Source organism: Eleutherodactylus coqui, chromosome 3 (genome assembly GCF_035609145.1).
Source record: "Eleutherodactylus coqui strain aEleCoq1 chromosome 3, aEleCoq1.hap1, whole genome shotgun sequence".
Lineage (NCBI taxonomy): Eukaryota > Metazoa > Chordata > Amphibia > Anura > Eleutherodactylidae > Eleutherodactylus > Eleutherodactylus coqui.
In genome coordinates this window covers 22,495,655-22,639,833 of record NC_089839.1, presented here as the reverse complement: position 1 = coordinate 22,639,833, position 144,179 = coordinate 22,495,655, and the positions used below count along the sequence as shown (strand labels likewise).

The window sequence follows — 144,179 nt, the reverse complement described above, 5'->3', positions numbered from 1 at the left end:
TCAGGTGCTGTATTTTTGTGCTGAGCTTGGTTCTGGTGCTGCATCTATATGCTGAGTTTTGTCCTTGCGCTGAATTTATGTTATGATCTTGATTAAAGTGCTGTATGTATATATGGAGCTTTGTTCTGGTGCTGTAGTGATGTACTGGGCTTGATTCTAGAGCTCTATCTATGTACTGAGCTTAGTTCTGGAACTGTAGTTGATATTAGCTTGGTTTTGTTGCCGTATGTATATTATGAGCTTGGCTTTGGTACGCTATGTTGTGAGTTTGGTTCTGGGGCTGCATTTATGCTATGATCTGGGTTCAGGTTCTGTATTTATATATTGAGCGTCATTCTAGTGCTGTATTTATGTTATGAGCTTGGTTCTGGCACTGTATTTATGTTATGAGCTTGGTTCTGGCACTGTATTTATGTTATGAGCTTGGTTCTGGCACTGTATTTATGTTATGAGCTTGGTGCTGGTACTGTATTTATTCTATGAGTTTTGTTCTGGTACCGTATTCATTCCCTGGGCTATTCTGGTGTGGGTATGCTGCTATCTTCCTGCTTGTTGCACAAGGAGAATACCGGCAGACTTACTATAAGTACAAGCCATAGTTTTTTCTTATGATGAGAAGACATCTGCAGAGGATGTCATCTAACCTAAGGCCAGCGCTGCAGATGACCAGATGCCGGGGTAGAGAAAGAAGTTGAGGGACAGGATTAGTGCCGCCGGGCTGAAGAAGAGCTCCCTGGACTATACATCAGCCACTGAATGGAACAGCTGCAGAGAAATGTATGTGCCCCGGGCCGGTGAGAGACAGCTGCAGAAAACCTTAAGTTTAGGCACTTGAAGGCTAAGGAGGTCTGTGTGTACCAGGTCCCTCTCGGAAACGGACAGAAATTGGTGGGTAAGAGATTGCCATGTCCATGTATGTTCAGGCATTAGGCACTATGTTTGCAACATTTGAAGTAATGTTGGCAATAGTGCCAGCCAGAGGTGTAACATGAAGCTTCTGGGCCCCAATGCAAAATCTGCTACGGGGCCCCCAACTATAATGCTTTATTCATAGTGCTGGGGTCCCTGTATGGAGAAGAAAAGCTTTATGGGCCCCCTAAGGCTCGTGGGCCCGGGTGCAACTGCATCCCCTATAGTTACACACCTGGTGCCATCCTATGGAGCAGAAGCATGCATCATATCGTATGTACATTAAAGTTGTATTTTGTGCTGCATGAACTTGCCTTGTATCACGCCACCCCTGCATTATACCACCTTGGCCAGAAACAGAAAAGCCATAAAAAAGAGCAGCAAATACTAGACTGCAAAGGAAAATTTAGCAACCAGTGTCAGACAGCTGCTGGAAAAGCACAAACGAGGCATGAAATAGTGGTAAAGACAGGGGGAATTATCATAGAGGCAGTCCATGTGGCTACTATGAAGGTCATGGGGCTCACATTGTAGTTTGGTTTCATCCCTATTTCAATGGGGTTCATCTTATCCCCGTTTTTGCTTGTAGAACCAATCAGTCATAGATAGTGATAGAAGTAAGTTCTGGGTCCGATGTTCAGTTTAGAGTTTTTGTGGAAGCAGTAGGCATCAGAGCTAGCAATCAGAACCGCGGCGGGGAAGCCGACAGATAACAGCACTGGGCCCCAAAGCCGACAGATAACAGCACTGGGCCCACCTGACTTCATGTAGGTGGAAACAGGAGCGTCACGAATGAAGTCGTCCGGATCACGGCGTCAATATCCATCGTCTACAGATACTTTCTGGTGACACCGCTGGTTATAAAATGCCGTCATCAATAAATGACCCATAAAATAATGATGGTGGATACAAATACCACGCCGATTCTTCATCCCTATATCACATTCCTCAGGCCAACGCGTTTCTGAGGCTCCCGTTTACCAGTCCTATAAAGGTCACATAAAACACCACAAATTACACGGGAATCGCTGGAGCCGCTCTGTAATAAGAAAGGTTTATTTGCACTTTAATATACAGAGTCGAGAAATGCCAGGATGACGTGTTGGATAGCGCACATAATCGCAAGACCGCAGCCGTATTACCAAAGGTCAGCGCCATGTGCAGTTTACAACTGTGTTCTGTAATAAAGGTTCAAGGAGGAAGGAAAAGTCTTCAGCTACAAATAAGACACCTTCATCGTCTATAATATAGGGCTGCTGCTTGTCAATGAACTCTGTGCTGGAGCCCTGCGTCAACCTGTTATGTCTGTCAGAGGCTGACAAGTAATATCACCACTACTATACAACTCAGGAGATAGATATGAGATAGATAGATAGATAGATAGATAGATAGATAGATAGATAGATAGATAGATAGATAGATATGAGATAGATAGATAGATAGATAGATAGATAGGAGATAGATAGATATGAGATAGATAGATAGATAGATAGATAGATAGATAGATAGATAGATAGATAGATAGATATGAGATAGATAGATAGATATAAGATAGATAGATGGATAGATAGATATTAGATAGATAGATAGATAGATATGAGATAGATAGATAGATAGATAGATAGATAGATAGATAGATAGATAGATAGATAGATAGGAGATAGATAGATAGGAGATAGATAGATAGATAGATAGATATGAGGTAGATAGATATGAGATAGATAGATATGAGATAGATAGATATGAGGTAGATAGATATGAGATAGATAGATAGATAGATAGATAGATAGATATGAGGTAGATAGATATGAGATAGATAGATATGAGGTAGATAGATATGAGATAGATAGATAGATAGATAGATAGATAGATAGATAGATAGATATGAGATAGATATGAGATAGATAGATAGATAGACAGATATGAGATTGATAGATAGATAGATAGATAGATAGATACATAGATAGATAGGAGATAGATAGATAGATAGATAGATAGATAGATAGATAGATAGATAGGAGATAGATATGCGATAGATAGATAGATAGATAGATAAATAGATAGATAGATATGAGATAGATAGATAGGAGATAGATAGATATGAGATAGATAGATAGATAGATAGATAGATAGATAGATAGATAGATAGATAGATAGACAGATATGAGGTAGATAGATATGAGATAGATAGATAGATATGAGATAGATAGATATGAGATAGATAGATAGATATGAAATAGATAGATAGATAGATAGATAGATAGATAGATATAATATAGATAGATATGCGGTAGATAGATAGATATGAGATAGATAGATAGATAGATATGAGATAGATATGAAATAGATAGATAGATATGAAATAGATAGATAGATATGAGAAATAGATAGATAAATAGATAGATATGAGATAGATAGATAGATATGAGATAGATAGATAGATAGATATGAGATAGATAGATATATACCGTAGATAGATATGAGAGATAGATAGATAGATGGGAGATAGATATAGGACAGATAGATACATATGCGATAGATAGATATGATAGATAGATAGATAGATAGATCGATAGATATGAGATAGATAGATAGATAGATATGAGATAGATAGATAGATAGATAGATAGATAGATAGATAGATAGATAGATAGATACTAGAGATGAGCGAGCGTACTCGGATAAGCACTACTCGCTCGAGTAATTGGCTTTATCCGAGTATCGCTGTGCTCGGGGCTAAAGATTCGGGTGCCGGCACGGAGCGGGGAGCTGCAGGGGAGAGCGGGGAGGAACGGAGGTAAGGATAGATAGATAGATAGATATGATATTAGATAGATAGATAGATAGATAGATAGATAGATAGATAGATAGATAGATAGATAGATAGATAGATAGATATGGGAGAGATAGATTTTCTCCCTTTAGCCCAGATCTGTTATTACACCCAGTAAACTTCTATAATTGGCTTTACTTGCTTATTGATACCAGTGATATAAAATAACAGATGATGTAACGACGTTGAAGACTTTAAAACTGCATTATAAAAAGTAATTAAAAACCGATAACTTGGGAAACTTTATAAGCTGTTAATAAAGCCTGTGGCAGGTGGTCGGCTGTGAGATGGTAAAACATTATAGTTGCTCTAATTTTACTGTGGATTGATACATTTTCCCTGGCGCCGCACGGTAACGAGCGCACGGAGGCGACTCCCTCATTTGCATAATGTGATTTTTCTTTGCTGTAAAGTAACATAACTATTAATGGCTGACAACAGCTCCTGTTTAGGGGAACAGGTTTGAAGATTTTGGTCTTCCAGTTTGACGAGCAGATGTCTGGAGTAAAATACGAGCCGGAGACGTTTTATGGTCTCATAAGGAAATTATTGTCACAGGAAAATAAAACGTTATTCAAAACTAAATTAAAAAAGGAAGAAAATGACCAAATAAACAGTAATTACCTTCTAGTCAACTAGTGGAAGGACAGAAGAAGTGTTAAGGGCTATCAGACTCAAATAACAGAACTCAATAAAGATTAGCATTGCCAAAGCAAGTGAAGAATGGGGATTGTAGGATTGGGGTGAAGGATCGCTGAGGATTTGGGGGATACGGGCACTTCTGGGGTGGGGGGGTATAGACATCAATGGCATATTACGCTCCTTTCAGTCTATGGCAGGCACTGACATATTGTGCTGCTGCCACAACTATATCTTCCTCTTCTGGAGGAGTGGAGTTCAAAGAGTCTCCTGAAGTGAGCATCCCTCAACACAGAGGAAAGGAAGTTTCATCACCAACACAGAAAGGGGTTCTTTACTGTTAGAGCAGTTAGACTGTGGAACTCTCTGCCTGAGGAAGTGGTGATGGCAAAATCCATAGAGGAGTTTAAAAGTGGACTTGATGTCTTCCTGGGGCGGAAGGATATTATAGGTTATAAATCTTAGGTTAATTGTTTATCCAGGTATACAGGCAGGTAGGAACTATTAGGGGCTGATCCAGGGAACAGTCTGATTGCCATTAGGGAGTCGGGAAGGAATTTTTTCCCCAAACGGGCTAATTGGCTTCTGCTCTAAGGGTTTTTTTTTTGTCTTCCTCTGGATCAACAACACAGGAGGATAGACAGGCTGGACTAGATGGACATTGTCTTCATTCGGCCTTACGAACTATGTTACTATGTTACAGCGTATCTGGGTCAGTGCAACAGAAAGTGGCCTCATCCTCCATGGCCTCCTGGTGGCGCCGTTGATATAGTTTACCCTCCCTGGGCTTTTAGTTCTGCTTGTGCTGCCCAGATCAAGTGGCGAGGCTGTGGGTGCTCAGTCTGTAGCGTCTCAGTTTCTGGGATGTCCTTATGCTGTTCCTAAGCTTCTCTTGGAGCATTTTCTTGATTTCGGCTTTTTGAGGCTGTGATGCTTGCTGGGTTGGCCAGGCTGGGTTTGGGTGGATTGTTCCAGGGTGTCCGGTTTGTTTAGGGCCATTTGGTGTAGTAAGGCTTTGTGCTGGTAGGAGCTTGGGCTGCTACCTTGTAGATAGGCCTGGAATGATAACGCCTTCTTTTGAATTGTAAGGTATAGAGGAAATCTGCCCAACTCATCTCTCCAGGCGCTGTCCAATGGACTTGTCCAACAGAAACCATCTCAATGACCTCAACACCTTCCCTACAGCTATGGATCAAGTTTCTGATTATCCAAATCGCTGTGCCACAGAAGAAAAATTGCACAACCTATGACAAGGACGACACTCTGTCACCGAATATATGATGGAATTTCGTAGCTGGGCCACTGATACCACGTGGAACCTCGCTGCACAGCAGAGTTTGTTTCAACAAGGACTATTAGAATGTGTTAAGGATGAGGGTGCCCGAGTGGAGACCCCTGGTAATTTGGAAGACTTTATTCAGCTATGCATTTAAATTGACCAGAGGCTTACTGAGCGACAAAAGGAGAAGCTATGGGTTATTGGAAACAATTCTACCTATTTCTGTAGTCAACCAGCAATGAGCACCCAGTAAAGGGCGGAAACCCCATCTGAACCAATGCAGATCAATGCCATCTGCAAACCTCTCTCTACATGGCTGAGAAAGAGAGGCGCCATACTGGGAATTTATGCTTTTTTTGTGGGGCCTTGGGACATTACATTATTAACTGTCCTAAAAAATTCCTGGGGACTATCGCCATTGCCAATGTCAAGATCATAGCTAACCCTGCCATTTCTGAACATTCATGTAGGTTACTCCACCCGTAACTCAAGATGGCACTGAGATCCACACTTCATCCCTCCATTTTGTTATCCCCATTAAGGTCCTAATTGGGAACCATAAAATGATCTGCGATGGTAGATGCAGGAGCAGGAGGGAATTTTATGGACTTACAATACACTCTTGCTAATAACAGTGCAAGCAGAACTCAGCCTATTCCAATTGAGTTGGAAACTGTGGATGGATCACCTTTATCATCAGAACCGGTCACTTAGGTGACAATCGAACTACAAATCTACATCGAATGTAATCACCAAGAAATGATTAGTTTTCATCTCATCTCTTCTCTGAAATTTCCATTTATTCTCGGGATCTCTTGGTTTTCTATTCATAGTCCTTCATTCAACTGGGGTTCAAGGCCTATTATCTTCCCTTCAGAATACCGTATGCAAAATTGTCGGATGACGCCATCTGCCCCGAACATGTGCAAGACTCCAAGGATTGTCATCAGAATTGTAAAAAGTTGCCATCACAGTGCCAGCTATTCAGCGATGACTGCAACAAGATGAAAGCTGACCAACTATCACCCATTGGCCCTATGATTGTCTAGTAGAGATGCTCCCTGGAACAACTGAATTAAAAAATCTGTCTGGATGAAAACTTAAAGAAAGGTTCTATTCGACCTTCTTCCTCTCCAGCTGGGGCACACATATTCTTCATAGAGAAAAAAGACTCAACCCTGAGGCCATGTATTGACTATAGGGAACTAAATAAAATTCTGATTGAAAATCGCTACCCTCTCCCCTTAACTCCAGAATTGCTGGAGATACTCCGTTCTGCCAAAATCTTTACCAAACTAGATCTAAGAGGAGCTCACAATCTTATATTGATTCGTCTATGGGATGAGTGGAAGACTGCTTTTAGGACGAGATATGGACATTTTGAATACCTGATTATGCCTTTCAGCCTTTGCAATGCCCCTGCTATGTTTCAGCACCAGTAGTGGTCCACCCAAATCCTGAATTCCCTTTTGTTGTTGAGGTAGACGTCTCCGACTCTGCTGTAGGAGCCATCTTATCTCAACATGTGCGTTTTTGTCCTATACCTTATCACCTGCAGAAAGAAACTATGATTTTGGAAATAAGGAACTCTTGGCTATCAAAGTTGCTTTCTCCGAATGGAGACATCTCCTGGAAGGAACCTATTATCCGATAATAGTTCTTACGGAGCATAGGAATCTGGAATTTCTCCATACAGTGAAGAGACTATCGGCGAGACAAGCACGATGGGCCTTGTTCTGCTCCAGATTCAACTTTATCGTGTCCTACCGGCCCAGTTCCAGAAATGGCAAGGCTAACATCTTGTTCAGGATTCTTGTTGAACCTGGGGAAAGGCTTAACACAGACTAGTATTTTGTCCCCCAAAAATTTCCTGGGTATTCTTACTGTAAATCAAAAGAACTACTAACAAAGTTCAAAGAAAATGACCATTTTCCTCAATCACCCCTCTGAGAACATGGACCTCTCTTTCCGGAAAGGGGCTTTGGATGAAAGGAAGCCAACAGTATGTTCCGGATGCTGGTCAACTCGAAAACCCTTAGACTGGTCCATGATTCCAAAACTTTCTGGCCATCTAGGAATCATAAAAACCTTAAAACTCCTGCTTTATTTCTTCTGTTGGCCTAATTGCAAGAGAGATGTGAAAAAGTATGTTGCTTCTTGCAACACGGGTGCACAAAACAAGACACCACAAGCTCGTCCTTTGGGCCTACTGCAGCCACTTCCAGTCCCATCTAGGCTTTGAGGATCTATATCTATGGACTTTATTGTGGATCTTGCCCCTTCTAAAGAAATGACTGCCATCCTGGTTATAGTGGACCGACTGGCTCATTTTATCCCCATCAAAGGGATTCTCACAGCTGAACACACTGCAGTATTGGTGATCAGGGAAATATTTAGACGACATGGGATTCCTGATGACGCGGTCTCAGACAAGGGGGTTCAGTTCACATCAAGATTCTGGAAGAACTTCTGTACAGCCCTAGAGATCATTGTTAACCTCTCTTCCTCTTTTCATCCCTAGTCCAATGGTCAGACCTGGAGAATGAACCAGACTCTAGAGCAATATCTCCACTGCTTTATTTCCCACCTCCAGGATGATTGGGTGGATTATCTATCGACAGCAGAATTCACCTACAACAACACCAGACGCAGTTCCACCTCTCAGAGTCCGTTTCTTTTAAATTATGGTATACATCCAGTCTTTATTCCGGGCCTCCCTGTCAATACCCCTGTCCCAACTGTCCACAGACTGACGGCCTTACAAGAATCTCAGAAAAAGTTAAAGGAGGTACTATGAGAGCCCAGGAGAATTACAAATAAGCAGCGGATAGACACCACGAAGCCTCTCCTACTTGGAAGGTAGAGGATAAAGTATGGCTGTCGACCAGAAACATTAAGATCCATGTACCCTCTCACAACCTTGGGCAAATGTTTATTGGGCCATTTCCAATCACAGCGAAAAGAGGCCGGGTGGCGTTCCATCTGGATCTTTCTGATAGTCTGAGGACCCACCCAGTTTTCCACATCTCTCCTCAAGAAATTTAAAGAAAATCCTATTCTGGGAAGGACTCAGCCACCTTCTCCACTGGTGGATGTCAGAGGGGAGGAGGAGTATGAGGTGGAGAAGATTCTGGATTCGAGGAATTTAGGAAGAAAATTACAATATCTGGTACAGTGGAGGTGGTATGGTCTGGAGGAGAACTCATGGGAACTAGTCCACAATGTTCATGCCCCTAGACTCACAAGAACATTTCACAAGAGATATCCAGGGAATCCAGCCCCTGGGATGTTTGAAGGCAATCTTGGGGGGAGGGGACTACTGTTGGGACTCAAACCTAGGACATCCTGTGCTCCAGGCAATGGCTCTCCCCAGTGGACTATCAGTCCTCTGGATAGCTTCCATGCTAAACCTTGCTCATCATCCTTGCTCCTAGTTCCATGCTCCAGTGTTTCCCTGACTGGTTCCACCCTGTTTTCTCTAATTTAGTTCTCGTGTACCGACCACTGGCTTGTTCCCAACTATGTATGTGCTGAATCCTCTGTACTGCATCGCCCTCTCGATGTACCGACCCCCGACTTGTTCCCGACTACAGATCTGCTGAATCCTCTGTACTACAACGGCCTCTTTGTGTACCGACCCCGGGCTTGCCTGACCCACCCTCCTGGCTACCACTCAAGACTCCAATCCAGTGCCTGAACGTGACAGATAAGTTGTAGCCAGGAGAAGTTGTTATGGTGGTCTGAGCTAGATAGAAAAGTGAACGATTAAAGTCAGAGAGGATGTCACCTCTGTGATATAACCATTCTGTAATCATTTATACGGTCTGCAGAGACCATGTGTAGAGCTGGTATCTACTGTAAAGCTGGTATATAGTCAATGTTTATACTGGAAGGGGAAGCAAATTCAAAACTTTTCTATGGGGCCCAGTCTTTTCTAGTTACCCCCCTGGCTACAGTCATCTTCTAATGGCATAGAAGGTTTTGGAAGCCTTGTTTTTTTTACTTTTTTCCCTTAGTACTGAAAGAGTTTGTAATACATTTGCTTCCGCAGTCCAGCGGCTGCCCAGATATCCCCATCCTGACATTAATATACGAGCGACGAGGCGTGGAGACATCTCACCGCGCAGAAGGCTCATCATTAACTAATGTTTGCAGCAATAAAACAACAATGTGTGAATTAATGTTTGGAGGCGACAGTGATTATTGCTGCGGGAGAGTTTGTGTTCAGTGCGTTATGGTGAAGGAGACGGCACACTGAATGGCTGATAGCGGGTCTGGGGCGCGACACGACCATAAAACAGGAACTGGAGTAACCGCTGGCTGGTTTAATTGCCGACTGAGTGCGGACTCTCTTCCGCTCTACAAGTACAAACCCCGTGGATTGAAAAACCCCGTCATCCAGAAGACATTTAGTCTTCCCTCATAAAGCCAGGATTCGCACCGACTGTTCCTCTCAGGCAGATTAGTGGACCAGAATCCAAGGGTAGCAGAAGCCCACGACGCCTTCCTGCAGGCGCTGGGAATAGGATCGGCGTTTACGTTGTGTACGACATCTGCAAGTCTCCGGAGAAACAATAAGGAACGAGTCCAATTCTTTTATATTTCTGTCAAATGCTTCATAATGTTCAGTTACTCATTTATTAGAGGTTTTCGTTCCAGGGAAAGTTGGGTGACAACCAATGTGGCTGCTGTAGTTGCAATCAAAATGATCCCCCCCCCCCCCCCCTCTTTTGGCAAATTAGTCTTATTTTCCAAATTTACAAACTTTTAGCTGTTTGCAAAAAACAAACAAGAACAATATAAATAGCTGCTCACAAGTGATGTAAGGCCTCCACGGGCAGATCGGATTCTGCATGCGGGAACCTCATGCCCACAGCCGAGGGCACTGCTTACCTGGCCGGGTCTTCTGCGTGCCTGTCCGGGTCTTCTACTTTCTTCACTATGGATGTGTGCAGAAGCGCCGGCCAACACACATACACAGTGGAGGTTTTCTTTAAAAAAAAACAACTCCTGCTTTCCTGCGGAAGCCACGGCATTGACTTCAATGGAAGCCATCTGTCTGTGTGGGAACTACACTGAAATGGAGCACGCTGCGATTTGCTCTCCGGAACCAAAAGGTCCGCATTCATGTGTGGGCGCCCATGCTTCCCTATGGGCGGCTTGATTTGCAGACCTTCCGCACGGGTGCCGCATATCAGATCCATCCGTGTACATTGGGCCTAACAAGTGGTTTCTCCAAACTCACCAAAAAATGCAACTTTTAGGCTATGTTCACACTAGCATTTTTCGACTGATCCAGTTTTATTAAAAACGGAAATCAGAAAACAGAAGTGAAATTGAAAGCATCTGTAAGCTTTCTGCCTATAGCCATTATCAGCGTGGTGGGGGCACCTCTTCAAAGAATATGGCTCAATGGTTAGCACCGTCGCCTTGCAGTGCTGGGGTCTTAGGGTCAAATCTCGTGAAGGGCAACATCAGACATCACCTGTGGTCAGATTTTGACCTACCACTTCAACACTGTAAGGCAGCAGTGCTAACAGCTGAGCCACCACACTTGTTCTTTAATTGCCAAAGAAATAGAAAAGCAAGAAAATAAACACAAAGAGAACATAAAAAAGCCAATACAGCCAGCAGCCTTGGACAGATTTAAACCTACAACTCCATTGTTACAAGGCAGCAGTGCTAACAACTGAGCCTCCATGCTGGAGAAGCATGGATTTTCTTGGCTTTGTGTGCTGCAACCGTCTTCTTCACATCCCACCAAAGACTTTCTATGGAGTTCAAGCCAGGCGACTGTGAAGAACACTCCACAGTCTTCCAGGTCTTCTCCAGACACCGAGCCTTGGTGGACTTTGAGGTACACTTGTGATCCTTGTCCTGTTGGAAGGTCCAATGACGCTCAAGCTTCAGCTTCCTCACTGAAGACATGACGTTGTCTCCTAGGATTTCCTGATTGGATCCATCTTGCTCTCCACACGCTGCAGGTTTCCATCGCCAGGTGAGGCAGAGCCGCCCCAGAGCCTCACCGAGCCACCGCCATGCTTCACTGTAGGCAGGCGGTTCTTTCTAGTGCCTGCTTCATTGTTCCTCCTCCAGACACACCATTGATCCAGAGGACTGAAAAGCTCCAGTTTTGTTTTATCGCCCCACAGAACAGAATTCCTAAACCTCCGTAGCTCATTTATATATGACTCTGAGCATATTGAAGCAGCTTATCTTGTGCTTTTGGGTCAGCAAAGGTAAAAGTCCTGGATTTTGGGCATGAAGACCTTCAACATTTAGTATGTGTCATACTCTGCAAATGGAAACCTCAGTGCTGCTGCCACTAAATCCTGCTGCAGGTCTTTTGCAGTCACTGAGGGTTTCTGACCTCCTGCCTCCTCAGGAATCTGGTGGCAGACGGTGATTGCTTCCGCTTTCTCCCACGTTCAGGTAGTGTAACCAGTGTTCCGTGAACTTTAAAATTTTGAGCTGCTTCCAGCTGTATCTCTAGGAACATTCAGCACCGTTGTATCTTTTTGTATCTTTTGTGCTGTTTGTACAAGGCAGTGATCTTGTCTCCTAACTTTACCATATTTCTAACATCACAGTCAGCAGAGCGCTTGCAGTCCAGGTATTTGATGTATTTTATCTTAAGCACACCTGATGTAACTAATGAAGCTCTTGATTAGTTACCTCAGGTGTGCTTGAGACAACGCCTGATTTGTAAATGTATGCTATTATGAGGGAGTCTGTTGAGGGGATGAATAATCCTGAGACTGCAGTAGTCAGTGAAGGTGGCATTTTGTGGTGAGTTTGGAGAAACCGCTTGTTCTATTAGTTGTGTTGAGCCATTTAATTTGTTCTTACATGATTGCTTCTTTTGCAAACAGCTGAAAGTTTGCAAATACAGCTAATTTGCAATGGGGGTTGAATAATTTTGATTGCAACTGTAGGTATCTTAGGTGAAACATTTCTAGATGCTTTAGTCCTCCTGAATCAGGTTTCAGTGTCTGAACAAGAGCTCTTGTGACTTCACATAGAGAGGAGACCCCAGAGTTATATTTACTGCAGATTTTAATTCCATTGTAGGATTTTGTTGTTGCTCATTTGGGGACATGGCACAAGGACAAATGTAATTTCTGACACCACACTCCAGATGATTCTGCATGAAAGAAGCGCTCGCCATGACGCCGGCAATGTTGAACTCTATGGAATTTTCTAGCCAAGACGACCATATTTGCGACTTTCCTGCCAAAACAAAGCAATTTAAATAGTAAATAGAAGTTCACAAGTTTAATTCAACCCAAGAAAGAATCTGATTGAGATGATCACTAACATTAGACGCCCTCAGAGGTACGAGCCTATATAAACAGCAGCGTAACGTTATAACTGCTTGCAATGATTCTGAGCCATATGTCATTATCTTCTCCATTCACATACAGAATAAGGGTGGCGTTTAGAGATGAGCGAGCGTACTCGGAAAAGCACTACTCGCTCGAGTAATTTGCTTTATCCGAGTATCGCTGTGCTCAGGTCTGAAGATTCGGGTGCCGCTGCGGCTGACAGGTGAGTCGCAGCGGGGAGCAGGGGAGAGCGGGCGGGAGAGAGGGAGAGAAAGATCTTACCTCCGTTCCTCCCCGCTCTCCCCCGCAGCTCCCCGCTCCGTGCCGGCACCCGAATCTTCAGGGACGAGCACAGTGATACTAGGATAAAGCAAATTACTCGAGCGAGTAGTGCTTTTCCGAGTACGCTCGCTCATCTCTAGTGGCGTTACATGCAGCGTAAATGCAATGTTTGAGAAGCAGGTCCCAGCCTAGGAGGGTATTATTGTATCTTGATGCCACTAGGAATTCCTGGTGGAGACTAGATTGACAGGGAAGTGATGCCCCCTCAACGTGATTGGCAGCAGTGCTTCTTCGGCTTAAGGTCCTGCAAGCTGACTAAAGTTCTTTACACATGCCATAGAGCGGGTGCCACCACTGCATCCGCACAGCCCGAGGTGCAAGTGCATTCCCCGGTGGCGCCACAGAAGGGATACCAGTTTCCTTGTCACCTGTTAGCAGGGGAGCGGCCATCACTGACCACACAGGCGGCTGCCGTCAGGGAACACAGAGGCGGCCACCAGTGTGACGTAGCACAGAGGCCAGCGGTGGCACAGAGCACCAGGCGCAGGGCCCAAACGGAGGCGTGAGGCGCTGGCCAGGACGGAGTCGTGCGGTGGCGAACAGCACGAAGCCTGGAGGTGGCGGGTGGGTGGTAAGTATGCGTGAAATGCTGGGCCGGACGGAGTACAGATGCTGTAGCGGCTGCATTGATTTGTGCCTGCCCTGGAGGGTTAGGCAGAGGGTTCCTTCGCTTATTACCCTTACTTCATTACATGTAAATGCTGGCATGTTACAGCGGTACAATGGCAGCATTTACAGGTATTCATGTATGGCTAACAAACGAAGGAACCCTCAGCCTAAGCCTGCAGCGCTGGCTCTAATCCACAGTGTGCGGCTAGGACCTTCCATGCTTCACTCTATAGGGAGCTAGGGGTGTGAGAGGGACGTTCCTCCTGTCAAACCCCTAGCTTCCGGTGGCATCAAGATACAATAATACCGCCTAGGAGACAGCGGGGTAGAGTTTGGCCTTGTCACGGTGGCTCAACCTTCTCCCACCACAAGGGTAACAAGTGACACGTCCAAGGGCCGAGGACAGGTTAATAAACAGGAACCCACTTAGGGATTACCGGAGTCCTTTTAGTCACTCGTGACGCCACTGTTTCTTCTGCAGCGGGGAATGCCTAGATGGTGGAGTAAATCCACACACACACGGGCACGTTTTAAGATGCAACTTCCTGAAACGGATGGACAACCAGTCATTTTACTCAACTTTAGCAGCAAATTGAGTTCAGCAGTTTCCTAGACAGGAGGTGTGACAGGGAGAACTCATGGGACGTCAGGACAAACCACAGCCACAGTTATCTGTAGGTCCTGGCCCAGTACCAGTCTTTCTTCTCTCTCCTAATCTCTACCAGTCCACACTCACGGTCGGGTTCACGCTGCCAAACTCTTGGGGTAGTAGTAGTCCCCGACAGTCGTTAGGCTATTCTCTCAGCCTCCTCCATTCTAAACCACACAGGTTGAAGGTACCTGTGTGGAACTCCTGAAGACCTCTCTGCTGCAGGTCTACAACTCAGAACAGAAGCGAACTCTCTTGCACACGCCTTACAAGAACATATATCTCATAAGGTCACATGACAAACAAACAGATACATTTTCCAAACAGTCGGCTCACATACCAGGCATTTAACTCACTCAGTGCTGCAGCTATGCAATACACATCATTCTTGCACCATAGAAGAAACTGACAAGACAAATGCATGCATGCAGTTATGTAGGGGCCCAGTTATACTAGGCTACTACATAAAGATGCTGTTTTTTTTAAGTAAGATTTCTGCAAAGTAAATCTGCAGAATTTACACCAGGAGCGAAGTAGATGAGATGTAAGGAATCTAAACGGCTCAATGATGTGATACACAGAACACAAAGAAGAGGTACACAGATCATATATAGAGTAAAAAGACCTGAGAAGAGGCACACAGATCATACATAGAGTAAAAAGACATGAGAAGAGGCGCACAGATCATATATAGAGTAAAAAGACCTGAGAAGAGGTGCACAGATCATACATAGACTGTAGAGAGCTAAGAAGAGGCGCACAGATCATACATAGACTATTGAGAGCTAAGAAGAGGCGCACAGATCATACATAGACTATTGAGAGCTAAGAAGAGGCGCACAGATCATACATAGACTATTGAGAGCTAAGAAGAGGCGCACAGATCATACATAGACTACAGAGAGCTGAGAAGAGGCGCACAGATCATACATAGACTATAGAGAGCTAAGTGGAGGCGCACAGATCATACATAGACTATTGAGAGCTAAGAAGAGGCGCACAGATCATACATAGACTATTGAGAGCTAAGAAGAGGCGCACAGATCATACGTAGATTACAGAGAGCTGAGAAGAGGCGCACAGATCATACATAGACTATAGAGAGCTAAGAAGAGGCGCACAGATCATACATAGACTATAGAGAGCTAAGTGGAGGCGCACAAAACATACATAGACTATAGAGAGCTAAGAAGAGGCGCACAGATCATATATAGACTATAGAGAGCTAAGAAGAGGCGCACAGGTCATACATAGACTATAGAGAGCTAAAAAGAGCCGCACAGATCATACATAGACTATAGAGAGCTAAGAAGAGGCACACAGATCATACATAGACTACAGTGCCCTGAGAAGAAGCGCTCAGGCCATACATAGACTATAGAGACCTGAGAAGAGGCGCACAGGTCATACATAGACTGTAGAGCCCGGAGAAGAGGCACCCAGGACATACATAGACTGACAGCGATATCGCCGTGAGAAAAATCGCAGCAATATCGAATCGGTAGTCTGTGCAATAGCAAATTTGTAACGCTCTTTTTCTAGGATTTTTAGGGGGACAGGGGCTTGAAATATAAGTCCTACCCCAAACATAAGCCCTAGCTGCATAAAAAAAATTAAAAAAGAATACATCCCCTCTCAAGCTCTCCCAGCAATGGCTGTGATCGGTTCATCAAGCACTGGCTCTGATTGGCTGAGCCACGGTGTTCCAGAACCAATCACAGCCACCGCTTCCTGGAGGAGGGGAGTTTGAACCACCAATCCAGGAAGCGATGACAGAAGACTTCAAGCAAGTCTGCTGGAGCTTCAGGGGAGACGCGCTGGAGACTGATAACGCCAGAGGGCTGATGTATTCTTTTTTTTTCTATGTGGCTAGGGCTTATTTTAGGGCTTTTACAGAAGGATTTTCTACTGTAAAAGTTGCATCGCACTGCATGAAAACCATGTTCTTGTGCGATACGATGCAATGCATGGAAAGGCTCCATAGGGAAACATGGGCTACAAAAAAAATGTAAAAAATTTGCAAATCGTGGTAATATTTAGCAACATGCAATTATTTTTCCTTGCAATGTCGCAGCCTACAAAACATCGCTAATGTGATGGAACCCACAGGAAAGCCTGGGCTGCACATACATGCGATTTGTAGGGCTGTCACATAACGAGAAAATCATGCGATTTTGTCGCCCGTGTGAATGTGGCCTTATAGTAAAGTCTGTGAAAATACTTTAGGTTCTTTATAAAACACACGTCCGGTGGCATAATCTGCCGTTCCACTCTCACTGTATACAGGTCGGGGGGCCGGAGATTGCAGCATTGATGTCACCAATCAGCGCCAGCTATTATACATAGACGTTATGTCACTAATGACTAGAGATGAGCGAGTATTGCCTTAGCCGAGTATCTCCCCGCTCGTCTGTAAAGATTCGGGGGCCGGTGGGGAGCGGCGGGGGGGAGCGGGGAGGAATGGAGGGGAGATCTCTCTCTCCCTCTCTACCCCCCCCCCCCCCGCTCCCCGCCACCCGCGCTGGCCCCCAAATCTTTAGAGACGAGCGAGGAGATACTCGGCTAAGGCAATACTCGCTCATCTCTACTAATGACCCTTCTTGCTAATAGCATAAACACATTGTGGCTGCATTGACTGCCGTTAAGGTCACTTATAATGTAGGGATGCAAGCCGATTGATTTCAGTGGGGTCTTGCGGTGCGCAAATGTGCACAAGATAGATCATTTTGTGTATTTTTTCATGCGATCGCACATCATGTGAAAAAAAATACGCTCATGTGAAAGAACCCATTAAAATCAATGGGTGCATTTCACTCAATATTTCGCGCAAAATTTATGCACGCGTAGTACGCTGCCCAAATACGCTCCGGCGTACGAGCCCTTAATTATAGCATATTAAAGGCTGACAGACGAGCGGTTAATGCAATACGCAATTTTTTTTGCGCAGTGAATGAGTGTATTTTGCACTTGTGCCTGTGCAAATACTCAGCATATTGGCGCAAGCACTGCTCATTTACATGGACAGGGGAATCACCCCGCCCTGATTTAAAGGCCTAATTTGCATAACCAGGTGTTGTGATCACAGGTATGCGCACCTACAGTAGACCTCTTTAGTGTGTAAGCACGCACAGGATCGGAAGGTCCTATTTTTCGCGCCCACATAGAAAGTGAAAATGAGCCCATAGAAGTCAATGGGTTCTCTTCTCCGCGTTATGCGCACAGGAATTTCCCGCGTGCATGAACACGGCATATCTTGTTCGTCTATTTAAGCCCTAACTAAATAAATACTGGCGTTTCCGCTTGAATACCGGCCAGTCACTGGATTGGTGGCAAGCCTATCGGTGACCCCTGGAGAGTTGTCATTTGAATGCCACCAACCTTGAACTCGCCCTATAGTATTGTTGCAGCACTGAGCATTACATGGTGTAACGGATCGCAGGTAAGGCGCCTCGGAATGAGGAGACGTCGGAAGAAAACAAAGAACTTATACGCTCAAGGATAAGTAGTACGGAACAGTTCACACCAGCGAAGCAAGCAAATGGTCCGACAAATTATAACTGCCTACCTACTACAAACTACTGGTACTTCTGTAACCCTAAACTCAACAATATCGTCATGCTAACGTTGGGTATCGTATCAGCAAACAAACATCAAAAAGTTATCATTGAAGTTAAAGATATCAACATAATAACTAGTAAACCACCAAGGAAGTCCACATCTTAGTGGCCATGAGTGGCACAGTTCAAACAGTAGGCTAGCTACAGTACTGTGGAGAGGATACTCACCCAACTTGTCTCAATCCAGCGTAATCAGGGCCTTGTGAGCTATATATTCTGTAAAACAATTGTTCCCATTAGTGTGCATGCACTAGTTAGTCAGAGACCGGTCTCTTACATGTCTGGCAGCTGTGTCTTAATTGACACATAGCTCAAGCGTGTCTTCCTGTGCAGTGGTGGTCTTGACCTGGTTACTACCATACTGGATAATCACCAAGAAAACCCATCTGTGATGGGCAAGTGGCTCCTGAAGTTGGGCCATCTGGCAGCTTTAAGGGGTTTTATCATTAAAAAAAAAATTCTATACTCACCTATTCCATGTCAGTCTCCTTACCACATCTTCTCCTAGCTGTGCTTCTCCAGTTCCCCTGGGGTCAGCGCACTGCACGTTGGCTGGCTTGTTACAAAGCTGGCATTTCTCACTTTCCTTCCGGACAGATCAGTGAAGTTTACGTCCTTGTGCTGTAGCGTTCACTGCCTAGGAAGGAATGTTAATCTGTTTCAGAGACAGCTCGCATGAGCAATCAATGAAGTAGATCGTCACTCCCCATGCTGGCCTGTGAACTGTAACGTAATGTACATTGGCTGGCAGGAAGAAGACTGCCAGCCAATGTACGTAACCTCACAGGAGGGAGAGGAATCGGCCAGCTGGAGGTGAGGTGAGCCCCCCCACCCCCTGCTGACAGACTGTAGGAGACAGGAAAAGATCAGTGAAGTAAAGAGCTGGTAAGTAGACTGACAGGGGAGGAATAGGAAAGTATAGATTTTTTTTTTTTATGACAGAACCCCTTTAATGAACCAGGAGTTCTCAGCAGCAGCTCCTTCGTTTAGCCATCAGCATAGCAGAACTGTCTCCCCTAAACTCTCCATTGACATCAACTGTCATTGCTCTGCTCAGCCTCTGTTACATTTGTCCTGGACAGCCAACCTGAGGTTGCTTGGTACGAGGGCAGCCAGAACGGATGTGTAAGATTGCTATACTATTCGCTAGATGCAAAACAAACAGAAATGAGAGAAAATGAACAGAGTTGGTAATCTGAACCCCTCAGACTGAACCCACATCGCAGCGGAGCACCCGTCCTGAAAGGGACGACCCCACTTCTTCCACGAGGACAGGTCAGGGGTCCGAGGGGAACCAGAGTATTGGCAACCAAGGAACAAACAGAGACTGCCAATAACTAAAAGACAAGAACAACAGAATACAATACAAACAGAGAACAAACCCGAACACAGGAGCTGGACACATAAGAGCACTGAGCAGGCTGACTGCTCAGGGAACACTGAAAATCATCGGCAACTCCCAGCCAGGAAGAGCTGGATTATATAGGGAAGAGGGAGAAGCTGACTGGTTGACAGAACTGTCAATCACCAGCCACATCTCGCTAACAGCTACAGAACTAATTACCCTGAACTAGTAAGCACAGGAGATGTTAACCCTAATTAGTCAGGATAGAACCCACAAAACAAAGGTGTGCTGGAAAAACACTTGACCATGTGCTGGCTATAACGTGACAGTCTCCTTATATAGTTCCTCAGAGCCCCTTTTTAGAACTTCCTAGGTCCTTCCTATTGTACATGCTTGGTAAATCCATAGAATATAATGGCTCCATTCACTTCTATTGGCAATAGTCTCTGCCTGTACTGGAGCTCCCTCTAGTGTGAAAAAAGAAAGTACAGGGATTGCAGCTCACCTCTCAGAGTCCATAGCTTGGATCCAAAATCACATGTGTGGTGGTGCAAAGGAGAGATTGATTGTAGCAATCTGCCAGACTGATTGTAGCAATCTGTGTGAACCAAGTTTAAACAGAAATCCCAGCACTCATCTTCTTGAAAATACTGCAAAACATTAAAACATCAAGCGCACCCCATAAAGCTTACACATCCTAAAAAATGTCACTTCATCCCATCTCTAGTGGTCAACTTTAATATTACAGGCTGCATCACTGACTGTAATGGGACTGGCTTTATACTAATTGGAGCAGGAGCAGCCTGCCGCCCTTCTGCAAATGGCACCCACTAAAATGACCTGCAAAGTATCTCAGAATGAGAGGGTCTCATCTATACTTGTGGTCTGTTCCTTGCTTCATCATCGACTCCAGACTTGCCTCCCTCTCTATTACCTCCATAGGGAATTAAATTGTGCAATGAAGACACCCAAAATATTACATCAGATTCTGACCTTATATATATATATATATATATATATAAAATGTGAGGCGTATTGGTGATAACTCACTTCTTCAAAAATAGGTTCACGCGGAGCATCGCATGCCAATGATGTGGGAGGAGAACGATGGGTGCCAAGGTGCACGAGGGGCAAAGGATACTCTACTGTGGGGCAGCTCACCATGAAATTATACCAGACGTGTGTCTAAAACACATATCAGCAAATCTTTCTGCATACGGGGCCCAGAAGCAGACGGATGGTGACTGCACCTATACTAACAAAGATGCATCGGAAGAAAAGACTTCAATTTGCATGGCAGTATTTGAATTGGACCACCGCTAATTGGCAATGAGTTGCATTCTCCGATGAGTCATGTTTTCGGTTTAATCGAAGGGATGGACATTGGCATGTCAGGTGAGAAACATCGCAGAACAAACCCCGGCAACCATTGCTGGAAGAACACAAGCTATGGTCTGGGGAATGTTATCATGGCGTTCTCTGGCCGCTCATCCATGTGGAAGGCTCTATGAACCAATGTGGTTATGAATCCATCCTTGCAGATCTCGTCCCTCCATACATGCTGTCTGTCTTTCCAGGGCAGATGGGGTCTTCCAGCAAGACGATGCAACATGCCATATGGCTAGAAATGTCCACCAGTGGTTGAGAGAGCATGACCAAGACTTCCAAGTACTTCCCTGCCCCCTATTTCCCCAGACTAGAACCTAATTGAGCATCTTTGGCGCCACCTTGATCTTGGTGATCGCTCTATGGATCCTCCTGCATGCACCCTCCAGCAACTGTGGGATATATTCTGCAGCCAGCATGGCTCCAGATACCTGAGACCACCTACCAGCACCTTATTGAGTCCATGCGGCACACAGTGGTTAATCTGGATATTAGCTGGTGGTCATAATAATGTGACTTGAATCTGTACATTTGTTGGAATTATTTGGGTTCAAAGTTTACTTGGGCGGCACATGAATGCCAGTAAAGATGCCCGTTGTCTGCTGCATGTTCTACCCTACAACACAACAGCTCCCATTTAGTGAATCTTCATGGGGGCAGATACAGAGTATTTTACGCTGCAGATCTGTGTGCAGCCTATTACAGTACAGACCAGGCGGGTGACATTTCAGGTAATCTCACCTGCCGGCTGCGGCATAAATTGGCGTACGGTGCAGACTGGCGGCGGATCTTGTTCAGGAACTAAAAGGCTGCAACGAATTCAAATTTTAACCCACAAATTCGCAGCAAAAATCCACAAGTGCGGCCGACTGCGTGTGGAGATGGCGGTCCGCAGCGCCAGCATCTCATCCTTACACTGACAGAACTGAGCAACGTAGAAGCGAAGCCCGAAATGGCGCAGCACCCACGCAGCGCACAAGTATCATCTGCTGCGTGACATCCCATCATCTAGATATATACAATACGGGGAATGTGACGCTGGAGGCTTCGCCACAGCAAAACACGTATAACAGTGCCCTGCACAGAAGTCTGATGTCATACTGCCCCCTGCCTGCCATCTGTGGTATCCTCTAAGGAAAACTTAGTAGGAGGCTCCTGAATGTTTGATTGCAAAGTCCGTGGCAGGAGGGGGAAGCAATCATTAGGACGTCGCCAACGAGTCTACAAGCGTAATGCTGGGTCCACACGGGGCTGGTTGCAGTGGAATGTTGGCAGCGGGCATTCCGTTCCAGATCAGCAGTCCTCCTGGTCTCTGACAGGCGGGCAGCAGGTGATCACTGTAACAAATTAGTGACCTCAGCCATCAACAAGTCTGGGATCACCATGATGCCAGGAATATGGCCACTGAATCCACTGATTGGCCACAAGCTCAGACAGCCATTGCATGCCACTGGTAGGCAAGCAGTCTTCGCTGTGTGGGAACGTAGCTGCAGAGTTTTGCCTCCCTAATTTTCACATCTACACGGAGCGTCCGTGCGAGTTTTACACAAAGTCTTTGGAAATCCATCGTCAGAGTAAGTAGCGAATTGGACGTCCCGCCGCCGGCTGCGTGGAAGATTCTGCGCAAACATTTCTGATGTTATCCCTATGGATGGCAGTTGTCACCGACCCTGAAGCCGGACGACAAAGCGCAGTGACGTTCTTCCTGCGAGAGTATGCAGACTGTGGAACGCGATGGTTTCATGAAGACTTTAGTGTGTAGTAATGAAGCCGATTTCCAGCTTTCAAGTAACAAACATAATGTCAGAATCTGCGGGTGGGAACCTCCTGTGCTCCAGTCAGTAGCTCTCACCACTGAGCTATCCAGCCCTTGCATGACTCTCAGCTGCGTTTCCTGATCCCAGTTAGCTCGTACTTGCCTCCTGGTCCTGACCCCACCTCTGTCTTGATTGCACTCCCTATAAAAGCCTGGCCCTGCCACTACCTTAGTGCGTGATTATTCTGCTCCACAGCACTGTTTGATCAAACTCCACATGCCTGTTCCTCTGCCATTTCTGCAATACCTCCTGATACTGACTTCTGGCTTCCCTCCTGACTATGCTACCCACCTCCTCCATCTGTACTGCAAACTGAGACCTCCCTTTGCTGACTCCTGGCTCTTCCCTGATTACTCTCCAGACCTGTGGCTGCTACACCTGGAGCTCCACCTTCGTGCCTGAAACCACTAGAGCCCCATTTGGTATATCGGAGATATGACATCTGATACGTGTCTTTAAACTGTAAGTCATGCAGTCAATATACTAAAGTTGACATGAGGCACATGTAATCAGATACACAACATAAGGGGTATTACAATTAATATATTGTTTAAACCCTTAAAGACATGGCCTATTAGGGGCTTAAGGACGCATCAATTTTTGGTGGATTTTCATCTCCATTTTTCAAAAGCTGTAATGTGATCAGTAACCTGTGTGGTAGGCTTCCAGGGTCACATAACCAGGGGGTGATCAGTGTGCGCAGGACTCTGCTGTGCTAGTTGTGATCCCTGTTGTATGGGATGAAGAATGCATGTAGCAGAGCTATATGTATATGTAGCAGAGCTGTGTATGTGTGATGTGCATGTAGCAGAGCTATGTGTGTGTGACGTGCATGTACTAGAGCTGTGTGTGTGTGTGATGTACATGTAGCAGTGCTGTATGTGATGTACATGTAGCAGAGCTTTGTGTGTGTGACGTGCATGTAGCAGAGCTGTTTGGCACATTGCTCCACCAGAAACACTGGTACTATAATTTGCTAATAATTACTAGTAGCTTCTGAATCACCACTTTGTGTCAGTGTGATTTTCCTCCAGTGTACCTTGAAAGGATTGGGAATACCAGCTGATAAGTGACGATACCCATTGAGTATAACCTAAATTAGGCGATTATTCTAATACTAGACAGAAGAATAATGACAGAACTCCCTCTGTCAGCCTCAGGGATCACAATATCAAGGAGGGTCATGAATCTCTTTTGGGTTAAATTATTGCAAGAATGCCTGGAAAACATTTTAGAATGGTGATCATTCCAATCTGCGTTCAACTAACTCCTGAAACTGATCAAGGGAAGCCGAACACATTTGGATGGGGTAAAACGTTCTATTGGGAACACAAAATGCGTGAGGTTTGGAAGCCAATCCGGGCAAACTCTCCGACTGCAAGGGATGGAGATCTGATGATGTGGAGACATCCTGAGAAGAGACCATGGCCGGTCCGGCAGCCGCCTCCACAACTCCTAGACATCGCTAGTAGAGAAATGGGTTTGACTGTAAGATTCCTAGAAAAACTGTTAACATCAAGTAAAGTTTTACACGGGTCAAAGTGGCAAGTTGGCAGAAATGACGATCAGACAATAAGGAAATATGTCCAGAAGTCAAACTTTTGTCTGAAAAGTTAATAACCTGATTTATCTCTTGGTGCGTCTAGAATGTTGCCGATCCACGTCTGTGCTTCATCCACGCTCTGCGTTTTTAGGAAACTTGGGTCTAAGGCCACATTCATACAAGCGAGCGCAATATTGGGCTGAGAATAAAGAAGATGGAACAATACCTGTACCATCTCCCTTATTTGCATATTACCCAGAGGAGCATGAATGGCCTAATAAGTCTCCTCACTCGCCTTCTAGGTGCTCTCCCTAAGGAGAAAAGATAGCGATTGGGCTGAGAAACGCGGCCCGATATCCCGCTTGTGAACATGTGTTTACCGGTGGATATGAAGCGTTTTTTTCATGAAAAATGCCTCGCGCCACTTTTGTGAAATTGCAATCCTTCAGCACTTGTTTCACGCGTGTCAGAGGATCGGCATTGATTTAATGGGAAGCATCACATCGCACTCTCATGTACATCGCACAGCATGCAATATGTTTGACTGTCCCATTGAAAACAATGGGTGATGCATTCTGAGGGATGCAAACAAAATAGGACCTCGCAGCATCGCTCATGTGTGTGGCTCCTTTCGAAAGATATGGAGTTCATCTTCACGCTCATGGGAATGTATCCTAACAACCACAACATTATCAGCCTTGTAGGAACCTGAGACATCAGACACGCCCAAAGCAGATATCTCAGAGCAGGGTCAGAAGCATCCATGTCAGAGGCGCTTGACGTAACCTTAGATTACTTTTATTTTTTACCCTTCTGCGAGAAGTAAAAACATGGTGTATACGGTGTCCATACGATGTATACGGTGTCCATACGATAGTCTTGCAAGTCCTGAATACATTTTACCTGCTTCGTTTCAGAAATCTGAGTCTCTGCTTAGGGCTGGCTCACATAAGCATGTGGTAGAATCGCCATCTTCCTTCACAGGATGGTTGGAAACACCTTAACATCTTCACCTCAAATCTGTATCTTCAGGAAAATATCTGGATTCGCCAGCCTTTTATTTCCACCTCACAGCAAACAAACGTTCATTATCCGTACCTCACCAGAGTGGGAGTCTAGGATCATCCTCCATGTCAAACTCAAGGCCTCCACCGACCCCAGGCTTGCAGCCCTTTAAGCTCTGCTGAGCTGTCAACTTCCCCCTGAGTGTGGTAGGAACTCATACTTTTATCTTACTTCCTGTCACACCCACAGGTGTTCTTTCTCTCTTCTGCTACCAGAATGCCTGTCTATAGCCCTCTACAGGTCATTCTGTGAACTGCACTCCTACTGTATATACAGCATTTTGTACGCACTCCTAGAGAACAACATGCTGCGTTCCTTTTTACTTGCGTAATATGCGCAATGAAAAACATTTGTGTGAATGGGATAGAATGTATTTAAATTGCTATGATATACAGCGTATTATAAGCATATACATTGCGTGCGTAATATGCAATTCAGGTACATTCATGTGAGCCCAGCGTTAGTCACATGATTACTTTTTTGTTTGTTTATTGGTTGCATGTAAATCTGCAGCGCGTCAATTTACACTGCAGATTTTTTAACCCAGATTTCATACCTTCAAATTAGGGGTTGAAATTTGCAACATTTTTGCACCATACACCACTATCCTACCTAAAAGCTTTTGGACAGCCCTGTCGGTAGAATGGATTATGTCTTATTAGCGTATCACGTGTCATAAATCATGCTACATACGATGCCGACCCGTGGAGGTGTCAGCCATAGTTTGTGACAGGTACTGCACGCTATTGGATATACGGGTTATTCCGCTGCACACAAGCCGCCCATCATGAAGTGCAAAGCATCAACCAGTCTACAATGGGGCAAGGAGCGTCCTCATTGGATGGTTGTGCAATGGAAGAATGGTCTATGGAGTGATGGATCACACTACTCTAACTTCATATCAGATGAGGGTACCTGGGTGTGGAGGATGATGGGGTAAGTACGGCAGAGGTTCTGTTATGGTCTGGGGATATGTTACGTGGCATGGTCTCGGTCCGTTGGTTGTAGTGACAAGAAGCATGAACACGGAGATGTACCCTGACATTCTAGACAATAATGTGCTGCTGACAATGTGGTAATACCTTGGGAATGGTCGGCCATACTTCCAACAAGACGATGCAGCTTGTCACAAATGTAACACTGTTTTACATTGGTTTGAGGATGTAGATGTTCCATGATTGGATTGTCTACACAGAGTCCCAACCTGAACCCTAATGATCATCTCCGGGATGAACTGGAACATCAGGTCAGGAAATATGAACAGTGTCCACCTTCTCTGAGAGTACTCGTCAGACATTTGCAGGATGAATGGAGGGAAATACCAGTTGAAGTGTATCAGACGTTAGTAGAAAGTATCCACGGAGACTATCCAATGTCATTAGGGCCAAAGGAGCCGCACTTAGTATGAACAGATGGAAATACATACTACTGTATATTCTTGCTCAGGAGTCTGATTTGCTTGGTAGGACAGTGCATGTTGGAGTTAGGATTTAGCACTGCGCCCCCCCCCATGAACTTCAGTGAGAGTGCGAGGTCGCAGGGCTACACAGCAAGCTACATTGTGGCCAAAGTCGCCGTGTAGTCCTACCCTTAGCTGGATTCACACGGCCATATTGTGAATCTTAGGTGCAACTTGCATTGGATAGCGCACGGATGGTGCATGCTCAGCGCTACCTGCATGTCCTATTCTTGTCTGTGAAAACAAATGAGAATCGGAAGTGCAACGATTTTTTTTAACCCTTTCCAATCCACTGTCTGACGTCTAAAGACATTACGATTTAAGGCTGTACAGCTCTGATGTTGGAAGACGTCCGTCGGGGTTCTCTTACTGTACATTGCCAGCCTCTCTGCTGTCGGAGCCTATCCAACTTGTCACGTCATGCAGTACTGGCTTTAGCCAGCAGATAGCGCCGTTGTATAATGGCAGAAAAAGATTAAACCCCCTATGAAAACCAGGATGCAAATTGGATTGGAAAGGGTTAAAGTCCATGTGAAAAATCGCCCGTGTGTAGAACCTCGTAGGCGATGACGGTCCGTGTGCTGTTCATGCAATTATATGGGCAGCACACGGACCAAAATCAGGACAGGTGAAAAAGCCCCAAACTGTTCTCTCTGTCTATTAGTAATGAATCTGTAAAGGACTGACGGGACGGGTGAGTAATGGCGGGCGTGTCCAGAACTGCTGTGTGTAACTAGGATGGGCGTTCCCCGGGCGTCGGGCTGTCCGGCCACTTCCAGTGTCATCAGTGCCGGCAGTAAACATGGAGGAGACACCGGAGCTCAGTGAAGCAGACCCCGACACCCAGGTACATACATGACTACATGCTATTATATATGTGTACTGCTCACATGTAACCTGTGAAACTACAACTCTCAGCAGGGCATGCTGGGAGATGTAGTTCCACAACAGTTGGAGAGCCGCAGCTCCTATAGCACTGATTATGATGATGGTAATAATATACATCTGATGTTACTTTTTACATCTTCTATATAATCTATATCACACATCACATCATACATCACATCACACATCACACACAGTCATACATGTACCAGCAGGAGGACAGGAAATGTACAGAAATATCATTTCCTTCAGTGAAATTGTTGTATCTTTTACTGAACACCCTGGAGAAATTGGTGGAATTCGATGCAACATGTTAGATATGTAGAGAGTCACCCAGAATAAATGATGGCAAATTAGAATGAAACAGGTAGTTCATTCCTGTTGGGTACAGCTGTCAGTAAGAAGTGTGCCCACCATGAGCGCTAGTACAGGTGTCAGTAAGAAGTGTGCCCATTGTGAGCCCTAGTACAGGTGTCAGTAAGAAGTGTGCCCATTGTGAGCCCTTGTATAGGTGTCAGTAAGAAGTGTGCCCACCATGAGCCCTAGTACAGGTGTCAGTAAGAAGTGTGCCCATCATGAGCCCTAGTACAGGTGTCAGTAAGAAGTGTGCCCATCGTAAACCCTAGTACAGCTGTCAGTAAGAAGTGTGCCCACCATGAGCCCTAGTACAGCTGTCAGTAAGAAGTGTGCCCATTGTAAACCTAGTACAGGTGTCAGTAAGAAGTGTGCCCACCATGAGCCCCAGTACAGGTGTCAGTAAGACGTGTGCCCATCATGAACATGGTACAGGTGCCAGTAAGAAGAGTGCCTACAATGAGCCCCATTACAGGTGTCAGTAAAAAGTGTGCCCATCATGAGCCTGGTACAGGTGTCAGTAAGAAGTGTGCCCATCATGAGCACGGTATAGGTGTCAGTAAGAAGTGTGCCCACCATGAGCCCCAGTACAGGTGTCAGTAAGAAGTGTGCCCATCATGAACATGGTACAGGTGCCAGTAAGAAGAGGGCCTACAATGAGCCCCACTACAGGTGTCAGTAAAAAGTGTGCCCATCATGAGCCTGGTACAGGTGTAGCAAGTGTGTGCATCATGAGCTGGTAGAGGTGTCAGTAAGAAGTGTGCCCATCACTAGTACGGTACAGGTGCCAGGAAGAATTGTGCCCATCATGAACCCAGCACAAGAGTCAGTAAGAAGTGTGCCCATCACGGGCCTGGTACAGGTTTCAGTAGGAAGTGTGCCCACCATTAGCCTGGTACAAGTGTAAGATGTGTCCCCCATGAACCCTGGTACAGGTGTCAGTAAGAAGTGTGCCCACCATAAGCCCCTGCACATGTGTTAGTAAGACGTTTGCCCACCACTAGCTCCGGTACAGGTGTTAGTAAGAAGTGTGCCCACCATGAGCCCCTGTACAGGTGTCAGTAAGAAGTGTGCCCACCATAAGCCCCTGCACATGTGTTAGTAAGAAGTGTGCCCACCATGAGCCCCTGTACAGGTGTCAGTAAGAAGTGTGCCCACCATTAGCCTAGTACAGGTGTAAGAAGTATGTCCATCATGAATGAACCTGGTATAGGTGTCCGTAAGAAGTTTGCCCACCACAAGCCCTGCGTGGGCCAATCCATGGTCATGAGTCATGACGCCTTGCAAGGAGTGTCTTGTGATGGCTGCAGTATGTGGATGGGCATTATCCTGTTGGAAGATACCATTTTGGATGATGGCCATGAAGAGTATGATAAAAGGGTACCACTCTGGCCACTTACTGGAGGGCATTGTGCCTTCCACAACCACTAACCTAGTCCTGCCACCATAACTGATTTCCCCACCACCACCAAACCCTGACTCCAGGGGTCGGACCTGTGTGGCGCTCTGATCTCACAGCAGGGTGGGCCTTTTCTCCAAAACACAGATGGATACATTGACGATTATCACTTTGCCCCAGACAGAATTGGGACTCATCACTAAACACAACTGTCCTCCATTCATGTCTCCGGTTGCGTTTAGTGGTACACCAGGTTAGTCATTGCTGGCAGTGAAATCGGGTTAAGGGAACACACTGCATGGGGGTCCGAGAACGCAACCCGGCTTCAAGCAATGAGTTTACAATTGTTTGTGGGCTGACTGTGACCCCAACCATCGCTCGGATCTGTGCTGCAGCTACTGCCGTACGTACAATCTGGCGGACTTCACGTGGTGCTGTCCTTCTGCATGGCCCTATGCCGGGGAGTACCTTGCGAGTACTGGCGGCTTCCAATGTCCATTGCGTAACTGCTGACATTGCACTATGGCCAGTCCTCCCGGAGATTTCACAATATGATGCCCCCATTTCGATCATGCCAATTATCCAGCCTCCTTTAAAGTCAGACATTTGGGTGTACGGAAATCAATCTCTGCGGCGTGGCGTAGCGGGTCACCGGCAATCTAAGGACAAAAAAGGAGCTTCTTCCATAACCCACTTCACCACTTATGCACTAAAACAATAGAGCATTTTGCATAAAAAAATGCCCCCCTAATTTGCATACGAATACCCGGACTTCATCCAATGTTTAATTACTCATTATCTTCATAGGGAGACACTTTCATCCAAGCTTCATACTTTTTCTAATGCTTTCCGTTTGCACCCGTGTGTCTGTACATGCACCAGAGATGGGTTTCTGAGGCAGAGGGCGCCGCAGGGCATCCAGTAGTGGTAGTGTGTCCCGTTGGCACCTATCTGACCGGTACGCAGACTGCACTTTCCTACACAGAGGGTCACTGCAATAAGAAGTATGCAGTGTGGTATATGGTTTCTACAATGGACCCCTATGAGTGTCAAGGAATTGTCCTATTTTCAGCCTCCCTCACCCAGTCACTTTGTGAGATATATAGTATCGGACCTGAAGCCGTCCACCATCATGACCCAGAGTCAGGGGTGCAGCTAAAGGCTCATGGGCCCAGGTGCAAAAGTTTATCGTGGGCCCCCCAACTTTTCTTAACCCCTTAACAGTTAAGGGAAGTTGGGGGGCTCCACAATAAATTTACCCGGGGTCTGAATAAAGTTAGATGTCTGATTTAGGTTTGAAGTAAAAGGGGTATTCCCATCTTGGGTTTTCATCTGCTTTAGTTACTGGCCACCCGGCCAGGAACTACACGAACAGCCAGGCACTGCAATGCAGCATTGTTTGCGTAGCTATAGTGTAGCACAGCATGTAACTTGGGGAGTTACAGAAACAGTGTAGTGCGCTGTGCAACATTGTATCCGTAGCCCTCATTCACTTCAGCAAGGGCTGCGGAAACAGAGTTGTGGAAGCGCTCGGCTGTTTCCAACCGCTGCGGTCAAAAACAGAGGGCCGGGTGTTCCCATCTCGGACGTGAAAAGCAGAGATGGAAACCCCCCTTTAACGTAGAGGTCTGACAATATTTAGGGGGTCTGGTCTGCGTTCTGAATTAAGTGATGAGTCTGATATGAATATAGGGGGTCTGAAGATATTTAAGGGGTCTTATGATAGCACAGAGGGTCTGAATATATTTAGGGAGTTTGAATAAATCTCGGGGTTCTGGAGTTTAATATTGATTCTCGGCTCTGATCTGGGGTTTGATATTAATATAAGGAGTCTGAATATATTTAGCGCTGCCATTTTATATAAGCCACACCCCCTGGAAAGGCCACTCCCATTTTACCGTGATCCGCTGCTCAAGTATCACCCTGTACAAGTCTCTCTCAGGTTGGCATCTCTGTATGGCATCTGTCAGGCTGGTGTCACGCGGGCATAAGTGCAATTACATGCACATGCTCCCATTCACTGAAACAAGCTATTAAGTTAATTAGTTCACTATGTGCTATTTTCGTGCGCAAATGCACAGTAAAACTGAGCGTGCTGCGTATTTTTTAACGCAAACGAAGTGCGCATGCAAAACACGCCTATGTGAACAAACCCATTGAAATCAATTGGTTGCATGCACTGTGTATTGCGTGCGCGAATACCATTAGATGTACAATGTTCCTACACAGCAGGAAGTACATGATCTGACCAGGGTCAGTGACATGTCATGGAGCACACGCCCCGGGGTCAGTGACATGTGATGGAGCACACGCCCCAGGGTCAGTGACATGTCATGGAGCACACGCCTCAGTCATGTCGTCCCGCAGGTTTATTCTTGTGTCATCCAGTGTCTCAAGTTACAACCCAGAAAGACAACAATCTGGGAGGGAGAACTATGGAGCCTGTAGGCCTCAGGGTAGCGCTGAACCTAATTACAGGGAGGGTCCTATAATACAGAAGGTCTGATAATCTGGAACTTTTCAAAACAGTGTGAGGGGCTCTCCGTACCCTCCTTTACAACATAAGCGGCTCAGCCGCTCGGAGTCTGCGGCCGATGGACGTATGGTACAGGCACTGGACAGCGCCATCTTGTAGTAGCCTCCGAGAAGCTGTGGGTGGAGAAGGACTTTTGAGCACACACTCTCCATAGTGGATAATGCAGGCCGAGCCCACCACCCAGTGCCGGGTCCTACAAGGTCACTAGTGGGTCTGTGAGGAGGATATGAGGACATTAGAGCAGTGTGTGCTCCGCAGCATCTAGCAGAGGCCTCTCAGACATAAGAGAGCACATGAGAGCAGTGTGTGCTCCGCAGCTCCCAGCAGAGGCCTGGCAGACATAAGAGAGGACATGAGAGCAGTGTGTACTCCGCAGCACCCAGCAGTGGCCTAGCAGACATAAGAGAGGACATGAGAGCAGTGTGCTCCACAGCACCCAGCAGAGGCCTAGTAGACATAAGAGAGGACATAAGAGCAGTGTGTGCTCCACAGCACCCAACGGAGGCCTAGCAGAGCTAAGAGAGGACATGAGAGCAGTGTGTGCTCCGCAGCACCCAGTAGAGTCCCAGCAGACATAAGAGAGGACATGAAACTGGTGTGTGCTCCACAGCATCCAGCAGAGGCCTAGCAGACATAAGAAAGAACATAAGAGCAGCGTGTGCTCTCCAGCACCATAAAAGAGGACATGAGAGGAGTGTGTGCTCCACAGCACCCAGCAGAGGTCTAGAAGACATAAGAGTGGACATGAGAGCAGTGTGTGCTCCGCAGCATCTAGCAGAGGCCTCTCAGACATAAGAGAGGACATGAGAGCAGTGTGTGCTCTGCAGCATCTAGCAGAGGCCTCTCAGACATAAGAGAGGACATGAGAGCGGCGTGTGCCCCCCAGCACCCAGCAGAGGCCTAGCAGACATAAGAGAGAACGTGAGAGCGATGTGTGCTGTGCAGCACCCAGCAGAGGCCCAGCATACATAAGAAAGGACATGAGAGCGGCGTGTGCTCCGCAGCACCCAGCAGAGGCCTAGTAGACATAAGAGAGGACATGAGACCAGTGTGTGCTCCGCAGCACCCAGCAGAGGCCTAGTAGACATAAGAGAGGACATGAGAGCAGTGTGTGCTCCGCAGCTCCCAGCAGAGGCCTGGCAGACATAAGAGAGGACATGAGAGCAGTGTGTGCTCCGCAGCACCCAGCAGAGGCCCAGCAGACATAAGAAAGGACATGAGAGCAGTGTGTGCTCCGCAGCACCCAGCACAGGCCTAGTAGACATAAGAGAGGACATGAGAGCAGTGTGTGCTCTGTAGCAGCCAGCAGAGGCCTAGTAGACATAAGAGAGGACATGAGAGCAGTGTGTGCTCCGCAGCACCCAGCAGAGGCCTAGAAGACATAAGAGAGGACATGAGAGCAGTGTGTGCTCCGCAGCACCCACCAGAGGCCCAGCAGACATAAGAGAGGACATGAGAGCGGCGTGTGCTCCGCAGCACCCAACAGAGGCCTAGTAGACATAAGAGAGGACATGAGAGCAGTGTGTGCTCCGCAGCACCCAGCAGAGGCCTAGTAGACATAAGAGAGGACATGAGAGCAGTGTGTGCTCCGCAGCTCCCAGCAGAGGCCTGGCAGACATAAGAGAGGACATGAGAGCAGTGTGTGCTCCACAGCACCCAGCAGAGGCCCAGCAGACATAAGAAAGGACATGAGAGCAGTGTGTGCTCCGCAGCACCCAGCACAGGCCTAGTAGACATAAGAGAGGACATGAGAGCAGTGTGTGCTCTGTAGCAGCCAGCAGAGGCCTAGTAGACATAAGAGAGGACATGAGAGCAGTGTGTGCTCCGCAGCACCCAGCAGAGGCCTAGAAGACATAAGAGAGGACATGAGAGCAGTGTGTGCTCCGCAGCACCCACCAGAGGCCCAGCAGACATAAGAGAGAACATGAGAGCGGCGTGTGCTCCGCAGCACCCAACAGAGGCCTAGTAGACATAAGAGAGGACATGAGAGCAGTGTGTGCTCTGCAGGACCCAGCAGAGGCCTAGTAGACATAAGAGAGGACATGAGAGCAGTGGGTGCTCCGCAGCACCGAGCAGAGGCCTGGCAGACATAAGAGAGGACATGAGAGGAGTGTGCGCTCCGCAGCACCTAGCAGAGGCCTAGCAGACATAAAAGAGGACATGAGAGCAGCGCGTGCTCCCCAGCACCCAGCAATCTTAATCATGAAGCATATCCGCTGCGTACGATTACAACGATACCAAAGTATTCATTGGTACTATTTTGGCATTTATACAGCTTTTTTATCACTTTTATTGTGTTTTTTGGAGTTATCATTAATTACATCAAAAGGGTTGGCGATTATTCCGATTGCCAGATTGGAGTCAGGAAATAATTTTTTCTCCTAAATGGGAAAAATTGGCTTCTACATTACTGTGGGATGGAGCGGGCTCAACTTCTGATTCCGTGCCATCGACAGGACATAAGTTTACGCCCTGTTGCATTAAGTATCTCCCAGCCAGGACATAAACGTATGTCCTGTGGCGTTAATGGGTTAAGAAACACAAGACTTTTAATACATTTATTGTATCTTGGGCCACCCGTGTGCCTCTTCCTCCAGAAATCCGCTATATTGGACACCAGTTTCTGTTGTAAATTACAGTAAATTTGTAGGGCCATTGGCAAACTGTCACCTCCCATTAGGTGCTGCACAAATTTCATAGACATAGTGAGGGCAAAAGAAAAATGGCAAGAGGTTGCAAATATTTGCACAATTAGGATCTGTTTTTAATGCATAATTCTGGCATAACTGCTTTATGTATCATCACTCCTGCCACACAGCTCTGCTACATGCACGTCTCACACACACACACAGCTCTGCTACCTGCATGTCACACACAGCTCTGCTACATGCACGTCATACACACACAGCTCTGCTACATGCCCATTACACATACGCATAGCTCTGCTACATGCATGGCACACACACACACAGCTCTGCTACATGCACGTCACACACAGCTCTGCTACATGTACATCACATGTAGCTCTGCTACACACATTCTTTATCTCATACAACAGGAATCACAAGCAGCACAGCACTCGGGATAAAGGACCTGTGATGGCATCACAGTCATGCCCCGCCCCTGATTACATCACAGGGCCTTCATCCCGAGTGAGTGAGTTACATGCTCCGCCCCTTATCACATGACAGTGATGTCATCACAGGTCCTTCATCTCTGTGCAGATTACGGGCGGACTACATCCCCTGCAAACCCCCTGTGGCCTACGAACACCTAGCCGGACAGCAGCCATGTGCTTACAGGACCTGTGATGACATCACCATCATGTGATCAGGAGCAGAACATGTAACTCACTCACGGACAGACAGGTGGTTATTAGTATTTTGATATGCCTTTTCTGCCGCCTTCAGGACTTTATACTGCAGCAGACGATGCTCCGGATTAAAGACCCCCAGAAATCCCTCAAGTTTTACAACAAATGCCTCGGGATGACGTAAGTTTTAGACACAGTTGATTCATCTCTTCTTACAAATGTCTTCCTTCTTAAAGGGGTCTCCAACATCAGCTGTCCAGGACCTCCTTCTATTAGCCAGCGCCACAGTCAATAAAACTGTTGCAGAGGACCCTATGGGTCCGTACATTACACGGGTGACCCGCTAGTGCAATAAGGTCTTATGCAGACGGGTATGTCTGACTTCATCCACAAAAAAACGGACGCTTTTTTATCAGTATGTAGGTCTGTGTGTCATTTGACTGCACTGCTTGAGCCCACTTCTTTCCATGGGCCATTCGTTTTTCTTGCACACAAAAAAAATTGTCCTTGTGCGGTCGTTTGCACATACAGGGGGTGGACAAAAATATGGAAACACTGTACGAAATGCATGCCTTAAATTACATGGGGTTATAAATCATATTTCAATAAGACATGAAGAGACCGATTTTAAGTGGAGGGAATATGACACAGATGAGAACATCTACATGAGCAACAAGGGTCCATTGGTCAGGGGTTTGAGACACTCAGCTGCTGTTACCAGCAAAACCACCCAGAGCAGGGCAAGAGGTGAAGTCAACACAAATGTGGAAAGAAAACAATCAGCCAAGCCAGGGTCTAAAGGACAGCTAATAATTCAAATCCCAAGGTGTTTCCATATTTTTGTCCATCACATGGATGAGGATTATGCTCGTCTCAATAACCCATGTTTTGGGAGGCTTGAAAACATCCACTTCCCATTTTGTTAGAACTGCTTTGGTCTCTCCTCAGTCTCCTCCTAAAACTTGATTTCCCCTCCATGAAGTTCTCCCAATACGTCTTGGGCTACGAGGATGGAAAGGACATCCCGGAGGACATGAAGGAGAGGGAGGCCTGGGCGTACTCCTGCAAGGCCACCGTCAAGCTGACACAGTAAGTTATGTCTATGGAAGATATGTGTACAGGATATAGTGACATGTATATAGGAGGAGCACTAAGGCCATCCGTGGCCCCCATGCTGGACTAAAGGCATCCCTGCACCAAGCATCCCTGAAAGAGGTTCTGTCTTTTCGATCTGTTGTCCGTAAACCAGCCGAGCGCCACAAATCACTAATTCATCTGTTTTCTACGTCCTTTTTTTGCACTTTTAAAGTGGTACAAATTTCAGTAACCACTAAGTTTAATAATAGTCTGACACTTCCTGTTCTGTAGGGATCACCTCTCAGCACTCATCTCATCACAGGCAGAAATATAATGACAGATAACACCTACACCTGGATAACACGGCTCACCTACCCCCCTCCCTGCATAGGTTACAAAGCATGACCACATAACTCTCTCATAGAAGGCTATGGGCGATGGATACAGCTTACCTCCTCCCCTACTCTGGCCACACAGCAACACTCTACTCTAGGTATAAAGATGATGGTCACAGCTCTCCTGCTCCCTCTTCATACACAGGTCACAGAGCATGCCCAAAATATTTTCCCATAATAGTCTATAGTTAATGGCCACAGCTCACCTCCTCCCCCGTCATACACAGATCACTGACCATGCCCATAATATTTTAGCATAAAAGTCTATAGGTGATGGTCACAGCTTACCTCCTCCCTCTCCCTACACAAATCACAGAACATGCCCACAACAGTCTCCCATAGAAGTCAATCTGTTTCCTACTATCCGTTGTGTCTATGGCCCATGAGGCTGCTGCAAAGCATATCTATTAACTGCAGCTTAGGCCAGATGCCCCTATAATCATGCACAGACCATAGAATGAAACAATCGGGTAATGTGTGTATGCCTCTGTCTCCTGCAGCAATTGGGGCAGCGCCAACGATGAGAAACCATTTCATAATGGCAACACGGATCCTCTGGGCTTTGGTAAGTTGTGTCATGTAGGACCGTGTGTGTCTGTGTCAGTCGGTGTCACACATGTATGTACCTGAAATGGACTAAATCATCATTTTATGGAATGCTCTGCTTGATACGAATTCATATTTTAGGTTTGCGCCAGTGATTGTTGGGGGAGGGGCTTCCTATTTCATCTAGTTTAGGGCTGGACAGGTATTCTGGCATTGAAATATGACTTTGCCCTAAGGGATCCCCAAAATAATCTGGAAAACAGCCGACTAGAGGAAATGCTGAGGAGCCAAGGAATGGGCGGTCTACCCTCATAAATGCCACAGTAGCACACCCCTTTAATAGAGACCCCCATCTAGTAGAGTGTTGGACCTCCTTTGGTCTTCAGAGCGTTGGACCTCCTTTGGTCTTCAGAACCACAGGAGTTCGTTATGGCATCCATCCACGGGTAACAGAGCAAAACCAGGCCAGACCTGGGCACAGAGAAGATGCCAGCTGCTTAACATACATGGAGGGGGCACAGATAGTTGGGGGTAGGCAGGAATGTGGTCCCCGTTTAGACTTAATAGGGTTGGCAGTACGGGGAGAAGATTAGAAGTTCTCTCTGCCGAGTTTGCTTCTTATTTACTCTCCTTGACGGGTAATAGTTTACCGGCGCGGTCTGTCCGCCAGCGTCCGCCCGCGGGCACCATTCTCCTTACTGGCCACTTCTGAGGCATTTGCATTTCCGACCCCAGGGCCGTCCATGCAGATGATATAATTGTAACCGTGTGGGATAAATAATGCATTTACAGATCAGCAATAACCAAATAAGGTTTTTTCGTTTGTTTTTAATTTTATTTTTCATTTGTTTGTTATGAGATAAGGGGGTTCTTTTTAACTTTTAATTTTTTATATTGATAAAAAAAAAAAACAATTTACTTTTTTTTTTAGTCCCTATACGGGTCTTGAACTAGAGATCATCACATTGTTTATACAATATACTGCAACACTTCAGCACTGCAGTATATGGTATTTCTGTAAGTGTTCTATTAAGCCACAGGCAGGGCTTAATAGGCAGAGATATATGGCAGCGCTGGAGGTCTTTACAAGGTCCTGGGCTGCTATGACACCCAAACGGCACCCCGTTATCTCATCGTGGGGAGTCCATTTGGGGAGAGAGAGGCACCATTCTCCTTACTGGCCACTTCTGAGGCATTTGCATTTCCGACCCCAGCCTATGATATCTAGCTTGTACCGCGGCACCTACGGCTTATCTGTCTCCCATATACAGGTCACATGGGCATCGCGGTCCCGGACGTCTACGCTGCTTGTAAGAGGTTTGAGCAGCTCGGGGTCACATTCGTGAAGAAACCCGATGAAGGTAAAATTTATCGTATTATATCTGCGTATGAGGCTCATTAACGGCATATATACTGTGAGAGGCTCGGGCGCAACTAGCATCAGACAGTTTATTGACTCAAGTCCATGTACTGTCCGATAGGAATGGGTCATGGCATGATTTTTTTTGCGTGGACCAATGGTCCCCGTGAAACAAGCGTCTATCTGCATAGCTTCATAGGCTATAATGGGGTTTGTGCTGTCCGTGGATTCACACGGACAGCACAGCCACATGGCCCCATATATACTAGTGTTCCAGCAACCTCAAAGGGGCTGATCCAGGTTTTCAGGATAGGCTATCAACATCTGATCGGACAGGGTCTGACTCTACAACCCTGCTGATCAGCCGTTAGAAGGGGTTGAGGTGGTCAGGTGATCGCTGCAGCCTCTTCAATCAGTCCAGCAAGCTGTTAATACTCAGAACTTTTCCTAGAGTTGTATCACAGAGTTGTTCTATTCACTTTAATTAAAAAATGCTGCAGTACTCAGAATGGCTGCTATGAAGAGTATGGCATGGTTCTGAATACAATGATTGTCTGGGTGGTGTGAGAGACAGACCCAGAGGCGTAACCTGAAGCTCCTGGGCCCCAATGCAAAACCTGTAACGGGGCCCCCAACTATAATGCTTTATTCATAGTACTGGGCTCCCTATATGGAGAAGAAGGCCTTATGGGCCCCCCAAGGCTCCTTTGCCTGGGTGCAACCGCATCCCCCGCATCCCTTATAGTTACGCCAGTGGTCAAACCCCATCAGTTAGATATTGATGTCCTATCCAGAGGATAAGCTTTCAAAAATAGTCTTATACTCCAGTCACAGCGTGAGCTGCAATCACAATTCTGCTGCTGTCAGACACTTCTACAAGTGTAACAGAAAATCGACTTTGTCACAATTCATGCTGGGAGCGGTTTTGCCCTATTAAATGTCTCTACACTGCATGGGTTAATTACTGCATCCTCCACACTACACTATATAAGTATGTGAGCTATATACAGAATTATGAGTGCAGCTCTGGATGCAACTCGGGTATAAAACATGTGATTACTCAGAATCAGTACAGGAACCTGTTTACAAAGTCACTGGGCCGTCTATGCAGATGATATAATTGTAACCGTGTGGGATAAATAATGCATTTACAGATCAGCAATAACCAAATAAGGTTTTTTTGTTTGTTTTTCATTTTATTTTTCATTTTTTTGTTATGAGATAAGATAAAAAAAAACAAACAATTTACCTTTTTTTTTAGTCCCTATACGGGTCTTGAACTAGAGATCATCACATTGTTTATACAATACACTGCAACACTTCAGCACTGCAGTATATGGTATTTCTGTAAGTGTTCTATTAAGCCACAGGCAGGGCTTAATAGGCAGAGATATATGGCAGCTTTGGAGGTCTTTACAAGGTCCTGGGCTGCTATGACACCCAAACGGCACCCCGTTATCTCATCGTGGGGAGTCCATTTGGGGAGAGAGAGGGAGCTGCCTCCTTCTGACAGCAGCATCTAAAGGGTTAAGGGCTGTGATCTGAGTTATGTCCAATTGTGGCTGGGGTGGGGGGAGTCAGCTGTCAAAAACAGCCAACACCCGCCGTGTATGGACTGGCCTTGGTTCCTAAACCTGCTACATACACACCCTGTGTACATCCGCCATACAGGTACGGCCAATGGGGTACCAAGGACAGACAGGGCAGGGCTATACTATTCTGTCGGATCGATGGCGGAGGCGGCAACCTGCCTGCAGCTGTCCGAAAATTGCGCAAAACCCGCAATATAGTCCTGACATTTGTGGCCCGCTGCAGTATTACTGTCAACTAACACTTGCGCATTTTTCAGGGAAGATCAAGGGGCTGGCGTTTATTGAAGACCCTGACGGTTATTGGATTGAGATCTTCTCCTCCGACAACATGGCGTCCATCATGACGTGATCACAGTCACCGCGCCCTCCTGCTTGCCGCTACGTGACTGCGCCAACGGGACTAAGGATTCTGCTCATTACGGCAAACCGCTCCCCACTGCTGAGAAACGTCACACGCGGGACATCCAAACCTTCCGGAAACGCCGATGCAAGCAAATCTAAAGATCACCGAGCGGCGCAGTCGCCACGCTGTAAATCGTCACGTTTAAGTTATTGTCTCTAATAAATTGCGCTAATTGTTCTGTTTTTACTTTTTTTATATATTTTTTGTCCGCTGACGGATTCTTCTGTCGTAATTTGACACTTTTCGATCAGGTTATACAAGACCGCCACCCTCCATCCGTCTCCAGACACTCTGTGCGCCAATGTTCTCCTCGCACCCTCTCTGCTTTACGAGTTTTTGCACTCATTTAACCTTTGAGTCATTTTTGTGTAACGGCTCATAAAAGCCAGAAACTGAAGGAAGAAACATTATAATTACACCACAGGTGGAAGAGAAGTCAGCGGCGCCAAAGTAGGACACGTAGGGTACGGAGCGCAGAGGATTGTTAGACATTAACCCCTTAAGGACGCGGACTTGGTTGTTTTTTCTCACTTTCGTTTTTTTCCTCCTCGCTTTCCAAAAAAATCATAACTTTTTCTTACTTTTCTGTTTACATTGCAACATGAGGGCTTGTTTTTTTTTTTGCGGGACGAGTTGTAATTTTTTCGCGGTACCGTTTAATGTACTGGAAAACTTGAAAAAACTTTAAAAAACTTCTGAGTAGAGTGAAAAAAATAACTCATTTTAGCCTTTGCGCCAATAATGGCATGATAACGTTATTCTAAGGGTCAGTGAGACCAAATTTATGTAGTTTTTTTTTTTTGCTGTACTATTTTTAAAAGATCTTATCTATATATTTTCTGCCGCCATCTTCTGACCGCCAGAACTTTTTTTTATTTTTCCACCAATAGGGTTGTGCAAGGGCTCGTTTTTTTTTTTTTGTGGGGCGTCCTGCAGTTTCTATTGGTGCCATACCGGAGTGTGCAGGACTTTTTGATCGCTTTTTATGACATTTTTTTCTTTGAGACCAAGAATGCGTAACTTTGGCGCTGTTTTTTTTTTCTGACGACGTTCACTGTGTTTGACAAATAATGTGTTACTTTCATGGATGCGGTGATACCAAATATGCTTTTATTTACTTATTATTGATATGGGGAAAGTTACTTATTTTTTTAAACTTTAACTTTTATTTTATTTTTTTCAGTAATTAAAAAAACTTTTACTTATTTTCAATTTTTTTTTTTTAATTCTCCATAGGGGACTTGAACTTGCGATCATTTGTCGCTCACACAGTGTAATGTAATACTGCTGTATTACATTATATCCCATTTTGACAGGCAGACTATGAAGATGTCCATAGGCATTTATTCCTGGCAATCCTGGAGGCCATGTGCGGGGGGAGGGGCATCTGAGTCCGCTGAACAATGATCGGCGCAATTAATGGGTTAACAACCACTATCAGCGTTAGCACTGATCATGGCTGTTGCAGGCGGGTGTCTGACAGACAGCCGGCAGCTGCCTTGTATGGTGGGGCATCGTCTCGCGATCCCGCTCCGTATATACCCTGCACACCCAGGATGTAACTGTACTCCCTGCAGAGTTAAAGGGGTCTTCCGGGCATTTACTACTGAAGAGCTGTCCTCAGGATGGGTCATCAGTAGTGATTGGCGGGGGTCCGCCACTTGGGATCCCTGCCAAACAACTGGACCTCCAGGCCAGTGACAGTGCAGCCGAGCCGGACGTCTGCATTGGGAACGGAGATATAAGTGTAATAGTAGGAATCCAGACATCCAGACTTGACGTGTCACATGACTGCGAATGGGAAGCGCTACGATCCATGGGGTTCGGGGTGGGTTATAGACTCCCTAGATTTGGCCACATTCAGACTTTCCGATCTCAGCACCTTTCTCTTTACATCTTGTCTCTGCGTGGACTTCAGAAGCGATTTTCTGTAAAATGTCGAAATACAGATGGAGAACAGAAAAAGTGAACGATCGTCTACAAAACATTAAGTTCTCGTATATTTAAAGTTGGACGGACTCCATTATGGTCAACAAGGTCCATCCGGTGGCTTTCGGATCCGGTATGGCCGTTGCTTCTTTCCATCACAAAAAACGGAAGCCAGATGGGAGTTGGAACGCAGCAAATCCCATTACAATCAGAAAAACGGAAAATGAAATGCTTCTCCTGAATTATAAATGTGGAATTGTGAGCCCCCTGCTGGAGACAGTGGAGAACTGCAGTAAAACCCTATTATCTGCACTAACTGCTGCCATCTAGTGGCATCCAAACAGAATGCAGGGTTGCTGTACCAGTAGTATATAGTGTGTGACAGCACATTCACACTTGCACCTGCGGTTCCAGAAAATCCGTTGTTCGGCTCCATCCCTGGAACCGCTGGATCTGGCACATGCCAGGGCAAAGTGGGCCTCATTGACTATAATGGGGTCCAGCTTGAACCTTTCAACCTATGTTTTCCAGGATGAAATAGTGCAGCATGCTGTGCGGCTTCATCTGGGATTTTCTGCAGATCGGGGTCGAAGCCTCTGACAGAAGTGGATGGAAAATGGGAGTTAAATGGATTCTAGCGGCAGTTTCCATCTGCACAACTGCTGCTAGCGCTAGTTATGGCCGAGGGAGAAGGTGTAAATGTACCTGTATGGATGGTCCCAGCCCAAGTGCTCTCCTCTCCATCCAACCAGGAGACCCCTACAGCGGCCAATCAGAGCTGTGGAGAAAACCTGAGAGCATTTTAGCAACAGGCCCCGCCTCCAGGAAGTGTGCAGAACATGAAATCCCTACTAGTAGCTGTAACACATTAATGGGAGCAGAAGGCGCTGTTAAACTTCTGGCACTTCCACCTCTGACGGCCGCTGACGTATAATAGCAGCTTCAGCTCCCTTTGGTTTCAGTGGGAGTGAAGCCAGCTAGGGCACTTTCTCCCCCGACCTCTATGACACATGTCTGGCCCCCTGGTGATCAGTGCATTGCTTGGGATCCCGAGTCACAGGTCCTGGTGATTAACTATGGATGACCTACCCTGAGGATTGGTCATCAATAGCGTTTACCTGGAAAACCTCTTTAAGTATCCCTGGCTTCTGCTGTATGGTTGCTGGTGATAGCGGTAACAATGTGTGTTTATATCCAATATCCCATGTGTAGTTGCCATAGACTTCTAGGGTAAAGCACACATACAGAAGTCTGAAAAGAGTCCGATTTTCAGACCTTGTGTCCTCACTGAGCAGCACCTTAGTTTATTGTGTTCGGTGGTGACAGCGTCCCTTTGACTTGGCACTCAGATTCACAATGTTGCTATGCAGTTTCAGTACTTTGGCAATGCCAGCTTTACACCGTCTCAGCATGTCAGCTCTTGCGGAATCAAGTCTCAGTCTCTTTAGCTACTCAGCAGGCTTGGCATGAGACTCTGTGGACACTCTCAACAGATTAAAGGGGTTATTCGTCCTTTAAGGGTGACTCTGGAGAAAACACATGTTTCCATCACTGCCTTTCACATGATTACCTGCCACACTCTGGAGGTCTCCTTTGCGTATTGCAGCCACTTCCATGCAGTGCAGCCTCCTGTCTGATGCTTATCAGACACCATCTTGAGAGTTTGATTGTTTTACTTTCAATCTATTCCATGATGAATGAGCACAGCATTAGTTAGGGTTATACCATTCTTGCCTGCTGGAGAGGGAGGCAGGTTCATTGTCATTACCTTCTATATTCACCTAAATAAGCTACAGAGCACAAGTATACAGACAGGAGGATGAGCTGTGATCTCCTCTATTATAGCTGTGTGACAGGAGCTGTGTAATCATCATCAGTAACTGATAGGAGTGTCTGTATCGCCCTATAGGCAGTTTCTATGGTAGATTCATGAAACAGCAGCACACAAGCTGATTAGAATATGAACACATAGCCCCAAGCAGATCTGAACTGGTCAGAATGAAGATCACATGACCATCTAAGGAAAAAGAGGCTGTAAGATTCAGATAGAAATAACTAACCAAGGTAGCACTCACCCACTTATACATACTGGAGGATAGATACATAATGAATGAATTAAAAAAAAACAATTACTAGACTGGCCCTTTAAAAAACATTAATAGTCTAGGTCAGGATAGGCCATACATATCTGATCAGTGGGAGTCTGCTCAGCCTCAGCTCTCATAGAATTCAATGCAATACCAACCCAGGCTGCTGCACTACAGCTCTGTCCGCAATGTCAGCGGGCCGGACAAACAGCTGATTAGTGGGGATCGTAAGCGACGGACCCCAATAATTAACTATTTATGACCTATAAGTTATCAATTTTAAAATCCTGTGCATCCCCTTTAACCTGACTACACAAGGCTGTAATGCCGCCGCCCCCTTGACTCAAGGTAGCAAATTTGCATAACAGACGCGCTGCAAAAGAAGTAAGATTCTGACTTTTTGGGAAATCACGTAGTTCTGCTTGAAACATGTAAGTTATCCTGCAGCTAAGCTGATTTACACCGTAGAGCCGGGTTACACGTGTATTTACTTGTTTTACAGCATTTACGTGCTGATAAACGCTGGAGCGGCACTTTGGGACTTTATTATAAGTAACAACCAAGTTTTTCTGGTTCAAAAGCAGATTTGGATTTCTTGTGTCCGCTGCTGGAGTGGTGATCGTCTTCCCTGCACTTCACTGTAATTTACCAGCACTGGATCAGTGTGATGGTGAACTGGTCCACCCCCTTTTTTGTTATAGCTGAGGACTACTTAGGGACAGTGGGGTCTGGTGTTAGGGTCAGTGTCAGGGAGAGATGTAGGGAGTTCTAGCATTAGGGACAGGATTTCTCTGGTGCAGTACCTTCAGCTCCAGTATCTGTTTCCTCATCCGCTGGTTGCCATCACCCTCTGCCTGTCATTAAACGGTGAGTCTACAGTTGCCATTGCCTTTTCACTGTGTTGCTATACGCTTCATACAGGGCCGGCTCCAGGTTTACGTGGGCCTTTGGGCGACAGAGTCTCCCTGAGCCCCTTTGTAGTGTGTCATGACGTGGCAGTAAGTCTGCAGCAGCGCATATAAAGACCATATAGCGGCAGATACCAGCTGTACACAGGGTGTTTTGTAGACCATATAGGTGATTACAGTACCATTATATCTAATGAGCAGCAGTGATGTCCTCTCTGACTGGAGTTATTCAGTTTCCCTTTTCTTCTCCATCCGGCCCAGACCGCCATGACAACTTCTCCCGGCCACAACTTTGGAATTTGACACATGGACATTTTTGGCTACTCGCTTTTCCATCACCCTCTCTCTACGTTATCTACACCTTTATACGATTACTCCCTCTATAGTACTCAAGATTACAATAGTGCCTCCTGTGGCACCCCACATAGTAGTACCGTCCCCATTTTTATGCCCCCCTTAGACCCACACAGTAAGCACTGCTTATCGTGACCCTCACTCAGTAAAAATACCCCCACTTAACAATAAAGCCTTATGCCCCCACTCAGTTATAATACCCCCTTATGCCTCATCCCAGTAATACCGCCCCTTTTGTCACTAATACCACCTTTTCAAAATAATGTCCCCTTTTAGAAATAATGCTCCCAACATCCCCTTGTATGTGATAATGTGACACGCGGTCCATACGCACCTCCTATGTGACCCCTGCTGACTTCCACTACGCCATTGTGTGGCAGCGTTACACATTCTTGGGTGTTGAAGGGTTAAGTGAGGTTACTTGGGGGTCATTTCCTATCGGATTGCACCCTCTGTATAAGGATAATCGCGCACTTACATTCGTTTCCGAGTTTGCTTATCGGTTTACGCCAACATAAAAGATGCGATCAACGACAAACGAGCGAATTCTCATTCATCGTTTGCTCGCTGGACGCGGTCACATCATACGACGTTCATTCGTATTCACTTAATATAGTGATTAATCACATGATCATCGGCCCGTGTAAACGGACCATAGGCAGATGAACGCTGAAACATCACTAGCAGTGGTGAAAAGTGAGTCCGAAGGTAAGGAGGACACCTAGCCGGCCCTTTAAACCCACGCTGGTCATGTGACTCCACATGCGGATCTATTCATTATGATCTCTGGTTTAAAGGTTTTCTGTGTGTCGGGCGGTGGGGGGAGGGGTCACGTTCTACTGACTTCACCGGCATTCTGATGTAAGACTGTTCTATCTATAACGCACAGAGCGGAAGCCGAACAGCTTTTCTTTCCGGTGTTTTCGGTACTTGGAGAACTTTTTTTCAGTCTTTTCTCTGCAGTAAAAGCGGCTGATAAGCGTTCCGAGGATTTAAAGGCGCGTATCCATCATTCATGTATTATAGCTGATTATCATCAGACTGCATAGTATACATATAACACACGGTAGAGCCGCCCTCACATCCACGGAGCACGGCCCCTTTCTGATGAATCACAGCTTATGGACCAATCAGAGCGAGGAGAGGCGGATGGGCGGGGCTTATATACTCTGTAAAGGACATCTACAGCGCAGATGACAGGTGCTCCGCCCTGCTGAGAGTTGATTGGTTGTAGTGGCGGTGTGGGCGGGGTAACCTCGGTGACATCGGCGGGCTGTGGTCACGGGCGCTGGGAGACATGGCGGAGACTCCGGAGCTGCAGGGACTCAGCAATGAGGCGGCGTACGCGGCGTGTAGTGACCCGGAGCCGGCCACCAAGGTACCGCGCGGGGAGCTGCGTCACCCGGGGCCCCGGTCACCATAACGGCGCTGCCACCTCCCTCTTCTACCTTCATAGCTGTACTGCCCCCCCCCCTCCAGTTCCAGTAGATCTCCTGGTCCCCCTTCCAGTCCCAGTAGATCTCCTGGTCCCCCCCCCCTTCCAGTCCCAGTAGATCTCCCCGCCCCCCTTCCAGTCCCAGTAGATCTCCTGGTCCCCCCCCCCCTTAAACCTCCAGCCCCAGTAGATCTCCTGGTCCCCCCCCCCCCTTAAACCTCCAGCCCCAGTAGATCTCCTGGTCCCCCCCCCTTTAAACCTCCAGCCCCAGTAGATCTCCTGGTCCCCCCCCCTTTAAACCTCCAGCCCCAGTAGATCTCCTGGTCCCCCCCCTTTAAACCTCCAGCCCCAGTAGATCTCCTGGTCCCCCCCCCCTTTAAACCTCCAGCCCCAGTAGATCTCCTGGTCCCCCCCCCCCTTTAAACCTCCAGCCCCAGTAGATCTCCTGGTCCCCCCCCCCCTTTAAACCTCCAGCCCCAGTAGATCTCCTGGTCCCCCCCCCCTTTAAACCTCCAGCCCCAGTAGATCTCCTGGTCCCCCCCCCCTTTAAACCTCCAGCCCCAGTAGATCTCCTGGTCCCCCCCCTTTAAACCTCCAGCCCCAGTAGATCTCCTGGTCCCCCCCCCTTTAAACCTCCAGCCCCAGTAGATCTCCTGGTCCCCCCCCCTTTAAACCTCCAGCCCCAGTAGATCTCCTGGTCCCCCCCCCCCTTTAAACCTCCAGCCCCAGTAGATCTCCTGGTCCCCCCCCCCCTTTAAACCTCCAGCCCCAGTAGATCTCCTGGTCCCCCCCCCCCTTTAAACCTCCAGCCCCAGTAGATCTCCTGGTCTCCCCCCTTTAAACCTCCAGCCCCAGTAGATCTCCTGGTCTCCCCCCTTTAAACCTCCAGCCCCAGTAGATCTCCTGGTCTCCCCCCTTTAAACCTCCAGCCCCAGTAGATCTCCTGGTCTCCCCCCTTTAAACCTCCAGCCCCAGTAGATCTCCTGGTCTCCCCCCTTTAAACCTCCAGCCCCAGTAGATCTCCTGGTCTCCCCCCTTTAAACCTCCAGCCCCAGTAGATCTCCTGGTCTCCCCCCTTTAAACCTCCAGCCCCAGTAGATCTCCTGGTCTCCCCCCCCCCCCCTTTAAACCTCCAGCCCCAGTAGATCTCCTGGTCTCCCCCCCCCCCTTTAAACCTCCAGCCCCAGTAGATCTCCTGGTCTCCCCCCCCCCTTTAAACCTCCAGCCCCAGTAGATCTCCTGGTCTCCCCCCCCCCTTTAAACCTCCAGCCCCAGTAGATCTCCTGGTCTCCCCCCCCCCCCTTTAAACCTCCAGCCCCAGTAGATCTCCTGGTCTCCCCCCCCCCCCCTTTAAACCTCCAGCCCCAGTAGATCTCCTGGTCTCCCCCCCCCCCCCCTTAAACCTCCAGCCCCAGTAGATCTCCTGGTCTCCCCCCCCCCCCCCTTAAACCTCCAGCCCCAGTAGATCTCCTGGTCTCCCCCCCCCCCCCTTTAAACCTCCAGCCCCAGTAGATCTCCTGGTCTCCCCCCCCTTTAAACCTCCAGCCCCAGTAGATCTCCTGGTCTCCCCCCCCTTTAAACCTCCAGCCCCAGTAGATCTCCTGGTCTCCCCCCCCCCCTTTAAACCTCCAGCCCCAGTAGATCTCCTGGTCTCCCCCCCCTTTAAACCTCCAGCCCCAGTAGATCTCCTGGTCTCCCCCCCTTTAAACCTCCAGCCCCAGTAGATCTCCTGGTCTCCCCCCCTTTAAACCTCCAGCCCCAGTAGATCTCCTGGTCTCCCCCCCTTTAAACCTCCAGCCCCAGTAGATCTCCTGGTCTCCCCCCCTTTAAACCTCCAGCCCCAGTAGATCTCCTGGTCTCCCCCCCTTTAAACCTCCAGCCCCAGTAGATCTCCTGGTCTCCCCCCCTTTAAACCTCCAGCCCCAGTAGATCTCCTGGTCTCCCCCCCTTTAAACCTCCAGCCCCAGTAGATCTCCTGGTCTCCCCCCCTTTAAACCTCCAGCCCCAGTAGATCTCCTGGTCTCCCCCCCTTTAAACCTCCAGCCCCAGTAGATCTCCTGGTCCCCCCCCCTTTAAACCTCCAGCCCCAGTAGATCTCCTGGTCTCCCCCCCCCCCCCTTTAAACCTCCAGCCCCAGTAGATCTCCTGCTCCCCCCCCCTTTAAACCTCCAGCCCCAGTAGATCTCCTGGTCGTCCCCCCTAACTCTCCAGCCCCAGTGGAACTTCTTTCTGGGATGTAGGTTGCGGGGCCCCCAGTGATACTTCTGTCACCTCCAGAGCCCCTCCTGTTCTGCCCCGCCACCAGCAGAACTGGAAGAACGTGATAGTCAGACGACGGCCCCGGGGGGTGGTGGGGTGAGAACAGGAGGACGACCCCCGGGGGCTGCTGTCCGGCTGCCGTGTTCCTCCCGTTCTCCCAGTTCTGCCTGTTTGTGGCGAGCGGCGCACATTCCTCGCTGGTTCAGCGTCTGATTGGCCGACTCTTCTGTGTTCTTCCCTTGCAGGACTTCATGATGCAGCAGACGATGCTCCGCATCAAAGACCCCCAGAAGTCGCTGCCCTTCTACACCAAGTGCCTCGGCATGACGTAAGTCCGACCGATCGCTGAGTAGTCAGAGAACCCTGCAACCCATCGCTCTGCGGGCCCCATGAACGTAAACCGGGTCCTGTGTGCATGAAGACACGCCTCCTCATGAATATTAAATGCCCATATTTATGTAAATGAGCTCGCCCCTCCTTCAAACCCGCGATGCGGATTCTGCTTAACTTACCAGAAAAACAAACATGAAGCATAACGCCCCAGAGTCACGTGACTGATATCGGCTGCTGCGCTTAGAACGCCCCAGAGTCACGTGACTGATATCGGCTGCTGCGCTTAGAACGCCCCAGAGTCACGTGACTGATATCGGCTGCTGCGCTTCGAACGCCCCAGAGTCAATATAATCTGACAGTTATTGGTGTGCTGGCCCTTTAATTGGAGGGCGGAGCCTTCTCTAAGGTGTCTCTTTCTCCTCAGTCTCCTCCAGAAGTTGGACTTCCCCTCTATGAAGTTCTCCCTGTATTTCATGGGCTACGAGGACAAGAAGGACATCCCCGAGAACCTGCGGGAGCGGACGGCCTGGACCTTCTCGCGCAAAGCAACACTGGAGCTCACACAGTAGGGTTTGATTCTCCTTGGGGTTTTTTCTGCTTTTTGGTGCTGTGCTCCATGCTCTACACTGCAGCTCTGCTCCTTTAGTACACTGATCGGTGACTCCAGCTCAGCTGTGCTGTCTATTGAAGAACTCAAATAGACTTTTCTCACCAGTGAAACGAGCTGTTGCGCCTTCCTCATGCTTTACACCGCAGCTCTGCTCCTTTAGTGCACGGCTGTGATCGGTGACTTTGAGGTGTCATCCTGTTACCACTAGAGGGAGACCTGCTCCTGATGGCATAGTGAGAGGGGTAGCAGTAGCGCCGCTGATCATGTGGCATGGAATGCACCATAATGGGCTAGTCGCTGTGGAAGCGGTCACCGCGGCAGAGTAGCGCCGCCGCCCTCTGACGCACGGTGACTCCTATGTGTCTTATTTCCTGCAGCAACTGGGGGACCGAAAATGACGAGAAGCCGTATCACAACGGGAACACGGATCCGCGAGGGTTTGGTAAGTCATTGGAGACCTGCAGAGGGAATGAGTCTATTGTCCCCTGTTATCAACCATTTAAGGCCAGGGAGAAGCGGACCATATTCAGCTGTATTACAGAGGGATGGCTGATAGCAGAGGACAATAGATCATAGCATAGGTGATCCCTGAGGTTGAACGTAGCAATCCCCTGGAACGCTCCAGTATTGATATCACCTCCACTGATATCAGACACTCAGCACCGTTATAAGCTGCTTATTATAGGGTGACTGTCCCTTTAAATCCTTGATCTTTACTCCTCCCTCTTTAAGGTCACATCGGCATCGCGGTCCCGGACGTCTACGCTGCTTGCAAACGGTTTGAGGAGCTCGGAGTCGCCTTTGTGAAGAAACCGGATGATGGTGAGTGAAGTGCGTTTAGGCGGAACGTTCCAGAACAGAAGTGAGCGATCGCTCAGTTTAAACGCGAGTCAACGGCGAATGAGAATCGTTCGCTTCTCTCGGTATCAGCCGGTGTGTAAATCCTCGTTAGCCCGTTCACGGCTCGTTACATCTGAGACGTTCACGACTCCATAGCGGGCTGAGCGAACGAGGTGATGATGTCACCGGCTCGGGCAGAGTAGAAGCGCGCCGTTCTTGAGCCCAAGGGCCATAAGAGGCTGAACTCCTCATCCATGTCTGTGGAGGAGCTTTGTAATCTTCTACTGCTCTTTACACTCCAGTCACATCCAGAGCTGCAGCCACCGTGCTGATACCGCAGAGGTGGACTGTCATCTCCCACAATGCAGTGCAGCAGACACAAGCAGAAAGCATGTTTGGGTTCGCACCTGGGGGGCGTGGCTTTGTCACATGACTTGCTGTACTTTTTTTGGGGTACGTTCACAAATAGCGCAAATTATGCAAAAATCAGCATCAGAAAATGTCATCGCTGCAGCTTTAGACTTTCTTTCAGTGCACCCCCGTCTCCTCTAGAGAGCGCTGCTGGTTGGGTGATGTCACTTGCACATCACCTGGCCAGTGGCGCTCTCTAGAGGCTGTGAAGCACTGTATCTACTGGAGTGGGCTGTGGATACGCGCAATCTGCAGCGAGGCCTGGGTTTCCACTCCGTGTTTGCTGATTTTGCAGCATTTGCGCCGTGTGCGAATGTCCCCAGAGTAGACAAAGGTAAGAGAAGGACCCACAACCCACCTGAGCCGCGCTGACACGTCTGCAGCTTCTTTCCGCTTCGTAGTAATGTCCTTGGTGCAGCTTTGGGTGTGACTGGAGTATGAGCGTGGTCTCTATTCACACCGCAGTACCTGATATCTGCCATCTTGTCTTACAGGTAAAATGAAAGGCTTGGCGTTCGTACAAGACCCCGACGGCTACTGGATTGAGATCCTCAGCCCCAACAACATGGTGTGCATCGTGTGACGCTCCGCGGTGGCTTCGGGCTGGACGCTGGCGCTGCCTGACTGTCATCTGGAACTTTCTATGTAGTGCTGTTACTGTAGAGATGGCTGAGCGGTGCTGTCCCTGCAGAGCATCGCACTACATCACTGCCATCTTTAGATGGGTCACATGATCGTGTCTGTTCTAGTGACATGGTCATGTGACCTCCCTCTCGCCCAATGACCTGCTCTAGAGCCGCCCTGTAAATCAGTGTTATTCTAGATTTAGTGCCTTACCGGGAGCGCGTCCGTGGAGAACGCCAACACCCCCGCCGCGCTCGTACCATCCAAGTGTTCAGTTGTTACCTTCCAATAAACTGTCAGCTCTGGCTGAGAGCGTCCGCTGGGCGTTGTCTGTGTTATTTCGTACAAGTGTCCTGTTGGGACGTGTGATGGAGGCTGGGGGTATAGGTAAGAGAGGCTGCTGAGGGTAAAAGCGCCCCCTTGGGGTACATTCACACATTGCAGAAGTGTTGCAGATTGTCTGCAGCTGATTTCGGCCTACAGGTAAGTACTTGCCGCCTCTCCGTATATTTCACACTGTCAGATGCAAGAGCGCTGTGCCCCCGGGCAACGACTGGGTGCCCTGATGGGTCAGGTTGTGCAGAACTGGCAACAGCTGACCTTTGGTGGTGCTCAGAAGGGCGGAGCCAACCTGGTGACATCACAGGTCTTGTCAGCCTCAGCAAGTTTTATGCGGCAATGATGTCACTGTCATGTGATCAGGGGCGGAGAATGGAATGCACTCATGGACAAGTGGTCGTTAGCACTTTGAAGGGTGATGCAGGCTGAGGGACACAAAAAAATAAAACAGCGTTTCTTTTTCTGATGGAGACAATAGGGGTGAGGGTCCTGCTCCAACAAGCTTACATACTACGAATAGTGGGGTGATACAGAAGGTAAAGGGGCTGGAGATGTGCAGGTATGGTGAGGTGGAGAGTGAGGGATGCTATATGCAGACAATGGTCAGACATTTAGCCATGTGATGGCAGAAACGGTGTGACTGCAGGATCGGTTTATGATGACTAGCAGGGATTGCAGTCAGTAGGTCAGGGAGCATGTTATCAGGTGGAGTACAGAGGTTTTTTTTTTAGGGAATTCGGTATGCCTCCCTGAAGAGGTGCGTTTTCAGAGCACGCCTGAAGTTCTGCGAGTCCTGGATTGCTCGGGTAGCCTTTGGTAGTGCGTTCCAGAGGACCGGTGCTGCTCTGGAGAAGTCTTGGAGGCGGGAATGAGAAGTTCGAATTAAAGGGGCGCTCAGTCTGGTTTCATTAGCAGAGCGGAGAGCCCAGGCTGGTTGATGGATTGAGATGAGGGAGGCGATATGGGGGGGGGGGGGGGGGGGGGGGGGGGGGGGGCGGCGCGGCGCGGCGCTGCACTGCACTGTGGAGGGCTTTGTGGATGAAGGTAGTAAGTTTAAATTGAATTCTGTATTTAACGAGCAGCCAGTGCAGTGAGCGGCACAGGGCAGAGGCGTCCGAGTAGAGCATCACAATCTACGCCAACGGTGCGGGTGTTGGTGTGAACTTCCTGCTACGTGTGACCATGCCCTACATGCAGATTTTGATGTAAAATTAAGCTGTTTTCAAATCTCGATGTTAGCCGTGCAATGTACCAACCCAGACACTGCCATGTGGACGGAGCTGTGTGATCTGGGATCGGCTGCCCCACAGTACTTGGTCACTCAGGATCCCTGCTGATTACTACTGATGATCTGCCTGTCTGCAAGCAGAGCAACCGCCCTGAAAAGGAAGACCCTGCATCTCGGCGGCTAAGCCCTCCGGCAATCCTCGAGTAAACCCTAGAAATCTATCAGTCACCATAATCTGACACTGTGCCCCATTGGATGTCCAGATCGGTCAGCAGTTACAGGCTGAGACTTCCATCAGTAGGGTCTTATTCACTCTGTGCGAGGACGGTCCAATATACACTTATTAATCACAAATGTGGTGTTGCTGCGTTCAGAAAAAGTTAGGAGGTTATTTAACCCGCGCAGTGCAAGTCATGAAAAAAAAATACAAAAAACGTGGCAAAAATAGTTAATTTTGCCTTTTTCGCCTTACGAAAAAATGGAATAGAAAGTGATCAAAGCATCACATGACCACCAAGTGGGGCAACAAAAACAAACGAAAAACCCACTGCCCCGCAGACCAAAAAAAGGGAAATGTTCGCGGTCTTGGAATTATTTTTGTGTACAAAAATAGCAAACTGCCTGTTATCGCCGAAATCGCCCCGACCCCAAGAAAGTTATCACGTCACTTATTATTTTGCGCACTGGACGCCGTAAAAATGAAGTCCAAAAAACAAACGGCGTAATTCCTTTTTTCCCCCAAAGTTTTTTCTTATAAAAGTTACACGCACGCCAAAAAGATGGAATTGGAAAATACAACGTGTCCTGCAAAAATAATGAGCCGGCGTACGGCGTTGGCGACGGAAACATTACGTTGTGGCTCCTGGAATACGATGCTGAAAAAAACTGAAAAATAAATTGGTTATTAAGGTGCTAACGGGCTCAGTCACTAAGGGGTTAAACTGCTGTGGTGAAATGAAAGCTGCGCTCTGATTGGTTGCTAGGGGCAACAAAGACTGTTTGGATAAGTCTGCCCCAAAGGTTCTCTTCACATGAGGGGTGGCTATAGTCCGAGTCAAAGAAACCAAGCAGCATGTGGTAGGGTGGTCCTGTATGGTGGCCCCGGGGGCCCCGTTCTCAATGGTTGCACTGAGCGGCATGTGAGTTTTCAATTAGACCTCCTTTTTTGTGATTTTTTTTTTTTTTAAGGCGTGTGGAAACCAGCTGGTGTGAAGGAGCCTTAAAACTGCCTCAGTTACCCATAGCAACCAATCATAGAGCAGCTTTCATTTTTCAAGACCCCCTATGAGAATGACAGCTGTGCTGTGATTGGTTGCTATGGATAACAAATACGGCTTCATAAATCTCCCCTGATGTCTTTTGCACCATCACAGCGCTCACTTCTAGCAGGGGATCATTGTCAAAGTGCTAACAGCCACCTGTCTGTGAGTGAGTTACATGCTCCACCCCTGATCACATGACAGTGACTGCATCACAGGTTCTAAACCAGCAGAGGCAGATGAAGAATGTATGTAGCAGAGCTGTGTGTGGTGTTTGTGTGACACACGCATGTAGCAGAGCTGTGGGTGGTGTGTGTGATAAGTGCATGTAGCAGAGCTGTGTGTGGTGTGTGTGTGTGATAAGTGCATGTAGCAGAGCTGTGGGTGGTGTGTGTGATAAGTGCATGTAGCAGAGCTGTGGGTGGTGTGTGTGATAAGTGCATGTAGCAGAGCTGTGTGTGGTGTGTGTGATAAGTGCATGTAGCAGTGGTGTGGGTGATAAGTGCATGTAGCAGAGCTGTGAGTGGTGTGTGTGTGATAAGTGCATGTAGCAGAGCTGTGAGTGGTGTGTGTGAGGCGTATGTAGCAGAGCTATGGGTGGTGTGTGTGACACACGCATGTAGCAGAGCTGTATGTGGTGTGTGTGTGTGATAAGTGCATGTAGCAGAGCTGTATGTGGTGTGTGTGATAAGTGCATGTAGCAGAGCTGTGAGTGGTGTGTGTGATGCGTATGTAGCAGAGCTGTATGTGGTGTGTGTGATATGCATGTAGCAGGGCTGTGTGTGGTGTGTGTGTGTGATAAGTGCATGTAGCAGAGCTGTGAGTGGTGTGTGTGACACGTATGTAGCAGAGCTATGGGTGGTGTGTGTGACACACGCATGTAGCAGAGCTGTATGTGGTGTGTGTGTGATGCATGTAGCAGAGCTGTGTGTGGTGTGTGTGTGATAAGTGCATGTAGCAGAGCTGTGAATGGTGTGTGTGACGCGTATGTAGCAGAGCTATGAGTGGTGTATGTGACACACACATGTAGCAGAGCTGTATGTAAAGTATTAGGAGGGAGCTCCAGACGGAATCCAATACACAATGAGAGCAGGTAAATTGTAAAATCAATATAACTTAAACGGTGACTAGTGAGGTCTGTAAGAACCCCACTATCACCTCCATATCCAAGTAAGCCTGTAATAATATATATATACTCCTGTATATATGTACTGCGGCAAGGATTAAAACTCGTTTCACCAATCCAGGGGGGCTAGGTCCGGAGAGCTGCTGATATGGTGGGTCCTATTTGCAGATAGGACCCACTATAGATAAAAAGCATAAATGATTGCACATAAGTGCAAAAAACTTAATCAGCGCTGCTTACAGGAACTGTAATGGTCAAGAGAATCCACAAGAGAATACCTAGGTGGACCTGTGTGTCCCAATAAAGAATCCTTTTTGTTATTATTCTCTTGTGGATTCTCTTGACCATTACAGTTCCTGTAAGCAGCGCTGATTAATTTTTTTGCACTTATGTGCAATCATTTATGCAGAGCTGTATGTGGTGTGTGTGTGATATGCATGTAGCAGAGCTGTGTGTTGTGCGTGTGTGAGACATGCATGTAGCAGAGCTGTGTGTCTGTGACACACGCATGTCAGCAATGACAGAGACGTCATCACAGGTCCTGCAACAGCATAAAAAAGCGTAAAGCTGGATGGGAGACGGGTGAAGATGATGAGGCAACTTCTCGTGCATCATGAAGAACCTCCCCAGATGCAGAATCTGTCAGTCCCCTAACGGGTGTCACACGGGGGAATAATTACGCAGATTTTGTCGGATAATGGGGATTTTGTTGCGTTTCTTGGAGTTTCTACCTGCAGCCTCTAGTAGCGGAGCCCCGGCTCCGGTAGTCCGGGCTCTCAGGATGCTCGTAGATCCGCTGCAGATTTTCCTCCGTGGAATTTAATCTTGCGGTTTTGAAGTAAAGATGCGCCGATTTCAACAGGCGCGAAACTAAAGCCCCGCGGGAAAAACATTCTGTCACATAAATGTCCGCGGCGATTATTCCGCGCCGTGTGGCCCCCGGTGTGTGGTTCTCGTTACGAGCAGCTGGAAATACTTCATCAATTCAAATCGCAAAAATAGGTTCATTAAATAAAATAAAGTGCGGCGCGGCGTCCGCAGCCTGAGGGTGCGACCCAGCCTGCAGTTACAAGCAGCAGCCACTACATGGGTCGGCACTGTGGCTTCCACTCCAACCCCTGTCAGCGCTGGCAGCGGGCAGGATGGGTCATCAATAGTACGTTCGTGGAAATCCCCTTTAATTCTATTGGTAATTCCACGAAAAAAACCTGCATTCAGGCCCCTTCACACCAGCGGACACGTTTTTGCGTGTGCAGCGCATTTGCGGACTGTACTGTGCTTTTGTGTGCGTATTTTATGGCGTATTACTACACTTTTTGCGCTCGCAAGGGATGTTCATTTGCGCGCGGCAAACAAAGACGCAGATTCAGCTGCGTGCTGCAGTGCGTCAAGGTCAAATTTCGCCCCTGGTGATGGCGCCGCCGCAGGCCGGCTTCACACGGGCGTCAAAATCACGTGAAAATCCCCCATTTCGCCATCAAAATGCCTCTCATCCTCAGGGATTTCACCTGGTAGGAGAGCGATGCACGACCCCATATCGCGCTCGCCAGCGTGACGCTGCCCTCAGCCCATAGCGGAGCGTCCAGATCAAATTTTGGCGTGCAGTTTAGTCTGGAATTCACGCCATTTGTCCGCTGTTAAAATTGGCGCACGACTGACCTTAATTCTACGCCATGCGGCCATTACGGCTGCGGATGTTTTCCTGTGGCGTGTAGATGAGATTTTGAAAATGTCATCCGCGCCGCTGCTATAAATGTCGCAGGTTCGGCCCTTTTTTTGCGGATGTAGTAGGGACAGCGCAAATCAGGTTTTTTTTGCGGACGACTCGTGTAAAATGCAGTGAAAACGGGGCGTTTCTCATGGCCTATGATTGCGCACTCTGGCGTACGTTCACACGTGGCGAATCTTGGTACGGATTTTGATGTGGATCTGCGGCAGATTTCACCCTTACATTCGAAGAGATCAAATCTGCGGCGGTTCCGCATGAAAATCCGTACCAATTTCACTGCGTGCGAACAGAACATCGGGCCGCGCTCGCACACCGCGGATTTACTGCGCATTTTGTGGCAGGTTTGGGTGCAGATCAGACCGGGCTCACACGGGAGTATCCCGCAGCGTGCGGATGGCGGGATGTCCGTGTGCGGCATGCAGTCAGTACACTGACATGCACTCTCTTGGCGTGTATGTGCGCATGTAATACGTGTATGATATAATACGCTGTGATTCTTCTTCCGCACGTAATATATGTAACGTGTGTGTGCGGCAGCGTGCCCGCCAATGCCATATGGGTACAGCGTTATACGCAATTACCACACGCTTGTGTGAGACGGTTCTCAAGTGAAAGGGTGAAAACTGCTGCAAACCAGCAGCTCAAGGGAAGATGTCTGACTGCAGCAGGCAGAGGAGCACACTGCTATATAGTTACACCAGGGGGCGGAGTCAGCCATGGTCAGGTGACTGGTAAGAGGTCACCTGATACTATGGACAAGACGTGCCAGGAGTAAATATGGCCGCCAGCGCTTGCACGTTGTGACGTAAGGCCGTGTAGACGTTCGGTGGGCGGGGCCCTGTGAGGCGCAGGAAAGAGCTGTCAGTGCGGCCGGTGAGTGGCACATATGTGTAGTGTTATATGTGTCATGTGTGGCCCCCGCCCCCCCGTGTGATATGTGTACTTTGCTACATATCCTCTACACACCACACATCTATGTTGTATGTTCGCCTTCTGAATTTTACTAACCTCCATCTTTGTATTCACACCCCCATATGTCCCCATCTATTATTAGCCTTGTATACAGCCCTGTATTACACATACCTGCCATCCATTATATGTAGCCCCTATATATGATATCTTATATCTGTTGTGTGTTATGTAGTCCCTTAGTACATGTACCACCTGTGTGTTTATACGTGGTGCCATACTACATGTACTTCCCCCGGTGTTATATGTAGTCCCTTATTACATGTACTTTCTCCCCCCCCCCCCCCCCCCCCCCCCTCAGTATTATGTGTATTCCACCCCGGTGTTGTATGTAGTCCCATATTAAATGTACTTCCCCCAGTGTTATATGTAATGACCATGTTACATGTACTGCCCCCGCTGTTATGTGTAGTCCCATACTACATGTACTTGCCCCGGTGTAATATGTAGTCCCTTATTACATGTACCCCCCGGCGTTATATGTAGTCACATATTACATGTACCCACCCCCACCAGTACTATGTGTATTCCACCCCGGTGTTATATGTACATGTACCACCTGTGTGTTATATGTAGTCCCATATTACATGTACTCCCCCCGGTGTTATATATAGTCACATATTACATGTACCCCCCCAGTACTATGTGTATTCCACCCCGGTGTTGTATGTAATCGCATATTACATGTACCCCCATATTACATGTACCCCCCAGTGTTATATGTAGTCTACCCTGGTGTTGTATGTAGTCCCTTAGTACATGTACCACTTGTGTGTTTATACGTGGTGCCATACTACATGTACTTGCCCCGGTGTAATATGTAGTCCCTTATTACATGTACCCTCCGGCGTTATATATAGTCACATATTACATGTACCCACCCCCACCAGTACTATGTGTATTCCACCCCGGTGTTGTATGTAGTACCATATTACATATAGTCTCATATTACATGTACCCCCCAGTGTTATATGTAGTCCACCCTGGTGTTGTATGTAGTCCCATATTAAATGTACTTCCCCCAGTGTTACATGTACTCCCACGGGTGATGTATGTAATTCCATATTACATGTAGTCTCATATTATACATAGTCCTATATTACATATACCACCTGTGTGTTATATGTAGTCCCTTGATACATGTACTCCCCCCTCCAGTATAATATGTAGTGCCATATTACATGTACTCCACCCAGTGTTATGTGTAGTCCCATATTACATGTACTCCCCCCCCCGGTGTTATAGGTTGTCCCATATTACATGTACTCCCCCCGATGTTATAGGTTGTCCCATATTACATGCAACCCCACTTCACCCCAGTGTTATATGTAGTCCCATATTACATGTACTCTCCCCCCCCCCCCCTCTGGTGTTATATGTAGTCCCTTAGTACATGTACCACCTGTGTGTTATATGTAGTCCCATATTACATGTACTCCCCCCTCCAGTATAATATGTAGTCCCATATTACATGTATCTCCCCCCAGTGTTATGTGTAGTCCCATATTACATGTATCTCCCCCCCAGTGTTATGTGTAGTCCCATATTACATGTGTCTCCCCCCGGTGTTATGTGTAGTCCCATATTACGTGTCTCCCCCCGGTGTTATGTGTAGTCCCATATTACATGTATCTCCCCCCGGTGTTATGTGTAGTCCTATATTACATGTATCTCCCCCCAGTGTTATGTGTAGTCCCATATTACATGTATCTCCCCCCGGTGTTATGTGTAGTCCCATATTACATGTATCTCCCCCCGGTGTTATGTGTAGTCCCATATTACATGTATCTCCCCCAGGTGTTATGTGTAGTCCCATATTACATGTATCTCCCCCCGGTGTTATGTGTAGTCCCATATTACGTGGATCTCCCCCCGGTGTTATGTGTAGTCCCCTATTACATGCATCTCCCCTTGGTGTTATGTGTAGTCCTATATTACATGTATCTCCCCCCAGTGTTAGGTGTAGACCCATATTACATGTAATTTACCCCGGTGTTATATGTAGTCCCATATTACATGTACTCCCCCTGGTGTTATATATGGTCCCATATTACATGCAACCCCCCCTTTCCCCCAGTGTTATATGTAGTTCCATTTTACATGTACTCCCCCCTCCGGTATAATATGTAGTCCCATATTACATGTACTCTCCCCTCCGGTATAATATGTAGTCCCATATTACATGTACTCTCCCCTCCGGTATAATATGTAGTCCCATATTACATGTACTCTCCCCTCCAGTATAATATGTAGTCCCATATTACATGTACTCTCCCCTCCGGTATAATATGTAGTCCCATATTACATGTATTCTCCACTCCGGTATAATATGTAGTTTCATATTACATGTACTCCCCCCTCCGGTATAATATGTAGTTTCATATTACATGTACTCCCCCCTCCGGTATTATATGTAGTCCCATATTACATGTACTCCCCCCTCCGGTATTATATGTAGTCCCATATTACATGTACTCCCCCCTCCGGTATAATATGTAGTTTCATATTACATGTACTCCCCCCTCCGGTATAATATGTAGCACCTTGTTACATGTCCCCCCACTTACATGATTTATTCATTCCTTTGCTCTCTATGCGAGACCCATGTTATATTGGTCAGTAGGTGGGCCCAGATGGTGGGGTCAGCTCCTGGGGTCAGTACTTGACTTGCCCCCCATCTTGTGTTTACATTAAGCTGCTTTTAAACGAAGTGATTATCATTCCAAAAACTGTTCAAACGAGCGAAAGTGAACAACAATAATCGTTCATTCTATACGTGAGCCGGCAGCGAATGAGAATCATTCATGTTATGCAGCATAACAACCACTGTCGGCTCGTTCACTCGTCGTTCGGTATAACCGGCGCTCGGTGAGTCACCTATAGAGCGAATGTGAAAGACTGAACGATTCTAGTTTGAATGAGCCGACGATGTATCTGCAGGCTGCCCGAGCCAACGATGTATCTGCAGGCTGCCCGAGCCAACGATGTATCTGCAGGCTGCCCGAGCGAACGAGCCGACGATGTATCTGCAGGCTGCCCGAGCGAACGAGCCGACGATGTATCTGCAGGCTGCCCGAGCGAACGAGCCGACGATGTATCTGTAGGCTGCCCGAGCGAACGAGACGACGGTGTATCTGCAGGCTGCCCGAGCGAACGAGACGACAGTGTATCTGCAGGCTGCCCGAGCGAACGAGACGACGATGTATCTGTAGGCTGCCCGAGCGAACGAGCCGACGATGTATCTGTAGGCTGCCCGAGCGAACGAGCCGACGATGTATCTGCAGGCTGCCCGAGCTAACGAGCCGACGATGTATCTGCAGGCTGCCCGAGCGAACTAGCCGACGATGTATCTGCAGGCTGCCTGAGCGAACGAGCCGACGATGTATCTGCAGGCTGCCCGAGCGAACGAGATGACGGTGTATCTGCAGGCTGCCCGAGTGAACGAGCCGACGATGTATCTGTAGGCTGCCCGAGCGAACGAGCCGACGATGTATCTGCAGGTTGCCCGAGCGAACGAGCCGACGATGTATCTGCAGGTTGCCTGAGCGAACGAGCCGACGATGTATCTGCAGGCTGCCCGAGCGAACGAGCCGACGATGTATCTGCAGGCTGCCCGAGCCGACGATGTATCTGTAGGCTGCCCGAGCGAACGAGCCGACAGTGTATCTGCAGGCTGCCCGAGCGAACGAGCCGACAGTGTATCTGTAGGCTGCCCGAGCGAACGAGCCGACAGTGTATCTGCAGGCTGCCCGAGCGAACGAGCCGACGATGTATCTGCAGGCTGCCCGAGCGAACGAGACGACGGTGTATCTGCAGGCTGCCCGAGCGAACGAGCCGACGATGTATCTGTAGGCTGCCCGAGCGAACGAGCCGACGATGTATCTGTAGGCTGCCCGAGCGAACGAGCCGACGATGTATCTGCAGGCTGCCCGAGCGAACGAGACGACGGTGTATCTGCAGGCTGCCCGAGCGAACGAGCCGACGATGTATCTGTAGGCTGCCCGAGCGAACGAGCCGATGATGTATCTGCAGGTTGCCCGAGCGAACGAGCCGACGATGTATCTGCAGGTTGCCTGAGCGAACGAGCCGACGAAGTATCTGCAGGCTGCCCGAGCGAACGAGCCGACGATGTATCTGCAGGCTGCCCGAGTCGACGATGTATCTGTAGGCTGCCCGAGCGAACGAGCCGACGATGTATCTGTAGGCTGCCCGAGCGAACGAGCCGACGATGTATCTGTAGGCTGCCCGAGCGAACGAGCCGACGATGTATCTGTAGGCTGCCCGAGCGAACGAGCCGACGATGTATCTGCAGGTTGCCCGAGCGAACGAGCCGACGATGTATCTGCAGGTTGCCCGAGCGAACGAGCCGACGATGTATCTGCAGGTTGCCTGAGCGAACGAGCCGACGATGTATCTGCAGGCTGCCCGAGCGAACGAGCCGACGATGTATCTGCAGGCTGCCCGAGCCGACGATGTATCTGTAGGCTGCCCGAGCGAATGAGCCGACAGTGTATCTGCAGGCTGCCCGAGCGAACGAGCCGACAGTGTATCTGCAGGCTGCCCGAGCGAACGAGCCGACAGTGTATCTGCAGGCTGCCCGAGCGAACGAGCCGACGATGTATCTGCAGGCTGCCCGAGCGAACGAGACGACGGTGTATCTGCAGGCTGCCCGAGCGAACGAGCCGACGATGTATCTGTAGGCTGCCCGAGCGAACGAGCCGACGATGTATCTGCAGGCTGCCCGAGCGAACGAGACGACGGTGTATCTGCAGGCTGCCCGAGCGAACGAGCCGACGATGTATCTGTAGGCTGCCCGAGCGAACGAGCCGATGATGTATCTGCAGGTTGCCCGAGCGAACGAGCCGACGATGTATCTGCAGGTTGCCTGAGCGAACGAGCCGACGAAGTATCTGCAGGCTGCCCGAGCGAACGAGCCGACGATGTATCTGCAGGCTGCCCGAGTCGACGATGTATCTGTAGGCTGCCCGAGCGAACGAGCCGACGATGTATCTGTAGGCTGCCCGAGCGAACGAGCCGACGATGTATCTGTAGGCTGCCCGAGCGAACGAGCCGACGATGTATCTGTAGGCTGCCCGAGCGAACGAGCCGACAGTGTATCTGCAGGCTGCCCGAGCGAACGAGCCGACGGTGTATGTGCAGGCTGCCCGAGCGAACGAGCCGACGGTGTATCTGCAGGCTGCCCGAGCGAACGAGCCGACGGTGTATCTGCAGGCTGCCCGAGCGAACGAGCCGACGGTGTATCTGCAGGCTGCCCGAGCGAACGAGCCGACGGTGTATCTGCAGGCTGCCCGAGCGAACGAGCCGACGGTGTATCTGCAGGCTGCCCGAGCGAACGAGCCGGCGGTGTATCTGCAGGCTGCCCGAGCGAACGAGCCGGCGGTGTATCTGCAGGCTGCCCGAGCGAACGAGCCGGCGGTGTATCTGCAGGCTGCCCGATCGAACGAGCCGACGGTGTATCTGCAGGCTGCCCGATCGAACGAGCCGACGGTGTATCTGCAGGCTGCCCGAGCGAACGAGCCGACGGTGTATCTGCAGGCTGCCCGAGCGAACGAGCCGACGGTGTATCTGCAGGCTGCCCGAGCGAACGAGCCGACGGTGTATCTGCAGGCTGCCCGAGCGAACGAGCCGGCGGTGTATCTGCAGGCTGCCCGAGCGAACGAGCCGGCGGTGTATCTGCAGGCTGCCCGATCAAACGAGCCGACGGTGTATCTGCAGGCTGCCCGATCGAACGAGCCGACGGTGTATCTGCAGGCTGCCCGATCGAACGAGCCGACGGTGTATCTGCAGGCTGCCCGATCGAACGAGCCGACGGTGTATCTGCAGGCTGCCCGAGCGAACGAGCCGACGGTGTATCTGCAGGCTGCCCGAGCGAACGAGCCGACGGTGTATCTGCAGGCTGCCCGAGCGAACGAGCCGGCGGTGTATCTGCAGGCTGCCCGAGCGAACGAGCCGGCGGTGTATCTGCAGGCTGCCCGAGCGAACGAGCCGGCGGTGGTGTCACTCATTCTGACGATAATTGGCTCATCTGAAAGGACCCTTAGTCAATTAACTGGCCCTAGTGGACTGCGCCCAGAAAAAACAGCCCTTCCTTCTACTTCTATTCCATTCGCCTCTGCACTGCTCGGTCTGTTTACACAGGGAGAGTGCGAGGTGAGCGTACGGTAGTGCTCGGCTGTTTACTATCCACTCCATCCTTGTGTTTGCAGTGGTTTTCCGAATTTGCCTGCCTACTCAACTGTCTACCAATGTAAACCCGGCCTATGGGTGCTTGTAGACCAGCCGATTTAATGAAGCATTACTTTCCCTCTTTGCAGAGCTGCCGGTCGGTGCCAGGATGAGTAACAGCCACCCGCTGCGCCCGTACACCGCCATCGGTGAGATAGATCATGTGCACATCCTGTCGGAGCACGTGGGCGCCCTGATTAACGGCGAGGAGTACAGTGACGTCACCTTCATCGTGGACAAGATGAGATTCCCAGCCCACCGTGTCATCCTCGCCGCCCGCTGCCAGTACTTCAGGTTAGCACCCCGGGGGGTAATGACGCTTCATTGGGGTTAATGAGTGGCTCCTCCATCTTGTAGCTCACATTGTGTTTTAATTTCTCAATGGCTTTAGATTTCTGCTTGCTGTCAGTGAATGGAAGCAGCCTGGAATATTACTGACACATTGTAACAAGCCTTCCACAATGCGGACAGGGCTAGGTCTGAATGTAAGCAAGAAAGTTCTCATTCACTGACTGCAAACAGAGAAGTAGAAAATTGTAGGAAGAAGTTCAGTAGAAAGTTACAAAACGTCTTCAAAACTTTTGTCGGACGTTCGCGGTCCATGTGATATGGGTGGGTGGGGCATTCTACATGGGGGCTATTACTGCCTGTGTGTATGTATATATCCCACGTGTGTTCCCTTACACAGGGCGCTATTATATGGAGGGATGAGGGAGTCGCGCCCAGAAGCGGAGATCACCTTGCAGGACACCAGCCCCGAGGCGTTCGCCATGCTGATGAAGTACATGTACACAGGCCGAGCCAGCCTGCGGGATGAGCGGGAGGAGGTGCTGCTGGACTTCCTGAGCTTAGCTCACAAGTATGGCTTCCCTGAGCTGGAGGACTCCACGTCTGAGTACCTGTGCACCATCCTGAAGATCCAGAACGTGTGTATGATCTATGACGTGGCCAGCCTCTACTCCCTGCCCAAGCTCTGCACCACCTGCTGTATGTTCATGGACCGAAACGCACAGGACGTCCTCTCCAGCGATGGCTTCCTGACCCTCTCCAAGGTACCAACACCAGATGTCGCACGCCACTGCAGAGGGTTCTAGGTTATACAAGTTATGCATCATCACAAAGAGTTATATTACTCAGCATAGTGTTCTAGGTTAGACGTCACACACCAGTCTATAAGGTTCTAGGTTATACATCACTGCATGGGGTTCTAGTTTGTACTGCTCACATCACTCCAGAGGGTTCTCGGTTATACAAGATATGCATTATCGTATACAGTTGTACTACTCAGCATGGTGTTCTAGGTTAGACGTCACACACCACTGTATGAGGTTCTAGGTTATACATCACTGAATGGGATTCTACTTTGTACTGCTCACATCCCTCTAGAGGGTTCTAGGTTATACAAGTTTTGCATTAGCATTAACAGTTATACTACTCAGCATAGTGTTCTAGGTTACATGTTACACACCAGTGTATGAGGTTCTAGGTTATACATCCCTGCATGGGATTCTAGTTTGTACTGCTCACATCACTCTAGAGGGTTCTCGGTTATACAAGATATGCATTATCATATACAGTTGTACTACTCAGCATGGTGTTCTAGGTTAGACGTCACACCCCAGTGTATGAGGTTCTAGGTTATACATCACTGCATGGGATTCTAGTTTGTACTGCTCACATCACTCTAGAGGGTTCTCGGTTATACAAGTTATGCATCATCGTATACAGTTATACTACTCAGCATAGTGTTCTAGGTTAGACGTCACACACCACTGTATGAGGTTCTAGGTTATACATCGCTGCATGGGATTCTACTTTGTACTGCTCACATCACTCTAGAGGGTTCTAGGTTATACAAGTTTTGCATTAGCATTAACAGTTATACTACTCAGCATAGTGTTCTAGGTTACGTGTTACACACCAGTGTATGAGGTTCTAGGTTATACATCCCTGCATAGAATTCTAGTTTGTACTGCTCACATCACTCCAGAGGGTTCTAGGTTATATAAGTTATGCATCATCGTATACAGTTGTACTACTCAGCATGGTGTTCTAGGTTAGACGTCACACCCCAGTGTATGAGGTTCTAGGTTATACATCGCTGCTTGGGATTCTAGTTTGTACCGCTCACATCACTCTAGAGGGTTGTAGGTTATATAAGTTATGCATCATCGTATACAGTTGTACTACTCAGCATGGTGTTCTAGGTTAGACGTCACACCCCAGTGTATGAGGTTCTAGGTTATACATCGCTGCATGGGATTCTAGTTTGTACTTCTCACGTCACTTCAGAGGGTTCTAGGTCATACAAGTTATTCATCATGGTATTAGGATGTACTACCCCGTACAGAGTACCACTGTAGGTTATGTGTCACACATAAGTGTATAAGGTTCTAGATTATACATCACACGTCACTGCAGATGATTCTAGTGTATAGGCGGCCGGGGGGAGGGGGGGGGGCGTTGAGGCGGCCGGCTCTCCCAGAGTCCTGACTGGTTAGGGAGAGCTGAGGGAGTGCGGCATTTATCATTGTGTATCGCTCCATCACAAGACAGATTTGCCGTCAGGACTCTGGGAAAGCTGTGTGTCGGCCTCCGTTAGATGTAACGCTGGCCAATCAGAAGCCGATAGAAGTAAGAAATATAACCCCAGGGGGCGACTCCATGACTTGTACAGCTCTCCCAAGTTTTACTATGCGTCGCCTGTGGTTCTGCGTCTGTGTGCCACCAGCAGAGGTGCGGCGTGTATATGCTGTGTATGTGACATCCTCCGCAGCATCCAGCCTTTACTTTATTACTCGCACCCATCTTTCTGCAGACCCCGAGTGGCATATAAATCTGTATTTGTAAACTTCACCTTCCTTTGTCTTCTGTCAGTTTTCACTGTAGTTTGGCATTCTATTCCATAACCAGGAAGCTGAGACGTGTTTGCAGAGCTGCTGCGTGAGCGTGGCATGATGTGACTCCTCTGTAGTGACTCTAACCCCTCTCTCCCCAGACGGCCCTCCTAGACATCGTGCGGAGGGACTCGTTCGCTGCCCCAGAGAAGGACGTTTTTCAGTCACTCATGCGCTGGTGCCGACACAATGCAAAGGAGAACCACTCCGAGATCATGGCCGCCGTGCGCCTCCCACTGATGAGCCTCACCGAGCTGCTGAACGTGGTGCGACCGTCCGCGCTGCTCACCCCGGACTCCATCCTGGATGCCATTAAAGTGCGATCGGAGAGCCGTGACATGGACCTCAACTACCGCGGGATGCTGAGTAAGAGCCGGACCCTCCATCACTTCATGGGGGGAGATCCACCTGCCTTGTACTGAGCTAGATTGTATCCTACACTCCAGTTACCCCCAGAGCTGCAGTCTTTATTCTTACACACCAGTTGCCTCCGCAGCTGCAGCCTTTACCCTTACAGTTGCCTCCAGAGCTGCAGCCTTTACTCTTACAGTTGCCTCCGGAGCTGCGGCCTTTACCCTTACAGTTGCCTCCGGAGCTGCGGCCTTTACCCTTACAGTTGCCTCCGGAGCTGCGGCCTTTACCCTTACAGTTGACTCCGGAGCTGCGGCCTTTACTCTTACAGTTGCCTCCGGAGCTGCGGCCTTTACTCTTACAGTTGCCTCCGGAGCTGCGGCCTTTACTCTTACAGTTGCCTCCGGAGCTGCGGCCTTTACTCTTACAGTTGCCTCCGGAGCTGCGGCCTTTACTCTTACAGTTGCCTCCGGAGCTGCGGCCTTTACTCTTACAGTTGCCTCCGGAGCTGCGGCCTTTACTCTTACAGTTGCCTCCGGAGCTGCGGCCTTTACTCTTACAGTTGCCTCCGGAGCTGCGGCCTTTACTCTTACAGTTGCCTCCGGAGCTGCGGCCTTTACTCTTACAGTTGCCTCCGGAGCTGCGGCCTTTACCCTTACAGTTGCCTCCGGAGCTGCGGCTTTTACCCTTGCAGTTGCCTCCGGAGCTGCGGCCTTTACCCTTGCAGTTGCCTCCGGAGCTGCGGCCTTTACCCTTGCAGTTGCCTCCGCAGCTTCGGCCTTTACCCTTGCAGTTGCCTCCGCAGCTGCGGCCTTTACCCTTGCAGTTGCCTCCGCAGCTGCGGCCTTTACCCTTGCAGTTGCCTCCGCAGCTGCGGCCTTTACCCTTGCAGTTGCCTCCGCAGCTGCGGCCTTTACCCTTGCAGTTGCCTCCGCAGCTGCGGCCTTTACCCTTGCAGTTGCCTCCGCAGCTGCGGCCTTTACCCTTGCACTGCAGTCACATCCGGAGCTGCAGCCTTTACCCTTGCACTCCAGTCACATCCGGAGCTGCAGCCTTTACCCTTGCACTCCAGTCACATCCGGAGCTGCAGCCTTTACCCTTGCACTCCAGTCACATCCGGAGCTGCAGCCTTTACCCTTGCACTCCAGTCACATCCGGAGCTGCAGCCTTTACCCTTGCACTCCAGTCACATCCGGAGCTGCAGCCTTTACCCTTGCACTCCAGTCACATCCGGAGCTGCAGCCTTTACCCTTGCACTCCAGTCACATCCGGAGCTGCAGCCTTTACCCTTGCACTCCAGTCACATCCGGAGCTGCAGCCTTTACCCTTGCACTCCAGTCACATCCGGAGCTGCAGCCTTTACCCTTGCACTCCAGTCACATCCGGAGCTGCAGCCTTTACCCTTGCACTCCAGTCACATCCGGAGCTGCAGCGTTTGCTATTCTTCTTCTTCTTTCATACTGTACAATTTCTATAAATGCTACATCTCCCACAATGCACCGCAGCAGAACCAGCTCTGCATACTCTGGACTAGTGATGAACGCTAGAAGGGAGGCGCTGAGTGCAGCTCTGGATGTAACTGGAGTATGAGTAGGTTGTGAACAATGACCAGTGGCAGTGTATGTTGTGTCAGAACAGAGTGAGGGCGGCAGATGTACACTGCGTATAATCTATAGGGTCCTGATCGCCCTGCGGGGGGCAGTGTAGCCAGCATTATAACTTGGTTTGTCCTGCTCCCTACAGTCCCAGAGGAGAACATCGCCACTATGAAGTACGGGGCGCAGGTGGTGAAGGGGGAGCTGAAGTCGGCCCTGTTGGACGGCGACACTCAGAACTACGACCTGGATCACGGCTTTTCTAGGCACCCTATAGAGGACGACTGCCGCTCGGGTTTGCAGGTGAAGCTGGGGCAGCCGTCCATCATCAACCACATCCGCCTCCTTCTCTGGGACCGGGACAGCCGGTATGTCCATTGAGGGTGCCCAGCCGTGCCCGCTTACATGGGTCACCTGTAGTTTGTGGTCAGACGGACATGCCCTCTGAATATTAATACGTTTGCTGCCCCCCAGGTCCTATTCTTACTACATCGAAGTCTCCATGGATGAGCTGGACTGGATCCGAGTCATCGATCACTCGCAGTTCTTCTGTCGGTCCTGGCAGAAGCTCTATTTCCCGGCCCGGGTGTGCAGGTATGTCCAACAATCTGGTGCCCCTCCATCCCTGTAAAGGGGAGCTCCACCATGTACCAGTATGCATATAAACACTGTACGGAGTCACCTGCATTATACTCCAGAGCTGCGCTCACTGTTCTGTTGGTGTGGTCACTGCTTACAAAAACAGAAGAGTGAGTGCAGCTCTGGAGTATAACGCAGGATGTGACTCCCGCCAGGACGCAGGGTGCTGCGGAGTGTCCCACATATGAATGTCTCTGGCCCTCGAGGCGATGGTCACGTGGGGCTGCCTTGCTGAGGGTTTTCCGTGCGGATCGTCTGCGCATAAAGCCTGCAGCATTTACAGCGGCGGCACAATCTCGTATACGCGCTGCGGAAAAAAACACCCAAAATCTGCGCTGAAATTGACACGCGGGCGGAATGTAAATCCACGTGTCGATGAGCTGCAGCAGACGTGTAGTTCAGGTTCCACTTCATCAAATGAGCCGTGAAATCTGCATCAAAATACACAACAGAAGGGGCAGAGATTGTGCTGAGGAGATCTACAGCAAATCTGCGCCGTGTGAACATTCATCCAACCATCTGCGGTTGGGCTATGTATTCTCAGCCCCTAGGGGGCGTTATTGGGGGGCATTCTCAGGTATGGGATTGGGGGGGGACAGTCTCTGGTATGGGATTTGTGGGGCAGTCAGGTATGGGATGGGGGGGGCATTCTCAGGTGTGGGATTGGGGGGAGCAGTTTTAATTATGGGATTGAGGGGGGCAGTCTCAGCTATGGGATTGGGGGGAGCAGTCTCAGGTGTGGGATTGGGGGGAGCAGTTTTATTTATGGTATTGGGGGAGCAGTCTCAGGTATGGGATTAGGGGGGGCATTCTCAGGTGTGGGATTGGGGGGGCATTCTCAGGTGTAGGATTGGGGGGAGCAGTCTCGGGTGTGGGATGGGGGGCGGTCTCGGGTGTGGGATGGGGGGCGGTCTCGGGTGTGGGATGGGGGGCGGTCTCGGGTGTGGGATGGGGGGCGGTCTCGGGTGTGGGATGGCGGGCGGTCTCGGGTGTGGGATGGCGGGCGGTCTCGGGTGTGGGAAGGGGGGCGGTCTCTGGTGTGGGAAGGGGGCGAGGGGCAGTCTCTGGTGTGGGATTGGGGCGAGGGGCAGTCTCTGGTGTGGGATTGGGGCGAGGGGCAGTCTCTGGTGTGGGATTGGGGCGAGGGGCAGTCTCTGGTGTGGGATTGGGGCGAGGGGCAGTCTCTGGTGTGGGATTGGGGCGAGGGGAAGTCTCTGGTGTGGGATTGGGGCGAGGGGCAGTCTCTGGTGTGGGATTGGGGCGAGGGGCAGTCTCTGGTGTGGGATTGGGGCGAGGGGCAGTCTCTGGTGTGGGATTGGGATTAGGGGGGCAGTCTCGGGTATGTGAGGCGGGGGGGATCTGGAGGGATTTCCGATTTTTCTCTGCCCAGTATTTGCTGATAGTATTGCTAGATGGTTCCGCCTCTTCATGCCGCTCGGCATCTCTGCTGTGTTTTGCCCCCTTCTTCGTCCCGTATTTGCCCTCTCGCCGTCCTGTTCTGGCTGCAGGAGATATTAATCGCATCTGTTGTTTGCACTTGTTACATAATGTGATTATCGCACACGCCGGCCGCACGCTTCTTTAGAATAAGCTTCTTGTACTGTGAACGGTCGCCACTAATTGGGATGGAGCAGCTAATAATGCAGCTGTAGTGTACAGAGCGGCCACTTGGTGGCAGCGTTGCGCCGGTTGTCGGGTGCTCAGCGAAAACAAAGTGAAGTCACCGACTGTTGTTTTTGTCTCGGGTTTGATAGATAAAGGCCTCAAGTAGAACAAGGGCGGTCACACAACGCTGATCTCCGTCAGCCTGGAACGTCTCCATTTCATCTCTGTTTGCAGCGTGTGACTTAAAGGGGCAAAACCTGCGGCTTATAACAGTGCTGGAACGTAATAAGAGAAGCAGGTGGTGCACAATGTGTTGTACCTAAGTATGTAGCCATGGATGTAGCTGTACGGGACGGCGGGAGGGGATGTGTGCGCTGCATGTTGTGCACATAGAAAAAAGCAACACCAGCCCTCTATCTTGTCGAGGTCAAAGTTGATCCTCTGTGAGATAAATACATCTGTAGCTCAATTCTCTTTCCTCTCCTAGAGTCCAGACTATTACATATCCTCAACAGATCCTGCGCTACATCCTGTATTATACTCCAGAGCTGTACTCACTATTCTGCTGGTGGGGTCACTGTGTACATACATTACTTATCCTGTACTGATCCTGAGTTACATCCTGTATTATACTCCAGAGCTGCACTCACTATTCTGCTGGTGGAGTCACTGTGTACATACATTACTTATCCTGTACTAATCCTGAGTTACATCCTGTATTATACCCCAGAGCTGCACTCACTATTCTGCTGGTGGAGTCACTGTGTACATACATTACTTATCCTGTACTAATCCTGAGTTACATCCTGTATTATACCCCAGAGCTGCACTCACTATTCTGCTGGTGGAGTCACTGTGTACATACATTACTTATCCTGTACTGATCCTGAGTTACATCCTGTATTATACTCCAGAGCTGCACTCACTATTCTGCTGGTGGAGTCACTGTGTACATACATTACTTATCCTGTACTGATCCCGAGTTACATCCTGTATTATACTCCAGAGCTGCACTCACTATTCTGGTGGTGGAGTCACTGTGTACATACATTACTTATTCTGTACTGATCCTGAGTTACATCCTGTATTATACTCCAGAGCTGCACTCACTATTCTTCCCAGAGCTGCCTCCCTCCCTTCTGCACTGAATGACTCTGAACCAAAGTTGAAATGTAATAACTTTACTGAGTGTTATACTCCAGTTACACCCGAAGCTGCAGTCACCATTCTGATGACTTGTAGTTTGTGCTCGGGCCAGACCCCCCATCTGTTGGCTCTCTGCTGCAGCCTGCGTTATACACCGGTCACACACTGTGCTGTTTCTATGATCTAGATGGCTTCCTTTTAGTACATGGGCTGAATAATTATCCTCCAGTCACACCCCAAGCTGCATCCATAATTCCAATGGCTTCCTACTCGCAGTGGTTCTGCTTCCTCGCTCCTGGCTTAAGAGCTCCTTCACTGCGGCACAGGAGGTTTTTTGGTCCGTGAATACGCTGCCTCGGTTTTTGGCGCTGATCTGCAGTCGGATTCGCCCTGTCGGTGGGCAAAACCCGCGTTCAGTATTCCAACGCGAAAACCTGCGTTCCTGCGCCAAGGAGTGACATGGCCGTCCTAGACGCGGAAACACGATATTCTGAATGCGGGTTTCGCCTATTAACAGCGCAAAAGCTGCGTGTAGATCCGCGCCAAATACCGTGGCTGAAAGACGTGGATTTTGCCGCGTTTTTCTGAAGTGGAATTTACAGCGGCGATTCCTCCGTGTGAACACAGCCTTCGTGTTTGAATTAAAGCATATATTCTACTCTAGTCACCTCCAGAGCTGCATCTATACTACTGACAATGCCCTCTGGCTGTGGGATTTCACACCTCGCTGCCGCTTCAGCATCTCTGCGGATTCCGCTCCGCTTGCGCAGTAAGACCTGTGGTGTTATAAATGGGGTGTAAGCTGTGTCACATGCTTCATCTCCAACAATGCAGGGCAGCAGGGATCGTGTCCAACTGCAGCCATGGACTCCAGTCACATCTAGAGCTGCAGTCACATTTCTGCTGTCTGTTACTATGTGGCAGTGTGCGTCTGACAAGCATACTGGGGTCCCAGATTCCACTACGTCTTGCTGCAGTGCATTGTGGGAGATGTAGCAATCTGCGATTTCATATGAAACCTGCAGCTTTGGGTGTGACTGGAGTATAAGACAAGCTTGTCATCCCGAGTAGAGGGAATCTTTCGCTGCGGAGGACCGTAGTACGATCGTGTTTTTCAGCCTCGTGTTTTTTGATCCTTCTCCTTTAAATCATCCCGATTGCCGCGAGCGCTTAGTATTGCGTATACGGCGCCCCCGCCCGCGCTCCTGTCTGAAGCGTGCGGTCAGTCAAACCCCGGTGGTCCGGCATTGTGTGGCTTCCCCTAATTGTCTGGTAATTGCTTTTCCTCCGTGTCTCCCCCCTCCGCTGCGCCGGATTCCTTACTAATCCCCCTGACCCGGAGGTGAGCGGCCGCCGCGCACATAAGCCGCTTTCCCCTCGCCTTCTCTATGAAAGTATTAACCAGAGACTGCGGAGCCGCTTATCCCGGAGTCTGAGTGATTAGCGATTACAGCGGCGCAGCGGAATACACTTGCTGTCATCCCATGCAGCCGCACACTTGGCGAATGGCGAATTACGGACATTATCGCTTGGGGATCGTTCGCATGTAGTGGATTTGATAACCATTTTCCGCAGTGGGAAATTAGCGCTAAATTCACACCAGGCTTCAGTCCTTCAGCTAAAAGCGTGAAATCAATGTGAATCCTCATGGAAAACCGCGCCGAAATCAGCTCGCGAGTTTTGACGGGGATCAGCAGCACGGGATATGTCGCGGTTTTGGTACTGATTCGCACCACAATCCACTCTGTGGGAACGTACCCCTACGGCTACACTCACAGGGGCGAATCTCGCGCAATTGTTTTGTGTTACGAGTTTCTTCGTGTCCCCTGGAACGCATCGGCCATTGTCTTCAGTAGGACCGTCAAACGAATCGCGCGCCGCGTCATGTGATGCTTCCCATTGGAAATAATAGGAAACATTCGCTGATGCTGGTGAAACGAGCGCCGGGGGGTCGGATCAGCTGAGAAGTGATGTGAAGTGTTTTTTCGTGAGAAGCTGCTCGCGGCCGCGGGTGAAACGTGCGCTGACAAGCTTCGTATGGCGCTCGCCGGCGTGCAGGAAGCCTCGGGGGACTTCAGCCAGCAGAATTCAGCGCGGCGGTTTCATGTGAATCCCGCCTCTGAACACCTTGTCAGAATCCACGTCTTTTTCTCGCACGGATTTTGGCGCGGATCCGCTCATGGATTCGGCCCTCTCAGATGCCCTCTGCATCAAAATGTGTTTTTTTGTTTGTTTTTTTAACTATTAAAGACATGAATCCCCTTTTGACCGTTTAGGGGTTAAATCTCTGGGGGTCCGACTCCTGGGATCTCGAACACGAAGGACCCCGAGTACCCCATTTGAGTGGCGCAGCAGTGCGCGGGCGTGACCACGGCTGAAGTAGATGTCCGCGCTCATTGCTCTCCTCCGTCCCATACACTTCGCTGCCGCTCACATGGGGTCCTCGGGGGTCCGTCGTCAGACCCCCTGCAGTCGCAGCGAGCCTCGGTCATGTGATCAGACTGAAGGCAGAACGGGTCTTGTTGTCCTTCTGAGGTAAAATGAAAGCTGTGCTGTGATTGGTTGCTAGGGGCAACCAGGACCGTCCTCACAGGGTGGGTAGGTCAGGCCCAGTGTTTTTAATGGGGGGCCCCATTTTTCCGGGCCTTTGTTTCGGGGCCGTTTTCTGGGGTACGTATGGCCTCTAGTGGGTCCTCTCTGCCGCCCCTCCGGTTTGTAGCCCTGCTGTTTCCAAGTGCCCACTGCCATTTTCTAACTACATAATGCGCATTGTGCACTGCTCGGTGATTGGCCAGCGCTGATCACGTGAGCAGCTCTGGCCAATCAGAGAGCGGGTATAATGCATTATGGATGATCAGGTGGTATAAAGATCACATCGGCCATATTGGATGTTCAAAAACGGGGCCTAGACCCGGTGGGGCGGCGTGTGAGAAGGGTGGCTTCAGGTAATCCACCCCTCCAGGCCCGGGACAGCACGTCGCTGTAACTATCCATGATCGGTCATCGATGGTTGATGAGCGGCGTCTGCTGCCTGCTGTCCCTGCTGATCAGCTGTTCACCAGGCCCGTTGTCGGTGTAGATGAAGCCAGAAGCGGACCGCTCCGTCCATGGGGCCCGCATGGAAGGACTAGGAATTATTAGGAAATTATAGTACCAGAGTTTGTGGTGGCGCTATGCACCACACAGCTTCGCTACATGCGTGTCACACACAGCTGTGCTTCATGCCATGCACATGTTACAAACTCGGCTCTGCTACATGACATACATCCATGCTGACTATACACATTACATGGACAGCACATTACACAAACAGCCACTCGCAGCTCTACTACATCCATCCTGATTCCCACACATGACACACACAGCTCTTGGATACAGTGATGAGCCCCTGGTCATGTGATCCCTGACTCCACCCACACAGTTGATCACATGATGGTGACATCATCACAGGTCCTGTACTTTCTGTCAGCTTATCCAGTATACAGTACTACCAAACTCCAGAATGGCTCCTCCCACAACAGTGATATCACCACAGGTCTTTAAGCCCGCCAGATCTCTGTGGTGACGGTAGGTCAGTGTCTCCTGTCAGACCCGCTGAGTTGTGTCTGATGTAACAGCTTAATTGTATTCTCAGTGTGTTAGGAGCTACGATGGCGCCGGGGGGCGGGGCTATGATGTCGCCAGGGAGACGAGCTATGAGACTCACTCACATACAAACAGACAAGTGGTCGTTAGTAGTTTGACTAGTAATTATTAGGAAGTTATAGTACAAGTGTGTCTGGCGGTGCCACACAGCTCTGCTACATGGTACATCCATTATGATCCCCACACATCTCACACAGCTGTGCTACATCCTGGTTCACACACATCACACACAGAGCTCTACTACATCCCTCCTGATCACACACACAGCACTTGACAAGCACCGCTCTGATACATCCTGATTCACACACAGCTGTGCTACATGGTACATCTTTTATGATCCCCACATATTTCACACACAGCTCTATTAAATCCATTCTGACCCCATACATTACACACAGCTCTGCTACATCCTGCTTCACACGCACACAGCACTACTCCATCCATCCTGATTCATGCACATGACACACAGAGTATTCTACATCCATCCTGATTTCCACACATTACCAGACTCTTGGATACACTGATCAGCCCCTGGTCATAGGATGGGATGGAGCAGCAGAATTGTGAGTGCAGCTCTGGGTGTCATTGGAGAAAGAGATGGGATGGAGCAGCAGAATTGTGAATGCAGCTCTGGGTGTGAGTGGAGAATGAGATGGGATGAAGCAGAAGAATTGTGAGTGGACAATAGGATTGGATTGAGCATCGGTATTGTGAGTGCAGCTCTGGGTGTGAGTGGAGAAAGAGATGGGATGGAGAACCAGGATTGTGAGTGCAGCTCTGGATGTGAGTGGAGAATAATATGGGATGGAGCATCAGAATTGTGAGTGCAGCTCTGGATGTGAGTGGAGAAAGATGGGATGGAGCGCCAGGATTGTGAGTGCAGCTCTGGATGTGAGTGGAGAAAGAGATGGGATGGAGGGGCAGGATTGTGAGTGCAGCTCTGGATGTGAGTGGAGAATAAGATGGGATGGAGCATCAGGATTGTGAGTGCAGCTCTGGATGTGAGTGGAGAAAGAGATGGGATAGAGCGGCAGGATTGTGAGTGCAGCTCTGGATGTGAGTGGAGAAAGAGATGGGATGGAGCGGCAGGATTGTGAGTGCAGCTCTGGATGTGAGTGGAGTCTAAGACAATGTAAATGAATCAGTCATATTAAAAATAGGCAGCATTGTGTAACATGTAGACTGGACGTACATGGAGCCGTGAACGGCGGAGTTGTACTTTGAGGGGGTCATTACGTAGGCGTCCGCCGCGCTCCGCGTCCTCATCACAGCGCGGACGCTTCTCTTCTTTCTCCCTGGGACGTCGTCTTTCTTGTGGAGATATCGGATGAGCCGCCATCATTTGGTCTAATACATTGGTTGGGGCCTTTAGTGGAGTGGCATCGCTGCGCCCGTCCTCGCGGCCGCGGTACGCACGGTGCCGGGGATGACGCGCCTCGATCTGCGGGACTTGGAGACGGTTCAAATTAAAGAAAAAGGATTAAAAAAGCAGCATAAGATGATGGAGCGCGGCGGTCGGCACGATAACGGGCGCTCACGCCAAATACATCCTCCCACCCTGTTTACACCATAGTTCGTGTTAGCGGAGGATCTGACGGACTGCAGCGCAGAGTCTGCCACCACTATGTATTGTAGTAGTCTTACCTATTGCTCCCTGTTATCAGCCATTTCATACAGCAGAGAAGCTGACCGTAACCCTGACCGCCATCTTCTAGTGCGTTAACATTCGTCCTTTGTGTTGCCAGCAGCAATGATCCAGTGCGCCCACACAGTTACCGCCATATTGTAATGTACAGATAATGCAGTAGATGTGACCTGCAGTCCCATGTAACACCACAGATAATGCAGTAGATGTGACCCGCAGTCCTATGTAACACCACAGATAATGCAGTAGATGTGACCTGCAGTCCCATGTAACACCACAGATAATGCAGTAGATGTGACCCGCAGTCCTATGTAATACCACAGATAAGTTAGTAGATGTGACTCGCATTCCCATGTAACACCACAGATAATGCAGTAGATGTGACCTGCTGTCCTATGTAACCCCACATATAATGCAGTAGATGTGACCCGCAGTCCCATGTAACCCCACAGATAATGCAGTAGATGTGACCCGCAGTCCCATGTAACACCACAGATAATGCAGTAGATGTGACCTGCAGTCCCATGTAACGCCACAGATAATGTAGTAGATGTGACCCGCAGTCCTATGTAACCCCACATATAATGCAGTAATGTGACTCGCAGTCCCATGTAACACCACAGATAATGTAGTAGATGTGACCCGCAGTCCTATGTAACACCACAGATAATGTAGTAGATGTGACCCGCAGTCCTATGTAACACCACAGATAATGCAGTAGATGTGACCCGCAGTCCCATGTAACACCACAGACAATGCAGTAGGTGTGACCCGCAGTCCCATGTAACACCACAGATAATGCAGTAGATGTGACCTGCAGTCCCATGTAACACCACAGGTAATGCAGTAGATGTGACCTGCAGTCCCATGTAACACCACAGATAATGCAGTAGATGTGACCTGCAGTCCCATGTAACACCACAGATAATGCAGTAGATGTGACCCGCAGTCCTATGTAACACCACAGATAATGTAGTAGATGTGACCCGCAGTCCCATGTAACACCACAGATAATGTAGTAGATATGACCCGGAGTCCTATGTAACACCACAGATAATGTAATTGATTTGACCGGCAGTCCTATGTAACCCCACATATAATGCAGTATATGTGACCCGCAGTCCCATGTAACACCACAGATAATGTAGTAGATGTGACCTGCAGTCCCATGTAACCCCACCGATCAGACTTTCCCTCCCACCTCCCCCAGGTTGCGATCTGCCCCCCGATGCTGCTGAGCTGCCCCCCGCTCCTGGTATCGCTCCGCTCCTCGTTATCAGGTGGTTGATGAGAGACGGCTCTTTAATTACCTGCGGCGCTGGAGATATTTTTCTAATTAACCGCCTGCGATACGTGAAGGAAGCGAGCCGCTCGCAGTATTTAATTATGCAAAACCCCAACGCTCTCCGCATCCACCGCGTACGGCCCTCGGTGATTGAACCACCGCCAGGCGGCCGCGGCGTTTGCCAGCCGGGATTGTGGGAACTGCTACTAGGATTCAGAAGCTGTCAATGTGTCTTATACTCCAGTCACATCCAGAGCTGCATTTAAAAGTATGCTGCCTTCACGTTGGCTCTCAGCCTGGTGCATGGGAAAGCTTTGTCTGTCCGGCATTGTGGGAGATGTAATGTATGTGATTGGCCCTGTACACGGGTTACATATTGCCTGCAGCTCCCAAAGTGGGTTGCGCCCCCTACATGTCGGATGACGTTAGGAAATGGTGCGTGTTATAGAGTTGTCTGACGGCCTCTCTGGGGGTCCGGTTAGTGGTTCAGGGGATATTACAGGATTTCGCCCACCAAGGGTGTTTGAAACTTAGGATACGTTGTCGCGGTCGCCGTGCGCTGCAGGTACTGACCAGTAGGTGGCAGTGTGTGACCACAGCAGAGGCGCAGCTCCTGTCACTCCGGCCACCATCTGTGTGACAAGATCTGAAACACGCTTCTTACTTGCTGCAGGTAAGCGGTGAATCCGGTCCGCTCCAGCCTCTCTACAGACCGCTCTGACGTCCTCCAGGCCCAACATCTACAAGCCCCTCTTGTAGTTCTCTTGGCCCCTCCCTGCAGACCCATTTTGCCATTGTTTTGGCCCCTCTCTGTACAGTCTTGTTCTCCTCTGGGTCCCTTTCTGCAGGTCCCTCTGCGCGCGCCCCTCTTGTCGGCCTCCGGGCCCTTCTCTGCGCGCCCCTCTTGTCGGCCTCCGGGCCCTTCTCTGCGCGCCCCTCTTGTCGGCCTCCGGGCCCTTCTCTGCGCGCCCCCCTCTTGTCGGCCTCCGGGCCCTTCTCTGCGCGCCCCTCTCTTGTCGGCCTCCGGGCCCTTCTCTGCGCTCCCCTCTTGTCGGCCCCCGGGCCCTTCTCTGCGCTCCCCTCTCTTGTCGGCCTCCGGGCCCTTCTCTGCGCTCCCCTCTCTTGTCGGCCTCCGGGTCCTTCTCTGCGCGCCCCCCTCTTGTCGGCCTCCGGGCCCTTCTCTGCGCGCCCCTCTTGTCGGCCTCCGGGCCCTTCTCTGCGCTCCCCTCTCTTGTCGGCCTCCGGGCCCTTCTCTGCGCGCCCCTCTCTTGTCGGCCTCCGGGCCCTTCTCTGCGCTCCCCTCTTGTCGGCCCCCGGGCCCTTCTCTGCGCTCCCCTCTCTTGTCGGCCTCCGGGCCCTTCTCTGCGCTCCCCTCTTGTCGGCCCCCGGGCCCTTCTCTGCGCGCCCCTCTCTTGTCGGCCTCCGGGCCCTTCTCTGCGCGCCCCTCTCTTGTCGGCCTCCGGGCCCTTCTCTGCGCTCCCCTCTCTTGTCGGCCTCCGGGCCCTTCTCTGCGCGCCCCTCTCTTGTCGGCCTCCGGGCCCTTCTCTGCGCGCCCCTCTCTTGTCGGCCTCCGGGCCCTTCTCTGCGCGCCCCTCTTGTCGGCCTCCGGGCCCTTCTCTGCGCGCCCCTCTCTTGTCGGCCTCCGGGCCCTTCTCTGCGCTCCCCTCTCTTGTCGGCCTCCGGGCCCTTCTCTGTGCGCCCCTCTTGTCGGCCTCCGGGCCCTTCTCTGCGCTCCCCTCTTGTCGGCCTCCGGGCCCTTCTCTGCGCTCCCCTCTTGTCGGCCTCCGGGCCCTTCTCTGCGCGCCCCTCTCTTGTCGGCCTCCGGGCCCTTCTCTGCGCGCCCCCCTCCTGTCGGCCTCCGGGCCCTTCTCTGCGCGCCCCCCCTCCTGTCGGCCTCCGGGCCCTTCTCTGCGCGCCCCTTCTTTTGTCGGCCTCCGGGCCCTTCTCTGCGCGCCCCCCTCTTGTCGGCCTCCGGGCCCTTCTCTGCGCGCCCCTCTTGTCGGCCTCCGGGCCCTTCTCTGCGCGCTCCTCTTGTCGGCCTCCGGGCCCTTCTCTGCGCGCTCCTCTTGTCGGCCTCCGGGCCCTTCTCTGCGCTCCCCTCTCTTGTCGGCCCCCGGGCCCTTCTCTGCGCTCCCCTCTCTTGTCGGCCTCCGGGCCCTTCTCTGCGCTCCCCTCTCTTGTCGGCCTCCGGGCCCTTCTCTGCGCGCCCCTCTCTTGTCGGCCTCCGGGCCCTTCTCTGCGCTCCCCTCTCTTGTCGGCCTCCGGGCCCTTCTCTGCGCGCCCCTCTTGTCGGCCTCCGGGCCCTTCTCTGCGCGCCCCTCTCTTGTCGGCCTCCGGGCCCTTCTCTGCGCTCCCCTCTCTTGTCGGCCTCCGGGCCCTTCTCTGCGCGCCCCTCTTGTCGGCCTCCGGGCCCTTCTCTGCGCTCCCCTCTTGTCGGCCTCCGGGCCCTTCTCTGCGCTCCCCTCTTGTCGGCCTCCGGGCCCTTCTCTGCGCGCCCCTCTCTTGTCGGCCTCCGGGCCCTTCTCTGCGCGCCCCCCTCCTGTCGGCCTCCGGGCCCTTCTCTGCGCGCCCCCCCTCCTGTCGGCCTCCGGGCCCTTCTCTGCGCGCCCCTTCTTTTGTCGGCCTCCGGGCCCTTCTCTGCGCGCCCCCCTCCTGTCGGCCTCCGGGCCCTTCTCTGCGCGCCCCTCTTGTCGGCCTCCGGGCCCTTCTCTGCGCGCTCCTCTTGTCGGCCTCCGGGCCCTTCTCTGCGCGCTCCTCTTGTCGGCCTCCGGGCCCTTCTCTGCGCTCCCCTCTCTTGTCGGCCTCCGGGCCCTTCTCTGCGCGCCCCTCTCTTGTCGGCCTCCGGGCCCTTCTCTGCGCGCCCCTCTCTTGTCGGCCTCCGGGCCCTTCTCTGCGCGCCCCTCTCTTGTCGGCCTCCGGGCCCCTCTTTGCGCGCCCCTTGGGGGCCTGAGATGTATACTCACAATGGTGTCTGACACCAAGGGAGTGCCAACGTCCGCAGAGGGGCAAGGGGGGAGGCACACGGCACTTCTCTGACAGGCTGCAGGTTGCTTTGTCCTTCGGGTCTCTGGCACTCCCTGCAGCTCCTGCTGTTAGTTTGGAGACTCTGCACTTGGCCATCAGTGCTGACAGACTTGGGTCGTGGGGGCATCATCGCTCCCCAAAGAGAGCACCCAGAAGGGGTGTGAGAAGACACCTGAGAGGTGAGCGGGGAGACCTGTAAGGCCATCCATGCTCCTCTGGGTAATTTATGCAAATAAGGAAGCTGGAGCACTACCTCTGCAGCGCCACCTATTGGATGGCAGCATTCCTGCAAATCAATGTCCGACTGATTAGTCTGTAAAACAGTGATTGGGAATTGAACACCGGCCAGAACTCATACACAGACAGCTGTTTCGGGGTGTTCGCCCCTCATCAGTGCCACGCAGGTGTCACATAGTCGGCTGCGTTTACCTGACTGCAGAATTATCCGTGAGCGCTCGCAGGAAACACTCAGCGATGTATCAGGCAAGGGAAGCCGGCGGGTTTTCATGGTTGAGCAGAGTGTAGTCGGCGCATCGGCAGTAAGTGATGTATTACTCCACAGTGCGCTAACAAAACCTGCCCTGACGGCTGCAATAACCGGCTCCATATCATCGCCTCGCAGCACAAACAGCAGCGCAAAAAACCCGACAACTACTAAAAAACAAACCCGCTCCGCCGTCACGCCGGGCGAGGAAACTCGTTGACTCTTCAATTGTGCGAAAATGACGGCAAATCTCTGGCTTCCCTCCACGCTGGAGCTAATCTACCTCAACCTGCAGGACGGCTCCGGGCGCCGAGATAGCGGGAGGCAATGAGCTGCGAGGCAGCGGCGGCGGTTTTATTACACCAATTACTCCGCAGTCAGTCATTTTAGGAATCATTAGACTCTTCATGGAAGAAAACAGTCCTGATGCGGTGATGCCCCGGCACAGCGCCGCCGTAATCCGGGAGATCCACTCCGACGGCTGGATGACATTAGTAGTGGATGTCTTATGTACTGACATCCAGTCGGAGCTCAGTGCTGCCCCCCAGGGGTTGGCGGTGTCATGGTGAATGGGACGCACCGATGACGGCTGCCCCTTCTCTGTGAGTGCGGTGGAGGGGGATGTACTGACAACTGGTCGGAGCTCAGTGCTGCCCCCCCAGGGGTTGGCGATGTCCTGGTGAATGGGACGCTGCCTCTTTGTGAGTGCGGTGGAGGGGGGATCGTTGCGGTGACATTTTGGGATCTCTAAGGCATCTCCAGGTTCACAGCCGTTACATCCCGGGAGGCTCTGGCGGGGCGCACCCTCAGACCTTACTGTGGGGGTCCTCATACACGGCCCAATCTCTTCCAGATTTCTTTACATGAGCCAAGACTCGCTGGTTGTTGGCCCTGACAAGCGGCGCCCCATGACCCGGCGGTGTGAAGGGCTTTAAGAAGGACCTGCTTCGTATCTTCTTTAGTTTGAGTTTACATTCTTTGTAGTGATGTTCACCTACACCAAGTCTTATAATGCATTGAGAGCTGCAGTTACTGTTCTACTCCAGTCACCTCCAAAGCTGCATTAATTATTCTTCTACTTTTATCCAGAGCTGTCTTACACTCCAGTCCATTCCAGAGTTGCATTCACTACTATATTCATCACATCCAGAAGTGCAATCCCTCTTCTTATACTCCAGTGACATCTAGAGCTGCATTCACTCTTATACTCCAGTGACATCTAGAGCTGCATTCACTCTTATACTCCAGTGACATCTAAAGCTGCATTCACTCTTATATTCCAGTGACATCTAGAGCTGCATTCACTCTTATACTCCAGTCATATCAAGAGCTGCATCCACTCTTATACTCCAGTCACATCTAGAGCTGCATTCACTCTTATACTCTAGTCACATCTAGAGCTGCATTCACTCTTCTTGCACTCCAGTCACATCTAGAGCTGCCTTCCCTCTTCTTGCACTCCAGTCACATCTAGAGCTGCCTTCCCTCTTCTTGCACTCCAGTCACATCTAGAGCTGCTTTCCCTCTTCTTGCACTCCAGTCACATCTAGAGCTGCCTTACCTCTTCTTGCACTCCAGTCACATCTAGAGCTGCCTTCCCTCTTCTTGCACTCCAGTCACATCTAGAGCTGCCTTCCCTCTTCTTGCACTCCAGTCACATCTAGAGCTGCCTTCTCTCTTCTTGCACTCCAGTCACATCTAGAGCTGCCTTCCCTCTTCTTGCACTCCAGTCACATCTAGAGCTGCCTTCCCTCTTATTCTCGAGTCACATCTAGAGCTGCCTTCCCTCTTATTCTCGAGTCACATCTAGAGCTGCCTTCCCTCTTATTCTCCAGTCACATCTAGAGCTGCCTTCCCTCTTATTCTCCAGTCACATCTAGAGCTGCCTTCCCTCTTCTATTCCAGTCACATCTAGAGCTGCCTTCCCTCTTCTTGCACTCCAGTCACATCGAGAGCTGCATTCACTCTTATTCTCCAATCACATCTAGAGCTGCATTCACTCTTCTTTTACTCCAGTCACATCTAGAGCAGTCTTTCCTAGTCTTGCACTCCAGTCCCTTCCAGAGCTGCAATCACTGCTATAACCTAGTCCCATCCAGAGCTGCATGTGTTTGAGTCCCATGCAGATCTGCATTTGCTCCTTCTTATACTTCATTCATATCCAGTGCTGCCTCTACTATTGCTGTACTCCAGTCCCCTCCACAGCTGCATTCACTATTCTACTCCAGGCCCCTCTAAAGCAAACTATGTATGTAGTCCTGAATGCATCAAAGCGTATACAGGACACCAGCAGGGGGCAGCAGTGAGGTATGAGGTCCTCAGGCCTGAGAGCTAACAGTGAACCAGCAGAATTGTCCTTGTAGTTCTGCATGTAATGTAGTTTGCGCAAGACACCAGCAGAGGGCAGCAGGATATCTGATCCTGGAGCCTGAGAGCGAACGGGAAACCAGCAGAACCTTGCACAGCCTGGAACCACCAGGGGGCAGCATTGAATCTACCAGGAAACTAGCAGAATTATTGATGCAGCTCTCGGTGTGAATAGAGTATAAGACCAATAAAGCCGAGTAGTGACATAATTCCTCAGCCGTCTTGAGCGCCGCAGATCTCGCACCGCGCTGCCCTCCGTTTCTGATAAGCACAGCGGTCACGGGCTCCCGTCCTGTAACATACGCCGAGTGTCACGTCTGCAGGCTCCTTCCGCTGTCACCACCGCCAGAGATACTGCCCTCCGTCCCCGGGAAAATGCTGCGCCAGCTGAAACCAATTAGATGAGTCAGGTGCCGGCCGCCACGGTGGCGTTATTAATGGCCCCCCGAACATGGCTGCAGAGTAGCCGCAGACACATTTAGTGCCGCCGCCACCTTGAAGGCTTCCAGCTTTGCAAGTTTTCATCATTAATTAGCGAGACGCTCTGCAGCCTCCGGCCCGCGGGGAGACGGCCAGCTCAGCAGAGATTCCTCATTAGCGGCCATGTTTGGCGCAGGTGGAGGACAATGCGATGTGTGACCCGGCCGTGGAGAGTACTAGTTAACCCCGGAGCTCCCGCAGGATGATGGACACACTAGAGCGCCCTCCGAGGAATCGCCAATGCGCTATCGTTCGCCAAAAAAAATCCTCGATGGCGGCCGCAGATCTGAGTGTGAACAAGGGCTGCGGACAGCGACGATTCTCTGGGGCGGACGAACGGCCGCATGAACAGTCAAGGGTGGGATCTAAAAGGGATCGGTGAAGCCGGGTAAACTAGCGCCAATTGGCACTCGTCTACCAGAGCAAATTGCTCCAGGGACCATAAGACGGCCGTCCGGGGACTGCAGCCCTTCGCCTCGAGGACTTAAGAAAACTTCCCATGGAAGATGAACCAGCACTATCTGCAGCGGGAGACGGCTGTGACTGCTAGAGCGGGGATCAGTGACCTCACCGATCCCACTGGTCATCCCTTACATGCTGCAATCAATGTTGATCACGGCATGAAAAGGGTTCACAGGGCTCTAGTACCCTGTTGTACTGCCTCTAGCTTGGATATAAGATGTGATACAGGCCAGCATGGAGGCTCTAGTACCCTGTTGTATCGCCTCTAGCTTGGATACAAGATGTGATACGGGTGGGCATGGAGGCTCTAGTACCCTGTTGTACCGCCTCTAGCTTGGATACAAGATGTGATACGGGCGGGCATGGAGGCTCTAGTACCCTGTTGTACCGCCTCTAGCTTGGATACAAGATGTGATACGGGCGGGCATGGAGGCTCTAGTACCCTGTTGTACCGCCTCTAGCTTGGGTACAAGATGTGATATATGCGGGCATGGAGGCTCTAGTACCCTGTTGTACCACCTCTAGCTTGGATACAAGATGTGATACTGGTGGGCATGGAGGTATACCGGTTCTGTATGGGATCCTGCACCGTGTCGCTCCACATTTGCTGTAACTGAGCCTCTAGATCTTATAAACCCTAGGCTGTTGAACTTGGTGTCCCAGATGGTCCCATGATGTTCTATCGGTGATATATCTGGTGACCGGGCAGCCATGGAAGTGTGACAATGTTGTGGGGGCTCCTGGGACCCCCTTGTGTGTGCGGCCGAGCATTATCCTGCTGGAAGCCGCCATGAGAGGAACACATGTGGCTGCAGGATGTCCTGAACATATCGCTGAGCGGTCATTGTCCCTCCTACTACTACTAGGGGGGACCAACTGTTGTATGTGATGACCCCCAGACCATCACACCAGCAGGGGGCAGTGTGCCGCTCCAAGGTAAAGGCAGGATGGAGGAGCTCACTCCGAAGCCTCCAGACACAAACACGTCTGTCGTCAGCGCCCAAACTACACCTGGGTCCACCGTAGCGTCCAGTTTCATCATTCACAACATCACTGCAGATAGAGGAGACGGTGGGGGTCAGAGGCCGTACATGGAATGGGGGCCATCAGACCAAATGTCCTTCAGCCAAGCGCCTGGAAATGGTTCCGACAGACACAGAAGTGTAACGATGGCGCCCCCTGTCTCTGGATAGCGGACAATTTAACAGTAGGAGCTACTGGTGCTTGTCGGACGATCAGACGCTCCTCTCTACTGGTGGTCTGTCGGTGGTCCTGAGCCCGGTCACCATGGGGGCCCCCATCCACTGGTCCCAACACCTCCTAACAGTCTGGTCAGACGCTCCTCTCTACTGGTGGTCTGTAGGGGGCGTCCTGAGCCGGTCACCTTGTGTGCCCTCACACATCCACTGGTCCCAACACTCCCTAACAGTCTGGTCAGATGCTCCTCTCTACTGGTGGTCTATAGGGGGCGTCCTGAGCCCGGTCACCTTGTGTGCCCTCACACATCCACTGGTCCCAACACTCCCTAACAGTCTGGTCAGACGCTCCTCTCTACTGGTGGTCTGTAGGGGGCGTCCTGAGCCCGGTCACCTTGTGTGCCCTCACACATCCACTGGTCCCAACACTCCCTAACAGTCTGGTCAGATGCTCCTCTCTACTGGTGGTCTGTAGGGGGCGTCCTGAGCCCAGTCACCTTGTGTGCCCTCACACATCCACTGGTCCCAACATCTCCTAACTGTCTGGTCAGAACGGCCGGTGGGGGACAATGTATCGATACGACCATCCAGCTTCTCACATCCCAATAATGCGCCCCCTCTGGTAACGGGGTGAAATCCCTTCTCTGTGTCGTAGAGGCGTCTTGTGGCCAACAAGCTCTACAAGTGGAAGACGAGGCCACTACCCACAAGGAGCCTCCGAGAGCCTCTTATAGGCCATTGGGGGAACCACTTCTAGGGCCTCAGGGGACAAGACCGTCCATCTAATCACCACAACTCATCATTTACAGATCTGCGCGATATACATAGGGGACTCCTGCCCTGACCTGTGGGATATACATGGGGGTCAGGCTCTGACCTGTGGGATATACATGGGGGTCAGGCTCTGACCTGTGGGATATACATGGGGGTCAGGCTCTGACCTGTGGGATATACATGGGGGGCTCCTGACCTGCGGGATATACATGGGGGACCCCTGCTCTGCCCTGCGAGATATACATGGGGGGGGTCCTGCCCTGACCTGCGGGATATACATGGGGGTCTCCTGCACTGACCTGTGGGATGTACATGGGGGGGCTTTCTTAAATACAACTTTTATGACCTTTTTAGGTTTATTGCATACTTTTTGTAGGGTGGGGGGGGTGGACACACAGTTGCATGCTTTATGGAGGTAGGGAAACACGCTCTTGTTTTGGGGGCACACACGTGTGGGGGTAGACAAACACGCCCTTGCCCATCGCCTCTTATACGTTAGTTGGATGTGTCGGAGTCAATGGATGTCGGACAAATGGCACTTTTCCCAATATTTTCGGATTTTTTTTCACTCTCCCCTCCATGTTCTTCTCAGTCCGTAACGATGACTCTGAGCCTGGAATGTTCCGGACGGCTCATGTTTATTACATAGCTCTGATGTGAGACTAATTAATACCGCTTCTCCCCGTGTACGAGGCGGCCAGATAGACAAGTCCATTAAATCCGGCTCTGGCTTTTCCGCTGGAGCTCTTGAACTATTGCAGTTATTTCTGCCGTTTCTAATAGAATCATTTACTGCTAAAACATGTTTTCAATAATTAATGGCGGAGTCAGAATGTTGAGTGATGGACATATCAGCGCGGCGCAGGGTGGCGAGGAAATAACCAGTATCAGCCGCAGCGATAAGTCCCAGACACAGACAATCCGTAACCGCTGCTTCATAGACTTCAACTTATTAAGACTCTAGTTACACTTTCATGCAGTGAACGAATCTTCAGTCGTCCAATGATATCGGCCGGGGGTCTTTAAAGGGAATGGGACGACCCTTAGGATATTTTCTGTATTGGGTTCTGTAATGTTGCAGACCTTCTCTTGCTGGTTTAAACGAGAGGCTGATATTTCTGGGGGTTGCAACGTTGTCTCAATTTGTACTTTTTTTAATGTCACTTGCAGTACCACTTTTTACCACTACTTGAAGCAATTTTACATAGATACTAGTGCAACAGCGCCCCCCCCCAGTCTTATTTTTAACATTTGAGTAGGATAAGGCATACTTTTATAAGAAATAGCCACCTCTCGTATTATATAATCCTCTGTATATTGAGAGATCTGACGTTATTAAGGTTACATTCTTTTACCGATATCGCCATGTGTGTTCGCTTACTTGAAGTAGCATTTTTCATTACTTGGGGCAGTTATTTTCCAAACACCAGGCCCATAGCATCCGCCCCCTCTATAGATGTTGTCCCATTCAGTCAAGAAGTGCGATCATTTGATTTTATAAATGAATTAAAACTTTTACATTTTTATGGAAGGAACGAAACTGCGTGAGTAGAAAATGTTATGATACTTAGAGGGATGACGCCCTGTTTTGTGAAAATCTGCATACTAGACCATACAATGTTATAAAATCAGGCGACTCATTTAAATTTGCGATTGGACATTATCGGTGTTTAGAGTGCTATTGCAGTTTTTAGCGACCTCTTTCACTTGCAGTACCACTTTTCACCACCAATTAGTACTATTATTTTCCATAGATACCAATGGAATAGCGCCCCCCCCCCCTCTATAATCTAGTCATCCTAACCTTTGAAATGCAAAGTATAATGAAGTATAAATGCCTAAACAGAGCAGATTCATCTTCTCAATCCATAAGTGAAGAGAAGTGTGCCTCTCCCCCCTCCTCCAAAGTATAATAATCACTTCCAGAGTGTCTCTTCCCCCTCCCCCAAAGTATAATGATCACACCGAAGTGTCTCTTCCCCCTCCCCCAAAGTATAATGATCACACCGAAGTGTCTCTTCCCCCTCCTCCAAAGTATTATGATCACACCCGGAGTGTCTCTTCCCCCTCCCCCAAAGTGTAATCATCACACCCAGAGTGTCTTCTCACAATATCATAATTGCACTTGGAGTGCCCCCCCATTGCAGTATAATCACACCCAGTGCGTACCCCACTCAGTGTAATACCCAGCAGTGCAGCCAGATGACCACCTTCCATCACCATAACAGCAACCTCCTGCCCAAAACATCCTCACAATCTCAGGAGCAAAGTGTAATAATCACACCTGGAGTGTCTCATCCCCTCCCCCCAAAGTGTAATAATCACACCTGGAGTGTCTCTTCTACCTCCACCCAAAATGTAATAATCACACCTGGAGTGTCTCTTCTACCTCCACCCAAAATGTAATAATCACACCCGGAATGTCGTTCTCCCCCCCCCCCCCCCTCCCCCCTTCCCAAAGTGTGATAATCGCACCCAGAGTGTCTCTTCCCCCTCCCCCAAAGTGTAATAATCACACCCAGAGTGTCTTCTCACAACATGAAAATCCCCCTCTAAGTGCCCCCTACCCCCCCCCCCATTGCAGTATAATCACACCCAGTGCGTACCCCACTCATAGTGTAATATTTCCCCCCCAGCAGTGCAGTCAGATGACCACCTTCCATCACAATAACAGCAACCACCTGCCCAAAAAATCCTCACAACCTCAGGAGCTTCTGATGACGCAGTTCAGGTAATTTGTATGGCTGCACACAAATGTAGGCTGTCGGCACACATGTTGCTTCCTCTCGTGCTCCTTCAGGGCAGTGTGACAGCTTGTGGTGTCAGCGGACGGGTCTTCTAGCAGACGTGCCTGACATACAGACATCTACTAGATGCAAATTAGAGATTTCTTTCACTACAGCTCAGTGGCGGTGGGCTTCTTGCAAATGGCAATTGGTTAGTAGAATCTTGTCGCCATTTGCAATATTTTGGGCACATTGACCATTTTGGTCTCCATCTAAAGCCCAGTAATAGGCGACCTTTTGATTATTTTTTTTGATGAGAAATGGTTGCCTGCCCGATCCTGAAGTCTAGTAAACAAGTGCTAGCGCTTTATAATCAGGCCAGACACGACGGCGGACGGTCATTCAGGTAAAGCCGCGGGGTGTTAAAGTTGCAGTGTGACGTCCGTCGCTCACTGTAGACTGGGGAAGAGCGTGTTTCTTTCTATCTGTGCTTCCCCCTGCCCTGCGCCCGAGCGCCTCTTCTGGATAAGTAATCCGCCATTGCGCACGGGGGACAGATTCGCCGCTGACAACTCAGCAGAGAAATATCGCTCGCTTGTTTTCGTTAGCTTTGCAGTTTTCGATTAAACTCTCCGTCCGTGGAGCTCAGAAGACTCTTAAAAGCAGCGGGCGAGGAGCCGGCGTTTTATCACCCCTATCTGGATATGAAGATAAAGCTTCCAGACTTTACTGGCGGGGGAGGGGGGATTACGGATCTGCACGCGTCGGCTGTAATGGCGTTATCCTGTCACGCGGCGCTCGGTGATTAAGATGAAGACCGGCGTTAATATTTCCCAAAACTAAGATTTTGTATTTGTGTTTTGACAAGAATATCTGATTCATCATATTTAAGGAGCCATCCCAGTCACAAATGATATTAATGCCGGCGGCCCGGGGATCACTACTCCCATCCGGCCTCCGTGAATTCCTACTGCTGCTCTTTTTCGCCCCCTGCTGAGTGGTGCAGTGCACCTGTGGTGCGGGGGAAGCGATCTGATTGCTGATCTCCACTGAGACCCCAGCCATCACTTCATAGTACTCTCAGAGATATCTCTGTTATGGCGCCCTCTATTGGTGTGTACATAATGTGCCTTCTGACTCCTGAACTCCATAAACTAGTGTCATTGATTGCTTTTGCCTAATGGAGTGTCTCCCGCTGTTGGAGGTAACTAGACGTGAATAGCTGCTCAGATGCATGATGGAGTCAAAGGGATAGAGCGCAAGCCACGATGCTAATGGGAATACGTGTTTTTTTTCTCCCTACACTACCCTGGATCACCAGGGAATGAATGAAAGCCTTCACTACCTAGGATGATCAGGGAAGGCATGAAACACCATCTTAAACTAAATTACCAGGGAAGGAATGAACCCCCCCACCACCACCACCACTCTGGATTACCAGGGAAGGAATGAACCACTTTGCTACCCTAGATCACCATGGTAGGAATGAACCCCTCCACTAAAACTGGATCACCAGAAAATGAATTAATGGATCCACTACCCTAGAACACCAATGAAGGAATGAAACCCTTCACTATCCCTTACCACCAGAGAAGGAATGAACCTCTCCACCACTCAGGATTACCAGGGAAGGTAACCTAGCCTATATTTCTAGGAAAGGAATGAACCCCTCCTTTAAACTGGATCACCAGAAAAGGAATAAATGGATCCACTACCCTAGAAGACCAGTGAAAGAATGAATCCCTTCTCTATCCCTTACCACCAGATTAGGAATGAACCTCCCCACCACTCAGGATTACCAGGGAAGGTAACCTAGCCTAGATCACTAGGAAAGGAATGAACCCCTCCACTAAACTGAATCACCAGAAAAGGAATTAATGGATCCACTACCCTAGAACACCAATGGAAGAATGAATCCCTTCACTATCCCTTAGCACCAGAGAAGGAATGAACCTCTCCACCACTCTGGATTACCAGGGAAGGAATGAACCACTTTGCTAGCCTAGATCACTAGGAAAGGAATGAACCCCTCCACTAAACTGGATCACCAGAAAAGGAATTAATGGATCCACTACCCTAGAACACCAATGAAGGAATGAATCCCTTCACTATCCCTTACCACCAGGGAAGGAGTAAACCCCTCCACCAGCCTAGATAACCAGGGATGGAATGAACCACTTCACAACCCCAGATCACCCGGGTAGGAATCAACCCCTCCACTATGCGTGACTACCTGGGAATGAATTAACTCTTTTACTACCCTGGACCACCAGGGAAGCGGTTATTGTAGCCTGAACTACCATAGACCACCAAGCAAGGAATGCACCTGCTTTCTACCAAAGTTCTCCAGGAAAATCTTACTTTAACTTCCCAACTACGAAGGAAGGAATTAACTCTCTCCATTACTTTAGGACACCAGGGAAGGTAATGAAGCCCTCCACTATCCTAGACCACAATGGGAAGGTGTTAGACAGTTTCCTGGTAGTCAATGGTAGTAAATGGGCTAATTCCTTCTCTGGTAGTCTGGGGTAGCAGATGGGATCAATTGTTTCCTTGGTGGTAATGAACGTGTTAATATCTGCATCCCTGGAGGTCTAATGGCCCTTCTGCAATGAACAACTGTTGGACCTGACTATCGCTCCTATGCTTTTCACAGGGCAATAGTCATTCAAGTGAATGGAAGCGGAGCGGGCCGGGATCCTTCCAGACGGCCGACTCCGTTCACAGTAAACGGAGAAACGTTGAGCAGCTCCTGCTTACACGGCCCAAAATGTAAAGGTACCTTACGCTAGTGAATGGGTTTAATGTCTGCTTCCTTTTTAGTCCAGGTGATGGCCTGGTTCGTTCTTCCCTGGTGGTCTAGGGTTGTAAACTGGATACATCCTGGCACTCCGATCGTCTAGGGTAGTGAATGACCTTTCTTTCCTGATGGCCTAGGTTAGTGAATAGTGTCATGTCTGATCATTCACAGTACTGAGGAGGTAATGTCCTCTTCCTTTGTGGTCTAGGATAATGGATTGCTCACCTGCTGGTCTAGGGTAATAAATGGCCGAATTCTCTCTGTAGTCTTTTTCTGGTAGTCTAGGGTAGTGGAGGGGGCTAATTGCTTCTTTAGTGTGGTCTAGGGTAGTGGTGGTTTAAGGTTTTATATGGGTTACTTCCTTCCCTGGTAGTCTAGGGTAGTGGATGGGAGCTAATTTGTTCCTTGGTGGTCTAGGATAGTGGAGTTAAAGTGACACCCCAGTCCTGTACAGCCATTCACTAACCTAGACCACCAGGGGAGAAAGATCATTCTCTACTCGAGACCATCAGAGTTCCAGGAATTAACCCGTTTATGATGCTAGACCACCAGTGAAGAACCAACCAACCCATTCACAAAGCTAGACTGCAAAGCATGAAGACCATTCACTACCTTGGACCTCCAGGGATGCAAGCATTATTAACACATTCATTACGGCCAAGGAAGCAATTAACCCCTTCTGCTACCCTAGACTTCCAGGGAAGGAATTAACTCTTTTACTATTATAGACTACCAGGGAAGCAGTCTTTAACACCTCCACTACCTAGACCACCAAGGCAGAAGACATTAACCCTCCATTATCCTAAATGATCATGAAACCATTCACTACCCTAGGCCACCAGGGAACCCTAAATAATCACCCTTGAAACCATTCACTGTGTCAGGTCAATAGGGAAGAGAGCCTTGATATATTCACTACTGTAGACCACAAGCGTAGTATGCGTTAACCCTCTCACTACCCTAGACTACCAAGGAAGCAGATATTAAAATCTTGGATGGCCAAAAACGGGACGTGGGACCAGCGGATCGGAGGGGTGTAAAAAAAAAAAATAAAAAATAAGTGCAGGTAATATATCCCCCTCGAATCCTGGGGTAGAATTTTGTCCCAAAGCCAGAGTCGCTTTAACATATTCATTACCCTAGACCACCAGGGGACGAGGCGATAAGTTATACACTACCCTACTGCGGTCTTAGCAGATGACCCCCGCCCTTTAAGTAGGAGACAGTTGACATCTACATCGATTTTTATCTGTAGCCTTTGAGCCCAGTGTAATATCTCTCTAATATTACGCCTCCCCCGCTCGCCGGGTTGGGGGATTCTACACGAGAACCGCTGATCGCACTGTAACCGCATTTCCTCCTCGTCTAATTGCTTCTTTAGATTTCAAAACTGGTTTTCTATCCCTCCTGTGATCCTGAGCCGGGGAACAGAGTGAGACTGATCTGTGCTCTCCATCAAAGCCGTTTGCCGCAGCAATTAAGTCCCAATTATTCCTGTAGGAGACAGAACAGTTTGTATTGGGAAATGTCTGTGAATAACGGTCGCGCCGAGTCAGCGAATAAACAAACGGAAAGTTTATAATTGCCACCGGCCAGTAAAAATAGCTTTAATATCGGACACGCGGACGGCGGTGTTAAATAACAGTCTGACCGCGCTGGTGGCGAGGGCCAACTCTACGCCAACTGTGGACATGGCGAGGAAGGTTTCTGCGCCAAGTACGGAGGCGGTGGGGGTGATCTCAGCGCCAACTCTGTTTCTACGCCTAGTCGGGAGGCGACTGGGACAGTGTCTGTGCTGACTGCGGACTTGATACGAGTGGGTGGACTCTGTGCCAACTGTGGTCTTTTGACACGGTTGGTCTCTGTGCGGACTGTGGAGGGGGCAGAATGCCGCCAGCACTGACCGTGGAGGCGCGGGACGCTCTCTGTGGCGGCCGTGGAGGCGCGGAACGCTATCTGCCATGGCTGTGGGGATGGTTTCGGCACTGACCGTGGAGGCGCAGAACGCTATCTGCCATGGTTGTGGGGATGGTTTCGACACTGACCGTGGAGGCACGGCACACTATCTGCGGTGGCCGTGGGGATGGTTTCGACACTGACCGTGGAGGCGCGGGACGCTATCTGCGGTGGCCGTGGGGATGGTTTCGGCACTGACCGTGGAGGCGCGGGACGCTATCTGCGGTGGCCGTGGGGATGGTTTCGGCACTGACTGTGGAGGCGCGGGACGCTATCTGCGGTGGCCGTGGGGATGGTTTCGGCACTGACCGTGGAGGCGCGGGACGCTATCTGCAGTGGCCGTGGGGATGGTTTCGGCACTGACCGTGGAGGCGCGGGACGCTATCTGCGGTGGCCATGGGGATGGTTTCGGCACTGACCGTGGAGGCGCAGGACGCTATCTGCGGTGGCCGTGGGGATGGTTTCGGCACTGACCGTGGAGGCGCAGGACGCTATCTGCGGTGGCCGTGGGGATGGTTTCGGCACTGACCGTGGAGGCGCAGGACGCTATCTGCGGTGGCCGTGGGGATGGTTTCCGCACTGACCGTGGAGGCGCGGGACACTATCTGCGGTGGCCATGGGGATGGTTTCGGCACTAACCGTGGAGGCGCGGGACGCTATCTGCGGTGGCCATGGGAATGGTTTCGGCACTGACCGTGGAGGAGCGGGACGCTATCTGCGGTGGCCGTGGGGATGGTTTCGGCACTGACCGTGGAGGCGCGGGACGCTATCTGCGGTGGCCGTGGGGATGGTTTCGGCACTGACCGTGGAGGCGCAGGACGCTATCTGCGGTGGCCGTGGGGATGGTTTCGGCACTGACTGTGGAGGCGCGGGACGCTATCTGCGGTGGCCATGGGGATGGTTTCGGCACTGACCGTGGAGGCGCAGGACGCTATCTGCAGTGGCCATGGGGATGGTTTCGGCACTGACCGTGGAGGCGCAGGACGCTATCTGCGGTGGCCGTGGGGATGGTTTCGGCACTGACCGTGGAGGCGTGGGACCAAGTGTGGAGGTGGTGGGGGTGATCTCAGCGCCAACTCTGTTTCTACGCCTAGTCGGGAGGCGACTGGGACAGTGTCTGTGCTGACTGCGGACTTGATACGAGTGGGTGGACTCTGTGCCAACTGTGGTCTTTTGACACGGTTGGTCTCTGTGCGGACTGTGGAGGGGGCAGAATGCTGCCAGCACTGACCGTGGAGGCGTGGGGCGCTCTCTGTGGCGGCCGTGGAGGCGCGGAACGCTATCTGCCATGGTCGTGGGGATGGTTTCGACACTGATCGTGGAGGCACAGGACGCTATCTGCGGTGGCCGTGGGAATGGTTTCGGCACTGACCGTGGAGGTGCGGGACGCTATCTGCGGTGGCCATGGGGATAGTTTCGGCGCTGACCGTGGAGGCGCGGGACGCTATCTGCGGTGGCCGTGGGGATGGTTTCGGCACTGACCGTGGAGGCACAGGACGCTATCTGCGGTGGCCGTGGGAATGGTTTCGGCACTGACCGTGGAGGCGCGGGACGCTATCTGCGGTGGCCATGGGGATGGTTTCGGCACTGACCGTGGAGACGCGGGACGCTATCTGCGGTGGCCGTGGGGATGGTTTCGGCACTGACCGTGGAGGCGCGGGACGCTATCTGCGGTGGCCATGGGGATGGTTTCGGCACTGACCGTGGAGACGCGGGACGCTATCTGCGGTGGCCGTGGGGATGGTTTCGGCACTGACCGTGGAGGCGCGGGACGCTATCTGCGGTGGCCGTGGGGATGGTTTCGGCACTGACCGTGGAGGCGCGGGACGCTATCTGCGGTGGCCATGGGGATGGTTTCGGCACTGACCGTGGAGGCGCGGGACGCTATCTGCGGTGGCCATGGGGATGGTTTCGGCACTGACCGTGGAGGCGCGGGACGCTATCTGCTGTGGCCATGGTGATGGCTTCGGCACTGACCGTGGAGGCGCAGGACGCTATCTGCGGTGGCCATGGAGTTGGAGTCGGCGGCCTCTGCCCCTATAGGCACTTTTGAGTAATCACCGTAGTGCTTCTTTTACACATGTGAGTGCAGTCTCGGTCCGAGACCCTCTGAATGATATCGCTCTCTTAAACCTGTGATTTTGCGTGCCGGTGAGACGCGTTTTGCAAGAATAGACCCATTTAGAATGCTGGCTTCTATCTTCATATGTCTCGCAACGCATAAAACGCTTACGAGAAAACGGCCCTTGTGAACACAGCTTTATAGTGATCCTATAATTCAGGCTCCGTGTCCTCAAGGGGCGAACCGCGCTGTCCTCTGCGCCGTCTATTTTACTTGCGGAGCTTGGAATGGGTCCCGGCCCCGGATGCAGAGGATGATACATGTGTACGATGCTCCGAGTTCAGCTCCGGAGACCCGTGGTCGGACCAGAACGCGCTTCCAGGCGCCGTACGTAAAACAGCCGGCGCAGAAGACATCCTAAGTCACCCTGTAAAGTATTGTCTAAATACTACATCTCCCATAATGCACCACAGCATTGCTCCTTGCAGACGCTGAACCCGCAGGTACTCTAGAAATGATGTAGGATTTTTTTTATGCCCGTTGCGACCAATCCCACCGGCACTCCCGTCCTCCTCCGCCCCGTTGGAAAACCCGAACAGCAAAGAGATGTTTAAAGGGACAGCTTCGCTGAATTCTATTTGATGTGAAGCTTAGTTATCCCAGGACTGGAAGGCTGTTGACAAATGGGCGGAGTCTGACACATCATTGTCAAGATGACAGACCGTTGCGATGTGGCTTCAGTACGGTGACCGTGGACATGTGTCCTTACCCTCTTCAGGGATGGCGCTTATACGGACCAGCTTCTAGTTTTTGGCTGGAGTTCCCCTTTAAGGCTCCCTTCGCAGACGGCGTGGCCTGACAACCGGCGATCAGTGCTGCTGAGAAGCGTTTGCCGTCTCTAATAGCCGCTCATCCGTTCTGGTGTCGGCCGTCCTCAGCGATGCGGCCGTTATGATCATCTAGACTCGGCGCCGCTCTCGTTCACAGGTGACAGGCATAAAACATGAGGCGCCGGTCTCTATTTCATCCTTATCCGTGATCCGCACTTCACTGATATCCATCAAAGGCCGGATCAGTCAGACGGGCGGCGGCGCAGCGCCATCTCTGGCCGAGCTGCCATCGCTGCCACTTCTGGATAGATGGATTCCGGATGATTATAGAATATCTCCGGAACTGTAAGACTCAAATAACATTTACTGAGCCACCATAAACTGCGGGAGATTGACTGCCGCCGCTCTCCGACTCGCATCCCCTAAATCTTGGCTGACGGCGCCCGCTCCTCTGAATTACGGGTTTACTCACTTGAGAGGAAAGCGGTTTTGCTCAGACTGTAAGATCCCAGAACATCACTTCCCCCTTACAGAAGCTGCAGTCCTCACTACAAGGAAGGAGTACGGAGCGCCTCCTCCTGGGGAACCGATTGTACAGGACAAGTAATGTGTGTACACAGTGACTCCACCAGCAGAATAGTGAGCGCAGCTCTGGGGTATAATACAGGATGTAACTCCAGATCAGTACAGGATAAGTAATGTATGTACACAGTGACTCCACCAGCAGAATAGTGAGTGCAGCTCTGGAGTATAATACAGGATGTAACTCAGGATCAGTAGAGGATAAGTAATGTATGTACACAGTGACTTCACCAGCAGAATAGTGAGTGCAGCTCTGGGGTATAATTCTGGATGTAACTCAGGGTCAGTACAGGATAAGTAATGTATGTACACAGTGACTCCACCAGCAGAATAGTGAGTGCAGCTCTGGAGTATAATACAGGATGTAACTCAGGATCAGTACAGGATAAGTAATGTATGTACACAGTGACTCCACCAGCAGAATAGTGAGTGCAGCTCTGGAGTATAATACAGGATGTAACTCAGGATCAGTAGAGGATAAGTAATGTATGTACGCAGTGACTCCACCAGCAGAATAGTGAGTGCAGCTCTGGGGTATAATTCTGGATGTAACTCAGGGTCAGTACAGGATAAGTAATGTATGTACACAGTGACTTCACCAGCAGAATAGTGAGTGCAGCTCTGGGGTATAATTCTGGATGTAACTCAGGGTCAGTACAGGATAAGTAATGTATGTACACAGTGACTCCACCAGCAGAATAGTGAGTGCAGCTCTGGAGTATAATACAGGATGTAACTCAGGATCAGTACAGGATAAGTAATGTATGTACACAGTGACTCCACCAGCAGAATAGTGAGTGCAGCTCTGGAGTATAATACAGGATGTAACTCAGGATCAGTAGAGGATAAGTAATGTATGTACACAGTGACTTCACCAGCAGAATAGTGAGTGCAGCTCTGGGGTATAATTCTGGATGTAACTCAGGGTCAGTACAGGATAAGTAATGTATGTACACAGTGACTCCACCAGCAGAATAGTGAGTGCAGCTCTGGAGTATAATACAGGATGTAACTCAGGATCAGTACAGGATAAGTAATGTATGTACACAGTGACTCCACCAGCAGAATAGTGAGTGCAGCTCTGGAGTATAATACAGGATGTAACTCAGGATCAGTAGAGGATAAGTAATGTATGTACACAGTGACTTCACCAGCAGAATAGTGAGTGCAGCTCTGGGGTATAATTCTGGATGTAACTCAGGGTCAGTACAGGATAAGTAATGTATGTACACAGTGACTCCACCAGCAGAATAGTGAGTGCAGCTCTGGAGTATAATACAGGATGTAACTCAGGATCAGTACAGAATAAGTAATGTATGTACACAGTGACTCCACCAGCAGAATAGTGAGTGCAGCTCTGGAGTATAATACAGGATGTAACTCAGGATCAGTAGAGGATAAGTAATGTATGTACACAGTGACTTCACCAGCAGAATAGTGAGTGCAGCTCTGGGGTATAATTCTGGATGTAACTCAGGGTCAGTACAGGATAAGTAATGTATGTACACAGTGACTCCACCAGCAGAATAGTGAGTGCAGCTCTGGAGTATAATACAGGATGTAACTCAGGAGCAGTACAGGATAAATAATGTATGTACACAGTGACTCCACCAGCAGAATAGTGAGTGCAGCTCTGAAGTATAAATTAAGCACTCTGAGTAGTCTACTAAACCATCAGGATGTTTTTTAGTTTGTGAGGAAACCCACAAGAACGCGGAAGTAACATACAAACAGAACGTGTGTAGTCTGGACTGAATGTACGGTTACAGATGTAGCAAAGCGTTCCTTTTTTTCTGATCTTTAAACCACTGAAAAGACAATCGGGCACCGACCGTCTGCCTTCCCGTATGTACAAATGTAGCCATGTGGCCTTAGGGGACTATTGCGCTGTGCATTTCCAGCACGCGATGCTGCGGTACCTCCGGCAGTGAGCTGCAGCTCTTGCTGTGTTTGGAGCTGATCTTGTTGGTCTCAGGAATACCGAGCGGCTTCCTTTTGCCTCTGAGCGGTGCGGTGCCCGCTGAGCGCACAATTTGGTGACTCTCAGCTGGTCGCGTCTTCGGTGAAGGACACATCTGTTAACATTGCGTTGCAGGGCATTCGCAGCCTCCCCATTGGTCGGTGAAGACGTCTAAGCTATCATTATTCGGTTGGACTCCTTTGTGGAGGCGATGGCCGACTGCTCCGTCATCTCTTGTCCTGGAGATTCTGCTATCAGCAGACGGATGCGGGGTGCGCTAGGAGGCATAATGGACTCGGACGCACACTGGACGCCGAATCTGAAGCTGCCATTAGCCGATCTCATTGTAACTGATGTTACTTACTTCACTACTGATTTGTTTCTGAGGGCGGAGGGGCCGTGATGACAGTCATTATCCTGCAGGAGAGCGGCGGAGGGGCTGCGGTCGGAGGCCGGGACGCCGGCCGTGTGTCCAGCTGCTGTTGTAATGAAGCTGGCACAATGTAGTTGGACTACAATGAGAGGCGTAGCGCGTCTGAGCCATCGCGGTTAGAGCCGTTATCTCCTCCATCGATGTGAAGGAGGGGATGCTGAGTGAAAAATGTGTTTACAGATGGGAAAAAATGTGGTTTTTCACAGATTCTGGTCTCCGAGAAATTCTTCAAATTGCTTCTTTGAAGATCTAATCTGGTGTTTTCAGCCATGTTTCTAAAGATGGAAGTGGCGCAACACTACGTACCCCGAGAACAGACCTGAACTAAACTGTACGAAGTCTAGGAGCTCACGTCCAAACTTAGAAACCAGCGAGGACCTGCTGTACGGCGGACCGCTCTGCAGCCGGGACGCACAAGCCCAGTCTTGCACACCACCGGAGGTTTTGCCCCCTTGTAGTTAAAGCAGAGTCCTCCTTCTGTCTAATGTTAAACATTGGGGGCTTCATATGATGTTTTTAATATGGTCCTCTCAGATGCTCCTAATGTATGGAGAGGTACACTGAAGTCTGTTGGAGTGGCCATACCCCTCCCTGATAAACCTAGCCAAATTATCTCGAGAGATGTGTACATTTAAAAAGTATCAACATTTTTGTGCCTTTTTTTTTTTGCTCTAGTTTTACAATGATTAATTCCCCACAATGTGTGTTATCCCAACCCCTCAGTAGTCACAACAGCCCCCACAACTAAAGGGGGTTGAGCTAAAAGACCTCCCCAACCAATATGTTTGGCCAATGTGGTGGCCTCTTAGGGAACTGGGAGTTACTTGAGTACTCGTCAGGGGTCTTGGGTTACTGGAGCCCTCGTCTGGGCTCTGGGGGTTACTGGAGTCCTCGCCATGGTTCTAGGGGTTACTGGAGCCCTCATCGGGGTTCTGGGGGTTACTGGAGCCCTCGTCTGGGCTCTGGGGGTTGCTGGAGCCCTCGTCTGGGCTCTGGGGGTTGCTGGAGCCCTCGTCTGGGCTCTGGGGGTTGCTGGAGCCCTCGTCTGGGCTCTGGGGGTTGCCGGAGCCCTCGTCTGGGCTCTGGGGGTTGCCGGAGCCCTCGTCTGGGCTCTGGGGGTTGCCGGAGCCCTCGTCTGGGCTCTGGGGGTTGCCGGAGCCCTCGTCTGGGCTCTGGGGGTTGCCGGAGCCCTCGTCTGGGCTCTGGGGGTTGCCGGAGCCCTCGTCTGGGCTCTGGGGGTTGCCGGAGCCCTCGTCTGGGCTCTGGGGGTTGCCGGAGCCCTCGTCTGGGCTCTGGGGGTTGCCGGAGCCCTCGTCTGGGCTCTGGGGGTTGCCGGAGCCCTCGTCGGGGCTCTGGGGGTTGCCGGAGCCCTCGTCGGGGCTCTGGGGGTTGCCGGAGCCCTCGTCGGGGCTCTGGGGGTTGCCGGAGCCCTCGTCGGGGCTCTGGGGGTTGCCGGAGCCCTCGTCGGGGCTCTGGGGGTTGCCGGAGCCCTCGTCGGGGCTCTGGGGGTTGCCGGAGCCCTCGTCGGGGCTCTGGGGGTTGCCGGAGCCCTCGTCGGGGCTCTGGGGGTTGCCGGAGCCCTCGTCGGGGCTCTGGGGGTTGCCGGAGCCCTCGTCGGGGCTCTGGGGGCTGCCGGAGCCCTCGTCGGGGCTCTGGGGGCTGCCGGAGCCCTCGTCTGGGCTATGAGGGCTACCAGAGTCTAGAGCTGCCGTTCAGAAGATACTGTGATTTTATAGAGCATTTTTAGTCTGCAGAAGTTCACACAAAACAACCCTTTCTTGTGGCCGCAGGGCTGTGAGAAGCGATCCTACAAGCGCACCATCTAACGAGGCCGCAGGTTACTAATTGGGTATTCAAGGCGTTGAACCCATTGATGAAGTTACGACCGGTCATTAATAGATGATCTTCGGAGATCTGCCGCTTGGGGTCCCCACCGATCAGCAGATTCCCGGTGCCATTGTCCCTACGGACAGCGCAGGAGCGGCTCACGCTGCCCGGGACACAGCAGCACAAGTTGGTATTGCAGATGCAGCTCCTATTGATTCAATGCAATACCAACCCGGGCCACTGCGCCACGATCAGTGCGATCCCATTCTGCGCTGTGCACAGTGCCAGCTGCGGCGGCGATCCCGAGCCGCTAACCCCTGCCAATCATCTATTGATGAGCTGCCCTGAGGATGGGTCATCAACAGAAAAAAGTAAGAAAACCCCTTTAAGGAGGGGGAGATGGGATAAGAGCCCGATCCTGCACTTCCCTCCGCTGACAACGTGGTTCGGCACCCGGGAGTTGCGAGTATATGACGAATTGGTCGTCACCTTTACTTGCGCTGTAAATACCACCAAGTAGCGCTAAATGTGGGCAAGTAAATCGTAACGTCATTGCCAACGACCGGCACGGGGCGATCGCCGTTGTATAATTGTAATATTCGCCATTATATGCGGGGGGGGGGGGGCTTTTACTTTTACTGGAACATTCTGCGCTGTTCAATAATAAATGTTTACATGCTGCCTGGTGAAGTGCTAAAACATCCCAACCGGGGACGCTTCCTGCAGCCGCTCTGCTGAATTATTGATGACGGAGCTGGCACTCGTCAATACCCAACTGCGGCCCCTTGGTGGCACTGTCGCTCCAGCCCAACCACCAGCACGGTCGGTGTTAATTCGGCGATATTTAGTCTTATTTCCTCAGTGAGATCTATGCATATAATTGTACAGAGCGCGGCGGAATATTCATTTATTGTAATAGTGGCGCAGACACTTCATCAGATTAGGGCTCGCCTCCACCTGTAACCCTCGGGGTCCGGGGGTATTGCTTGCATTTCCACCTAAAATCTAGAAATTTTGGGGGGTCATCATTCTGTTTTTCCACCAGCCGGTACTTCAGCCTCCTCTATATCCTCGCCTGCATCTCACACCGTCCTGACAGACTGTAAACCAAGGTGTTGTTGTGAGCGGCACATGCATCTGTTATGGCAAGTCTGGAGCCACCTGGAAATCTGAAGTATACCTTCTGTTTGCAGGAGACGATCAGACAAAGTATCTGCATCGCTTTTCTTGTCAGTCTATGTAAAAACAAACAGATACTTGTGCCTTGTGTAATGACGCATTTGTTTACGGTCTGCCGCGGTCGGGTGTGACGATATGCTGCGTAGGATATACGGTCAGCCAGAATGCCGGCTCCGTTGGCAGAATACTAAAGTTATGACTCCCTAAAAGCACCTGACGATTACGTGTGACCGAAGTAATACAAAACTAGACCGGGGACAAGGAAAATGATTTTTTTCGTAGTGTTTGTGTAGGAAACAATGTTAGCGCCCCCTAGTGACCGCCCATACGTCTGTTGACAGCGGTCACTAATGTGCTTTATTCTGATGTGGCGCCGGCATTGGAATAACCGTACGGCTCTCCGGTGCCGGTAGGACGGGGGCTCGGCCGTCTGATGACTGCTTGGCACCTGCTCTAACAGCGGGGACCAGAGAAACCTCAGATCCCCGTGGTTTAACCCTGTACATGCCACGGTCAATGCGGCAGCAGCATGTAAAAGGCTGGCAGGGTAAGAGGATTGCTTCTGTCACCCATCGGACCCCTGAAATGCGATTTAGGGGGTCCCCATGGAACCCAGAGGCTTGATGATGGCCTCGGGGTCTGCCATGTACGGTGGCCTATGAGGCTCAGCCACCGGCTGATATTTATTGGCAATATAACCTGATTATTCTGCAGGGTGAACGCCATGAAGAGGGACTGAGAAAAACAGGGGTGGAATATCCGTTCAGCGTTACATCCGGCGCTCCTGTTATCGCTACATAAGTTGGCAGAGATGTTGGTCGGGGCTTCAGGAAAGCTGGGTGACAACCCTTGTGGAAGCTGCCGGCTTTCCCAGGAAAAAAATAACGACGTAACACTAGATTACCCGCGATGGGGTTGATTTTCGGGGACGCGCCGCAGGCCGGTGACGTGTTTTGCTGCTAGCGGACAGGTCAGTGACAGTGCAGCCATCTTTCTTTCATGTTTGTTCCTTGCCACGCTGCCCAATCCTCCCGCCGCCGTCCGGTCGCTTGTCCAAGGTTGTGGGTGCTGTAATATATGGCGGAGGTGAATGTCCGTGTCATGAGATATATCCGCGGCCTCCGGAGTCACAACCACCGTCTGCAGACCCCATAAATTGTCCTAAAAAAAATCTGGAGGAAGGCGAACAGAGGTGACTGAGAGTGGCGCTGTGCCCGGTGCCCACCTCTACCTGAGGGCATACTGTACAAGGGTTATAGAAGGGGGATCAGTGAGCGAGGGGCACAGAGGAAGGCAGGAGGGGGTGGGAGGGAGGCCATGGGAGATCTCGGGGTCACCTACTGTCACCGGCCTATTGCTCTTCTGCGTCTCGTCTTTTGTCCAGGACTAATTTACAGCTTGATGTCGGGTCCTCAGAAGAGGTGGGGCGGGCTGTGACATAACTTTTTCAAAAAGTTCTAAAGAACCGAAATAATGTATCAAATTTATTATTGTTTGACCGCGATTCTACTCCTGTCACACCCAGAGCTGCATTCAAAACTCCATTTCACCACGACCCGCCGCTGTGGTGTATTGTGGGGGATATGTGGCAGAGCATTAAGGGGATTCTGTCACCAGGTTGATGATGTTTGACTAAGAGCTGAGGGCCGAGTCACAGAGGTGGGCCGTGCCGCCGTCTACCCGCCCGCAGGGTGACAGCCCTCTCCTCCTCTGTGTATAGGCAGAGAGTTGTCCCTCTTCATCTTGCGGGCAGGAAAAGTCCAGCACGGCCCTCCGCCCGACTCGGAGCCAAACTTCATCAATCCCTTTAACATCCTTCTGTATACTCCAGTCACGGCTGCACTTCCCCTTTAAGAAGTAGCTCCTCAGTTGTCCCACTGATCATGGCAGACGGATGGCAGTGTGGCAGGCGTCCCCCGGTGATGGCAGTGTGGCGGGCATCCCCTGGTATCTGATGTAAGGGTTAATGTACGGCTGCGCTGACTGTCAGCACTTCTGTATTGTCTCCTCCAGATACATCCGGATCGTTGGAACCCACAACACCGTCAACAAGGTCTTCCACCTGGTGGCCTTCGAGTGCACCTTCACCCACAAGAACTTCACCCTGGAGCAGGGCCTAATGGGTAAGAAATATCAGCCCTGCGCGCTCCCTCTGTGGCCCCCGCGCGCTCCCTCTGTGGCCCCCGCGCGCTCCCTCTGTGGCCCCCGCGCGCTCCCTCTGTGGCCCCCGCGCGCTCCCTCTGTGGCCCCCGCGCGCTCCCTCTGTGGCCCCCGCGCGCTCCCTCTGTGGCCCCCGCGCGCTCCCTCTGTGGCCCCCGCGCGCTCCCTCTGTGGCCCCCGCGCGCTCCCTCTGTGGCCCCCGCGCGCTCCCTCTGTGGCCCCCGCGCGCTCCCTCTGTGGCCCCCGCGCGCTCCCTCTGTGGCCTCGTCTTGCGCACTCTGTTGGCACTGTAGTTAAACAGCAGGCAGTGGGGCTCATTCACTTGACTTTCGCTGTGGCGTTGGAGCGACAAACGTCTGGTTTGCAGCCGGCCTAAGCTTTAGCTATGATTTAAGGCGGCTTCTGGCCTACGTTATACCAAATCTGACCTCCCCCACATGGCCACGCCTCTTTTTTAACCCCACCCACTTTAAAGAAAGAATCTGAGGCTGGCGCAAAAAGACGAAAAGTGACAAATTGTGGCCTGCACCCTAAATTATGACTTTGTGCACCTGTAATCCTGTATACAAATGTACATATAAATGTCCCACCGAACACAGCTGAGCGGCAGTGAAAAGCATGGGGGACGGACAGAAAAGCTGACCTATGAGTGCAGGCTGCTGTGATGGCAGCTTCCTCCCGCAGGCTCTGGCTTTCCGCTATATTGGGGAATTGCCATTTTCCTTTTGACTATTGCTTAGCTTTGGAAGCTGTATGGTTTGTTCTCCCCCCCCCGGCGGTCATGTGACCTCTGCCGCCCCGTGATCCCATAAGAGCTCTGGCCACCCCTCTGGTTCGCCCGCGCACGTAATCCTCACAGCCGGACGTGCCGGAGAGAACTCCCTCGCCCCGACGGCTCTCGGCCCGCTGACTAATTACATGATTGATTTCAAGTCAGAAACTAATTAAAGTGTAATTTACGCAGACGCCGCGTCCCGGGACGGATCGCCGCTTGTTACAGCAGGCGTAATGGAGATGTGACATTGAGGAGAGCGCAGGGGGGGGGGGCCATGGCGTTTACGGGATGTAGGCAGCAGTCCTGTCCCATGATGCATCACTCCCCGCGTGCCCTGGAGCTTAGTTGTCACATGACCAGCAAATCCGGGACCTGATACGTTTGTTGGTACAAGAAATAGTTTTAGCGGAAACGGCAACAAGTTGCTACAATGTATGGAGTGCCGGACTGCAGGGGGCGCCGTGGGATCATTAGTTCCCTGTTGGTTATATTTGGGCTCCTCCCTCCCCGCGGTGGACGCCGATGCCCCCATATCATGTGTTAATGACCTCTATGTCTTCCAGTCCCCACAGAGAATGTCGCCACCATCGCAGAATGTGCCAGCGTCATCGAGGGCGTGAGCCGCAGCCGCAACGCCCTGCTGAACGGAGACACGAAGAACTACGACTGGGACTCGGGGTACACCTGCCACCAGCTGGGGAGCGGAGCCATCGTGGTGCAGCTGGCACAGCCATACATGATCAGCTCTATCAGGTAGGAGCTGCAGAACATTGCATAGTGCAGAGTATTACACTGATGTCTACTATAGTAACAGAACTGCAGAGCATCTCATCGCTATTGTCGTCCAGCTGACTCTACCATACATGATCAGCTCTATCAGGTAGGAGCTGCAGAGCATCGCATAATAAGAGTCGTGCAGAATATTACACGGATGTCCACTACTATAGTAACAGAATTGCAGAGCATCTCATCGCTGTCAATTGCTGTGGTCACAGAACTGCAGAGCATCTCATTGCCGGCTGCTGCTGTGGTCACCGAACGGCAGAGCTTTTTATCGCAGTCTGCTGCTATAGTAACAACTGCAGAGCATCTCATCAACTGCTGCTGTGGACACAGAGCTGCAGAGCATCTCATCGTTATCTGCTGCTGTGGTCTTAGAATTGCAGAACATCTCATCGCTGTTTGCTGCTGTGGTCACCGAACTGCAGAGCGTCTCCTAGGTGGCTGCTACTATAGTAACAACTGCAGAGCATCTCATTGTCTGCTGCTGTGGTCTTAGAACTGCAGAGCGTCTCCTCAGTGTCTGCTGCTGTGGTCTTAGAACTGCAGAGTATCTCATCACTGTCTGCTGCTGCAGAGCATCTCGGTCTCTGACGTTATACACTGTACATTCCGTCTGCACGCACGGCCTGTGGTCCCCTGTAACGTAATAAAGGTATAGTAACCTGTATAATCTCCGGGCTGATGAGCGCCGGTCATGTGACTCAGTCATTGCGCACATCTGCCGCACCAGCAAGGAAAGGTTACGGCATTTCGAAAAACTCCTTTTGTCTGAGATTTAGTGCCGGACGCGTCCATTATCCTCAGCCGAGCGGCAGCGCACAATTTAGGAGCGCAGCTCTCCGGCATCAAACACTTAGAGGAAGCTTCTGCCCGGGATAAGTGGCCACATAAAACGCGCTTCTCTCAGCTTCACTCGCCGCGTCTCCGGTGATAAAAGCGCGATTGTAATGAATGTAAATAGCGGGATTTATATCGCACTCGTACTTTATAGCCCAACGTGTGGAGCGTCTCCGCTTCTCCCGCAGATAATGGCAGCAGCCTCGCAGCGACCCCCACCTACACCGGACCTGTGCCTCCGGGTGTAGCAGAGCCGAGGCCGTCAGCGCAAATCATTATGACGTGAAGCGTGTTAATTACATAGGACTGCCGGTTATAGCCATTACAGTTATCACTGTGTTATCTGGTGTTACATAGGACTGCAGGTCACATCTACTACATTATCTGTACTTAGAGAGTTATCACTGTGTGATCTGTGGGGTTACATAGGACTGCAGGTCACATCTACTACATTATCTGTACTCTGTTATCACTGTGTTTGTGGTGTTACATAGGACTGCAGGTCACATCTACTACATTATCTGTACTCTGTTATCACTGTGTTGTTTGTGGTGTTACATAGGACTGCAGGTCACATCTACTACATTATCTGTACTCCGTTATCACTGTGTTATCCTTGGTGTTACATAGGACTGCAGGTCACATCTACTACATTATCTGTACTCCGTTATCACTGTGTTGTTTGTGGTATTACATAGGACTGCAGGTCACATCTACTACATTATCTGTGGTGCTACATAGGACTGCAGCTGACATCTACTATGTTATCTGTCTTCAGAAAGTTATCACTGTGTGATCTGTGGAGTTACACAGGACTGCCGGTCACATCTACACCATTACCTGTGGAGTTACATAGGACTGCCGGTCACATCTGCTGCGTTATCTGTACTCTGTTATATATATCTCCCTCTATAGGCTTCTCCGCTCGGCAGTCAGTGCCAGTGTAATTGACATTAATTGGCGGTCTCATTAGTCGGCCGTGGCGTAAACATGGTGTGCGGGCGCTCGGCTCTGCTCCCTCCTGATGCATATGGATAGGTTCTGCTTGACTTGGCCCGGCTTGCTCTGTGGCGGTCCGCGCCCCCCCCGCTTCTATAGAGTGATGTCCCCGGGGGCCGCACGGCCTCATCTTACAGGAGAAGATTCCAATTTCTTTCTCTTTATCACTTTCAGTTTATTACTTTATATTCGGTAAGTTTCCACTGCCTCCCGGACCGGCGGACGCCATCCATGCCGGACTGTCAAATATTCTGGATTAGCAGATGGTTGTCGAAAACATTGTGGACCACGGTGGAAAAATCTTCAGGGACCAAAAATAATAAAACTCCTAATTAGTGGAGCCTCCTTGTCTTCTGCTCACCGGAGGTAGATCACATGACTGATCGTTCGAATTTGCGCTGTACAGTGAGCCGCTCACATCACGAATGATCGGTCCTCATTTATCAAAACAGTCTGAAAGGAAAACCGACTTTGTTGCCCCTAGCAACCAATCCGTGAACGGTCTTGTCCCCTGAGGCCCCAGAAGTGGTTCCCCCCTTGGCCTATAAGAGGCTCTCGGAGGCTCCTTGTGTGTGGTGACCTCTTCTTCCGCTTGTGTGGAGCTTGTTGGCCACAAGACGCCTCTACGATGCAGAGAAGGGATTTCACCCCGTTACCAGAGTCTGAGAGGGGCGCATTATTGGGATGTGAGAAGCTGAATGGTCGTATCCATGAATTGTCCCCCAACAGGCCGTTCTGACCAGACTGTTAGGGGGTGTTGGGACCAGTGGATGTGTGAGGGCACACAAGGTGACCGGGCTCAGGATGCCCCCTACAGACCACCAGTAGAGAGGAGCGTCTGACCAGACTGTTAGGGGGTGTTGGGACCAGTGGATGTGTGAGGGCACACAAGGTGACCGAGCTCAGGATGCCCCCTACAGACCACCAGTAGAGAGGAGCGTCTGACCAGACTGTTAGGGGGTGTTGGGACCAGTGGATGTGTGAGGGCACACAAGGTGACCGGGCTCAGGATGCCCCCTACAGACCACCAGTAGAGAGGAGTGTCTGGTCGTCAAACAAGCACCAGCAGCCCCGGCTGTTTCCTTGACCGCCATCCAGAAACGGGGTGCCATCGCTACACCCCTGTGTCTGTAAGAATCATTTCCAGGCACTTGGCTGAAGGACACTTCATCTCGCGCCCCCATTACATGTACGGCCTCTGACCCCCACCGTCTCCTCTGTCTGCAGTGATGTTGTGAATGATGAAACTGGACGCTACGGAGGAACCGGGTTGTCTTCAGCGATGGATCCAGGTGTAGTTTGGGCGCTGACGACGCTGTATTCGTGTCTGTAGACCTCAATGCTTCCTTTGCTGTGGAGCGGCACACTGCCCCCTGCTGGTGTGATGGTCTGGGGGGCCATCGCATACGACAGTCGGTCCCCCCTAGTAGTGGTAGGAGGGACAATGACAGCTCAGCGATGTGTTCAGGACGTCCTGCAGCCACATGTGTTCCTCTCATGGCCGCTTCCAGCAGGATAATGCCCGGCCGTACACACAAGGGGGTCACAGGAAGCCCCCACAACATTGTCACACTTCCGTGGCTGCCCGGTCAGCAGATTTATCACTGATAGAACATCATGGGACCATCTGGGACACCAACTACAACAGCCTAGGGGTTTATAAGATCTAGAGGCTCAGTTACAGCAAATGTGGAGCGACACGGTGCAGGATCCCATACAGAACCGGTATGCCTCCATGCCCACCTGTATCACATCTTGTTTCCAAGCTAGAGGCGGTACAACAGGGTACTAGAGCCTCCATGCCCGGCCGTATCCCATCTTGTATCCAAGCTAGAGGCGGTACAACAGGGTACTGGAGCCTCCATGCCCACCCAGATCACATCTTGTATCCAAGCTAGAGGCGGTACAACAGGGTACTAGAGCCTCCATGCCCGCCCGCATCACATCTTGTACCCAAGCTAGAGGCGGTACAACAGGGTACTAGAGTCTTCACCCCCCCCCCCCCTTCCTCCCCCAGTTCTGGGTCCTGTCATTATACCCCCACAGTAGTGTCTTCTCATGGGCGGGTTACTCATGTCAGTGGCGCCCCCTTGTGGACTCTCCGCGGACCCGCACTCATTCTGAATACATTGTGGAGGATTAGCGATCGCACTGCGGCCATTGGTCCTTCTGTAGATTCCGGTTTCCTGAATATTCATGGCGGTGACTGGCAGGGTCTTGGCCGCGGCGAGGCTTACGCAGAATAAACATTCATGGCTGTTAAACGCGCCGTTCCCCGTAGAGCTTTACCTCTCGCCTCACGCAGACTAAAACAACACAAAGCGTAACCCTGACGTTTCACGGGACGACATTCAGCCCCAGATCGGCCAATCACTGCGGTTGCTGCGCATAAACCGTTTTGCGTATGCAAAGCTTTTCGTTAACAGACGCCGTGAGCCTGAAGGACGTTTCGGAATGGTACCTATAGGCAGCGGTCCGAGCCTCGTGGGTATCCATACCGCAGGAAATGGCGTCAGATATCGATACGCAGGGTCCAAACGCCGGTGCTCACGGATCAGGTAAAGTCTATTGACTCCATTCACCGCGCATCACCCGCCCGTGCAACGCATGCGTGTAACACGGTGAAAACACGGCCGTGGGCATGAGCCCTTAATATGAAAGGGTGAACTCCGTTCCGGATCCACGTCAAAAGCTGCTAAGTGTGACCGCGCTGTGAGCGCCAAAATCTGCGCCATATTCCCCTATTGGTACAGATTTTGCGCAAAGGTTGCAATCGTCGTTAAAATCATCAACATCCGCACTAATGGGGCAGAATTGAACGTACGTATTTACGTAGAGGAATATCTGCGCCAAATCCGCTGCATGTGAGCTCGCCCTTACGGTACGTTTACACGGGGCGCCAGAGCAGCCGGATGTCTACAGCGGAAATGTCGTGGAACCTTCCTTTTGGAACCACGCCTTACTCAATTTGGAATGTTTACAGCCCTCCATATTAATTCTGAATTGATAATGCGCATAAGAAGTTCCCAAACTGACACGAGGTTCAGCATGCATAGCTTCCTCAATTCTAACTTTAATGATCGGCGTGTAGCCTATTTTAAGAGTTTAACAAATCCGCCCATCTGGGCAGGTCAAAGATTACATAGATACAACGTATTGTTTAATTATTGGATAAGCATCTTGCAATTCTTCCATCCTCCGGTCATCTGTGATTGGCCATCAGGTGGTGGATGAAATGAGTGGGTTGTCTTGGAGCCACGTGGGGTTCCTTCGATATGATTGGATGTTACATCATGAACTATAAATTGCACAAACCTCCCATGTTATTTGCATACGTTTCCAGTAAAGTCGCTGGGGAAATTTCTGCGGTTGTCCATGTCTGATTCCTAGTTCCGTATTAGTGCATGCAGCTGGACAGTCAAATATATTTATACATGTTGGTTACGGGCTAAATTGCTAAATTCCATCTTTGTCAGCAGAGTTTATAAAACAGATATTTCATATATAGGAAGTACTTATTGCACAACTGTCATGAACTATATTTGTAGCAAGATAGAAGTATGTATACAGAATGTTAAATTGATAACTGTCTACTGCCAAGGCCCAAAATATAGGAATACTGGACTTCCACCACAGACCCCCCTTGAAACTATCTGTTTCACTAAACTCGCCCTGCTCCATCCCACCCCAATCCCCCACCGCTGACCCTAGACTCGCATTGTTTTGTAGACGACTGGGCCTACTACTGCCATGGGGGTATAGGATGGTTCGACATCATCACATTCTGGATCCATGATGACGACGGTTGCGCTGACAGTGGGCTTTTTGTTGGACGTCGTAGTGGGACAGGTGGACCAGGCAGTCATCAGGGTCGGAATACACTGTATGCAACGACAAACAGAAATTAGAATGACTATAAAGGTGACAAATATAATCAGGTTAGGAGAGGTGCGACTTTCACTAATTCAGGTAAAAAAACTGCATAACTTGTATAGAACCCCGCCTTCTTGACGTTACCTCGATTCATCAACAAGAGTGCAAAGTCAGGACTATCTAATAACTGATCAATATGACTGAACCCCTGTCTTATTAGTAAGTGCATTATCATATATATTAGTCTGGAAGGAAAGAGCTACAAGCTGATTATTCCCACTTCCCTTTTCCAGAGGCGGCAAGGTAACAGGACCAGGGGCGTTGTAACACCGGCATGTTGCATGGCATGAGCAGAGTGCACTGCAGATAAAATAAAGCAAAATCTTAGCGAAAACCTATCACAGTGTTCTGAATACACAATGTTTTAAAACTTATTTTTCTATATTTTTTCCTTCTCCTGTTAGGTACCTAACTGAGGAAAACAGACTAAGGTTAGCTCTTATTAGTTAGTGCGGTCAGCCTCTTAATGGCAACTGTGTTTTTACCTGTGGGTTTCGTTTTGTCTGGAATGTAGGTACAAGTCTCCCCTATCATCTTACAGACACTCCCCTTTTTTGGCTAAAATCGTACCTAGTGCCATTCTATTTTGAAAAGTCGTAGTCGAGGTAGGTTCTATTGGTCGACTAGTCCCTATAAGGCGTCTCTAGTATAATTTATAAACCGCTGTTAATTATAATAAACATAATTAATCCAGTCAACATTTATTTACCCTAATGATCGGGAAAATGGACTCGAATCTAGTTTTAACTTGGTCTCTAATTTTTAAAACTTGTCAGGTACCCCCCTTGGCTATCCTATGATGTCAATGTATACGTGTAGATCAAAACTATCACCAGGAGCCTCTCTTCTCGCTCTAATGTGCTGTACTAGAAGTACATACTAGTAGTGTGCACAGGTACGCACGGCGTGGGACTCCCTAATCTTCACCCACACCAATGTCCCTCCTGGAGATAGTCCTAATGGTGAACACGTCCAGTTCCCCTCACCCTTGCGTCAGGGTTTTCCCACTGCCCGTAAGTCCCTACTCCTAAAAGGGGAGGGATCCCTACCTCACCTCAGAAGGAGGCCATGGATTCCCTGGGCTTATTTCCGGGCATCCATACCCTCTATCTGTACGAGTTACCACCCCACAGGGTGTGCCCTCGCCGGAACCTAAGGTCTTCTGCACTTTCCCTAGGCAAATGGGAAGTCCACTGACAGTCCATCTTATGAGACTGAGGCAGGCGCAGTACTGGTACATTTCTCCATTCTTCTGGTAACGTACCTGGTTGGCATTATCGGAACTGGCTCTTCATCTTTTTCAAACAAGGGAAACATTGGTCACATTAAAGGGAGAATACACGTACAGGAAATTACATACCCCACCTCTTTCTGCGAAAATCATATCCACGGCCACTCTATTTTGGAACGCCATGGATGCAGTGGGCCCTAACTGGTTAGCTAACCCTTGCAAAGCATCCCTGGTGTAGTTTACAAACCTCTGCTGATTGTAAGAGATATAATTCATCCAATCTACATTATTATTAACAGTGACAAAAGCAAATGAGGAATCAAAACCTGCTTTAACCTGATCTCTAGAATTAAATTAATCTCGCTCCCCCCTTGGCACTCCTATTACATCTATGTGTACATGTGGGTCAAAGTTACCACCTGGAGCGTCAACGTCTCTCTTAGCACGATGCGGTGTTGGATTCTCACCCTCAGTGTACTCTTCATATTGCACATTTGATTGTATTAATTTGTTCTGAAACAGGGGGCTAGTGTACAGTAGTCAAAGGTGTGTGTTAGAGGAATTGTACCACATTATAGCATGTAAAGGATATCAGGATCATTAGTTTTTTTTCAACGCCAACATGTGGGTCCAAGTGGGCTTTCCTTTGAGCTTGACTGCAGTTGGGGTGGTGAACAACATCTGGTAGGGACATTCAAACAGGGTTTCTCTCTTAAACTTTTCCACATAGACCCTGTCACCTGGTTTTAGATTGTGACACTCATCTGTAGGACCTGGGAGGAAAGCAGAGACTGCAGAATGCATTACTAACAATTCCTTTGGAGAGGCATATGACGAAATTAACAAGAAAATCATTCCCCAAATTCAGCTTCTGTGGCATGTACCCTCCTGGGAAAAAGAACAACTAATGAAAGACACTCAATTCAAAATTTACCCATTTTCTCTATTGCCTTTCGTATCTACTTTCCCCCTACTCCGTGGATGGTAGGGTGTGTGAAAAGCCTGGAATATACCCCAAAACAGACATGATGTGTTGCATTATTTCACCTGTGAAGTGTGTACCTTTGTTCGACTCAATCACTTCTGGTACCCCATATCTGCAGATTACCTCATTCATGAATTTCTGTGTGGTTATCTGCTCATTTACCTTAGTATCAGGGTGGGCCTCCAACCTGAGAAAGACTCGAGCAACAACAAGCACATGTTCATACTCCCCAACAGGTGTGAGCTGAATGTGGTCAAATTGGCAATCTCTGAAATGGGTAGAGTGGTCAAGGCAAGTGTTATATGGCCACCTTACTTCTGTCCGGACTCGCACATGGCAAAGATCATGCTAACTGGACAAATGATGCAGCAGCTACAGAGAACCCAGGTGTCACCCATTCTTGTTCAGTGTCGCCATCATCGCTGCTTTTGATTCTGGGTACCAGTTGGGCCATCATGGGGGAACAGGGACCTCTGTAGGCAAGTTCTGTTGACTGTTCGCCATACGCCGTCCTGTGCTGTCGCTCCCGTATTTTAGCCCATCTGCTTTCTTTCCTCGTTGACTTGTAACTGTAAAGTCCTTGACATATCAAAGTCCAAAGTTTTTATCAAAGTCCAAAGTCTTATCAAAGTCCAAAGTCTTATCACTGACTCATGCTGTCAGTATCTATTCTTCTTTCTTCCACGGCTTGAGGGCCGCTGCCTTTGCTGTGTTGTCGGCGAGGGTGTCATCTCTCGCTTCTCCGTTGTAGAAATCGGTGTGGATTCTCCATTGCCAGGTAGTGGTAGTAGGGTTTCCATGAGACTCTGCACCGCTGCACCATTCTTAATTGGCTGTCCTACTGAGATAACAAGCTGTCTGGCCTTCCATATTGGGCCATAATCATGAGCTATGCCAAATGCATTCCAGGAGTCAGTGTAAAAAGTTGCCGACTTACCTTCTACCACTCCACACGCCCCAGTGAGGGCCTCCGGTTCCGCTTCTTGCCCTGAGACATGCGGAGGCAGAGCTTCTGCGTTTAGGACATCTTGTTGTGTCACCTCTGCATATCTGGTTCGGGATCATCAATCCTCACCCTGATACCATCTACAAAAGAAAACTCAAAATATGCATCATTAACAGTGTGTACATCACTACAATAATGCTATTTAAAAAATAGCTGATCCGCCATACTCAAATCACCTATGCCTCCCCTTCCCCCAGGAATACCTGATTAAAAGAAGAGTAGCCGGATCCAAGGTATTACAACATTGGGAAGCTCAGAGCAATATTGGGGGAGGCATGGAAAGAGCACATTGTAGTCGGATCTAATAGGCCAGAGATAAGTGCTTGGGTTGCACTTGCATGAGCATGTTCTGGGTGTCATTTGGGGTGTGGACCACTAGGGGGTAGTCCAATACCATCTTAGAAGATTTGTCAACCATTGCCTGTACTGCTGCCACCGCAAAAGCAGATGAGGGAGCTCCTCAAGTCACTGGATCCACCCTCATGGCTGTGGTTGTCCTCCGTGCTTTTGTGTCAATACTGTCGTATAGGTGGCAGTATGAAACAAGGTCCAGAAAGGTGCGGAATTTGGCAACGGGTATGGCCTGCAGAACTTGGTAGTCTTTGGAGGCCTCCAGGCCTTACAGCCTTCTGCAAGAGAAATTAACAGTGAAATTGTGGCCGGTTGGCAGTTTTTTCCAAAGCATCAGCACACAGCACCTAACATGTGTGGCTGACCCTTCACCCTTTTTTTTTTTTTTTTTTTATCTAGGGGGATACTGCTTGACCCAGGGGTGTGTATCTGGGTCTCGTATATATTATCATGGTCGATACATTCAATTTCCCTATGCCTGTCTTGCAGGTGTCCCATAATTTGTCAGGAACCGTGGAAAGCTGAGTTTGGGACAGGAGAAAAAACAAAACTTTTCCTTCTGGCTATCTATGATTCTTACCCCCTCCTTGGATAAGGGATGTGTTCTTGCATCATCAAGCTCCACCCCTCTGAGTGTGGCTAATCACTTACTTCCTTATTCTCTCATTCAATGTTAGCGGTCCTTGGGTACACATCACAACTCAATAAAGATAAAGTCTTATGCACCACACAATTTACATTTTACAAATTACGGGTCAATCTGCCCCGTTCCTCCTGTGGATACCTGGCCTTATCGTTACCTGCTTGTTTCCTATTCCTTGGCTTCTCTACCGTCTCTCTTTCTCCCTGTAGTTTATTTATTCTATATTGTCTGTGAATATACGTTACTTGTGCTGGGACTACAGGGCAAGTAACTTCCTCTTTTTAGGTCTCTTACTCATGTGACAGCCCAGCGACAGGATTATAAGGGAGATAACGGGAGTACGTGGCTAATTTTTACTTCTACAACAGTAGACAGTTGTTGTCCCAGACTTCCGGCGACCGGGCAGATGCAGTCTTAGATGCCGGACATCTCCATCTGATTGGTAATGTACTGCAATTCTCTCTATTCACTAAGCTGGTGTCTTTGTATATTAATACAGACGCCATTGCAGCCCACCTTCACTTCCTCTTTTCTGACACTTAGAGAAATTCTAACGTCTAATGCATAAATCACATAGATTATGTTGTAACTTCTGTCACAGTGGTGGTTACAATTGAATTGGGGACTAAACACCTATTGGGGACTTGGCAAACATAGACGTATTTTCTTGTGGGCACGGTGTATTGGGATTTGGTGGGCTACGCAGTCTGTATTCTTAAGAGCCCCCTCAGGATGTGCGTGGCATACAACTTTTTACATTTGTATGACGGATGTATTTGTCTGAAGGATTAGATTCCATAACAAGACATACTAGTAGTTTCAACATCCAATATTAGTTAAATAACTAACAAATGTAACAGCACAATAATTGTTCCGCTTCTATTGAGAGTTCCACTTCCTCTTTTTAAATGTAGTTAGCAGCTCTTTTTTTTCCTTTCTCCAAACACACTTACGGGCACAAGCCTATACTTCTATGCTATTATCAACGTTTAACAATTCGAAAGCAACACAGTTTAGTAGTCTGTCTTTTACTAGAAGGGATCCAATAATGCAACCCAACCTATAAAGTCCAAACCCACAGCGCGCCGCTGTGTACGGTGCATTATCTTGGCTATAACCCAGCCAATGCATTCTCATTGCTAACAATCCCTTCCTACAGTTACTGATACTAATTCTATATGACCAACAAACAAACTATTCCTATATAACAACTCAGGATTAGCTCTACACAACAGACAAGCACACTAACTTTATATAAAAGACAGATAGGACACACAGAAAGATTGCTTGATTAATCAATGATAACTTGACTCTCCACCCCTTTCACACTTTCCTGGAGGGTGTAAGAATTAACCTTGGTACATTGTTTGCTGCCTTTCAATTTCAATCATGGCTGCCAGATTTATGATTATAGAAGTCTCCTCAGACGCCGGACACAGTATGCCCCGCCCTAGAGTCTCTAGCATTTCTGTCGCTACACAGTTTATCAATCTACCCTCAGACGGAGGGATCTACTCGTGGACATTTAAACAATAAACAAATATTTGTGGACACACACAAGTAGACAGACAATTAGGCCTCCTTCCCACGAGCGTGACGGGCTCCGCAGCGTAATATTCCGCTGTGAAGCCCGTCACGGCGCCCCCCAGAGCCCCTATACTTACCTGCGGGAGATAGCGTGAAATCGCTTCCCCGCCCACCACCGCCGCGTCACCGCTCGTCACCGCTCGTCACCGCCCACCGCTCTCGCGTCACCAGCCGTGTCACGTGACGCGGCCGGACCGCGTCATTTGGCGTCATATGACGCTCGGCGGTGGGCGGGAAAGCGTTTTTTCACGCTATCTCCCGCTGGTTACAGCGGGAGATAGCGTGAATGGACGGCTTCCATTGACTGCAATGGAAGCCGTCAGTGCGTACAGCCCGTCCTCACCCGCAGAAAATAGAGCATGCTGCGGGTGAGGACGGGAGAAATCGCGGTGCGTAATTCCGCGGTGGAATTACGCATCGTGAGCATGGAGCTATTAGGTTCAATAGAACCTAATAGCTGCGTGCAACGCAGCGGATTTTCGCCGCGAATTACGCGGCGGAAATCCGTTCGTGGGAAGGAGGCCTTAGACGGAGCACCAGTACGGCTGGCTTAGTCTAAACTGCCCCTCGGGATACTGTCTGGTAGCCCCCCTGTCCTAGATCTTTTACCAGACTTTACCGGAGCAGAGGTGCCTGTCCAGACGTTTGACCGTTTCCTGACTCTAAGGTTTTAGACACCAAACCTGACCCGAGCAAGACCTCCTAGTCAAACTACCCTGTCAGCTCTTCCACATCTGACACCCGCAGAGCATTTCAGAAGATGCAGCGCTCCCCTGCGAAGTCTTCGGCGGTCGGCGCACTCCTTCCCTGTAAGCTGGCGGCCTGTACTAAACGCAGCGCCGCTGGCCATGTGATGGCGCTTCCACATCAGCTGACCAGTGGTTTGGCGCTGACTTGGAGGTCGCTGGGTGAAGGAGTGCGCTGACAGCCGAAGACTTCAAGGGTTAGCGCTGCATCTTCTGAAATCCGCTCGGGTGCGCACTTGAGTTCGAGTCAAAATCCGCATTATGCGCCGTTTTGATCGTTTGGATGCATTTTGTACAGTTTTTGCCGCTTTTTAAGAGTCGTGTCGCACACTTAGATGTTTTTGATAAGAGGTCCGATATCTGTAAATCTTGCCCGTTTTTATTTCTTTGTCACATTTGCGCCACGTTTTTCCTCGCACCTGGCCCGCATGTCTGCTAAGAAATACTGAAGACCCCTAAGGAATCTCCTGGCGTCTTGTCACCGTTGGTGGAGATCCCCGGTCGCCGACGCGGCCCCCACGCCGCTGCCGCCTCTAATGTGTGATCAGAGCCCGGGCTGAGCGGTTTACAAAGCGGCTTTAATGCTACTTGGCAGCGATCTCGCCAGCGCGGTCAGACCAGCGGCTTCCTTCTAATCATGCGATGCGAATCTGCGTCCTCAACCAACTTCTGAAGCCCAACTGGCGCGTTGCGCATCTGCTGATTTCATCCCCGCCATCTTTCCCTTTGAAGATCCGAGTCTGAAGCCGCACGGTGGATCCGATGATCAAAGGAATCCCATCGACAAGAGTAATTAGCCACATTGTCATTTGCATATTATCCCGTCCTCGCCTTCATGCCTTGTTACTGGCGCAAAGTTTGGAAGACGTCAGTCAACAGCTGATAGTCGCTGACAGGATGAGAGACATGATTACCGGGGAGGGGGGATGTCACAGAGCATCATCGGGCAGCGCGGGGTTACAGATGTGTATACACTAATGGAATACGTGTAGCAGTGACATCACACAGTCCCGTATACACTAATGGGACCTGACTCCCCGGATGTATATAGTAGTGACATCACACGGTCCTGTATACACTAATGGGACCTGACTGCCTGGATGTATATACTAGTGACATCACACGGTCCTGTATACACTAATGGGACCTGACTGCCTGGATGTATATAGTAGTGACATCACACAGTCCTGTATACACTAATGGGACCTGACTGCCTGGATGTATATAGTGGTAACATCACACGGTCCTGTATACATTAATGGGGCCTGACTGCCTGGATGTATATAGTGGTGACATCACACGGTCCTGTATACACTAATGGGGCCTGACTACAGGATGTATATAGTAGTGACATCACACGGTCCTGTATACACTAATGGGGCCTGACTGCCTGGATGTATATAGTAGTGACATCACACGGTCCTGTATTCACTAATGGGGCCTGACTGCCTGGATGTATATAGTAGTGACATCACACGGTCCTGTATACATTAATGGGGCCTGACTGCCTGGATGTATATAGTAGTGACATCACACGGTCCCAGTTCAGGACTTTGACTCAAAGTACTATAGTCAGACCAGTGCCAGTATTATTGGAGGTATCAGGGTGGCGGCGTCATAGGTGTTGGCAGTGTTGTAGGTTGTGGTGGTGGTGGTGATGGCTGTGTGATAGGAGGTGTCTGTGCTGCAGATGGCGGTGTTGTTGGCGGTGGCGTTGTTATAGCAAGTGAGAGTATTACTGGAGATGGTGGTGACAGTAATATTACAGATGGCGGTATTATAGGAGGCGACGGTGTTAATGGAGATAGCGGTGTGATAGATGGTGGCAGTATTATAGACTGTGATGCATAACATAATATTAACAGTCTGTAAGGTCAAAAAAGTTCCATCCAGTTCAGCCCATTACCCCCCAATGTTGATCCAGAGGAAGGCAAAAAAAAAACCCAATAAGGTAGAAGACAATTTTCTTTCATTCAGGGGAAAAAAAATTCCTTCCTGACTCCAATCTGGCAATCAGAATAATCCCCGGATCACCGACCCTTCTGAGTAATCAGTGATATAACATGTAATATTGTATCGCTCAAGAAAGTTGTCCGGCCCACTCTTGTACTCTTTTACTGAGGGTCTCCATCACCACGTCCCCAGGCAGAAAGTTCCACAGTCTCACTGCTCTTACTGTAAAGAACCACCTTCTATGTCGGTGTAGAAACCTTCTTTCCTCTAGACGTAGAGGGCGCCCCCTTGTTACAGTCCTGGGTATAATAGATGATGGGAGAGATCTCTGTATTGTCCCCTGATATATTTATACATAGTTATTAGAGCGCCCCCTTGTTACAGTCCTGGGTATAATAGATGATGGGAGAGATCTCTGTATTGTCCCCTGATATATTTATACATAGTTATTAGAGCGCCCCCTTGTTACAGTCCTGGGTATAATAGATGATGGGAGAGATCTCTGTATTGTCCCCCTGATATATCTATACATAGTTATTAGAGCGCCCCCTTGTTACAGTCCTGGGTATAATAGATGATGGGAGAGATCTCTGTACTGACCCCTGATATATTATACATAGTTATTAGAGCGCCCCCTTGTTACAGTCCTGGGTATAAATAGATGATGGGAGAGATCTCCGTATTGTCCCCTGATATATATTTATACATAGTTATAGAGCGCCCCCTTGTTACAGTCCTGGGTATAATAGATGATGGGAGAGATCTCTGTATTGTCCCCTGATATATTTATACATAGTTATTAGAGCGCCCCCTTGTTACAGTCCTGGGTATAATTGATGATGGGAGAGATCTCTGTATTGTCCTCTGATATATTATCCATAGTTATTAGAGCGCCCCCTTGTTACAGTCCTGGGTATAAATAGATGATGGGAGAGATCTCCGTATTGTCCCCTGATATATATTTATACATAGTTATAGAGCGCCCCCTTGTTACAGTCCTGGGTACAATAGATGATGGTATAGATCTCTGTACTGACCCCTGATATATTATACATAGTTATTAGAGCACCCCCTTGTTACAGTCCCGGGTATAATAGATGATGGGAGAGATCTCTGTATTGTCCCCTGATATATTATACATAGTTATTAGGTCGCCCCTCAGATGTGTTTTTTTCTAAACTAAATAACCCCAATTTTGATCACCTCTCTGGGTATTGTAGTCCGCCCATTTATTACTTTAGCCTTTGTACCCACTCAAGCTCTGATATGTCTTTCTTGAGTACCGGTCCCCAAAACTGTCCGCAATGTTCCATGTGTGGTCTGACCAGTGACTTGTTATAGGAGCTGGTGACGGTGTTGTAGGTGGTGGTGCTGGAGATGGCAGTGGCTGTGATTGGTGGTGACGGTGTTGTAGGTGGTGGTGTTGTAGATGGCAGTGGCTGTGATTGGTGGTGACGGTGTTGTAGGTGGTGGTGTTGGAGATGGCAGTGGCTGTGATTGGTGGTGACGGTGTTGTAGGTGGTGGTGTTGTAGATGGCAGTGGCTGTGATTGGTGGTGACGGTGTTGTAGGTGGTGGTGTTGGAGATGGCAGTGGCTGTGATTGGTGGTGACGGTGTTGTAGGTGGTGGTGTTGTAGATGGCAGTGGCTGTGATTGGTGGTGACGGTGTTGTAGGTGGTGGTGTTGGAGATGGCAGTGGCTGTGATTGGTGGTGACGGTGTTGTAGGTGGTGGTGTTGTAGATGGCAGTGGCTGTGATTGGTGGTGACGGTGTTGTAGGTGGTGGTGTTGGAGATGGCAGTGGCTGTGATTGGTGGTGACGGTGTTGTAGGTGGTGGTGTTGGAGATGGCAGTGGCTGTGATTGGTGGTGACGGTGTTGTAGGTGGTGGTGTTGGAGATGGCAGTGGCTGTGATTGGTGGTGACGGTGTTGTAGGTGGTGGTGTTGGAGATGGCAGTGGCTGTGATTGGTGGTGACGGTGTTGTAGGTGGTGGTGTTGGAGATGGCAGTGGCTGTGATTGGTGGTGACGGTGTTGTAGGTGGTGGTGTTGGAGATGGCAGTGGCTGTGATTGGTGGTGACGGTGTTGTAGGTGGTGGTGTTGGAGATGGCAGTGGCTGTGATTGGTGGTGACGGTGTTGTAGGTGGTGGTGTTGGAGATGGCAGTGGCTGTGATTGGTGGTGACGGTGTTGTAGGTGGTGGTGTTGTAGATGGCAGTGGCTGTGATTGGTGGTGACGGTGTTGTAGGTGGTGTTGGAGATGGCAGTGGCTGTGATTGGTGGTGACGGTGTTGTAGGTGGTGGTGTTTGAGATGGCAGTGGCTGTGATTGGTGGTGACGGTGTTGTAGGTGGTGGTGCTGGAGATGGTGGTGGCTGTGATTGGTGGTGACGGTGTTGTAGGTGGTGGTGCTGGAGATGGCGGTGGCTGTGATTGGTGGTGACGGTGTTGTAGGTGGTGGTGTTGGAGATGGCAGTGGCTGTGATTGGTGGTGACGGTGTTATAGGTGGTGGTGTTAGAGATGGCAGTGGCTGTGATTGGTGGTGACGGTGTTATAGGTGGTGGTGCTGGAGATGGCGGTGGCTGTGGCTGTGATTGGTGGTGACGGTGTTGTAGGTGGTGGTGCTGGAGATGGCAGTGGCTGTGATTGGTGGTAACGGTGTTGTAGGTGGTGGTGCTGGAGATGGCAGTGGCTGTGATTGGTGGTGACGGTGTTGTAGGTGGTGGTGTTGTAGATGGCAGTGGCTGTGATTGGTGGTGACGGTGTTGTAGGTGGTGGTGTTGTAGATGGCAGTGGCTGTGATTGGTGGTGACGGTGTTGTAGGTGGTGGTGTTGGAGATGGCAGTGGCTGTGATTGGTGGTGACAGTGTTGTAGGTGGTGGTGTTGGAGATGGCAGTGGCTGTGATTGGTGGTGACGGTGTTGTAGGTGGTGGTGTTGGAGATGGCGGTGGCTGTGATTGGTGGTGACGGTGTTGTAGGTGGTGGTGCTGGAGATGGCAGTGGCTGTGATTGGTGGTGACGGTGTTATAGGTGGTGGTGCTGGAGATGGCAGTGGCTGTGATTGGTGGTGACGGTGTTGTAGGTGGTGGTGTTGCAGATGGCAGTGGCTGTGATTGGTGGTGACGGTGTTGTAGGTGGTGGTGTTGGAGATGGCAGTGGCTGTGATTGGTGGTGACGGTGTTGTAGGTGGTGGTGTTGGAGATGGCAGTGGCTGTGATTGGTGGTGACGGTGTTGTAGGTGGTGGTGTTGGAGATGGCAGTGGCTGTGATTGGTGGTGACGTTGTTGTAGGTGGTGTTGGAGATGGCGGTGGCTGTGATTGGTGGTGACGGTGTTGTAGGTGGTGGTGTTGGAGATGGCGGTGGCTGTGATTGGTGGTGACGGTGTTGTAGGTGGTGGTGTTGGAGATGGTGGTGGCTGTGATTGGTGGTGACGGTGTTGTAGGACAGAGCATTGTGATTGGAGGTGTTGATGGTTTTGATGACGCTGATATGATGGGTGATAAGTGTTTTAGGCGGTGCTGTGAAGCCCTCCCAGGACAGGTGCTCCGCTTCCCCCTTCGGAGGTGCCTGTAGGATTTGTCACCCAATCTGGTATTTGTGCTCCTACAAAGGTCTCGTTACTTCAGTGTTGTGGGAGGTGGCAGCGATGCAGGCGGCGCCCGTGTTATACAAGGCGGCGGTCGCACCTCACGCAGTTTAGTGGTCCTTCCTGCACATCTATTCCAATACAAGTTGGCGCATCAGCTGTTTGGGGGAACTGATAAAAGGGCTGTGCCGTTGTGAAGCGACCTTCCGCTGACTGGGGGTAGCGGTGGGATACAGAAATCGTTCAAGACTGAACGATTCTCGCTGAACGAGTTCCTGATGAAGCTGCCAACGAGCCGGCGGTGACGTCACTCGCTTGTGCAAATGAGAATCGGCTCGTCTAAAAGGAGCCTTCATCCTGCGCTTCTTAAAGGGGCGGTGCTGCCGGCACGAGAAGACCAACCGCCAGATCGTTCAGGTCGCCTCTCAGTGGACAGGAGTGCAGATCATATATACACTGAACAGCGACTTTATTAGACCCCCCCATCAGGTAGCGCCTTGGACCTCCTTCACCTTTCAGAACTGCAGCAATTTGTCGTGACGTCCATCGCAGGTATCGGAGGACGCAGGCTGCGCCAAGAAACCCTTCCCCACACCATTACTGCCCCTCCACCAGCCTGACAGGAAGGGTCATCGATTCATGTTGCTTGCACCAAATTCTAACCTCCCATCAGCAGAAATCTGGATCCATCTGACCAGGAGATGTTTTTCCGCTGCTCAGTGATTCAAGTTTTGCGCTCTTTTGCCCGCTGGAGTCTCTACTTTCCGTTTCTCTTAGACACAATGGCGCTGGAACTGGTCGTCTGGTGTTATAGCCCCTCCATGTAAGGAACAGCAAGGTTCGGCTGCTCCTGACTGTGCAGCGCACCTGTTGGTCTGAACGATTCCTGACATCCTCCTCTGACCCCTTTCAGTGATTCCTGACATCCTCCTCTGACCCCTTTCAGTGATTCCTGACATCCTCCTCTGACCCCTTTCAGTGAGGAGTTGTTTCCATCCACAGGATCCCCTCTCACTGGATGTTTTCCTTGATCACACCGTACTCCACGCCGTTATACGAGAAAATCCCACGCAGCTGGCAGTGACATCCCGGCTCCAGCTAGTCCAGCACCGATGACCAGACCTCGTTGGAAGTCGCTCCGATCGCTGGATTTTCCCATCTAATGTGGATTCACACTGAGACTGATCCGCGGAAAACTGATGTGATTTTATGCTGCACTCCGGGGATGACTTCCATACAGGGAAGCGCCAATCATGAGAGGGGTGGAGTCTCTAATAAAGTGGCCAATCAGTGCATAATATAAAACATAATTACATTTATTTCTGGAACGCCAACATATTTCACTGCATTACAAAGAAAATCCGAAGTCCCAGAACAAACAGAATGTTCATTATTAATCAGATCCCAAGAGCTTACAATCTAGGAGGAGATGGGGGTGAGACAAGAGGTACAAATATGACATGATGTAAAATAATGGTATAATATTCCCCACTGCTGTCACTTGGCTTCTCAGCGGTCACCGACTAATCAGTATGTCTCTTTACACTATAGGTTACTGCTGTGGGACTGCGATGACCGGAGTTACAGCTACTACATCGAGGTGTCTACGAACCAGCAGCAGTGGACGATGGTGGCCGATCGCACAAAGGTCCCCTGCAGGTAGACGTGGGCCAACGATCATTCCGTGTCACGTAGATTAGGCGAACGTCCTGTAATCCCTGCCTAGAATCATCGGTACTGACAAATAGGTTTGAGGGTGCAGTACCAACATTAGACTGCAGGTGTCACTGTTGCAGTGACTTTATAAAGAAGGAAAGGGCCATTTCCCACTACGGCATAAGTGTTGCATGAGTGGCGGTCTCACCTCCGGGGGCCCTATGATAACACTGAGCTGCCACAGCATGTAGTGTTGTCATGGGGACACAGAGGCCGAATGTTCATGTTCGCCTCTGCGTAGGTACGGCTTGAGCCACACATCAGCGGCAAAGAAAAATGCAACGAAGATACGGCGATTTCACCGCTGATGATGATATAATGCATCCGGCTGTAGTGAAAAAATGGCGCTATCGCCTTAACTCCTTGCTGCATTTAGATGACGGTTTTGGCGTCTCGTTGATCTGCACCAACGAAGATTTTTTCGTGTTAGCCGAGGCGCTGTCAGGTGACACGGTCGCCCTTTTGGGCGGCTCTCTCCAATGTCATGTACCTCTCACATCTCTCACCCAGACAGTACTTAGCCCTTATTAGGCCGTGTCTAATTCCAGCTCCGTTGGATAAAGGTTACACCGGATGGGATGGATTCTGGTTAATACCGCCATGACGGTGCAAAGTCGCCTGTCAAAACCCGGGACGCCGCAGAGTCTTGTTATTCCACTTCCTGTCTTGATGTACTGTAACCACATGAATAATTCCCTCCCGGACAGCCCGTGCCGTCCTCCGCCTCTCGCCATCCGCAGAAGCTGTCACGTCGTTTATTTCTGACTCCCTCTACCTCCTTAATAAAAGCCAATTAGTGCCCCGCGCCAATGTCATTGTCATCCCTTTAAATGCCAGGCGTAGATTTATTTCTCGCCTTCACCTATTATGACAAGAGAGAAAGCGTCTTTTGCTTTTCTTCTTCTTAAAGGGCAAGCGCTGATGATAGTGTTTTGGGGTTTTTTTTCGCGGCGGCGTGTTTTCCATCGCACTGATGTCTGTTATAAAAACGAGCCATCTGAGCTGTAAATAGCGAGAGGCGGCGGTAATTATACCCGACCGCTCAGCCAGCTAACCTTTGCTTCATAGTAAGTAATGGCCTCCATTCTAGCGCATCATTCCAGAGAAGTTGTGGAATAAATATCTGCCTGCAGGACTCCGAGCGCCCGAGGTACGCAGCTCCACTGCCGGTCAGTGGGGAACGGTTTCATCTCCAGCTGAAAAATGGAGCGAGAGTGAGCCTGGACACCATCCGCTATACTGCATGTGTTATATCCCTATGGAACCACTCCTCCGGGTGCAGATATAGCTGATAGCCGGCTATATTATATCCATATCGCTATCGCTACTCGTACCGGGAGGAAGTTATGAACACGGCGAGGACAACTCCACTGCTTATTCTTTGCACATACTGATCCCAGAGATAGTGGAACCTCCAGATACTGAGCCGGAGACGCCACAGCATGCTCTGCTGTAAGAAGACTTTCTAATTATAAAAGTTTAATTAACTTCATTATTTTCTGGTGAAGATCAAATTAATATGAAACATTCAGAATTATCTTTCACATCATAGCAGCCTCACATGAACATCTATAACACACCTACAGTCTGCAGCCTAGAAGGAGAATGCCGGTTATATATGATAGTATAACTACAATACTGCCCCCTATGTACAAGAAAATAACTACTAGAATACTGCCCCCTATGTACAAGAATATAACTACTATAATACTGCCCCCTATGGACGAGAATATAACTACTATAATACTGCCCCCTATGGACGAGAATATAACTACTATAATACTGCCTCCATGTACAGGAATATAACTACTATAATACTGCCCCCATGTACAAGAATATAACTACTATAATACTGCCCTCTATCTACAAGAATATAACTACTATAATACTGCTCCCTATGTACAATAATATAACTATTATAATACTGCTCCCTATGTACAAGAATATAACTACTATAATACTGCACCCATGTACAATAATATACCTACTATAATACTGCCCCCTATGTACAAGAATATAACTACTATAATACTGCCCCTATGTACAAGAATATAACTACTATAATACTGCCCCCTATGTACAGGAATATAACTGCTATAATACTGCCTCCTATGTACAAGAATATAACTACTGTAATACTGCCCCCTATGTAGAAGAATATAACTACTATAATACTGCCCCCTATGTACAAGAATATAACTACTATAATACTGCCCCCTATGTACAAGAATATAACTACTATAATACTGCCCCCTATGTACAAGAATATAACTACTATAATACTGCCTCCTATGTACAAGAATATAACTACTATAATACTGCCTCCCTATGTACAATAATATAACTACTATAATACTGCCCCCTATGTACAAGAATATAACTACTATAATACTGCCTCCTATGTACAAGAATATAACTACTATAATACTGTCCCCTATGTACAAGAATATAACTACTGTAATACAGCCACCTGTGTACAAGAATATAACTACTATAATACTGCTCCTATGTACAAGAATATAACTACTATAATACTGCCCCCTATGTACAAGAATATAACTACTATTATACTGCCCCCTATGTACAAGAATATAACCACTATAATACTGCCCCTATGTACAAGAATATAACTACTATAATACTGCCCCCTATGTACAAGAATATAACTACTATAATACTGCCCCCTATGTACAAGAATATAACTACTATAATACTGCCTCCTATGTACAAGAATATAACTACTGTAATACTGCCCCCTATGTAGAAGAATATAACTACTATAATACTGCCCCCTATGTACAAGAATATAACTACTATAATACTGCCCCTTATGTACAAGAATATAACTACTATAATACTGCCCCCTATGTACAAGAATATAACTGCTATAATACTGCCTCCTATGTACAAGAATATAACTACTGTAATACTGCCCCCTATGTACAAGAATATAACTACTATAATACTGCCTCCTATGTACAAGAATATAACTAGTATAATACTGCCCCCTATGTACAAGAATATAACTACTATAATACTGCCTCCTATGTACAAGAATATAACTAGTATAATACTGCCCCCTATGTGCAAGAATATAACTACTATAATACTGCCCCCTATGTACAAAAATATAACTACTATAATACTGCCCCCTATGTACAAGAATATAACTACTATAATACTGCCCCCTATGTACAAGAATATAAGTACTATAATACTGCCCCCTTTTGTACAAGAATATAACTACTATAATACTGCCCCCTTTTGTACAAGAATATAACTACTATAATACTGCCTCCTATGTACAAGAATATAACTACTATAATACTGCTCCCTATGTACAAGAATATAACTACTATAATACTGCTCCCTATGTACAAGAATATAACTACTATAATACTGCCCCCTATGTACAAGAATATAACTACTATAATACTGCTCCCTATGTACAAGAATATAACTACTATAATACTGCTCCCTATGTACAAGAATATAACTACTATAATATTGCCTCCTATGTACAAGAATATAACTACTATAATACTACCTCCTATGTACAAGAATATATCTACTATAATACTGCCCCCTATGTACAAGAATATAACTACTATAATACTGTCTCCTATGTATAAGAATATAACTACTATAATACTGCCCCCTATGTACAAGAATATAACTACTATAATACTGCCCCCTTTTGTACAAGAATATAAATACTATAATACTGCCCCCTATGTACAAGAATATAACTACTATAATACTGCCCCCTATGTACAAGAATATAATTACTATAATATTGCCTCCTATGCACAAGAATATAACTACTATAATACTGCTCCCTATGTACAAGAATATAACTACTATAATACTGTCTCCTATGTATAAGAATATAACTACTATAATACTGCCCCCTATGTACAAGAATATAACTACTATAATACTGCCCCCTTTTGTACAAGAATATAAATACTATAATACTGCCCCCTATGTACAAGAATATAACTACTATAATACTGCCCCCTATGTACAAGAATATAATTACTATAATATTGCCTCCTATGCACAAGAATATAACTACTATAATACTGCTCCTATGTACAAGAATATAACTACTATAATATTGCCTCCTATGCACAAGAATATAACTACTATAATACTGCTCCTATGTACAAGAATATAACTACTATAATACTGCCCCCTATGCACAAGAATATAACTACTATAATACTGCCCCCTATGTACAAGAATATAACTACTATAATACTGCCTCCTATGTACAAGAATATAACTACTATAATACTGCTCCTATGTACAAGAATATAACTACTATAATACTGCCCCTATGTACAAGAGTATAACTACTATAATACTGCCCCCTATGTACAAGAATATAACTACTATAATACTGCCCCTATGTACAAGAATATAACTACTATAATACTGCCCCCTATGTACAAGAATATAACTACTATAATACTGCCCCCTATGTACAAGAATATAACTCCTATAATACTACCCCTATGTACAAGAATATAACTCCTATAATACTGCCCCCTATGTACAAGAATATAGCTATTATAATACTGCCCCTAATGTACAAGAGTACAACTACTATAATACTGCCCCCTCTGGAGATGAGTATATTTCTTTGATGGGGGTTACATTTTACTCCCCCACTATTGATGCGCTGTTGTCGCGCTTGCTCTGGTTTTTTCCCGCTTCCTCTTGTGCCCGGTACACTTATTAATAAGCCATTACATAATGCAGCGCTCGGGCTTATTGTGTGGCGGCTTCTTCCTCCTGACAGCGCTTTGTGTGCTCTCGTCTTTGTAGGTGTCAGGTACGAGCAGTGGAGATGTCAGGGTTGGCAGCACAATGGCGCGGCTTATATTGAGGCTGTGTTCTTCCCTGTACATTGGATATAAGATCACTTTGCATATTGGTGTCTGCCGGCAGCTCATTGTCTGCACGTCTCTATTCAGGCTGCCACAGAAGAGCAGCGAGCGTTTGCTGAGCCGTGTGCCCCTCACCCGCCGCCACTTCTTATAGTCTCCAGTACTATTGTTCTGCCCCATCACAGACGGCCTCCGGGGTCTCCGGTATTATGCAGTAATGAGGACGCACTTGTTATAGTCTGTGCTGGGTGAGCGCCCTCTGTGGTGGCGCAGTAGAACTGCCACGTTTCAGGTGAACAACTCTATTTACCTGAGAATCGGGTCTGCCATCAGACTGCGGTCTGTTTAACAGTTCCTATTTCACACTTGGGGTACAGGAGCGTGATATTTGGGGTGCAGAGTAATTAAACACTTGAGGGGTTCTAGACAATGACACTCTGACGCTTAGTGTGTCAGTGTCCGGTACCCCACGTGCCGTCGTCCCATTGTTATGTACACCGCTACATGGGATCTAGGATAATGACACGCGGACACTTGGGAGACGGGGCAGTGGCGCTTTGGGGGACGGGGCAGTGGCGCGCAGGCTCTTTGGGGGACAGGGCAGTGGCGCGCAGGCTCTTTGGGGGACGGGGCAGTGGGGCGCAGGCGTTTTGGGGGAGGGGGCAGTGGCGCGCAGGCGTTTTGGGGGAGGGGGAGTGGCGCGCGGGCGCTTTTGGGGACGGGGTAGTGGGGCGCGGGCTCTTTGGGGGACGGGCTCTTTGGGGGACGGGGCAGTGGGGTTTGGGCTCTTTGGGGGACGGGGCAGTGGGGCGCGGCCTCTTTGGGGGACGGGGCAGTGGGGCGCGGCCTCTTTGGGGGACGGGGCAGTGGGGCGCGGCCTCTTTGGGGGACGGGGCAGTGGGGCGCGGCCTCTTTGGGGGACGGGGCAGTGGGGCGCGGCCTCTTTGGGGGACGGGGCAGTGGGGCGCGGCCTCTTTGGGGGACGGGGCAGTGGGGCGCGGCCTCTTTGGGGGACGGGGCAGTGGGGCGCGGCCTCTTTGGGGGACGGGGCAGTGGGGCGCGGCCTCTTTGGGGGACGGGGCAGTGGGGCGCGGCCTCTTTGGGGGACGGGGCAGTGGGGCGCGGCCTCTTTGGGGGACGGGGCAGTGGGGCGCGGGCTCTTTGGGGGACGGGGCAGTGGGGCGCGGCCTCTTTGGGGGACGGGGCAGTGGGGCGCGGCCTCTTTGGGGGACGGGGCAGTGGGGCGCGGCCTCTTTGGGGGACGGGGCAGTGGGGCGCGGGCTCTTTGGGGGACGGGGCAGTGGCGCGCGGGCTCTTTGGGGGACGGGGCAGTGGCGCGCGGGCTCTTAGGGGGACGGGGCAGTGGCGCGCGGGAGCTTTGGGGGACGGGGCAGTGGCGCGCGGGAGCTTTGGGAGATGGCGCGGGGCAGTGGCGCGCGGGCGCTGGGGGCACGGGGCAGTGGCACTGGGGGGCACGGGGCAGTGGCACATTGTCACGCCTCCTCTCTGTGGTCAGTGTGATGTCATCAGTAGTGGGTCGGGGTGTGTTATATCGATTAGTCACTTTGGGTCAACAGTGGCTGTCGGTGAGATCCCCCCGGGAGCCACCTGATCACTTTGTATTACACTTCAGTGTGTGGAAGGAGGAGATGTTACATTGTTACCCCGGAGATAAGCGGATCACCTGACTATCAGGCGCCACTGATCTTCCTCAGCACATATGACCCACCTGATGGGGTTGCAGCGGGAGGATGTTATGGGGGACTCGGAAACCCCCTTACTATGTAAAGATAAAGTTTTCACCTTTTTCATCACCTGATTGTCTCGTTTAGTGTTTTCAGGACCTCTGCTTGTTGTCACTGACTGGCAATATTCAGAATACCTCTCGAGTCCCAGTGCCTCTCACAGCTGAGGGTTCGCTGCCGGGTCAGCTCCACTGTTCATAGGAGGACATCTATGTATAACGTTGTGTTTCCTACTCCAATCACATCTAAAGCTGCTATGTGCAACCCATTATCTCTAGACCCCATGGTGCATTGCATTGTGGGTGAACAGTGTAGTAGACACTGATACAGCAGGGGGCAGCAGTGAGATCTGTGGTCCTCCAGTTAGAGGTTTACACTCCAGTCACATTCAGAGCTGCATCCACAATTCTGCTCTCTTTCATTGGCTGTAGCTGGGGTCGCCGACATTAACCCCCTCCTGTCACTTTGTCTTCCAGGTCGTGGCAGACCATCACATTCGACCGACAACCGACGTGCTTCATCAGGATCGTAGGGACCCACAACACGGCGAACGAGGTGAGTCTGACGGAGCCGCAGTCACATGTAGAGCTGCGCATAAAAGCTGCCGCCTCAGCTCTGCCTTGTCATGATTCTCTAGTCCCTTCCAGAGCTGCGTAGATTGTGTTTCGGATTCTGTGCTCACCCCAATTCCAGTGTATATTGCTGCATTGCATTATGGGATTTGTAGCTTTTCTACATGACTGTCTATCCTGTTGATTGAGGCGCCATTACCGCATTTAAAGGGCCGGTAGCACCGGTAAAGTCACAAAGACGATCCGAACGATTTCACGGTTCGGCGACGCGATACATGGGTGTTAGTTCGCCCCTCTCGTTAGGACACTTCTACTAACGCATCCCTCCGGGTAGATGTGACATTTCATACGTAGTGGCGGCCATATTGGTCGTTACGCAGCTGATGTTTGGAGTGAACGCTGCGGTTTAACCCCTTGTGTTCTGTTACAGGTCTTCCACTGCGTTCACTTTGAGTGTCCGGCGCAGACCATCAGCCACAAGGAAGAGAGCGTCGAGGAGAGCTCATCGAGCGAGCAGACGGTATCGCTGACACTGCGAGCGTCCAGCGCAAACTCGCTGCACACAGGGACTGATCCGAGCGGCCGGAGTCAAGGGCACTGAGGCGAAAGGCGTCCGGACGCCGTGCGTTTTGTAATCTTGTCGTAACCCCGACTCTGTGTGCCCAAGGACAACGCCGCCGACCTCTGATAAATCCGTAAGACCGCCCGGCAGAGAAAATTGCTGTTCAATCTTCATCAAGACGTTTAATGGCGCCCCCGCCCGCCCCGCGCCGTCCGACCGCGTCTATAGGAACGTCAACCAGTAATTGACCAGATGGCTGTTGAGATTGGGGCGCTGTCGCCATCGTGGATCGCCGCTAATTGAGAGATATATTAGCTTCTGGCCTCAGCTTTTCCGTTCGCGCCCCTCCTCTCCCTCCGCCACTTATCGTACAGATTGTTTTACCAGCCTGTCACACGCCGCCGCCGACGCGCACAGAAGTCTCCGAACACAAACCACCCACGGAGACGACTTCAGATAAAAATAGCGTCTGGCTTCATCGAGCAGAAACCTGTTTCTGAGCACTTAATGCAAGCGGCGAGAACAGCAGCAGCGGTGGTGGTGGCGGTCTGGGAACCGATACACCCGCACACAAATATGTGTTAAGAGTCGGGGGGGAGAATCGCCTGCAGACCATGAGGCGCACCTGTAGTGCATCCGACCTGTCGCCATCTTTGCAGGGGCGTGACCGAGCGGGGGAGATGTATGGAAGAACACGGCTGTTTTTGCACTAAACATTAAACTGCTGCGGCGCAGGACGGACTGACGTTACGACCGCGTCCTACTGAACACTACACACGGGGGAAATAGCACCGCTAATTAGAAGTCGCCGTCTACTAAACCATTAACTGTTGAGTAACAACGAGGGCACTCGCCCACTCTTCACAGACTGCTGCCTGGCACAATCACTATTCAGGATTTTGGGCGCTGGGATGGCGGCCATATTGGTTGCCAGCCATTTTTATGAGACTCCTGCGTTCGCATGATCAACGTACTGGATTCAGAGCGCAGTGAGGGCGGCCATATTGATTGGCAGACATCTTTATGAGACTCCTGGACTCCAGCGTTGCACGATCACTGGGCACTGTGATGGCGGCAGAAAAATAGCTGGCAACCAATTTGAAGACTCTCAGACTCCGGCGTGGCACGATCACCATTCAGGATTCTTGGCGCTGTGATGGCGGCCATATTGGTTGCCAAACATCTTTCTAAGACTCCTGCATGGCACAATCACCACACTGGATTCAGAGCGCAGTGAGGGCGGCCATATTGGTTGGCAGCCATCTTTATAAGACTTTCGGACTCCTGCGTGGCACGATCACTATTCAGAATTCTAGGCGCTGCGATGGCGGCCATATTGGTTGCCAGACATCTTTATAAGACGGTCTGACTATATAATTAGCAGGAATTGTATTTTTTCAAGGGTTGACTATTTTGTGGGGGGTTTTGTTTGACACCCCCTCTTTCTGAATGCACTTTGAGGACGTGTTCCGCTGATAGAGGGCGGTCTGACATTGCAGACCCCTCCCCCCGTTACCTAAATCTAATCCCATTATCAGCCACAGATAACCGGGGGCGCCCACTGATTTGACAGTGCGTTAGTATGAACATCCTGACACCTTCCCCTGACAACCAGCGACGGCTGCCAGAACACTACAAGCATTCAGTTCATGAACCAGGAAGCTCAGGCTGAGCAGAGTTATGTGCTGCAGTGCGTGCGAGGAGGAAGACGAGGCCGGAAGCTCCTTTCATGAACCAGGAGACACTGGATGAGCAGCGTTATCAGTGCTGCAGAGCAGGGGATTGTGGGAAAACACAAGTGAATGTAAGTGGTTCGTGACAATGCTGCACCCGGGGCCCTGCGAATTTCCCGGGGCCCTTTGTATATAGATGTTTTGCTTTGTGTTACCTCTCATTGTTTATGATGTAAGTTATGGTGGACCTCGTGTTATAAAGATAACTTTCTACGTTGCGTCTTCTATGTATACTGGTCTAAATCCTCGGACCGAGTCGTGGCTTGTGTCATAATGCGCCAAGATAGAAATGTCACATTGCTGCAAAACCCGTCCTGCAGTTCCATCGGACACAGATATACAAATGATGGGAGTTGTGGTGATTAGATGGACGGTCTTGTCACCGGAGGCCCCAGAAGTGGTTCCCCCCTTGGCCTATAAGAGGCTCTCGGAGGCTCCTTGTGTGTAGTGACCTCTTCTTCCACTTGTAGAGCTTGTTGACCACTAGACGCCTCTCCGCCGCAGAGAAGAGAGTTCACCTTATTACCAAAGTCTGAGAGGGGCACATTATTGGGATGTGAGAAGCTGGATGGTCGTATCAATGAATTGTCCCCCACCGCCCGTTCTGAGCAGAATGTTGGGAGGTGTTGGGACCAGTGGATATGTGAGGGCACACAAGGTGACCGGGCTCAGGACGCCCTCTACAGACCACCAGTAGAGAGGAGCGTCTGACCAGACTGTTAGGAGGTGTTGGGACCAGTGGATGTGTGAGGGCACACAAGGTGGCCGGGCTCCAGGACCCCCAACAGACTACCAGTAGAGAAGAGCGTCTGACCAGACTGTTAGGAGGTGTTGGGACCAGTGGATGGGGGCACACAAGGTGACCGGGCTCAGGACGCCCCCTACAGACCACCAGTAGACAGGAGCGTCTGACCAGACTGTTAGGAGGTGTTGGGACCAGTGGATGTGTGAGGGCACACAAGGTGGCCGGGCTCCAGGACCCCCAACAGACTACCAGTAGAGAAGAGCGTCTGACCAGACTGTTAGGAGGTGTTGGGACCAGTGGATGGGGGCACACAAGGTGACCGGACTCAGGACCTCCCGACAGACCACTAGTAGAGAGAAGCGTCTGACCAGACTGTTAGGGGGTGTTGGGACCAGTGGATTGGTGAGGGCACACAAGGTGACCGGGCTCAGAGCGCCCCCTACAGACCACCAGTAGAGAGGATCATCTGATCGTCCGACGAGCGCCAGCAGCTCCAAGTGTTTCGTTGTCAGCCATCCAGAGACAGGGGGCGCCATCGTTACACCCATGTGTCTGTCTAAACCCTTTCCAGGCTCTTGGCTGAAGGACATTTGGTGTCACACCGCCCATTACGTGTCCAGTCATTGACACCCAACCACCATCTCCTTGGTTTCCAGTGATGTTATGAACAAGAAACCTGGATTGCTGACAAATCCAGGTTTCGTTGGGAGCTGAAGATCGAATTCGAGGTGAGCGCCTCCATCCTGCCTTTGCTGTGGAGCAGCACACTGCCCCCTGCTGGTGTGATGGTCTGGTGGCATCACATACGACAGTCGGTCCCCCCTAGTAGTAGTAGGAGGGACAATGACAGCTCAGCGATATGTTCAGGACATCCTGCAGCCACATGTGTTCCTCTCATGGCGGCTTCCAGCAGGATAATGCTCGGCCGCACACACAAGGGGGTCCCAGGAGCCCCCACAACATTGTCACACTAGCTTAGCAGATTTAGCGCAGTAATCTCACCAGGTTGTAGGTCACAGTAACTCAGAGACACCGTCGCAACCTTATTATTTGACATTGTGCCACAAAAAGTGCAGCAGGATGGCAATTCATTACGAGCTTTCTCCGAGAGGGGACCACCACGGCCCACCAAACTAGAAAGTCCCCAAGAGTGAGCGACAAGTGGGCTCCCCTCACAAACCTTAGTGGACGCACTTCCATCTCTGCCACCGGTCAAGCATCCCCCAGAGCTCACCATCTATGTTGGGATTGAAGCCCAATAGTCCTAGAAGCGGCCCGACTATCATAGAGGGGAGAGAAGAAGTAGGAGTCATCCTTGTGTGATATTTGAGTGCCCACCGTGTCACCACACCAGGCTTTCAAAGTACCCAACCTTATGGCATAGAGCCGGTCTGCACGGATGGGTTACAGGTAAGTCAGAGTCCTGCCAGGTCTGAACCCCCTTGTGCCCACTGATGATAAGCGATGCTACACCTGGTCTTGGAATTGGCCGCATGAGGAGTGTTGTGGCACAGCTTGGGGGCTACCCTCTCTTGTGCCCTCGTGTGATGCTACCCATCTGATCCTCATGGTGGATCCTTCACGTTGCGTTGCCCCTGTCCGGGATGATGTGTGAGGGAAGATGTCCATCTCACGTCTCTGCTGCAATCCATTCTACGTGTTTGTCCTGGCAACGAGTCCGGCCGCGGTCAGTGCTCATCAGTCCGGACATGAGTTATACCGCAGGCCTCACGCTCTCCGCGCAGCATCCAACTGGCTTCTAATCATATAATGTCTAGCGTGATTAATGCATTATCTTATAGCCGTCATACATATCATATCGGTTGCATAATACATCATCATACATCTTGGACAATTAATACACCTCTCCTACCTCCTCCCATCGCCTCCAAGGGACCTTTCACACGGGACGCAGCCACATCCACAGGTCTAACTGCGGATTCTGTGAAAGGTCCCTAATTAGACACTGTCTAATGTGAATCATACATCATATCATTATTCATCAGACATTATCATACAGTTGTCATACATCATATAATCTACATCCTACATTATCAGACCTCTGTCATGCATCATCCCATGTCTTCTAATAGGCATAATACAGAGTCTAATGTGATGAAAACCTTGTCCTACAACTATCATACATACCTCATGATGCATACAATATTCTACATGTCATGCATCATTTTATATCCTCACACATACAGCTGTCATACATCATTCCATATCTTTTAATAGGTGTCAGTGACTAATGTAATTCATACGTATGGCATACATCATCCTATATGATTCATACATTATCAAACAGGGGTAATACATCATTTTATATAATCATCATACATCTGTCATACCTCATCCCATATCTAATTATACAGTGTCTAATGAGATATAAATATATTGTACATCTCATTCATCATAATCAAAAAGGATCATACAACATTTTATATCACGCATCTGGTATACATCATTTTTTATCATTGTCATACATTATCATACATCTGTCATGCCTCATCCCATGTTTTCTGATTTATATGTGGTCTGATGTTGTATATACCTTATCACACACCAGTCATACATCATTCCATATCTTTTAATAGATGTTATACAGTGACTAATGTGAGTCATACATCTGCCATACATCGCCCCATGTTCTCTAATAGATGTAATACAGAGTCTAATGTGATTTGTACATTTTATTACGCCTGTCATACATCATCTTAAGTCTTCTAATAGGCATTTCACAGCATCTTATGTGAAACATACATTGTCATACACCTTATCAGCCCATGTTTTACATAGGCATTATACAGTGTCTCATGTGATTCATACATTAACATGCATGTTACCCCATATTTGTAATAGGCGTTCTATAGGGTATAATGTAAACCATCCATTATCATACACTCATATATCTGTTTTACCTCATCCCATGTCTTCTAATTCGTATTATACAGTGTCTAGAGTGATAGTTACGTTATTATATATCTGTTATATCTCATCCCACGCTCTTTTACTGGCATTATACGGTGCCTGAAGTGATTCATACTCTGTCAATCATCTTGTGTCTTCTAATAGACACCATATACAACGTCTTATGCAATTCAAACATTATTATACATGTCATACACCAGTCTACATCTTATAGGCATTATACAATGAGTGTGATTCATATATTATCAGACGCCTGTCATACACTATCCCACATCTTCTAATAGGTGTTGTAGAGTGTCTAATGTAAATCATACATCATCATCCAGTCATAGATTTGTCGTACATCATCCCATATCCTCTAATAGGCATTATACCGTGTCTAACGTGACTCATACTTCTGCCATACATCATTGTATATGATTCCAATATTGTGTCCTACATCTACTATGTCTCTTAATAGATATTATAAAGTGTTATGTGACTCATATCTTATCATACATCATCTAATATGAATAATGTATTATACTTGCCGTAGATCATCTTCATAATTTATCATCCATGTAATATCTATCACTAATATGATTCATGTTATCATACCGGTACCGTACATCATTTGATTAATCCAGAACGTTGTTATACATCTGTCAGACATCATTATTACGTATCATCTAAGAGACATTGTACAAGGTGTTACATGGTTCATATCCTATCACACATCATGTAATGTGAATAATACATGATCATACTTGCTGTAGACCATCTTCAGAGATTATCATCCATGTAACATATATAATGACATCTATGTTATCATACCTGTACAATTCATTATGCAATTACTACATAAACATCCATACATCTCTCATGCATCATTCCATATCTTCTAATAGGCGTGATACAGCGCCCAATGTGGTTCATACGATATCATATGTCATCTTATATGATTTTTACACTATTATATATGTGTGCTACATCATCCTATATTGTCTACTAGGAGTTATAAAGTGTGTTATATGGTTTATACCTCATCATACACGCGCCATACATCATCTATGTGATTAATACGTTATCATCTTCATTATAAATGATCATCCGCATACCATAAATCCTGTAATATTATTTATCGCACCTGTGCCATATGTCATGTTATTAATACAGCGTGTTACCATATATGTGTCATACCTCATCATACATGGACCGCACGTCACTTATATTTACCGTATTTGGCAATGGTTTCTGGTTTAGTAACGCGGAGAACAGGAGGAATCACAAGCACAAGTATGAGATATCCTGCTCTGCTCCATCAGTATAATCTGGTACTCATTTCCCACCTGACGCTCGGAGATCTCGCCATATGACAATCATTCGTGTTCTATCTGCATAATAGAACATAATCGACATGTCACTTCACGTCTGCCAACCGCATATTTATTCATAAACTAAATGCAATTTCCATATTTTCAGATTTCATCTACAAATCAGTTGAGGCGGTGAGATACACGGTGCATGAGGCCAATACAACGCCACCAAATGCATTAATCGTCGCAACACGCTAGATGCATACAACACGCATATATCTTGGAGGAATGCTGATGTTTTACTTACCACAAAACTATTGTGGGCGGAGTTTGTCTTATCTGTGTATTATGACGCCCTCTCAGACATGAGTAGTAGTAAAAGATGTTACTGTAGTATAAGGTGTGCGGATTTCATGTCTGATCACATGTAATTATATCAGTGATGTCATCACCAGGGGGCGGAGCTGCGACTACCTCTCAGACATGATATAGGGGCTGGTTGTCAGTAGTAATAGATAATGTTACTGCAGTATAAGGTGTGCGGATCTCATGTCTGATCACATGTAATTACATCAGTGATGTCATCACCAGTGGGCGGAGCTGCGACTACCTCTCAGACATGATATAGGGGCTGGTTGTCAGTAGTAATAGATGATGTTACTGTAGTATAAGGTGTGCGGATCTCATGTCTGATCACATGTAATTATATCAGTGATGTCATCACCAGGGGGCGGGGCTATGACTACCTCTCAGACATGATATAGGGGCTGGTTGTCAGTAGTAATAGATGATGTTACTGCAGTATAAGGTGTGCGGATCTCATGTCTGATCACATGTAATTATATCAGTGATGTCATCAGCAGGGGGTGGAGCTGTGACTACCTCTCAGACGTGATATAGGGGCTGGTTGTCAGCAGTAATAGATGATGTTACGGTAGTATTAAGTATGCGAATCTCATGTCTGATCTCATGTAATTATATCAGTGATGTCATCATCAGGGGTGGAGCTGTGACTACCTCTCAGACATGATATAGGGGCTGGTTGTCAGCAGTAATAGATGATGTTACGGTAGTATTAAGTATGCGAATCTCATGTC

At 49.5% G+C, this 144,179-nt stretch overlaps 3 protein-coding genes across 3 annotated transcripts; all 3 read left to right on the top strand.

The window, feature by feature from the left end:
* The first annotated feature begins 27,540 nt into the window (after positions 1 to 27,540).
* On the top strand, positions 27,541 to 40,863 carry LOC136620499 (lactoylglutathione lyase-like). The gene is made up of 6 exons (XM_066595301.1): positions 27,541 to 27,664; positions 35,402 to 35,484; positions 36,253 to 36,393; positions 37,277 to 37,341; positions 38,594 to 38,683; positions 40,532 to 40,863. The coding sequence occupies exons 1-6, from the start codon at positions 27,620 to 27,622 to the stop codon at positions 40,621 to 40,623; spliced, it is 516 nt and encodes a 171-aa protein (XP_066451398.1). The 5' UTR covers positions 27,541 to 27,619; the 3' UTR covers positions 40,624 to 40,863.
* Positions 40,864 to 47,180: 6,317 nt separating this feature from the next.
* Positions 47,181 to 52,786, top strand: LOC136620498 (lactoylglutathione lyase-like). The gene is made up of 6 exons (XM_066595300.1): positions 47,181 to 47,333; positions 49,895 to 49,977; positions 50,407 to 50,547; positions 50,970 to 51,034; positions 51,325 to 51,414; positions 52,338 to 52,786. The coding sequence occupies exons 1-6, from the start codon at positions 47,253 to 47,255 to the stop codon at positions 52,424 to 52,426; spliced, it is 549 nt and encodes a 182-aa protein (XP_066451397.1). The 5' UTR covers positions 47,181 to 47,252; the 3' UTR covers positions 52,427 to 52,786.
* Positions 52,787 to 58,980: 6,194 nt separating this feature from the next.
* On the top strand, positions 58,981 to 138,324 carry BTBD9 (BTB domain containing 9). The gene is made up of 11 exons (XM_066595299.1): positions 58,981 to 59,021; positions 65,453 to 65,657; positions 66,052 to 66,415; positions 68,362 to 68,626; positions 70,355 to 70,574; positions 70,681 to 70,800; positions 107,327 to 107,436; positions 108,812 to 109,001; positions 128,440 to 128,547; positions 135,721 to 135,799; positions 136,247 to 138,324. Exons 2-11 carry the CDS (start codon positions 65,473 to 65,475, stop codon positions 136,415 to 136,417), a joined length of 1,812 nt encoding a protein of 603 aa, XP_066451396.1. The 5' UTR covers positions 58,981 to 59,021; positions 65,453 to 65,472; the 3' UTR covers positions 136,418 to 138,324.
* Positions 138,325 to 144,179: the final 5,855 nt, after the last annotated feature.

Excerpts from the sequence above, each read along its gene's own strand:
- LOC136620499 (XM_066595301.1), top strand. The coding sequence starts at position 27,620 with ATGGAGGAGACACCGGAGCTCAGTGAAGCAGACCCCGACACCCAG. Across the intron at positions 37,342-38,593 it reads CACGGATCCTCTGGGCTTTG|GTCACATGGGCATCGCGGTC; the intron begins GTAAGTTGTGTC and ends TCCCATATACAG. Across the intron at positions 38,684-40,531 it reads CGTGAAGAAACCCGATGAAG|GGAAGATCAAGGGGCTGGCG; the intron begins GTAAAATTTATC and ends CGCATTTTTCAG.
- LOC136620498 (XM_066595300.1), top strand. The coding sequence starts at position 47,253 with ATGGCGGAGACTCCGGAGCTGCAGGGACTCAGCAATGAGGCGGCGTAC. Across the intron at positions 47,334-49,894 it reads ACCCGGAGCCGGCCACCAAG|GACTTCATGATGCAGCAGAC; the intron begins GTACCGCGCGGG and ends CTTCCCTTGCAG. Across the intron at positions 50,548-50,969 it reads GCAACACTGGAGCTCACACA|CAACTGGGGGACCGAAAATG; the intron begins GTAGGGTTTGAT and ends TATTTCCTGCAG.
- BTBD9 (XM_066595299.1), top strand. The coding sequence starts at position 65,473 with ATGAGTAACAGCCACCCGCTGCGCCCGTACACCGCCATCGGTGAGATA. Across the intron at positions 70,801-107,326 it reads TTCCCGGCCCGGGTGTGCAG|ATACATCCGGATCGTTGGAA; the intron begins GTATGTCCAACA and ends TGTCTCCTCCAG. Across the intron at positions 109,002-128,439 it reads TACATGATCAGCTCTATCAG|GTTACTGCTGTGGGACTGCG; the intron begins GTAGGAGCTGCA and ends TTTACACTATAG.